Raw genomic sequence first — 134,866 nt, forward strand, 5'->3', positions numbered from 1 at the left:
ATCCTCTGCAGCTCTGAGTGGTGCCCTTCCTGCTCTCTTGCCTGAGTAGGGCAGGAGAAGCCTTCAAGGCCAAGTCCTGCTCAAGCTTCTCAACACAGAGGTGAAGCTCTGTCCCTCCCACAAACCACCCCAGCCCCTGCTGAGCTCAGCTAATGCCCACACTGCCCCTGGGGCTGCAGGTACTGTCCCAGCACAGCCCTGGGGGGCTCCAGGTGCCCCCTCTGCTGCCTGGCCTAGCAGCTTGTGTGTGGCCTGTGCCAGCTGCTGCTGCCCCTCACACACTCAGAGTGCTCTGGGCTGGAAGGGAGCTGCACAGCTCAGCCAGTCCCAGCCCCTGCCCCCAGCAGGGACATCCTGCACTGCCCAGAGCCCTCTCCAGCCTCCCCTGGAATAGCTCCAGGGATGGAGCCTCAACCACCTCCCTGGGCAGCCTGCTGCAGTGTTCCAGCAGCCTCCTGGGGCAGAACTTGTTCCTCACATCCAGTCTCAATCTGCTCTGCTCTGAAGCCATTGCCCCTGGGCCTGTCCCTGCAGGCCTTTGGGAACAGTCCCTCTGCAGCCTTCCTGTAGCCCCTTCAGGTACTGGAAGGTTGCTCTAAGGTCTCCCTGGAGCCTTCTCTCCAGGCTGACCACCCCCAGCTCCCTCAGCCTGTGCTCACAGCAGAGCTGCTCCAACCCCCTGAGCATTTTCATGGCCTCCTCTGGATCCTCTCCATCAGCTCCAGGTCCTTCCTGTGCTGAGGGCTGCAGACCTGCAGCCTTCCTGTAGCCCCTTCAGGTACTGGAAGGTTGCTCTAAGGTCTCCCTGGAGCCTTCTCCTCTCCAGGCTGAACACTGCCCCTGGCCCTGCCTTGCAGACCTCCCCCCAGGCCATTCTTCTCCAGCCAGCTCAGAGCTTGCTGGAGGAAGCCAGAAGCTTGAAGGATTTCCTACCAGGTCCTGCAGGAGTTTGCTTCTCTCCTCTTGGTGCTGAGCTTGCCTGAGCCTGAGGGTGGTGTCCCACTGCTGCTCTGCCTGCAGCAGCTGCTGGCCCAGGCGCTCTCGCTCCTGCTTCAGCAGAGACCTCTCTGCTTCCAGCTCACACTGCAGGCACCTCACCTCCCCTGCAAGCATGGCAAGAGGCAGCCCTCACAAACACTGCTGCTGACTCTGCTGACCTGGAGGGATCTGCCTTCAGGCCCCCTCCTCAGAATCACTGCAGACAGAGGCATTTCCAGAGCCTCCTGCCCAGGGCAGGGGGAGGAGGGGAAGCAAAGCCCAGGAGGCTCTCACCTTGGATCACCTCCTTGGCCTGGGTGACTGTGTGAAGCTGCATCTCAAGCTGACTCCTGGTGATCTCCAGCTGAGATAAGTGCTGCTGAGTCTCAAACAGGCTGGATTCCAGGCTCTCCTTCACTGACCTACAAGTTGAACAGAAAGAGAGAAAGAGGAAGGAGTTCCTTGCTCCTGCCCACTACAGGGAGTCCCTCCAGCCAGAAGGGGCTCAAGATCCCTTCCCCTGAGGATGGGAAATCCTTGCAGACAGAAAGCACATTCCAGAGCCAGGCTGCCTTGCTTTGGACTCCACACAGCAATGTGCAAGGGAGCAGACACCTGAGCCCAAGGCTCAGGAGAGCTTTGCTGGCTTTAGCTGTCAGGAACCTCACATTAAAATCACAGAGTGCCAGGGCCTGGAAGGGAGCTCCAGAGCTCACCCAGCCCAAGCCCCTGCCAGAGCAGGAGCACCCAGGGCAGGGCACCCAGGAGCACAGCCAGGGGGGGTTGGAATCTCTCTAGAGAGGGAGACTCCACAGCCCCCCTGGGCAGCCTGCTCCAGGCCTCTCTCACCCTCACAGGCAAAAATCCTTCCTGCTGTGTCCATGGCACTTCCTCTGCCTCAGCTTCCACCACTGCCCTTTGTGCTGGCATTGGGCAGCCCCCAGCAGAGCCTGGCTCCAGCCTCTGGGCATCACCCTGCACAGCTTTAGCCCCAGCCATGAGCTCACCCTCAGGCTGCTCCTCTCCAGGCTCCAGAGCCCTCAGCTCCCTCAGGCTCTCCTCCTGAGGAAGATCTTCCACTGCCTGCAGCATCTCTGTGGCTCTGTGCTGGACTCTCTCCAGCAGTTCCCTGAGGTCCTTCCTGAGCTGAGAGCCCAGAGCTGGACACAAGATTCCAGCTGTGGCCTCAGCAGGGCAGAGCAGAGGGGCAGGAGAACCTCTCTGACCTCCTCACCACAGCCCTTCTAACCCAGCCCAGGAGTCCCTTGGCCTTCTTGGCCACAGTGCTCATTGCTGGCTCATGGTCAACCTCCCACCCACCAGGACCCCCAGGTCCCTTTCCCTTTCCCTGCTCTCCAGCAGCTCAGTCCCCAGCCTGTCCTGCTCCCTGGGGTTGTTCTTCCCCAGGTGCCAGGCTCTCCCCTTGCCCTTGCTGGGCTCCAGCCCAGTCCTGCTGCTCTCTTTGCTCTCAGTTTGGTTCTTGGGAGTCTTCCATTCCCTGAGCCTGGGAGATGAGCAGAGCTGAGAAGCAGCAACTAATCCTCATGGAGTGATGAGCACAGGCCTGGCAGAGCAGCCTGCCCAGGCTCTCCTGCCTGCCTTTACCTGGCCTCTGCCAGCTGCTCTGCCAGGCTGTGCCTGTCCCTCTGCAGGGCTGCCAGCCGCACCTCCAGGGCTGCCTTCTCCCGCGCCAGGACCTCCTTCTCCTTGGCTGCCTTGGCCAAGGCCTGGCCCTGGCGCCAGGCCTCCTGCTGCAGCTGCTCCAGGCCACTGCTGGCCAGCTCCTGCTGGTGGCAAACCTGAAGGGAGACAAAACACAGCCAGAGTCCTTCCCCTGTGCCAGTGCCACAGCTGAAGCAGCTGGGCTGGAGGCTCAGGAGCTGCTGCTCTGAGCAGGCCCTGGGGCAGCCTGAAGCCAGCTCTGGCACTGGGAGAGTGGTGAGGAAGGTCCTGCTGGGTGGCCTGGGAGCAGCCAGCTCCTTCACTGCAAACACCAATCCCCCAGGCTGCCTGTCTGCACCCTGGGCAAGTGCCAGCCAGGAGTCCATCCAGATCTAGGCCCAGGGCTGAGAGCTTCCAGGAAACACTGAGCCAAAGCAACTCTGCTGGCTGCAAAGTGCAGAGACACAGCCCTGCTCCTTGGGACCTTAGAGCTGCCAGGGCTGGAAGGGAGCTCCAGGCTCAGCCAGCCCCAACCCCCTGCCATGGGCAGGGACACCTCACACCACAGCAGGTTGCTCACAGCCACCTCCAGCCTGGCTGCAAACACCTCCAGGCAGGAGGCTTCCACCACCTCCCTGGGCAGCCTGGGCCAGGCTCTCACCACCCTCCTGGCCAACAACTTCTTCCTCACAGCCAAGCTCCAGCTCCCCACTTCTAGTGCTGCTCCATCCCCCCAGTCCTGTCCCTCCCTCACACCCCAGAGCAGAGGGGCAGGATCCTCTCCCTCCACCTCTGCCAATGGGCACTGGCAGCCCAGAAGCAGCTCAGCTGCCCTTGGCCTTCTGGGCTGCCAGTGCCCATTGCTGGCTCCCTGTCCCAGGCCTGATTCCTGCCCCCCTCAGAGGTGTCCCAGACCCCTATCCCCCCCTGACACCCTCCAAAGTCCCTCCCCAGCTTGCTTGCAGCCCCCTGCAGCTCCTGGCAGGCCACCAGAAGCTCTCCTGGGAGCCTTCTCCTCTGCAGCCTGCACAACCCCAACTCTCTCAGGCTGTCTCCAGAGCAGAGCAGCTCCAGCCCTCTGCTCCTCCTCCTGGCCCTGCTCTGGACACCTTCCAGCCCCTCCAGAGCCTTCCTGGCACAGAGGCTCCAGACCTGGCCCCAGAGCTGCAGCTGTGGGCTCAGCAGAGTGGAGCAGAGGGGCAGAATCCCCTCCCTGGCCCTGCTGGCCACACTTCTCTTGCTGCAGCCCAGGCTCTGCTTGGCTCTCTGGGCTGCAAGTGCTCCCTGCTGGCTCCTGCTGAGCTTCTCCTCCCCCAGCACCCCCAAGGCCTTTCCTTCAGGGCTGCTCTCCAGCCCTGTCACCAAGTGTCACCTACCTCAGTGTGTAAAACAGTTGGATGCCATGAGGTACACCTCACCACCATGATTCTTTAGCTCTCTCATTGTGACAGCTTTACCAAGCACTCTAAAGCTATCTAACAGAGAAGAGCCCACCAGAGCCACACAGTTCCCTGCAGCTGACCCCACAGCACCCACACTGCACAGCATGAACTGCCATTTAAATGATGACAAACACCTCAGCCCCCTCCAGGGACAGAGGAGTTTGAGAGTGGAGATGAGGAAGAAATTGTTGAGAGTGAGGCTGGGGAGACTCTGGCACAGGCTGCCCAGGGAGGCTGTGGCTGCCTCCTGCCTGGAGGTGTTCAGGGCCAGGCTGGATGAGGCCTTGAGCAGCCTGTGCTGGTGGGAAGGGTCCCTGCCCAGGGCAGGGGGCTGGAGCTGGATGAGCTTTCAGGTCCCTTCCAACCCAACCCACTCCAGGATTCCCCTAAGCTCTTTTTGAAGGGTACCAAAGTCAGAGAGTCCACAGGAAAGGGACTTGTGTGATCACCCCTGCCTGACCTTCCTCCTCCTCAAAGCCCAGGGGGCCTCTAATAACTCAGAGAATCTTCAGCCACAAACCTAACACTTCCACCACTGAGCCATGGCCCCAGGCACACCTACAGACCCTTACCAACCCCTCAGGGATGGTGGCCCTGATGCCCTGGGCAGCCTGCTGGAGTGCTTAACAAACCCTTCAGGGAAGAAGTTCTCCCTCCTCTCCAAGCTCAGCCTCCCCTGGCTTCCTGGCTGCTCTTAGTCCAGCTCATTTCATAGAGCCAGAGAGCTCTTTGTGTTGGCAAAGCCCCCCCAGGGGCACCCAGGCCAACCCCAACCCAGCCCCATGGCTACAGGAGCCATGGCCACAGGGTCCCTGAGCCCCTCCAGCCATGGGGACTCCACCACCAACCTGGGCAGCCTCTGCCAGGCCCTGACCACTCCTCCAGCAAAGACATTTTGCCTCCTCTCCAACCTCAGCCTCCCCTGGCACAATTCCAGGCCATGTCCTCTCCTTCTCTCACCTGAGAGCAGGGAGCAGAGCCCAACCCCCAGCTCCCTGCAGCCTCCTCTCAGGGAGCTGCAGAGAGCAATGAGGTCTCCCTCAGCCTCCTCTGCTCCACACCAACCCCCCCCAGCTCCCTCAGCTGCTGCTCCCCAGCCCTGCTCTCCAGACCCTTCCCCAGCTTGGTTGCCCTTCTCTGGCCCTGCCCCAGCCCTCAATGTCCTTCTGGCAGTGATGGGCCCAGAACTGAGCCCAGGATTCCAGCTGTGGCCTCAGCAGTGCCCAGCCCAGGGGCACCATCCCTGCCCTGCTCCTGCTGCCCACACCACTGCTGCTCCAGGCCAGGCTGCTGGTGACCTTCTTGCCCCCCTGGGCACTGCTGGCTCCTGTTCAGCTGCTGTCACCCAGCACCCCCAGGGCCTTTTCCCACAGGCAGCTTTCTAGCTACCAAGTTCTCTGTGTGCCTTAAAGCACAGCTCCAACAGTTTCCTGCTGTCCTTCCCAGTCTCAGCAGCAGCAGAGAGCCAGCAGTGACCTGCAGCTTCCTCCCCCTCCCCAGAGCCTGGAAAGCTGCAGGCTTCACCACAAAAAGCAAGAAGAGGATCAAGCAGCCCTGGGGTCTGCCTTAAAAAAGGGCTTCAGAGCTTGCTGCCTCTGCTGCCTGTCAGCCCAGGAGGCCTCACTCTCCCCCCTCTGCAGCTGACCAGCAGCCAAAAAGAGGCCAACACAGACAGGTGGATTAAAAGAGCTGTAGACAACTCAGAGAGCTGCAGAACAGCTTCAAGCCAGCAACATTCTGCCAAGCACCAGCAAACTAAAGCCTCTGCAACTGCAGCTCTCCCCAAGCCCCCTGCATAAATCCAACAGCCACAGCCCCCCCTTGAGCTGAGCAGTCAAAAGGCCACCCAGAAAGCACCAAGGCTTTGCTCTCACCTGATTGAACTTCCCTTGGGTTTCTGCCTTCTCCTCTGCCAGCCTCACCAGCTCCAGCTGCAGCCCCTCCTGCTGCTCCTCTGCCTTCTCCAGCAGCTGCTCCAGTCTGGCTTTCTCTGCACTGAGCTCTTCATTTCTCCTCTCACACAAGTTCAGCTTCTCCAGGTCAGAGAGCTTTGCTCTCTCCAGCTCACCCACTCTACCTGACAGAAGGTCATTCTCTTGCTCCAGCTACAAGCCCAAGAGCCAGGAGGAAATAAACCACAGGTCAGATTTACCACACACACAATGCTTGTCCTGGGCAGAGAAAAGGAACAGTTTCAGAGTCAGCTCAGGCCCAGCCTGCATGGAGTTAGGAAGGGCAGGTCCTGCCTGACCAACCTGAGCTCCTTCCATGCCCAGGGCACTGCCTGGTGGCTGTGGGGCAGGCTGTGGATGTGCTCTGCCTGCACCTCAGCAAGGCCTTTGCCACCATCCCCCACAGCAAGCTCCTGGCCAAGCTGTCAGCCCCTGGCTGGGACAGCAGCTCTCTGAGCTGGGTTAGGAACTGGCTGGAGGCTGAGCCCAGAGAGTGGTGGTGAATGGTGCCACAGCCAGCTGGCAGCCAGGCCCCAGTGCTGTGCCCCAGGGATCAGTGCTGGGCCCCATGCTCTGTAACAGCTTCAGTGATGACCTGGATGAGGACATTGAGTCAGTCAGCAGCAAGTTTGCAGCTGACAGCAAGCTGGGGGCAGGAGTTGGTCAGTGAGAGGGCAGAAGGGCTCTGCAGAGGGACCTTGCCAGGCTGGGCAGATGGGCAGAGCCCAACAGGATGGCATTCAACAAGTCCAAGTGCCAGGGGCTGCACTTTGGCCACAGCAACCCCAGGCAGAGCTACAGGCTGGGGGCAGAGTGGCTGAGAGCAGCCAGGCAGAGAGGGACCTGGGGGTAGTGGTTGACAGCTGCCTGAACATGAGCCTGCAGTGTGCCCAGGGGGCCAAGAAGGCCAAGGGCATCCTGGCCTGCAGCAGGAAGAGTGTGGCCAGCAGGAGCAGGGAGCTCATCCTGCCCTGTGCTCAGCACTGCTCAGCCCACACCTGGAGTCCTGTGGCCAGCTCTGGGCTCCTCAGGGCAGGAAAGAGGTTGAGCTGCTGGAAGGTGTCCAGAGAAGGGCAACAAAGCTGGGGAGGGGTCTGGGGCACAGCCCTGGGAGGAGAGGCTGAAGGAGCTGGGGTTGCTTAGCCTGCAGAAGAGGAGGCTCAGGGGAGACCTTCTTGCTCTCTGCAACTCCCTGCAGGGAGGTTGGAGCCAGGTGGGGGTTGGGCTCTTCTCCCAGGCAGCCAGCACCAGAACAAGAGGACACAGTCTCAAGCTGTGCCAGGGGAGGTTCAGGCTGGAGGTGAGGAGAAAGTTCTTCCCAGAGAGAGTTGTTAGCCATTGGAATGTGCTGCCCAGGGAGGTGGTGCAGTCCCCATCCCTGGAGGCGTTCAAGAGGGGATTGGATGTGGCACTTGGTGCCATGGTTTAGTCATGGGGTCTGTGGTGCCAGGTTGGACTTGGTGATCTTTGAGGTCTCTTCCAGCCTTGGTGATGCTGTGATAGTTAGGCAAGGAGCCTGAAGATGGAAGCAGCTGCAGATGCACACCTGGCAAGCTGCTGGGACGACTCTGCTCACCTGCAGCAGCAGCTTGTTCAGCTGCACTTTATCCAGAGCCAGAGCTTCACTGATGCTGCTCATCTTTGCTGCTGCCACCTGCAGATCAGCTCTTTCAGCACTCATCTTGTTCTGAGCCCCTGTCAGCTCTGCCACTGACTGCTCAGCCTGGAGAGACAGAAGAATGTGGTGGGAGAGGAGAGAGGAGGCTGAGGGGAGACCTCATCACTGTCTCCTGAAAGGAGGCTGTGGGGAGGCTGCTGCTGGTCTCCTCTCACAGGGAGTTAGTGACAGGACAAGAGGCAATGGCCTCAAGCTGCAGCAGGGCACATTAGGAAGTTATTTCCCATCAGGAGTGGTCAGAGACTGGCACAGGCTGCCCAGGGGGGTGGTGGAGTCACCACCCCTGGGGGTGTTTGGAGGTGGTTTGGCTGTGGTGCTTGGGGCTGTGGGTCAGGGGTGAGCCTTGCAGAGCAGGGTCAGGGGTTGGCCTTGGGGGTCCTGAGGCTCTTTTCCAGCCTGAATGGTTCTGTGAGATTCTGGCTGAGATCCCTGACTTCAGGCAGCAGCCCCAGGCCCCCTCTGTGCCTCTGAGGTGCTCCCAGCTCAGTGTTCCAAAGCAGCTCCTCAAGAGCCTGTGTCCCCTGGGCACTGCTGTCCAGGGACAACATTGCTGCTGCAGCCACACACAGCCCCTGGAGCGCTGCTGCTGCCCCCTCTCCCACCAGCACTGAGGTGAGCAAACCTTCTCCAGTGCCATGGCAAGCTCTTGTTTCTCTTGCTTCAGCAGGTCCCTCTGGAGGTGTGACTCCTCCAGGGTCTCTCTTGCAACCACCAACTCACTCTGCAACAATGAGTGTTTGCCTTCAAGGGCAGCCAAGTCCTTCAGCCTAGGAGCAAAGGAAAGACACAGCAGCTTGAGCTGGAGGAGCATCCTCCTGCCCATCCTCTGCCCCAGCCACAGCAGGTGGAGTGCTTTCCAACAGCTTTACACTGACACCTAAAGAATGCTGCAATTTCCTGAGCAGAGCTGCTGTAGCTGAACCACTGAGAAAGGAAAACAAGCTGCCAGAGATCAGGGAATGCTTCCAAGCAGCTCAAGTGCTCCCAGCCTAACAGAGGCTTAATTTCACTCTCTCATCTTTTTGATATGCACCTGGGGGGCATTAAGAGGAGTGTGGCCAGCAGGTCAGAGGAGGTTCTCCTCCCCCTCTGCTCTGCCCTGCTGAGACCACAGCTGGAGCACTGTGTTCAGTTCTGGGCTCCCCTGCTCAAGAGGGACAGGAACATGCTGGAAGGTGTCCAAGGGAGGCTGTGAGGATGGTGAAGGGCCTGGAACAGCTGATGGGGAAAGGCTGAGAGCCCTGGGGCTGGTTAGTCTGGGGAAGAGGAGGCTGAGAGGAGATCTGATCAAGGGTTCCAAACAGCTGCAGGGTGGTGCCAAGCAGCAGGGGCCAGGCTCTGCTCAGGGCTCTCCTGGGACAGGACAAGGAGCAGGGGACACAAACTGCAACCCAGGAGGTTCCACCTCAGCATGAGGTTTAGGCTGGACATTAGCAAAAGTTATTTCCCATCAGGAGTGGTCAGAGACTGCCCAGGGAGGTGGTGGAGTCACCACCCCTGGAGGTGTCTGGAGGTGGTTTGGCTGTGGGGCTTGGGGCTATGGGTTAGGGGTGAGCCTTGCAGAGCAGGGTCAGTGCTTGGCCTTGGGGGTCCTGAGGCTCTTTTCCAGCCTGAATGGTTCTGTGAAAGCTTTCACACTCACAGGAGCTCCTGGGCACGATGAGCTTCCTCCATTGTCTGTTGCTGCTTCATCTTCTCTCCCTGAGCTGAATCCTCCCTCTGCTGCAGCTCAGTGTTGCTCTGCTGCAGCTCAGAGTTGCTCTGCTGCAGCTCAGTGTTGCTCTGCTGCAGCTCAGAGTTGCTCTGCTGCAGCTCAGAGTTGCTCTGCTGCAGCTCAGAGGCTTCCTGCTTTGCTGCTTCAAGCTGCTGCTGCAGCTCCTCCCTGGTCTGCTCCAGACTGGCACAGTCACTGCAGAGACAAGGCTCAGTCACACAGAGAGGCCTGAAGGGACACTGATCCCATTCCCACCATTGCAGGAGGGAGCTGTGGGGAGCAGAGTAAGGAGAAACCTTGCTCTTGCCCTCACAAGGAAGCTGAAGAGGGAAAGAGAAAGGCAGCAGGCTTAGACTGCTGCCTCATCTAGTGGCCAGGAAAGGGCTCCCAGAGAACAGGCCTCAGGAGCAGCACATCAAGAGGCAGGCATCTTGCATCCCAAGCTGGCTCTGGAGCTCCAAGCCAGCCTTAGGGTTCACAGTGGAGCATGAAAAGCAGTGACAGAAGGATGCCCAAGTGCCAAACAGGGGCAGACGTGGCAGGGCAAGGCAATGAGCTCTGTGGCCAAGGGACTCCCGGGCTGGGTTAGAAGGGCTGTGGTGAGGAGGTCAGAGAGGTTCTCCTGCCCCTCTGCTCTGCCCTGCTGAGGCCACAGCTGGAATCTTGTGTCCAGCTCTGGGCTCTCAGCTCAGGAAGGACCTCAGGGAACTGCTGGAGAGAGTCCAGCACAGAGCCACAGAGATGCTGCAGGCAGTGGAAGATCTTCCTCAGGAGGAGAGCCTGAGGGAGCTGAGGGCTCTGGAGCCTGGAGAGGAGGAGCCTGAGGGTGAGCTCATGGCTGGGGCTAAAGCTGTGCAGGGTGATGCCCAGAGGCTGGAGCCAGGCTCTGCTGGGGGATGACCAGTGCCAGCCCAAGGGGCAGTGGTGGAAGCTGAGGCAGAGGAAGCTCCATGGAAACAGCAGGAAGGATTTTTGCCTGTGAGGGTGAGAGAGGCCTGGAGCAGGCTGCCCAGGGGGGCTGTGGAGTCTCCCTCTCTGGAGAGATTCCAACCCCCCCTGGCTGTGCTCCTGGGTGCCCTGCCCTGGGTGCTCCTGCTCTGGCAGGGGCTTGGACTGGGTGAGCTTTGGAGCTCCCTTCCAGCCCCTGGCACTCTGTGAGTCTGAGTTCTTTGCCCCTGACACCTCTGAGCTGCCTGCACTGGGGGCAGGTTGCCTCCAGAGTGCAGCAGGAGGCAGCACTCACCCTCGGAGTGTTTCCACCAGAGCCTGGAGGTGCTGCTGGTGGCTGCTGGACCTCCTGCATTCCTCCTCCAGCTGCTCCAGGCTCTGCTGCAGCTTCCTGCACTTCTCCTCCTGCTGTCTGTGCTGCTGCATCAGGCAACTGACAGAGTCCTTGGTGGCAAAGAGCTCTTCTTTAAGGGCCTGCAAGGAATGGGCAGGGGAAGAGCACAAACAAGCAGTGAGGAGAGCAGGGAAGAGGGCTCCTGGGAGCTGAAAGGAGCAGCAAGCTGAGCAACAGCTCACCTGAAGGCAAAAGCTGTGATGAGAGGAGTGGAGGCCAAGGAGGGAAAAGCAGTGAAACAGAGCTGGTGAGACTGGCAAGGCAAGAGGGAGCCAAGGCTAGAAAGAAACTAAGTGAATGGAAAGGTTTCAAGCCAAGTGAGGCATCAGCAGCTGAGCCTGGAGCCAGTGGGGAAGAGAAGCAGAAGTCCTCACCTGTGCTGCCCCTTGCCTCTTTGCCAGTGCCTCCTGAACCAACAGAAGGGCATGCTCTGCATCAAGGGAGCTCAGGCAGGGAGAGAGGATGCTGCTGGCCTCTGCATGCTGGTAACTGCCAGTGCTGCCACTGCCATCCAACACCATCTGAAAGCCCACAGCAAAGCTGTCACTCCTTGCTCAACCTACTTCCATTTCTCTGCCTGCTTCTCCTTTTCCCCCCCCTCCACTTCACCCCAGAGTTACTGAAAACTCCAAGCTCTCCTTTCTCCAGTCAACAAAGAAGCTTTGCTCTTGTGGCCACAAGCATCCCAGGGATCTCTGAGTACAGAGGTGGTCAGGAAGAGCCTGGCTGAGGCCCTTGGTGCCAGGGTTGAGTTGATCAGATGGTGCTGGGGGAGAGGTTGGACTGGATGATCTCAAAGGTCTTTTCCAACCTGGTTAATTCTATTCTGTTCTAAAGAAGGAAAGGGTGAAGTGCCTGGAGGCTGCCTGAAGTGCCTGGAGGCTGCCTGAAGTGGCTAGAGGCTGCCTGAAGTGCCTGGAGGCTGCCTGAAGTGCCTGGAGGCTGCCTGAAGTGGCTGGAGGCTGCCTGAAGTGCCTGGAGGCTGCCTGAAGTGCCTGGAGGCTGCCTGAAGTGCCTGGAGGCTGCCTGAAGTGCCTGGAGGCTGCCTGAAGTGCCTGGAGGCTGCCTGAAGTGGCTGGAGGCTGCCTGAAGTGGCTGGAGGCTGCCTGAAGTGGCTGGAGGCTGCCTGAAGTGGCTGGAGGCTGCCTGAAGTGGCTAGAGGCTGCCTGAAGTGGCTGGAGGCTGCCTGAAGTGGCTGGAGGCTGCCTGAAGTGGCTGGAGGCTGCCTGAAGTGGCTGGAGGCTGCCTGAAGTGCCTGGAGGCTGCCTGAAGTGGCTGGAGGCTGCCTGAAGTGGCTGGAGGCTACCTGAAGTGGCTGGAGGCTGCCTGAAGTGCCTGGAGGCTGCCTGAAGTGGCTGGAGGCTGCCTGAAGTGGCTGGAGGCTGCCTGAAGTGCCTGGAGGCTGCCTGAAGTGCCTGGAGGCTGCCTGAACGCTCAGGTGCTTGAAGCTCTCAGGAATGCCTTTGGTCCTTATTGGAGCCACACACAGAGGCACCAGGCCACCACTGCACACAGCAGGAGAAGGAAAGGAGAGGCTGAGGGAGCTGGGGCTGCTCAGCCTGGAGAAGAGGATGCTCAGGGGAGACCTTCTTGCTCTCTGCAGCTCCCTGCAGGGAGGTTGGAGCCAGGTGGGGGTTGGTCTCTTGTGCCAGGCAGCCAGCACCAGAACAAGAGGACACAGTCTCAAGCTGTGCCAGGGGAGGTTTGGGCTGGAGGTGAGGAAGAAATTCTTCCCAGACAGATTGGCCATTGGAATGTGCTGCCCAGGGAGGTGGTAGAGTCCCCATCCCTGGAGGTGTTCAAGAGGGGATTGGATGTGGCACTTGGAGCCATGGTTTAGTTGTCAGGAGGTGCTGGGGATTAGGTCACAGGTTGGACTTGATGCTCTCTGAGGCCTTTTCCAAGCTGGCTGATTCTGTGGTGCAATATGAATGCTGCCCAAGGGAGGAGGAAGCTGCTGAGCACTGGACACCAGCAATGAGAAAGCTTCTGCTCCTGATCACTGAGCAGCAGCAGAGCAGGCCAAATCTGAAGGCATGAGGGGACAGAACTGACTTGGAGAGAGGCAGAGGTACTGCAACTCCTACTGAGCCAGCTGGAGTGTGAGGAGCACTGTGGCAACTCAGAAGGTGGCTTTAGGTCAGCAAAGTGGTGCAAGAACTAAGCAGCCAGCAGCAGTTACCACAGCCAGGACAGAACACATCCCTCTGGTGCCTGGGCTCCTCTGGTGCCTCCCTCAGGCACCTGTGAATCAGATGTGCAGGGCTGCAGCCCCAGCTCTGTACTCACCTCAGCTATATCTTTTATCAGCTTTTGGAGGGAAAGGTTCTCTCCTTTGGCACTTTTAGTCCATGAAGCTTCATATTCTGACTGACTTGCTTCCTAAGAACAGAGGGAGGGAAGGGCAGGCAGGAAAATGCTGCTGCCCTCTGTGGCACTCCCACCCTCAGCAGCACTCTCCTGCCAACAGGCCTCAGCCTCAGTGATGCCAGAGTGTTCCTTCCCAGCTCTACTGCATTCCTTCTTTCCTAAAGCTAAGGAGAAAAGCCAACAGCTGCTTCTTACAGCCTGCTAGGAAGCTGTCAGGTCCAAGGGATTTGGATTCCTGAGGCAGAACAGCACTGTGGCAAAGCCCCTGAGGAAGACATCTGAGCTGTCTGCAGCCTGCACTGCACTGACCCCAGGCACACAGGCAGAGCTTTGGCTCTGTGCCTGAAGTTCCACTTAGCATCCTTAGTGCTCTGTCTTGGCCATCTGAACAGGAGCCAGCAGTGCCCAGGGGGGCAAGAAGGTCTCCAGCAGCCTGGCCTGGAGCAGCAGTGGTGTGGGCAGCAGGAGCAGGGCAGGGATGGTGCCCCTGGGCTGGGCACTGCTGAGGCCACAGCTGGAATCCTGGGTTCAGTTCTGGGCTCCTCACTGCCAGAAGGACATTGAGGGCTGGGGCAGGGCCAGAGAAGGGCAACCAAGCTGGGGAAGGGTCTGGAGAGCAGGGCTGGGGAGCAGCAGCTGAGGGAGCTGGGGGGGGTTGGTGTGGAGCAGAGGAGGCTGAGGGAGACCTCATTGCTCTCTGCAGCTCCCTGAGAGGAGGCTGCAGGGAGCTGGGGTTGGGCTCTGCTCCCTGCTCTCAGGTGAGAGAAGGAGAGGACATGGCCTGGAATTGTGCCAGGGGAGGCTGAGGTTGGAGAGGAGGCAAAATGTCTTTGCTGCCAGAGTGGTCAGGGCCTGGCAGAGGCTGCCCAGGGAGGTGGTGGAGTCCCCATGGCTGGAAGTGTTGAAGGTGTGGCCATGGCACTTGGGGCCAGGGTTTGGTGGCCCTGGTGGGGTTGGGCTGATGTTGGACTGGGTGACCTTGGAGAGCTTTTCCACCCCAAGGAGTTCTGTGGCTCTCTTGAGGAAGCCAAGCTCCTTGGTGCTGAGGCTGGAGAGCCAAGCCCAGGGAAAACACACCAGGATCTGCACTGTGGCATTCAGAGCCTTCAGGGCCCTCTCCTTCTCCTCATTCTGCTTCTGAGACTGGACAAGCAAGGCTGAGAGCTCCAGCACCCTGGGAAGAGAAGGTCGATGTGCCAGGCCCAGAGCCCAGCACACCACCCCCTGTGCCCGGCCCAGAGCCCTGCACACCACCCCCCGTGCCCGACACCCCCACCCCGTGCCCGGCCCAGAGCCCTGCACACCACCCCCCGTGCCCGGCACCCCCACCCCGTGCCCGGCCCAGAGCCCTGCACACCACCCCCTGTGCACAGCACACCACCCCCCGTGCCCAGCCCAGAGCCCTGCACACCACCCCCTGTGCCCGGCCCAGAGCCCTGCACACCACCCCCCGTGCCCGGCACCCCCACCCCGTGCCCAGCCCAGAGCCCTGCACACCACCCCCTGTGCACAGCACACCACCCCCTGTGCCCAGCCCAGAGCCCTGCACACCACCCCCCGTGCCCGGCACACCACCCCCCGTGCCCGGCCCAGAGCCCTGCACACCACCCCCTGTGCCCGGCACACCACCCCCTGTGCCCTGCACACCACCCCCCGTGCCCGGCCCAGAGCCCTGCACACCACCCCCTGTGCCCGGCACACCACCCCCTGTGCACAGCACACCACCCCCCGTGCCAGGCCCAGAGCCCTGCACACCACCCCCTATGCCCGGCACACCACCCCCTGTGCCCAGCACACCACCCCCTGTGCCCGGCACACCACCCCCTGTGCCCGGCACACCACCCCCTGTGCCCTGCACACCACCCCCTGTGCCCGGCACCCCCCCCCGTGCCCAGCACCCCCACCCCGTGCCCGGCCCAGAGCCCGGCACCCCACCCCCCGTGCCCGCACCCCACCCCCCGTGCCCGGCCCAGAGCCCTGCACCCCACCCCCCGTGCCCGCACCCCACCCCCCGTGCCTGGCTCAGAGCCCTGCACACCACCCCCGGTGCCCGGCACACCACCCCCTGTGCCCAGCACACCACCCCCCGTGCCCAGCACACCACCCCCTGTGCCCGGCACACCACCCCCTGTGCCCGGCCCAGAGCCCTGCACACCACCCCCTGTGCCCGGCCCAGAGCCCTGCACACCACCCCCGGTGCCCGGCCCAGAGCCCTGCACACCACCCCCCGTGCCCAGCACCCCACCCCCCGTGCCCAGCCCAGAGCCCTGCACACCACCCCCCGTGCCCGGCACACCACCCCCCGTGCCAGGCCCAGAGCCCTGCACACCACCCCCTGTGCCCGGCACACCACCCCCTGTGCCCGGCCCAGAGCCCTGCACACCACCCCCCGTGCCCGGCACACCACCCCCTGTGCCCAGCACACCACCCCCCGTGCCCAGCACACCACCCCCTGTGCCCGGCACACCACCCCCTGTGCCCGGCCCAGAGCCCTGCACACCACCCCCTGTGCCCAGCCCAGAGCCCTGCACACCACCCCCCGTGCCCGGCACCCCCACCCCGTGCCCGGCCCAGAGCCCTGCACACCACCCCCGGTGCCCGGCCCAGAGCCCTGCACACCACCCCCCGTGCCCAGCACCCCACCCCCCGTGCCCAGCCCAGAGCCCTGCACACCACCCCCTGTGCCCGGCACACCACCCCCTGTGCCCAGCACACCACCCCCCGTGCCCGGCACACCACCCCCTGTGCCCGGCACACCACCCCCTGTGCCCGGCCCAGAGCCCTGCACACCACCCCCCGTGCCCGGCCCAGAGCCCTGCACACCACCCCCTGTGCCCGGCACACCACCCCCTGTGCCCTGCACACCACCCCCTGTGCCCGGCTCAGAGCCCTGCACACCACCCCCCGTGCCCAGCACCCCCACCCCGTGCCCAGCCCAGAGCCCTGCACACCACCCCCCGTGCCCGGCACCCCCACCCCGTGCCCGGCCCAGAGCCCTGCACACCACCCCCCGTGCCCGGCACCCCCCCCCCGTGCCCGGCACCCCACCCCCCGTGCCCACCACACCACCCCTGGCCCCACCACCCCACCCCCGTGCCCAGCACACCGCCCCCTGGGCCTGGCCCAGAGCCCTGCACCCCACCTGCTGCTAAGGAGCCAGGAGGCCCCCAGCAGCCAGCAGAGCAAGTTGGAGCCAGCCACGGCAGCCAGGGCAGAGCTCCCCTCTCCAAGGCCATGTGATTGGCTTTGCCCAAGAGCTCTTCTGGCCCTGGAGGCCTTCTGCACTCAGCCTTGCAGGGCAGTGCCAGTACTGAGGTGCCACAGCACCTAGGATGGCCCTGGGCAAATCCCTTCCAGCCCCTCTAGCACAGCCCTGGGTAGAAGAGGGCTCTCCAAGAGACAGAGCTCTCTTTCTCTACACTGCTCCCCAGCTCCCACCAGGAGCCAGCTGACAGTGACCACTGCAGTGAGCAATCTCTTTCCCAGCCCTTGCCTGATCACACAACACTTAGAGGATCTCACACAACACTTCTAGAGGATGGCCAAGGGCTCAGGCCCAGCCAGCATGGGTTTAGGAAGGGCAGGTCCTGCCTGACCAACCTGATCTCCTCCTATGATCAGGTGACTGCCTGGTGGATGCAGGGCAGGCTGTGGATGTGCTCTGCCTGCACCTCAGCAAGGCCTTTGCCACCATCCCCCACAGCAAACTCCTGGCCAAGCTGTCAGCCCCTGGCTGGGACAGCAGCTCTGTGAGCTGGGTTAGGAACTGGCTGGAGGCTGAGCCCAGAGAGTGGTGGTGAATGGTGCCACAGCCAGCTGGCAGCCAGGCCCCAGTGGTGTGCCCCAGGGATCAGTGCTGGGCCCCATGCTCTGTAACATCTTCATTGATGATCTGGATGAGGGGGTTGAGTCCATCAGCAGTAAATTTGCTGACGACACCAAGCTGGGGGCAGGAGTTGATCTGCTGGAGGGCAGAGAGGCTCTGCAGAGGGACCTGGACAGGCTGGGCAGATGGGCAGAGGCCAAGGGCAGATTGAACACAGCCAAGTGCCAGGGGCTGCACATTGGCCACAACAACCCCAGGCAGAGCTACAGGCTGGGGTCAGAGTGGCTGAGAGCAGCCAGGCAGAGAGGGACCTGGGGGTGCTGGTTGATGGTAGACTGAACATGAGCCTGCAGTGTGCCCAGGCAGCCAGGAGGGCCAATGGCATCCTGGCCTGCATCAGGAACAGTGTGGCCAGCAGGAGCAGGGAGGTCATTCTGCCCCTGTACACTGCACTGGTTAGGCCGCACCTGGAGTCCTGTGGCCAGTTCTGGGCCCCTCAGTTTAGGAAGGAGGTTGAGCTGCTGGAAGGTGTCCAGAGAAGGGCAACAAAGCTGGGGAGGGGTTTGGAACACAGCCCTATGAGGAGAGGCTGAGGGAGCTGGGGTTGCTTAGCCTGGAGGAGACTCAGGGGTGACCTTATCACTCTCTACAACTACCTGAAGGGAGGTTGTAGACAGACGGATGTTGGTCTCTTCTCCCAGGCAGCCAGTACCAGAACAAGAGGACACAGTCTCAGGCTGCGCCAGGGGAGGTTCAGGCTGGATGTTAGGAAAAAGTTCTATACAGAGAGAGTGATTGCACATTGGGATGGGCTGCCTGGGGAGGTGGTGGAGTCGCCATTACTGGAGGTGTTCAGGAGGAGACTTGATGGGGTGCTTGGTGCCATGGGTTAGTTGTTTGGGTGGTGTTGGATTGGTTGATGGGTTGGACACGATCTTGAAGGTCTCTTCCAACCTGGTTTATTCCATGTATTCTGTGTATGTATTCTATCCAGCAGAGCTCCTGCCTGCCCAGTGGTCTGCTCTGTCCTACTGGAGGCAGGAGGCTGACTGGGGACAGAGGCAGAGCTGCTCCCTATGGCTGTTGACAGGACTGGGGGGCATGGAGCAGCACTAGAAGTGGGGAGATGGAGCTTGGCTGTGAGGAAGAAGTTGTTGGCCAGGAGGGCGGTGAGAGCCTGGCACAGGCTGCCCAGGGAGGTGGTGGAAGCCTCCTGCCTGGAGGTGTTTGCAGCCAGGCTGGAGGTGGCTGTGAGCAACCTGCTGTGGTGTGAGGTGTCCCTGCCCATGGCAGGGGGTTGGGGCTGGCTGAGCCTTGGGGTCCCTTCCAGCCCTGCCAGCTCTGTGACTCTCTGATCCTGTTGGCTCTTTGCTGACCCTGGCTGTGTTCTCTTTCTGGGCCAAGCACTACCAAACAATTCTCTGCTCTTTCTCTTGTCCCTTGTGTAGAGGAGGGCAGAGGGAAGGGGAAAGCTATTGACTGCCCTGGTTTTGTCCAGGGGCCTCCTGTGCTGTTAATCAACCCTCAGTCCCTGTAAGTGTTGGATGTCCTGTACCTGCTCACTGCCTTTCCTCTCAGACTGCAGCTCTTGGGGGTGAATGCAGATCCTGCTGCCAGCTGAGCTGCTCTGGCAATTTCCTGCTGGGGGGAACCCTCACCCCACCACACTGTGCTTTGCAAGTGACCACAGCCCAGCTGAGAGCCCAAGCAGCAGCCACAACAGCCAGTGCTGTTGAGAGCAGAGTTAAACCCACCCTCACCTGTCCTGCAGCTCCTTCTTCTCCAGATCCTCCTGCACCTGTAAGCACTTCACTCCCTGCATCTTCTGGGGCACGTTCTGTCCCTCTTGCTGCTGTGCCTGACCCTTCAGGACAGCTCTCCCCAGAGTGAGTGACTCCCAGAGGTGCAGGCCAGAGCTCAGGTGGGAGCAGTGCACCAGGATGGATCCAGAAAGCTTCAGCTGCTCTGCCTTCAGCTCTGACAGATCCCTGCAGAAGGAGAAAGGAAGAGCTGATGTTCACACCACCACCTCTGGCAGCTGCCTCACAGCTGAAGCTGGCAGGAAAGACAACACAGCACTTGTGGTCCTGCACCTTGAGTACTGTGCCCAGATTTGGGCACTGAGAGAGACACTGAAGGGCTGGAGAGGGTACAGAGGGCAGCAAAGCTGGGGAAGGCTCTGGACAGCAGGGCTGGGGAGCAGCAGCTGAGGGAGCTGGGGGGATGGAGTGTGGGGAAGAGGAGGCTGAGGGAGACCTCCTTGCTCTCTACAGCTCCCTGAGAGGAAGCTGCAGGGAGGTGGGGGTTGGGCTCCTCTGACAAGTCACAACTGACAGAACAAGAGGAAATGGCAACAGGTTAGGCCAGGGGAGGGTCAGGTTGGATGTCAGGAAAAAAATTCCCTACCAAAAGGGCTCTCAAAGGCTGGAGCAGGCTGCCCAGGGCAGTGCTTGAATCCCCATCCCTGGAGGGGGTTAAGAGCCTTCCTGATATGGTGCTCAGGGATGTGGGGCAGCAGTGGCCCTGGTGGGGTCAGATCATGGCTGGACCTGATGCTCTCAGAGGCCTTTTCCAGCCAAGGTGACTCTGTGATCCCTTTGCTGGGGACAAATGATCCATCTGACACTTGGGGATCAGGACATATCTGAGCTCATCAAGACACAGCTCAGCAATGAGTCCACTGAACAGCTGAGGAGTGAGGCTGTTTTCTCCCCAGAGACAAGAAGGAAGCTGTGTGGCACAGTTAGAAGGCTCCAGGGGCCTCTAATTCTTCATTGTCCCTACTGTATCTTATTAATATACTCTAATTACAGAATCACAGAGTGCTCTGGGCTGGAAGGGAGCTCCACAGCCCATCCAGTCCCAGCCCCTGCCCCCAGCAGGGACATCCTCCCCTGGAGCAGGCTGCCCAGAGCCCTCTCCAGCCTCCCCTGGAATAGCTCCAGGCATGGAGCCTCAACCACCTCCCTGGGCAGCCTGCTGCAGTGTTCCAGCAGCCTCCTGGGGCAGAACTTGTTCCTCACATCCAATCTCAATCTTCTCTGCTCTGCAGCCATTGCCCCTGGGCCTGTCCCTGCAGCCTTTGCAAACAGTCTCTCTCCATCCTTCCTGCAGGCTCCCCTCAGGTCCTGGCAGGCTGCTCTGATGTCTCCCCTGGAGCCTTCTCTTCTCCAGGCTGAGCACCCTCAGCTCCCTCAGCCTGGCCTTGTAGCAGAGGTTCTTCAGCCCTCTGGTCATTCTCATGGCCTCCTCTGGAGCCTCTCCATCAGGTCCAGGTCCTTCCTGTGCTGAGGGTTCCAGACCTGGGCACATCCCTGCAGGTGAGGTCTCCCCAGAGCAGAGTCCAGGGGCAGGATCCTCTCTCCCCAGCTCTGGCCACACTGCTTTGGCTGCAGCCCAGGCTGCCCTTGGCCTCCTGTGCTGCAGTCTCTCACTGCCTGCTCCTGGGCAGCTTCTCCCCTACCAGCACCCCCCAAGGCCTTCTCCTCAGGGCTGCTTCCTCTCACTACAGCCAGCACTAGCTGTAAGGCTTCCACCTGGGGGATGAGGTGTCATCAAGGCTTGGACTGCCAAGAGGCTCCAGACAGACCAAGAGGACAAACATTTCAGGAAGGGGCTGCCAGAACAAGCCTAGAAAGTTGGAACCACCTCCCACCCCCCAGAAATCCAGGGCTGAAAGGACAGGTCAGGCAGCAGCTCTGCAGCCTCAGGAGGGCTCAGAATCACAAACTGATTGTGGTTGGGAAAGACCTTTCAGACCACCAGGTCCAAGCATTACCCCAGGTCACCCCTACACCATGGCCCTCAGCACCACAGCTCCACAGCTCTGAAACCCCTCCAGGGCCTGGGACTCCAGCACTGCCCTGGGCAGCCTGGGCCAGGCTTTGACAACCCTCAAGGGGCTGACAGTAACCCAGAGTGTGAAGGTGCAAGCTGGCACCACAACAACATCCAGGTACAGCTCCACTACTTGTGCTCCTGGGGAAGGCAGCTGTGAGAAAGGGACCTCAGGGAGCCCAAGGAGAAGAGAACAGTCCTACAAAGGAGGCATCAGAGTGAACAAACCAAATGCAGTAAGAGAGCAGAGAAGCCTTTCCTTCTCTCAGCTGTGTAGGAACAGGAATAAAGGGAAGCAAACTGACCTGCAAAGGAGGAAACAAAAGACTCCTAAATGCTCTTTCCCACCAGGAGCAGAAGGAAAAGAGAGGCAGGGAGATTGAAGGCAGATTTGAGTCACTCTAGCAAAGGGACCACACCACACACTGCATGCACAGAGCAGGGCACTCTCTCCCTTAATGAGCCAGCAGTGTGCCCAGGGGGCCAAGAAGGCCAAGGGCATCCTGGCCTGCAGCAGGAAGAGTGTGGCCAGGAGGAGCAGGGAGCTCATCCTGCCCTGTGCTCAGCACTGCTCAGCCCACACCTGGAGTCCTGTGGCCAGCTCTGGGCTCCTCAGGTCAGGAAAGAGGTTGAGCTGCTGGAAGGTGTCCAGAGAAGGGCAACAAAGCTGGGGAGGGGTCTGGGGCACAGCCCTGGGAGGAGAGGCTGAGGGAGCTGGGGTTGCTTAGCCTGCAGAAGAGGAGGCTCAGGGGAGACCTTCTTGCTCTCTGCAACTCCCTGCAGGGAGGTTGGAGCCAGCTGGGGGTTGGGCTCTTCTGCCAGGCACCCAGCACCAGAACAAGAGGACACAGTCTCCAGCTGTGCCAGGGGAGGTTCAGGCTGGAGGTGAGGAAGAAATTCTTGCCAGCAAGAGAGATTGGCCCTGGGGATGTGCTGCTCAGGGAGGTGGTGGAGTCCCCATCCCTGGAGGTATCATAGTATCAGTCAGGGTTGGAAGGGACCACAAGGATCATCCAGCTCCAACCCCCCTGCCATGGGCAGGGACACCCCACACTAGACCAGGCTGGCCAGAGCCCCATCCAGGTGTTTAGGAAGAGCCTGGCTGAGGCCCTTGGTGCCATGGTTGAGTTGCTCAGATGGTGCTGGGGGAGAGGTTGGACTGGATGAGCTCTGAGGTCTTTTCCAACCTGGTTAATGCTGTGAAACACCACCACAGCCAGGCTCATCTGCTCAGGGGCTGCACTGCTGCTGGCCCTTCAGGTTTTCCTGATTAGCCAGCAGCAAACAAACTGCTGCTGAAAACAACCTTAATGGCTCTGCTTTGGGCTGTCAAAGGAGAAAGCATCTCTGTAGCCACAACTAAAGTGAATTTAGTCACTTGAGTGTAGAGCCACACAGATGCTGAAGGCAGTGGAAGATCTCCCTCAGGAGGAGAGCCTGAGGGAGCTGAGGGCTCTGGAGCCTGGAGAGGAGGAGCCTGAGGGTGAGCTCATGGCTGGGGCTAAAGCTGTGCAGGGTGATGCCCAGAGGCTGGAGCCAGGCTCTGCTGGGGGCTGCCCAGTGCCAGCACAAGGGGCAGTGGTGGAAGCTGAGGCAGAGGAAGCTCCATGGGAACAGCAGGAAGGATTTTTGCCTGTGAGGGTGAGAGAGGCCTGGAGCAGGCTGCCCAGGGGGGCTGTGGAGTCTCCCTCTCTGGAGAGATTCCAACCCCCCCTGGCTGTGCTCCTGGGTGCCCTGCCCTGGGTGCTCCTGCTCTGGGCAGGGGGCTTGGGCTGGGTGAGCTCTGGAGCTCCCTTCCAGGCCCTGGCACTCTATGGTTGTGTGATTCAAGGCTCCCTTTGCTGCTGGTGTGGTGCCAGAGGCCAAGCTGAGCTCCTCCTCACCGGTCAGTGGCTGTCTTCATCTGCAGGAAGTGGCGGCGGAAGGTCACCACCTGGCACCAGAGGCCGAGCAGCCGCTTGTGTTCCCCCCTCAGATGGCTGTCATAAAGCTAAACATGCAGAGACAAGAGGACAAGAAAGGTCAGCTCAGCCTTTGCTGGCACTGCACAAGTCCTCAAGGTAGGAGAGAGGACAACCAACACCACCACCACCGCAGCTCCAAGCGGGGCGTCAAGGCCTTGCTGTGCACGAGAGAGCTGCACAGGCTGGAGGGGGTCCAGAGAAGGGCTGTGAGAGTAGGACTGATCTGGCTGAGGAGGCCTCTGTTTGCTGCAGAGGGGGCTGGGGGTCTTTGGAGGTCACTTCCAATCCAGACCATTCTATGAGTGGAAGTTCTGCCACGTGAGGAGAGGCTGAGGAGAGCTGGGGTTGTTCAGCCTGAAGAGAAAGCTCAGGGCAGACCTTCCCCTCTGGAGCAGGACATACAGGGAGGCTCCCAGGAGGATGGAGGCTCCCTTCTGACAAGGAGTCCCATGGAAAGACAAGGGGTGGTGGGGACAAGGTACTGCTGGGGACATCCCCATGGCACTCCAGAGGGAAATGTTTGCCCAAGAGCACTGCCAGGCACTGGAAGCCTCTCCCAAGGGAAGCAGTGCAGTGCCCTGCATTGGGCAGGTGGAAGGCTCAGCCTGGCAGGGTGCTGGGCAGCTCAGTTCAGCTCTGCTGTCACCCAGAGAGGCTGGAGGAGGTGATCCTTGGGGTCCCTTCACAGCTGGCACTCTATGAGCCTGTGACTGCAGAGGCACCACAGAAGCCTCCTCAAGCAAGCTGCCACCTTCAGAGGAAGGAGCAGCTCCACTTTTCCTGCAGCAGCTGCTCATGGGTTCATCATCTCAGCTGGCAGAAGTGTCTAACAGCCCTGCTGAGGGAAGACAAAACCAAGCCCCTCCAGGAGCAGTGTCAGAGTTCCTTCCAACAGGCTCTTGCTGAGGGAGGCCTCTCCTGGTCTTCTGCTATCTGCATCTGACAGCCCACAGCCCTCCCCAGCCTCCACTGGAGCCTCAAGAGCTCTTGGATGGAGACTTAAGAGCTGTTCAAAAGTGGAGCCTCCCTGTGTGACTGGGCACAGCAAGAGCAAGCAGCTGCCTTCCAGCCTGAGCACTGTGGTCTGCCACCAGCACAATCTGCTGAGGCTGCTCCACCTCACAGCCCTGCCCCTGCTGTTCAACACCAACACAGGGAAGCCACTGCCCCTCAGCATAGAATGAGGAAGGGTGGAAGGACCTGGAGCTGATGGAGAGGCTCCAGAGGAGGCCACAAAAATGCTCAGGGGGTCGGAGCAGTTCTGCTGTGAGGACAGGCTGAGGGAGCTGGGGGTGTTCAGCCTGGAGAAGAGAAGGCTCCAGGGAGACCTCAGAGCAGCCTGCCAGGACCTGAAGGGGGCCTACAGGAAGGCTGCAGAGAGACTGTTTGCAAAGGCCTGCAGGGACAGGTCCAGGGGCAATGGCTTCAGAGCAGAGCAGATTGAGCTTGGATGTGAGGAACAAGTTCTGCCCCAGGAGGCTGCTGGAACACTGCAGCAGGCTGCCCAGGGAGGTGGTTGAGGCTCCATGCCTGGAGCTATTCCAGGGGAGGCTGGAGAGGGCTCTGGACAGCCTGCTCCAGGGGAGGATGTCCCTGCTGGGGGCAGGGAGGCTGAGTGCTGGGAGGTCAGAATGGATGAGCTTGGGAGGATGTCCCTGCTGGGGGCAGGGGCTTGGACTGGATGAGCTTTAGAGGTCCCTTCTGGCCTGGACCATTTATGATTCAGTGAAAAGACCTCAAGGATCATCAAGTCCAACCATCAACCCAAGGATCATCAAGCCCAACCATCAACCCAACACCACCATGGCCACCAAGCTGTAGAATCAAAGAGGTTGGAAACCACCTTGAAGCTCCTCGCTCTGCAGAGGATGCAGCACAGCCTCCTCCCTCACCACAGGCTCACCCTGCAAGGCTGCTTCAAGCCAACACCCAGCCCCTGGAGAAGCAGAGACCCCCACCCAGTCCCTGCAGCCCCAGCTCCCAGACTGCAAGCTCTCCATGTCAGTCACAAAGGGCTCTCCCATCCCACCCCGGTGCCGTGCCCCGCACGCCCGCAGCCTCTGCTCACCTCCCGTTCGCTGCTCCATTCGCTCTCCTTCAGCTCCAGCTCCTCCCTGGCCCTCATCCAATCTGCTGTCAGCTTTCCAATGTCCTCCTTGAGGGCTGAATTCACCTCCTTGGCTTCATTCAGGTGTGCCCTCAGGAGAGCATTCACCTCTGCCAGATTCTCACACCTTGGAGAGGCAGGGACAGCAAGGAAGCACTCTCCCCACAGGCAGCAGCCCTTGGATTCCCAGCTCCCTGCACGCTGAGAGGCAGCAGCAGTGCTTGCCAGGAGCAGCCCAGAGCCCTCTGATGGCAATCTCACTGCTAAGGATGCCTGCTCTGAGCCTTCAGTTCCCAGCTACAGTTCCAGCTTCCCCCTTCCTCTTCAGCTCTGAGCATCCTCTCTCCCCCTCATGCTGCCTTCCCCTGGCACTGCCCCAAGCCCCTCACCCACTGAACCACAGGAGAATGTAAGGTGGCAAAGGACTTTTGGAGGTCACCCAGGTCAGCCCCCCTCTGAAAACAGAGCACACAACCCTGCTGCCACAGCACAGAGCAGCCTGGGGGCCTTTCCCCTTTCAGCCAGCTCCCCTGGGGAGCCCAGGCAGCACTGACAGGATTCCCCTCACTTCCATGATCATCCCAGACACCAAGTGTGATGATGGAACACCTCTGTACCTCTGCTGCTCCTCTTCCAAGTGATGCAAGGCATTCTCCAGGCTGTGGTCCTCAGCTTCCCACCTGCCCAGTAAGGATCCCTCCAGAAAGGAAACATTTAGTCAAACTCCTGTGTTCCCTTCACCACTGCCACCATCCACTGCTTTTCCCTCCACCTCCTGAGCATCTCAGGAGGTCACAGCTTCCTCCAGGCACAGCAGTGTCCTAACTACAGAGAGCAAGAGAGGGGAAGGTGTTCCTCAGCCCGAGTAGCTGCCCAGTGTGGCACTCTCACAGGCAGGTACCCTCAGCTGCTGCCCACCAGGGCTCACCTGCAGCCAGGGAATGCCCTCCCAGCCTTGGTTTCCTGGGCTGATTTCAGCTGTGCAGCAGAGAGGCAAGCACAGGGCCAGCTCTGCATGCCCTCTGTGCTGAACCCCAGCACTCTCACCTCCACCCCACTCTTCCTCACAGCCAGCCATGCAATGTACTAAGAGGCAGTGGAGCCCTGTCCCAAGACCTAGCAGACCACTTTAGTCCTGCAATAAAGCAGTCTGACACAACTGAAGGCCCTCTGGGTGGGCTTGCCTGGACTGGCACTGCTGGCACTATTGGATGCTCTAGGAATGGGAACTGCTCAAAAGGCTGAGGGGCAAACTTGCTCCTTGTCATGCTCTAGGTGCAGCTAGCAGCTGAGCCCCACCAGCTGCTCACACAACTGCTCCCCAGTGGGGTGGGAAGGAGAAACTGGGAGCAGAATGCACAAGCCTGCAGGCTGGGGTAAGGAGATTTGAGTAGAATAGAAAGGAAGGAGGAGCAGCAGGAAGAGTACTGCTGAGGAAGTAAAACACAAAGCAGGATCTGCTTAGCCAGTGCTGCCCACCCTTGCTGCCCATGGCAAGAGCCACCCCAGGAACCTCAGGCATGAGATGGGGCACTGCACACCCCAGGGGCTGGCTCAGCTGGCCTGGCTCTTGTCAACTTAATCACAGAATCACTGAAGGGTAGGGGCTGGGAGGGACCTCTGCAGATCACCCAGCCCAAGCCCCCTGCCAGAGCAGGGCCACCCAGGGCAGGGCACACAGAGCACAGCCAGCTGGGGCTGGAAAGCCTCCAGAGCAGGAGACTCCACACCCCCCCTGGGCAGCCTGCTCCAGGCCTCCAGCAGCCTCACACCAGAGAAGTTTCTCTCAAGCTGAGGTGGAACCTCCTGGGTTGCAGTTTGTGTCCCCTGCTCCTTGTCCTGTCCCAGGAGAGCCCTGAGCAGAGCCTGGCCCCTGCTGCTTGGCACCACCCTGCAGCTGTTTGGAACCACTGATCAGATCTCCAGACCATAAACAGCCCCAGGGCTCTCAGCCTGTCCTCCTCACAGAGATGTTCCAGGCCCTTCACCATCCTCACAGCTTCTGTTGGACACTCTCCAGCAGATCCCTGTCCCTCTTGAACAGGGGAGCCCAGAACTGGACACAATACTCCAGCTGTGGTCTCACAGGGCAGAGTAGAGGGGGAGGAGAACCTCCCATGACCTGCTGGCCACACTCCTCCTGGTGCAGCCCAGGAGACCATTTGCCCTCACTGACACATTGCTGTCCCATGGATGACTTACTGTCCATCAGGACTCCAAGGTCCTTGTCCATGGAGCTGCTTCCCAGCAGGTCACCTCTAACCTGTACTGGTGCATGGTGGTGTTGCAGCCCAGGTGCAGGACTCTACACTTCTCCTTGTTGACCCTCAGGAGGTGCCCCTCAGGCCAGCTCCAGCCTGTCCTGGTCACCACTGGACATCAGGCACTCCTCCCAGTCCTGTGTCATCAGCAAACTGCCTGAGGGTCCAACCCTGTCCCCTCATGCAGGCCCTTGATGAAGATGCTGAGCAGGACTGGACCCTGCGCTGAGCCCTGGGGAGCACCACTTCTTGTGAGGAAAGCTAACTCCCTCCTGGCTGAACCCAGGACACTTCTTTAAACCCTCAGAGAGCAAAACCTTGGATACCTCTGTGGTGGCTTTGAGGAGCTGTCTCTCTCCCCAGACACTGTGGACACTCTCTTCAGTTAGCACTCCACACACTCACCCCTCCTGCCTCCAGCTGCTGCTCCAGCTCTCGACACCGAGCCTGGTACTGCAGCACCTGCAGGGAGAAACAGGAGGCAAATCAGCAACTGCAGCTTGTAACAGGCTCTGCTCCCCCTGCATTAGCTTCTCTCCAAGCTTTTCAGTGCTGCTGAAACAGCCAGCAGGAAGCTATCACGACACAGAGAAGCTTCACCTTAACCGAGGCAGGGTTTCTTCCATGCATAGTGTTACCTGCTCATCCTAAGACCGTGATGGCGAGTAGTGTGATCACAGCTTTAGGTTGGAAGGGACCTTAAAGCTCATCCAGCTCCAACCCCCTGCCATGGGCAGGGACCCCTCCCACCAGCACAGGCTGCTCAAGGCCTTGAATACCTCCAGGCAGGAGGCAGCCACAGCCTCCCTGGGCAGCCTGTGCCAGAGTCTTCCCTCCCTCACTCTCCACAATTTCTTCCTCCTCTCCACTCTTAATCTCTCCTTTCCCAGCTCAAAGCCATTGTTCCTCAGCCTGGCTCTCCCAGCCCTTGTCCAGAGTCCCTCCCCAGCTCTCCTGTAGCTCCTTCAGGTGCTGCAAGGCTGCTCTGAGGTCTCCCCACAGGGAGGTGGCCCCACAGGGGAGGTTCTGCAACCCTGTGGTCATCTTGGTGACCTCCTCTGGAGCCTCCAGGTCCTTCTCGTGCTGGGGGCCGTGCTGCAGGTGGCGTCTGAGCAGAGCAGAGGGGCAGCATCCCTTCCCCGTGCTGCTGGGTCACACTTCCTCAGCTGCAGGTTACGAGACAGACCTGGGCAGCCACGCCGGGCCCAGGGCCACCATGAACCCCAGATCAGTATTTCCAACGGGCCTGAAGTTCAGAGGGTCCTTCAGTTCGAGAAAGGAGTTCTCCAAAGTGCTTCTCGGTACTCAGCAGGGGCGGTTAGCTCTGCTCGCAGCCCTGCTCAGCCGTTCAGAGCGTGGGTGTCCGCTCAGCTGCGGCAGGCAAACACAGCCCAGCAGAGCCGGAGGAGCGATCAGCAGCGCCGCGACCGCCGCCGGGCCCCCCCTGCCCCGACCCTCCGCCCAGGTCTGGCCCGCTCCCGGGTTCCCGGGGGGCTGCCTCCGCCCGGGGCCGCGTAAGCCCAGCCTCGCCGGCTCCACTCTCTGGGGCCGTCCCCTGCTAGGGTGGCCTAAGGCTCGGGAGGCTGGCGGCAGGGCCGGGAGCCCAGCACGCCGGGCAGCTCCCGGGGCCTGCCGCCGGCCCCGCGCTCGGCGCCGTCCCGCCCGGGGGTAGGCCGCGGGCGGGAGCTCGTTGGGGCCGCGCGTTCCACCCCCGACACCTCCTCCCCACCGCCGCGGCCGGAACCCGGGCACTCCCCCGCGGCCGTTCCCCCCTCACCTTCGCCTGCAGCTTCCGCACCAGCACCGCTTGCCGGTGCTGCGCTTCCTGCGAACTCTGCAGCCGCCGCCTCAGAGAGCCCTGGCCGCGGGCTGCCTGCCCGCCGCCCGTCGCCATGTCCCGCCCGGCACCCGGGCCCGAGCCCGCCGCCCCCGCGGCCCCGCCCCCGGCCCCGCCCCCGCGGCCATGGCCCCGCCCCCGCGGCCATGGCCCCGCCCCCGCGGCCATGGCCCCGCCCTCGGCTCCGCCCCCGCGGCCATGGCCCCGCCCCGCTGCCTGTTCCGCCGGCCGGCAGGCAGGCGAGGGTCGCCCCGCGGCGGCTCCGCGGCCTGCCGCCTGGCCCCCGCAGGGCGCTGTGCGGTCCGGTTCGCCCCGGCGGGGTGCTGTGCGGAGCGGCTCGCCCCGGCAGGGTGCTGTGCGGAGCGGCTCGCCCCGGCAGGGTGCTGTGCGATCTGGCTCGCTCCCGCAGGGTGCTGTGCGGAGCGGGTCGCCCCGGCAGGGTGCTGTGCAGTCTGGCTCGCTCCCGCAGGGTGCTGTGCGGAGCGGCTCGCCCCGGCAGGGTGCTGTGCGGAGCGGCTCGCCCCGGCAGGGTGCTGTGCGGTCTGGCTCGCTCCCGCAGGGTGCTGTGCGGAGCGGCTCGCCCCGGCGGGGCGCTGTGCGGTCCGGTTCGCCCCGGCGGGGCGCTGTGCGGTCCGGTTCGCCCCCGCAGGGCGCTGTGCGGTCCGGCTCGCTCCGGCGGGGCGCTGTGCGGTCCGGCTCGCCCCGGCGGGGCGCTGTGCGGTCCGGTTCGCCCCGGCGGGGCGCTGTGCGGAGCGGCTCGCCCCGGCAGGGTGCAGTGCGGAGCAGCTCGCCCCGGCAGGGTGCTGTGCGGTCTGGCTCGCTCCCGCAGGGTGCTGTGCGGAGCGGCTCGCCCCGGCAGGGTGCTGTGCGGTCTGGCTCGCTCCCGCAGGGTGCTGTGCGGAGCGGCTCGCCCCGGCCGCCCGGCAGCTGTGCCGCGGGACGCCTCTGTGGCGGCGCTGCCATTCCGCGGGGCAGAGGCTGCCCCGGCGGCGGTGTGGTGCAGGCGGGTATCGGTGCCAGCCTGCCCGCCAGCAGCCGTGCCAAGCACACGGGCGGGGAAGGCTGTACGAGGAGCCGGGTTGACGGCATGGGCCAAGGAGCACCGGGCTGTGTGAACCAAGCCACTCGGGCAGCACACAGAGACTGGGCCAGAAGGAATAAGCCTTGAGCGTCTCATCCACCCTGTCCTGTGTCTGCTCTGCACTGAGCCTTCCATCTACACATTGACGATGCCACTGGCGTTTGAGCTTAGCTGCAATAGCTCCATACTAGTGTAGGGCCATAACAGGATCATAGAACCACAGGGCTGGAAGGGACCTCAAGGCTCAGCCAGTCCCAACCCCCCTGCCATGGCCAGGAGCACCTCACGCTAGAGCTGGTTGCTCACAGCCACATCCAGCCTGGCCTTAAAGGCCTCTGAGTGCCTGGAAGGCCAATATTCCACTCTGGGGGCCATGGGGTGCCGTGGTTTCATGCACCTAGATGGAGAGTGCCTCAAGAGAGCCTCTTTTACAGACAGAGAATAGTTTGTATAGATTTGTTGGCTTTGCTTTGGCCCTTGTGTTCCTGTCCAGCCCACTAAGATACATTGATCTCAGGCATGGCAATGTCTGAACAGACAGCTGATTGAGAACGAGGGAGGGGATTCTGCCTCTCTGCTCTGCTCAGACCCCACCTGCAGCAGTTCTGCTGCCCCAGCACAAGAAGGACCTGGAGCTGCTGGAGAGGGTCCAGAGGAGACCATCAAGATGAATACAGAGCTGCAGAACCTCCCCTGTGGGGCCAGGCTGGGAGAGCTGGGGCTGTGCAGCATGGAGAAGAGAAGGCTTCAGGGAGAGCTCAGAGCAGCCCTACAGTACCTGAAGGGCTCCAGGAAAGCTGGGGAGGGACTCTGGACAAGGGCTGGGAGTGCCAGGCTGAGGAACAATGGCTTTGAGCTGGGAGAGGAGAGATTGAGACTGGAGATGAAGAAATTGTTGGCAGTGAGGGTGGAGAGACTCTGGCACAGGTAGCCCAGGGAGGCTGTGGCTGCCTCCTCCATGAAGGTGTTCAAGAACAGGGTGGATGAGGAAGCTTGAGCAATTTGGTCTGCTGGGACATGTCCCTGCCCATTGCAGGGGGATAGAGTTAGATGACCCCTTCCAACCCAACCCATTCTAGGATTCTGTCACAGTATCACTGAGGCTGGAAAAGACCTCAAAGATCATCAAGTCCAACCTGGCACCACAGACCCCATGACTAAACCATGGCACCAAGTGCCACATCCAATCCCCTCTGGAACACCTCCAGGGAGGGGGACTCCACCACCTCCCTGGGCAGCACATCCCCAGGGCCAATCTCTCTTGCTGGGAAGAAATTTCTCCTCATCTCCAGCCTAAACCTCCCCTGGCACAGCTTGAGACTGTGTCCTCTTGTTCTGGGGCTGGGTGCCTGGCACAAGAGCCCAACCCCCACCTGGCTCCAACCTCCCTGCAGGGAGTTGCAGAGAGCAAGAAGGTCTCCCCTGAGCCTCCTCTTCTGCAGGCTAAGCAACCCCAGCTCCCTCAGCCTCTCCTCCCAGGGCTGTGCCCCAGACCCCTCCCCAGCTTTGTTGCCCTTCTCTGGACACCTTCCAGCAGCTCAACCTCTTTCCTGACCTGAGGAGCCCAGAGCTGGCCACAGGACTCCAGGTGTGGGCTGAGCAGTGCTGAGCACAGGGCAGGATGAGCTCCCTGCTCCTGCTGGCCACACTGTTCCTGATGCAGGCCAGGATGCCCTTGGCCTTCTTGGCCCCCTGGGCACACTGCAGGCTCATGTTCAGGCAGCTGTCAACCACTACCCCCAGGTCCCTCTCTGCCTGGCTGCTCTCAGCCTCTCTGCCCCCAGCCTGTAGCTCTGCCTGGGGTTGCTGTGGCCAAAGTGCAGCCCCTGGCACTTGGACTTGTTCAATGCCATCCTGTTGGCCTCTGCCCATCTGTGCAGCCTGGCAAGGTCCCTCTGCAGAGCCCTTCTGCCCTCTCACTGACCAACTCCTGCCCCCAGCTTGCTGTCAGCTGCAAACTTGCTGCTGACTGACTCAATGTCCTCATCCAGATCATCAATGAAGCTGTTACAGAGCATGGGGCCCAGCACTGCTCCCTGGGGCACACCACTGGGGCCTGGCTGCCAGCTGGCTGTGGCACCATTCACCACCACTCTCTGGGCTCAGCCTCCAGCCAGTTCCTAACCCAGCTCAGAGAGCTGCTGTCCCAGCCAGGGGCTGACAGCTTGGCCAGGAGCTTGCTGTGGGGGATGGTGGCAAAGGCCTTGCTGAGGTGCAGGCAGAGCACATCCACAGCCTGCCCCACAGCCACCAGGCAGTGCCCTGGGCATGGAAGGAGCTCAGGTTGGAGAGGCAGGACCTGCCTTTCCTAACTCCATGCTGGCTGGGCCTGAGCCCTTGGCCATCCTTCAGGTGCAGTTATTGCCCCCAGGATAATCTGCTCCATCATTGTGATCAGTCTGATTTTCTGAGACAGGTCCATGCCATCACTTTTGGTTACTTCCTGCTCTTCCTGTCCATCTCTTAAAGCATTTGTAAATCTGTTCACAAATCTCAGCCAAGTTTTATTAAGCAATGGAGCTCTTAGGGATGTCAAACTCTGACAAGTGTAGTGAAAACTGGAAGCTGGATAGGGTAAGTGGGCACTCAACGTTTAGCTGCTGCTGTGGCCTCCTGGCAGGCTCATCAACACCCTACAGCCAGGCAGGGCACATGGCCTCCTGCCCAGCAGGGATGTGGGCAGCAGGAAGGCTAACAGGATTGCAGGGTTGGGAGGACTGTGGGGATGGCATGGAGTGACTGCTGGGGCATGGTTTCAGCAGTAACTCCGTGAAAGTTGCTTTCTTTTGGTGGGGAATGTCAAAATCAAAGCTGACATCAGAGGAAGGACCATTAGGTCAGAAGGAGGGGGGGGGGGGGGGTTGGCTGTGCTCTGACATCAGAGGAAGGACCATTAGGTCAGAAGGAGGAGGGTGGGGGGTTGGCTGTGCTCTGACATCAGAGGAAGGACCATTAGGTCAGAAGGAGGAGGGTGGGGGGTTGGCTGTGCTCTGACATCAGAGGAAGGACCATTAGGTCAGAAGGAGGAGGGTGGGGGGGGTTGGCTGTGCTCTGACATCAGAGGAAGGACCATTAGGTCAGAAGGAGGAGGGTGGGGGGTTGGCTGTGCTCTGACATCAGAGGAAGGACCATTAGGTCAGAAGGAGGAGGGTGGGGGGTTGGCTGTGCTCTGACATCAGAGGAAGGACCATTAGGTCAGAAGGAGGAGGGTGGGGGGTTGGCTCTGCTTTCTTCATTTCCCCCATCCAAACTAGGTGAAGCTCCTTTACATCAAACCAGGGCAGAGCTCCTTGCCTGGGAGGGACATGAGGCTGTTATTTGTGAGACTAGCCTGGTGTTTCTGGTACTGGGCAGCGTGGGAAATGCTGCACACAAACCCAGCTGAAAAGTCTTCTGTCTTTCCCCTTTTCTTCTTGCCTCAGGAATAAAAATAACTGAGGGAGGAGGCCTGGGCTTAGTGTCAGTACGAGATGAGAGAAGGCTGCCATTAATCCCTCCTCAGCTCAGCCCAGTGCCTCATTTCCCGAAGGCTCCCTCGGAACAACACCGGCTCTTGTCTGCAGCTTATGAAAGCCACACTTTCTGCGGGCTGCTTTGGAGGGCTGCGAGCAGCAGGGCAGCCCCGCCACGTAAATCACAGCGGGCCCGAGCTGCCAGCCCGACCCTGGCCCTGCTGCTAGGCGGCTCTTGAAAACGTTGCATCTCATTCGCAAACAAAGGCTGGCGTTCGGCGGGCCCCGGAGGTTTCGGGGTGCTCGCGGCTCCCCCGGTGTCCTCGGCCGGAGTTGGAGGAGGAGGAGGATGCTGCCTGCAGGGTGCACTGCTGCCCCGCACCGCCGCCCTGCGAGCGTGGACCCGGGGAGTGCGAGGGGTTTGAAGGGGACCTCTAGAGATCAGCCAGCCCAAGCCCCCTGCCGCAGCAGCAGCACCCAGGGCAGGGCACACAGGAACGCATCCGGACGGGGCTTGAAAGGCTCCAGAAGAGGGAGACTCCGTAACTTCTGCGGGCAGCCTGCTCCAGGGCCCCAGCACCCTCGCACCAAGGAAGTTTTTCTTTTCCTTTCCCCACCCACAGGAGCTTCATGGATTGATTTTCAGATGGGTTTCCCCAATCACAGCAATGAGTACACAAAATGACCCTGAGTGCAGGCAAGGCTGTGCCACGCTTGTGCCAAATGCAACCGTGGCCCTTGCTCAGAGCCTGCTTCACCGGCTCAGCTCTGCAGTCCCTGGGGGACAAAGTGAAGCCACCGGAACAACACCTCAGTGATCCAGCGGGGACCCCCCCTGCCCATGGCAGCAGGGTTGGAAGTAGATGATCCCTGGGGTCCCTTCCGACCCTGGCAATCCTGTGTAATCCTTGTTCAAATATCTTAGTAGCATCCAGGGACTGCAGGACAGCTCTGAAGCATCCCTCTCACAGTCACAGGATCACAGCAACACAGGAGCACGGGATCACAGGAACACGGGATCACAGGAACACAGAATCACAGCAACACAGGAATCCAGGATCACAGCAACACTGGATCACAGGATCACAGCAGCATGGGATCACGGGAACCCAGGATCACAGGATCACAGCAACACTGGATCACGGGATCACAGGAACACGGGATCACAGCAACACAGGAATCCAGGATCACAGCAACACTGGATCACAGGATCACAGCAGCATGGGATCACAGGAACCCAGGATCACAGGATCACAGCAACACTGGATCACGGGATCACAGCAACACTGGATCACAGGATCACAGCAACACTGGATCACAGCAACACAGGATCACAGGAACCCAGGCTCACAGGCAGACAGCAACACGGGATCACAGGAACACAGGATCACAGGAACACGGGATCACAGGGACACGGGATCACAGGATCACAGCAACAGGGGATCACAGGAACACAGGATCACAGGCACACAGCAACACAGGATCACAGCAACACAGGATCACAGGAACCCAGCATCACAGGAACCCAGCATCACAGGAACCCAGGATCACAGCAACACAGGATCACAGGAACCCAGGATCACAGCAACCCAGGATCACAGCAACACAGGATCACAGCAACACAGGATCACAGCAACAGGGGATCACAGGAACACAGGATCACAGGCACACAGCAACACAGGATCACAGCAACACAGGATCACAGGAACCCAGGATCACAGCAACCCAGGATCACAGCAACACAGGCACACAGCAACACAGGATTACAGCAACACAGGATCACAGGAACCCAGCATCACAGGAACCCAGGATCACAGCAACACAGGATCACAGCAACCCAGGCACACAGCAACACAGGATCACAGGAACACAGGCACACAGCAACACAGGAATACAGCAACACAGGATCACAGATCAGAGGATGTTAGGGGTTGGAAGGGACCTCTGGAGATCACAGAATCACAGAACCACCAAGGTTGGAAAAGACCTCCAAGATCGTCAAGTCCAACCTGGCACCACAGACCTCATTGCTAAACCAAGTGCCACATCCAATCCCCTCTTGAACACCTCCAGGGCAACCCCCCTGCCAGAACGGGAGCATAGAACCCAGTGCAGGTCACACAGGAGCACATCCAGGCAGGGCTGGAAAGTCTGTCACGGGATCACAGGTCAGAGGATGTGAGGGGTGGGAAGGGACCTCTGGGGATCTCCCAGCCCAACCTCCCTGCCAGAGCAGGACCAGGACAGACAGGGCTGGAAAGTCTGTCCCATTTCAAGGTGAAGTTTGTGGAAGGCTAAGGTAGAGGCTGTGAGCCTCAGCTGGGAGCCTGTGGAAGTGTTTCACACGAGGGGCAGGGGCTATGGCTCATGCTAATGAACAAACAAGAGTAAAGAAGATTTTTTTTTATATAGAGAGATGATGATGATGATGATGATTTTATTTCAGGACAGCATGGCAGTGAAACGAGCTCAGACAGCATGACATCAGAGAGCCATTAAAATAGGTTTGTTGGAATTCCCTTTCCAATTCCTTGAGTTCAAGTTTGTTAAGGGGGGGGAAGAGAGAGAAGGGAAAAAAAAAGAGAGAGAGAGAGAGAGAGATATTTCTGAGCACCTGCAGGTCTCTCTGTGTGTGTGTGTGTGTGTGTGTGAAATATTTTCACTGGAAAGGATTCAAAACTTTGGGGTTAAAAAAAAAAAGCAAGCAAAAGAACCCAAGGCTTTTAAGAGAGAGGCAGCATTACGCCATCCTTCCTTCTTGGAAAAAAAAAAACCCACCACCACCAACCCACACCAAGCCTTTGGATTTAAACAGGACTCCTTCAAGTGCTCAGGGCAGTTGCACGGCAGAAAAGGAGGCGGTTAAAAGCCTTTCTCTCCTTCCCAGCCGCGAAGCGAGGTCAGGGGGAGCCGGTGTCCGGAGCACGGGAGCAGCGTTTCCACTATGGGACTGGATACAAATCCTGAACAAGGGTTGAAATGGTTTAATCTCAGGCAGCGAAAGCCCTTTCTGCTGACTTTGTTTTTCATTCGCGTTCATGGTTTCTTCTGCCAAACTGGAGGAACCTTCCCTGATTTTTTCTTCGGTGGCATTCAGAGGAAGACCAGAGGATGAAAATCCTGCGTTTTCTCACTTTACTGCTTTGGCATTTGGCTTGGCTGCCTCTGGATCTAGTTCCCGGAGCCCTGAGCAGTTCTGAAGCAGGCCAGAGTAACCCAGGGTCTAAGCGAGCCTTTCTGAAAGCGGAAGGGAAGGAGCGGAACCCCTCGGCACGGGCGAGCCCCCTGCGGACCGCGAGCCATGGCCATGGTGCCGGCCCCTCCAAGGCCAGGGCTAAGAGCAGCGCTGCCCAGGCTGGAGCTCCGCTGGCCAAGAACGAGGAGTCAAAGAAGGGTCTCCCAAGAACAGCGGCCGCAGAGGGCAAGGTAGGACACCTGCCCAGCAGACCTGCTGGAGTGAGGACGGTGACTCCCAAAGTGCAGCACCTCGGCGGCAAGGTGGCTGTGAAAAAGCCTGGGGCCAGCGCTGCTGACGCTGATGCTTTCAAAGGCAAAAAGACTAAGGAGCCTGGAAGCCAGAGGGAGAGCAAGGAAGCCTTCAGACACCCCCCGATAACCCCCCACGAGTACATGCTCTCCTTGTACAGGACTCTCTCGGACGCTGAAAGGAAAGGTGTTAATGGGAGTGTAAAACTGGAGGCTGGGCTTGCCAACACCATAACCAGCTTCATAGACAAAGGACAAGGTAAGAAAGGAGCTCCTGTGCCTCTGTGTCTGTGCGTGAGGGGGGCGGGCAGGGAGAGGTGTCTGAGCGTGGCTCTGCCGAGCAGAAATTAAGCTGACTTCGTTAGTGCTGTGGGTTTGAATCCAAACGAAGCTGTGCAGCCCTGCTGCAGATGTTGTGCTCCTTGCCCCAGAAGCAGATGGGCTGTGTGGCAGCCAAGCAAAACCCAGGAAGGATTTCGGATGCTCGCTGCTGCAAATCAGCCTCTGCCTGCTTGGGTGCTTAAAACAATCTCTTCCACTTGGTCTTTCTTTCAATTACTGGCTCCTGCAAACTGCTGACCTAAGATTTTATTGGAGAAGATGTCTAAGCCCATGAAAAAAAAACCCCAGCCCTGAGTTTAAGTATCATTAAAGTGCCCTCCTGGTCTGTTCAAGGCAGGACTGTGAGGAGCTAGCCTGGCATTGGGGCACAGGGTGGCTGTATCGGTGCTAGCTCAAAGCTCAAGCTTTCAGGTGCCACCAACCCTTCATCCACAGAAGCCCCACAGCTAAGCCCAGCCTAACAAAAGGAGCAACCTCTGGGACTCCAGAACTTGTGGTTCAACAGTTCTGGTTCCAAACCTTTTTTGGCAGTTTGGACTGGTGTCTGCTTTCACACAAGGAAGAACCAGGCTCCCAAAGAGTGGTGTTCACCTTCCCACTCGGGCTGGGGCACCTTGTGATGCTTCCAGCGATGTTAGAATCATGGAATCATAGAGTGGTGGGGGTCAGAAGGGGCCTCTGGAGATCATGAGGTTAGGAGGAGTTTCGTCAGGTACTTAAAGAAGCAACACAGGCTGCAGGTGATAAGGTAATGATAGAATGGTTTGGGTTGGAAGGGACCTTTAAAGGTTGTCTAGTCCAGACCTCCTCCCTGCAGCAAGCAGGGACATCTTCACAGAATCATCAAATCACAGAGCTGTCAGGGTTACCACAAGTGTCCTTGTGAAAACTCTCCTCCCAGCCTTCTTGGAGACTTCATTTGAAGAAAGCAGCAGCTTTCCACAGGAGGACAGCATTGTTAGGGCTGGAAGGGAGCTCAGGGCTCAGCCAGTCCCAAACCATGGGCAGGGACACCTCACACCACAGCAGGTTGCTCACAGCCACCTCCAGCCTGGCTGCAAACACCTCCAGGCAGGAGGCTTCCACCACCTCCCTGGGCAACCTGTGCCAGGCTCTCACCACCCTCCTGGGCAACAACTTCTTCCTCACATCCAAGCTGAATCTCCCCACTTCTAGTGCTGCTTCATCCCCCCCAGTCCTATCACTCCCTGACACCCTAAAAGGTTCCTCCCCAGCTTTCTTGTAGGCCCCTAACTAGGTCAGGTCACTCAGAGCCCCATCCCACCTGACCTTGTTTCCAGGGCTGGATTCATTTGCCATTTGCTTATGAATAGCCTGGCTTCTGGGAAGGGATGCTCCACTGCTCAGAAGTGCTGCATTCAGGTTCTCAGCTCCCCACTGGAAGGTATTGTTCATGTCATGTGGCTGGAACACCCTTGGGAGTGCTGCTCCTGAGCTCAACCAAGCAAATGTAACAGCAGGTCACAGGCAGGTGAGCTTCCCCCATCAGCTTGGAGCAGCTGTGGATCCCGTGGAGTGAACAACTGTCCTTGTCTGGCAGTTCCTACAGGACCTTTGTTTTAAAGGACTAATTCACTCCTGCATCATCCCAGGGTGCTTCTGTCTGCAGCCAGCGTGGGGCCTGGGCACCACCAGAGCCCTGTTTTGGTAATTTGGGTAGGATGTAAGTGGTGAACAGGCCCTGAGAAAGGACTGGCTTCCAACTGGCTGGTTGCCATAGTATCCTAGTATCAGTCAGGGTTGGAAGGGACCACAAGGATCATCTAGTTCCACCCCCCCTGCCATGGGCAGGGACACCCCACACTAGATCAGGCTGGCCAGAGCCTCATCCAGTCTGGGCTTAAACACCTGCAGGGCTGGGGCCTCAACCACCTCCCTGGACAACCCATTCCAGGGCTTCACCACTCTCATGGGGAAGAACTTCCTCCTTCTCCTGCTTCTTTGGAGGCAGAAAATGCCTCAGCAGCGAAAGGAAGGAGACTTCTGGGAGGCCAGCTTGGAAACTCATCCCACCACCGAGTGGCTGCCTTCTCCCGTGCCCTTTGCGCAGAGCTGGTCCCTTAGACCCAGACTGCTCCTTCTCTTTGGTGGGCTGATGAAGCTTGCTGAGCAAGCTGCAGGAAGCCTGCCCGGGACGGCAGCAGCGCTGCCGCTCCGTGCCTGCCGCACGCTTCACGCTGTCTCTGCTCTCTCTAGACGAGCGGGCGCCGGCCCTGAGGAAGCAGAAGTACATCTTCGACATCAGCGCCCTGGAGAAGGACGGCCTGCTGGGAGCTGAGCTTCGCATACTGAGGAAGAAGCCTTCTGACAGCTGGAAGCCTCCCCCTGCCGGGAGAACCTCCCAGGTGAAGCTGTTCAGCTGCTCCACGAACAGGCAAGCGGCGACGCTGCTGGACTCTCGCACGGTCAGCGTCACAGACACCCCCAAGTGGGAGGTGTTTGACATCTGGAAGCTCTTCAGGAACTTTAAGAACTTGGCGAACCTGTGCTTCGAGCTGGAGAGCCTGGAGAGGGGCAGGGCCGTGGATCTGAGGAGCGTGGGCTTCAACAGGACGGGGAGGCAGGTGAACGAGAAGGCTCTCTTCCTGGTCTTTGGGAGGACCAAGAAAAGAGACCTGTTCTTCAACGAGATCAAAGCCAGGTCTGGGCAGGACGACAAGACCGTGTACGAGTACCTCTTCAACCAGAGGAGGAAGAGGAGAGCGCCGCTGGCCACGCGCCAGGGGAAGAGGCCCGCGAAGAACCCGAAGGCGAGGTGCAGCAGGAAAACCCTTCACGTGAACTTCAAGGACATGGGCTGGGACGATTGGATCATAGCCCCCCTGGAGTATGAAGCCTACCACTGCGAGGGGCTCTGCGAGTTCCCCCTCCGGTCCCACCTGGAGCCCACCAACCACGCGGTGATCCAGACCCTGATGAACTCCATGGACCCGGAGTCCACCCCCCCCACCTGCTGTGTGCCCACCAGGCTGAGCCCCATCAGCATTCTTTTCATTGACTCTGCAAACAACGTGGTCTACAAGCAGTACGAGGACATGGTGGTGGAGGCCTGCGGCTGTAGGTAGCGAAGCGGCTGCCGCCGTGGACGCGCCCCGGGAAGCCGCCGCAGGTGCCGAACGCCGCCTCTCCTGACACAAGGTTCATCACGTTCCATCTCTCCGGGTGACTGTGGGGACGAGGGTGCAGCAATAAATGCAGAGCTTCTCTCTGTCCTGTCCTCCTTGGGCCTGCTTCAGGAGCACTTGGGTGCTGTCCTGCGGCTTGCTAGAAGGCCTTGTGCTGGCGACTTAAGACTGGCTCTAGCCGAAGTGTGTGCTTGAAGAGGTTCTACCTCCAGGTCACCTGCTCTTAGTCTGAAGGCAGTGGGTGAGGGTAGTGTCTGTGAGCTCTGGAGATGACCTCTTTGGCCCTTTGGTTGGTGTTCTCGAGGCTGAACTGTGATGTCTCGGTCCCACCTGCTTTGCCCATTAAAGAGATGTAAGGCGAGAGTCCCGGCGTGCAGAGGGGAGGTTGTGTGCTGGTGAGCTGCCACCTTGGTGTAAATAGTTACTCTCTGGTAGGCTTTCTTTCTGATTAGCTCTTGACCCTAGGCATGTATCAAAACCCAAGGAGTCTTTAAATAGAGTGTGCTGATGTAGTTTGAAGTTTTCTATGAAGATAGAAGGTGCAGGAGCTGTTTGCTTCCATGTAATGTTTTCCTCCCAAGCTGCATCTCTTAAGTACCCACCTGTCCATTGTTATGTAGCAAGATATATTACTCTGTATAAGGGCCCAAGCTGTCCTCCCATGCTCGTGGTAAAAGTGTTCAATGATGGCACCAGATGTAATAAATTATTGACACAGTGCTGCCTTGTGTCCAACTCTGCATCGTTTCAATGCCACTCAGGAACTGGGGTCGATGCTGCTGTACCACAGATACAAGTGAGAGGCACTTCTCAGGCTCGGGGGCGCTGGAACACCTCTCCTACAAAGAGAGACTGAGAGCCCTGGGGCTGTTCAGTCTGGAGAGAAGGCTGAGAGGAGATCTAATCAATGTCTAGAAGTACCTGAGGGGTGGGGGTCAGGATGAAGGGGCCAGGCTCTGTTTGGTGGTGCCCAGTGACGGGACAAGGAACAACAGGCACAAGCTGGAACCTGGGAGGTGCCACCTCAACATGAGGAGAAACTTTGGTGTGAGGCTGCTGGAGGCCTGGAGCAGGCTGCCCAGAGAGGCTGTGGAGTCTGCTGCTCTGGTGACTTTCAAAATCCAGCTGGATGTGTTCCTGTGTGCCCGTGCCCTGGGTGACCCTGCTCTGGACTTGATGATCTCTGTATGTCCCTTCCAGCCCCTACGATTCTGTGGATACAAGTGGTGGGCAACACAAGTCCATGGACTTGCCTGCCTCTGACTCTGCTGCCACAGAGAGAAGCTGGGGAAGAAAGCTCTGAAAGCTTGGCAGGGTTTGATCTGGTGGGGTCTGGCACTATCACTTGATGTATCTGGGGCAGAACTGAGTCATGCAGATGACTGCAAAAGAGCTCTGGCACCCTTGCATTCCACTCTTCCAGGGCTGTGTGCTTCCACATCCCCTTTGTCACTAGAAAGTTATTATGGGACTATAGAGTCATAAAATCATAGAATGGGTTGGAAGGGAGCTCCAAAGCTCATCCAGTCCAACCCCCCCTGCAGTCAGCAGGGACATCCTCCAGTAGATCAGGTTGCCCGGAGCCCTGTCCAGCCTCACCTGGAATAGCTCCAGGAATGGGGCCACAACCACCTCCCTGGGCAGCCTGTTGTAGGGCTCCACCACCCTCGTGGCAGGAACACACTCTGTGTGTGTTCCCACCTACAAAGCTAGGTACCAGACATCCAGCTGTGAGTGGGTCAGAAAGGCTGGGAGAGAAGCATCAGGAATCATTGAAGCAGCTCAGCAGCAGTATAAAATACAATTGCTAAGGTCTGGTAGTTGTTATATCCCAGTTTAAACCATTCAAGTCAGATCATTTCCTTGGTCTGAAGTCTCCCCTGCACAGCATCACTGGTGTGGGTAGTGGCAGGCAGCCCCTGAGGTCCTCCTGGTCAGGATCCCAGACTGTAGGTCACACTAGTGACAAACCATCCCCAAATTCTGGCCAGTAGGCATAGAGAAAGAGTGACAAGAACCTCCACCCTTCCTTCTGCACTGCCTGAGCCTTTGGACAGCTTAAAACCCCTGGTGAATGGACTTGCTGCCAGAGACACAGGGCTCCCCGGTGCAGGCAGATAACCTACAGCATGGTGACACAGTGTGGGGAGCTCTCCTAGGTGTGAGCTCAGCTTAGAGCTGAGATTCCTACCTGCAGGAGCTGATGCTGCTGGGTGCAGGCCATGTGATAAACCAGGGTGGGCAGAGGGCTGTGCTTGAGGGCCAAGCACTAGCTAGCAGTTAACAGTCATGCAGAGTGATGAGCACTTGAAACTACTTCATGTGCATGAGGAAACCTGGGATCTCATCGATCTCTTTGGTGGGTCAGAGCTGTCCCCAGGGCTCCTCTGGTTGCCTTCTGGACTCACAGTGTGTGCAACTCCCAGGCCTCTGCTTCCTTGTCCTGATGGAGCCTTGGGCCAGCACCAACAGTTACTGCCCCAAGCACTAACTGCTCAGCACCATCCAGCCTCAAGTGATTTTCAAAACAAGGAGGAGTTTTTCATTCTAATGTTCACCACAAGCTATTTTAGAGGTGATTTGGATTCATTAAATAGAATAGAATAGAATAGAATAGAATAGAATAGAATAGAATAGACCAGGTTGGAAGAGACCTTCAAGATCATCACGTCCAACCCATCAACCAATCCAACCCACCTAAACAACTAACCCATGGCACCATATGACAGAGATCTACTGCAGAGAGTCCAATGGTGGCTACAGGGATGCTGCAGGGCCTGGAACATCTGTGTGAGGAGGAAAGGCTGAGAGCCCTGGGGCTGGTTAGTCTGGAGAAGAGCAGCCTGAGAGGAGATCTGATCAGTGGTTCCAAACAGCTGCAGGGTGGTGCCAAGCAGCAGGGGCCAGGCTCTGCTCAGTGCTCTCCTGGGACAGGACAAGGAGCAGTGGACACAAACTGCAACCCAGGAGGTTCCAGCTCAGCATGAGAGAAACTTCTCTGGTGTGAGGCTGCTGGAGCCTTGGAGCAGGCTGCCCAGGGGGGTTGTGGAGTCTCCTGCTCTGGAGACTTTCAAGCCCCACCTGGATGTGCTCCTGGGTGACCTGCCCTGGGCGACCCTGCTCTGGCAGGGGGCTTGGAGTGGATGATCCCTTCCAGCCCCTACCATGCTCTGATTCTATGAGAACAGAAACAAGTAACTTGCCACAATCAGTGGGCAGTGGCCTTTGTGTTCACTGGCACTGATAAGCACAAAAGCACTGCCCAGGTGGCCCTCAGTCAACCCTCTTTCCTCTATGAAAGCAGAGGTTTAGGGAGAGGGCACAGCCTGGGGCTGCACACAGCAAGGAAACCAAAGGACAGAAGTCTGGCTCTGCCTTCTTTAGCCTCAAAGGCACTGCCCCTCACCCTGTTACCACAAGTCCTTGTGAAAACTCTCCTCCCAGCCTTCTTGGAGACTTCATTTAAAGAAAGCAGCAGCTTTCCACAGGAGGACAGCATTGTTAGGGCTGGAAGGGAGCTCAAGGCTCAGCCAGCCCCAAGCCCCTGCCATGGCCAGGGACACCTCACACCACAGCAGGTTGCTCACAGCCACCTCCAGCCTGGCTGCAAACACCTCCAGGCAGGAGGCTTCCACCACCTCCCTGGGCAGCCTGTGCCAGGCTCTCACCACCCTCCTGGCCAACAACTTCTTCCTCACATCCAATCTGAATCTCCCCACTTCTAGTTCTGCTCCATTCCCCCCAGTCCTATCCCTCCCTGACACCCTCCGAAGTCCTTCCCCAGCTTGCTTGCAGCCCCCTGCAGATCCTGGCAGGCCACCAGAAGCTCTCCTGGGAGCCTTCTCCTCTGCAGCCTGCACAACCCCAACTCTCTCAGCCCTCTGCTCATAGCAGAGCAGCCCTAGGCCTCTGCTCATCCTCGTGTCCTGGAGCCAAGTGAGAGAGGCTTTCTGCTGCATGGTCATCACAGAATCACAGAATGCCAGGGGCTGGAAGGGACCTTGAGAGCTCATCCAGTCCAACCGCCTGCCAGAGCAGGGTCACCTAGGGCAGATCACACAGGAACACAGCCAGTTGGGTCTTGATTATCTCCAGAGAGGGAGACTCCACAGCCCCCCTGGGCAGCCCGTTCCAGGTCATTATGGGGTGTGCAAGGACATCCCCCACCAAGTGCCTGCCGCTGCGTGCTTCCCATGGGTGACTCGCTGCGAGCAAGCGGGTGGGAGAAAGGCAGCGAAACCTGAGCTGGAGAGCAAGAGAGGTGAAAAGTTCAGCTTTCCACCTTTATGATGGCAGCTTTCTCCCTCTCTCCCTCCCTCCCTCCCTCTCCCCGAGAACGCCTCACTCGTATTTACTTTCGAGGGTCATTATCTGTCCCCGGAGAGCCCTTTGTGAAGGGCCACATTTCAAGCGGGCAGCAGGGCTGCGAGGCAGGTAGGGGGCGGGAGAGGGGCTGGGTGTTGTGCTTGGCGTGCGAGGCGGGGGGCTGAGCCGGAGGAGGTAAACACAGCAGCATGCCATGGCAAACAATGCGCTGCCCATTAGCGCCGCAGCCGGCGCTGGGGCTCCGCGGACACTTTTAACACGGTTATGTCATTTCCTGCGTAAAAGGTGCCTGTTTGTACAGCAGCCATATGAAAGGGGCAGCAGCCTGCTCTGTGGGCTATTTGAAGCCGACTTTAAGCAACGTTACAAACCCCTTGACCCTTGTATAATAAAAGGTGTTAAAAGACGCTGCTTTTAATGGCATCTTAGCTAAGGCTAATAAGAAGCCAGGAATTAGGGGTTGGTTCCCCTTCCCCCCCCCCCCCCTTTTTCTTTCGTTTTGATTTTTTAACTCCATAGTCCTCACAGCCTCACAGCTTGGAAAAGAGCCTCAGGATCGCCAGGGCCAAGCACTGACCCTGCTCTGCAAGGCGCACCCCTGACCCACAGCCCCAAGCACCACAGCCAAAGCACCTTTAGAATCAGAGAATCACAGAATCGACCAGGTTGGAAAAGACCTCAGAGATCATCAAGTCCAACCCATCCTCTAATGCCCAGCACCTCCTGACAACTAACACAGGGCTCCTAGTGCCACATCCAGTCCCCTCTGGAACACCTCCAGGGATGGGGACTGCACCACCTCCCTGGGCAGCACATTCCAATAGCAAACCACTCTCTCACTTTCTCCTCACCTCCAGCCTAAACTTCCCCTGCACAGCTTGAGACTGTGTCCTCTTGTTCTGGTGCTGGGTGCCTGGCACAAGAGCCCAACCCCCACCTGGCTCCAACCTCCCCGCAGGGAGTTGCAGAGAGCAAGAAGGTCTCCCCTGAGCCTCCTCTTCTGCAGGCTAAGCAACCCCAGCTCCCTCAGCCTCTCCTCCCAGGGCTGTGCTCCAGACCCCTCCCCAGCTTTGTTGCCCTTCTCTGGACACCTTCCAGCAGCTCAACCTCTTTCCTGACCTGAGGAGCCCAGAACTGGCCACAGGACTCCAGGTGTGGGCTGAGCAGTGCTGAGCACAGGGCAGGATGAGCTCCCTGCTCCTGCTGGCCACACTCTTCCTGCTGCAGGCCAGGATGCCCTTGGCCTTCCTGGCCACACACATCCAGGGTTGGTGACTCCACCACCTCCCTGGGCAGCACATTCCAATTCATGCTGGGAAAAAACTCTTCCTGCTGTGCAGTCTAACCCTGCCCAGTGGCAGCTTGAGGCCATCCCCTCTTGTCCTGTCACTACCTGGGAGAAGAGACCAGCAGCAGCCTCTCCACAACCTCCTTTCAGGCAGTCCTGCTCGATTCTGGGGCTGTTCTGCGGCTTCCCTGCTGCTGTTGGGCAGTAAATGAGGTTTGAAATGGCAATCCCATCAGCATTTCCTTGGGTCTCAACACATTTGAACCAACAAGGAAATGGCAACTTCTTTCTTTTATTTTCCTTAGCAAAGCCCCAGGTCCATCCCCTTGCTGAGCACCCAGAACAGCTCTCATTTATTCTGCCACTCTGAGCTCACAGAATCACACAGAATCACAGAGCTCTCAGGGCTGGAAAGGACCTCAAGGCTCAGCCAGCCCCAAGCCCCTGCCATGGGCAGGGACACCTCACACCACAGCAGGTTGCTCACAGCCACCTCCAGCCTGGCTGCAAACACCTCCAGGCAGGAGGCTTCCACCACCTCCCTGGGCAGCCTGTGCCAGGCTCTCACCACCCTCCTGGCCAACAACTTCTTCCTCACAGCCAAGCTCCAGCTCCCCACTTCTAGTGCTGCTCCATCCCCCCCAGTCCTGTCCCTCCCTCACACCCCAGAGCAGAGGGGCAGGATCCTCTCCCTCCACCTCTGCCAATGGGCACTGGCAGCCCAGAAGCAGCTCAGCTGCCCTTGGCCTTCTGGGCTGCCAGTGCCCATTGCTGGCTCCCTGTCCCAGGCCTGATTCCTGCCCCCCTCAGAGGTGTCCCAGACCCCTATCCCTCCCTGACACCCTCCAAAGTCCCTCCCCAGCTTGCTTGCAGCCCCCTGCAGCTCCTGGCAGGCCACCAGAAGCTCTCCTGGGAGCCTTCTCCTCTCCAGCCTGCACAACCCCAGCTCTCTCAGGCTGTCTCCAGAGCAGCTCCAGCCCTCTGCTCCTCCTCCTGGCCCTTCTCTGGACACCTTCCAGCCCCTCCAGAGCCCTCCTGGCACAGAGGCTCCAGAACTGCACCCAGAGCTCCAACTGGGGTGTTCTGGAAGCCTCTCTCTTTACAAGCCCTGACTTTTCCTTCCTAGTTGGTGCCATTTTTCACACACTTGAACACACTCTGATATCCTACCTGGCAGACACCATACAGCATCCTTCTACACTGGCCTTGGGCTGTGGCTGCCTGCAACAATCCACTGCATGCTGTTATCCACTGAGTTACTCCAGCCTGGCAGCTCTGGAACAGTCCTATCACTCCCTGACACCCTAAAAAGTCCCTCCCCAGCTTTCTTCTACCCCCCTTCAGACCCTGGAGTTCACTGATGTCCCTCTCTAACTGCTGTGTCTGTGCTGCAGCGTGGCTGGGGGGGGAAGCACACACACAGAGTGCTGCTGCCATGGTGCCAGCACCATCCCCCAGGATGCTCAGGGGGATGGTCAGCAGTGGGGAGACTGGGCCCACTCTGGAGCTATTTGGGCTTCACAGAATCAAAAAACCATCCAGGTTGGAAAAGAGCCTCAGGATGCCTAAGTCCAACTGATAACCCTGCTCTGCAAGGCTCACCTCAAGCACCACATCCAAATGACCATTAAACACATCCAGGGTTGGTGACCCAACCTCCTCCCTGGGCAGCCCAACAAGACCTTGGTGCCAAACAAGACATTTGAGAGCAGAAGAGAATTCATTCCCACCCTGGGGGTGGAGGGCCCCAGGTCCTGACAAGCTGCTCAGGGAGGAAAGGGCAAAGTCCCATGCTGGATGTGGGCCCTGGTGCTGGGAGAAGCTGGGTGCTGCTCATGGAGGGTGGGTGGAATTGGGGCAGCTTTGGGGGGCATTTTGGTGGGAGTGGGGGATGCTGGGCACTGGGCTGTGGGCACTGGGGACTGGCTGTGCTGGGTGCCAGCCTGGGAAGCATCTCTGGGGTTGTTTCAGAGCTAGTTAGTGTCATCCTTCTGCAGTGGTTTGGCTCTTGAAGTCATTCCAATGCATTCAGTTCTCCCCTAGGGCACTTTGAAGGGCACAGCTGTCAAGGAAAAAAAGTGGCTCTGTTAATAACCACAGGGAATAATTGGCTGAGCCTCTGCTAGGGGACAGAAAGTGCTCTTTGCACTGTGTTTTCTCTATGTCTCTTTGCTCTAATGCCTTGTGCCAGGCTTTGCCATCCAGGAATCCAGGCTGAGCAGGCTCTGCCCAGTGTACTTCCAGAGAAATGCCATTAATCCGAGCCTCATGGAATGGTTTGGATTGGAAGGGACCTGAAAGATCAGCCAGTGCCAATCCCCTGCCATGGGCAGGGACATGTCCCAGCAGACCAAATTGCTCAGGCCTCATCCAGCCTGGCCTTGAACACCTCCAGGCAGGAGGCAGCCACAGCCTCCCTGGGCAGCCTGTGCCAGAGTCTCCCCAGCCTCACTCTCAACAATTTCTTCCTCCTCTCCACTCTCAGTCTCTCCTCTCCCAGCTCAAAGCCCTTGTCCCTCACTCCCAGCCCTTGTCCAAAGCCCCTTCTCAACATTCTTGTAGGTCTCCTTCAAGATAGAACCAGCTTAAATAACCAGCTTTGAGCTGGAGACAAGTGAGATGAGAGGTTCACCTCTTCACCTGCAGGGACTGCCTGTTCCTCACAAGAGGCCATTTACCATGACACAGAGTCAGAGAGCAGCCTTTTACTGCTAAGCCCAGACACTCTGAGCTGGCTTTGTGCAAAGGGCTTCAAAACATTCCCATTTCTCAAGGGCTGTTGACAGAGAAACACAGCTTGGGTCCTCCATGGGCTTACAGCAGGGGCTGAATATCTGGACAGGAGCTTTCTTTTCTGCTAAGGTGCAATAGGACTCACAAAGTCAAGAGGGCAAAGAAGTCATTAACTCATTGGGTGGGTGATCAGGTCACAGGAACCCGGCTAGAGAGGAGAACAGGCTCGTGATGGTAGTGTGAGGAGAAGCCTGGGCAGCAGGAGGAGGTGCTCTAAGGAGACCCTTGAGGGACTGTGGCTTAAGAAGAAAGACTCAGGGAGAAGCAGCTGTCAGGAGGAGGCAGCTTGGCAGGCCCACAGCAGTGGGGCAGCATGGGCTGAGGGCTGCAGCTCCCTGAGAGGAGGCTGCAGTGAGCTGGGGGTTGGGCTCTGCTCCCCAATCCCAGGTGACAGAAGGAGAGGAAATGGCTTGAAATGGTGCCAGGAGGGTTAGGTTGGAAATGAGGAACAATTTCTTTGCTGCAGGAGTGGTCAGGGATTGGCACAAGCTGCCCAGGTGTTCAAGAAGTGTGGCCATAGCACTTGGGGCCATGGTTTGGTGGCCATGGTGGGGTTGGATTGATGTTGGACTGGGTGATCTCAGAGGGCTTTGCCAAGCCAAGCAATTCTGTGATTCTATGCTCATAGCCTGAGGCCATGGCTGGCCTGGGACTCTGTCCCAGCAAAACCAGGAGGGTGATCTGACCTGGATTGCTGATGCAGAAGGACTTGTCCTAAATGCTTCCACATCCAGCTGAGTCCTTTTGCTGCTGTGGTGTTCCTCAGGGCTCAGTCTTAGGACCACTTCTGCTTAACATCTTTATTGATGACCTTGATGAAGGCACAGAGTGTGTCAGCAGGGAGTTCACAGAGGGCACCAAGCTGGGTGGCAGTGTTGGTCTGCACCAGGGCAGGGAGGCTCTGCTGAGGGGCTTGGATAGGTTGGGTCCATGGTCAGTGTTCCCAGGAGGAGCTTCAGCAAGGCCAAGTGCCAGGTCCTGCCCTTGGGGCACAGCAACCCCAAGCAGTGCTGCAGGCTTGGGGCAGTGTGGCTGGAAACTGCCTGGCAGAAAGGGACCTGGGGGTGCTCCTGGCCAAGCAGCTGAAGAGGAGCCAGCAGTGTGCCCAGGTGGTCAAGGAAGCCAAAGGCCTCCTGGCTGGGATTAGGAACACCCAGGGAGGTGGTGGAGTCACCGTCCCTGGAGGTGTTCAAGGGGACATTGGATGTGGCACTTGGTGCCATGGTCTGGTTGTGAGGTCTGTCGAGACAGGTTGGACTTGATGATCCTTGGGGTCTCTTCCAACCTTAGTTATACTGTGAGACTGTGCCCAGCCTAGGAGTTCCTGAAACATCATCTCAGTTCTGGCAGCACTCCAGGCAGCAAACACAACCTTTAGGAAGAGCTGAGAGTGAAAGAGAGACCAAGTGAGGAAGCAATGTGCAGGCCTTCCAGGGACTTCCAGGTCCTGAGCACTTTGTGAGACAGCAGAGCTGGAGCAGGGCAGTAAGAACACCTGGAAGTATGAAGCAGCTTCTGTGAGAGGAGTAATTAGATAGCCCTTCAGTGAGAGGTGGCTGGGGCAAGAAGGAAGAGTGATGAGGGCCAAGAATGCAAACTGGGAGCAAATCTTCTCCCAGTCAAGAACCACAATGCACAAAATGGAAGCAGTTGAGGGCGGGTTTGAAGGCAGCAGGCAGATGCTGATTGCTGTGGTGTGGCCCAGCTGCACAAGGCCTGATCACACCCTGCTGGGGATGCTCAAAGGCCAAGACAGGAATAAGGTCATGGAAGAAAATTCCACAGAACACCACTGAGCAAGAGGCTGTGGGACTTTGTGAGCCACTGGCAGCTGAGAAGCCAGGCCAGGAACATCTCCCTGCACATTTGTCCTGTCCTTATCTTCCCTTTTCAGAGGTCTGCTGTTGCAGATCCATTGCCTGCCTGGCCACAACCATTCTGATGCTCTGTAGGAAGCTCAGAACCTGCAGGATAGACCTCCTGGCTTAATCCATGGAGTTGGGTTGAGCAGGGCTTTGGCCACCATCCTCCCAGAGCAGCATGGATGGCTGTGGTGGGCTCTCTTTCCTCACCACTTTGTTGGGGGGTTGGCTGGGGGGGTTGGTTTTTGCTTGGTTGGGTTTTGGTTGGTTGGTTGGTTTTATTGTTTAGTTTAAAGTAAGCCTATTGTAAGAGTCCCTTGGAGTTCCTGATGCTCTGTGACAGCTGAGTATCATGCATTTAGAATCATACAATCAGAATTGTCAGGGCTGGAAGGGAGCTCAAGGCTCAGCCAGCCCCAACCCCCTGCCATGGGCAGGGACACCTCACACCACAGCAGGTTGCTCACAGCCACCTCCAGCCTGGCTGCAAACACCTCCAGGCAGGAGGCTTCCACCACCTCCCTGGGCAGCCTGTGCCAGGCTCTCACCACCCTCCTGGCCAACAACTTCTTCCTCACAGCCAAGCTCCAGCTCCCCACTTCTAGTGCTGCTCCATCCCCCCCAGTCCTGTCCCTCCCTCACACCCCAGAGCAGAGGGGCAGGATCCTCTCCCTCCACCTCTGCCAATGGGCACTGGCAGCCCAGAAGCAGCTCAGCTGCCCTTGGCCTTCTGGGCTGCCAGTGCCCATTGCTGGCTCCCTGTCCCAGGCCTGATTCCTGCCCCCCTCAGAGGTGTCCCAGACCCCTATCCCTCCCTGACACCCTCCAAAGTCCCTCCCCAGCTTGCTTGCAGCCCCCTGCAGCTCCTGGCAGGCCACCAGAAGGTCTCCTGGGAGCCTTCTCCTCTCCAGCCTGCACAACCCCAACTCTCTCAGGCTGTCTCCAGAGCAGCTCCAGCCCTCTGCTCCTCCTCCTGGCCCTTCTCTGGACACCTTCCAGCCCCTCCAGAGCCTTCTTGTGCAAGACAGATCTTGCAAAGATAGATCCAGGATTGATTTAAAGACTAAAGATGTTTTAAAGCTCACCACAGTCAGCTCTAAGTTTCCTCTCCATATCCTTCCTGTGTTGAGCTTTCCAGAGCTGGACACAGCACTCCAGGTGAGGTCTCATCAGAGTAAAGTGGAAGGATCTCCTCTCTCCATCCCTAGCCACACTGCTTTGGATGCAGCCCAGGCTGCCATTTGCCTTCTGGGCCAGGGTTCAGCTTTCCCTCTCAGCTCCAGCAACACATGAGGAGTCCAAGCTCAGCCTTCTGTGAGGACTAGCACTGCTTTTCCATAACCACCACTTCCTAATGGGAAATTTTCCATTCCATAAGCTGAAAGTCCTTGGGCACAGCTGAGTTATAGATCTGTATAATTCTTTACTTGTTCTGAAATCAAACAATCAGAAGTCACTGGGCTTTTTAAGGTGAGGCACTGAGACAGGTAGAGGTGCAACCTCACAGCCCTGTCGGTGCTAGCCTCAGGAGCAGACACCTTGGTCCCAGGCTGGAGGGTTCACCTCCTTCCTGTGCCTCCAGGAGTGAGCTCTTCAGTAAGTAGGGGACTGATTATAGCAGACTGTAAGTAGGGGACTGGAACATCTCTTGTGAGGAAAGGCTCTCTCCAACTCCCTAAAAGGAGGTTGTAGCCAGGTGGGGGTTGGGCTCTTCCCCCAGGCACCCACCAAGAGAACAAGAGGATACGGTCTCAAGCTGTGCCAGGGGAGGTTCAGGCGGGAGGTGAGGAGAAAGTTCTTCCCAGCAAGAGAGATTGGCCATGGGGATGTGCTGCCCAGGGAGGTGGTGGAGTCCCCATCCCTGGAGGTGTTCAAGAGGGGATTGGATGTAGCACTTGGAGCCATGGTTTAGTTGTCGGGGGGGTTGGGTGACAGCTTGGACTTGATGATCTCTGAGGTCTTTTCCAACCTGGTCTATTCCATTCCATTCCATTCCATTCCATTCCATTCTAAATGAGGCTGAGCCTCCTGTTTGTTTTTTCAGGTTATGAGCATTACATTGGCACTGCATGAGCCATAGAATCATAGAGTGGTAAGGGTTGGAAAGGACCTCTGGAGATCGTTGAGCCCAAGCCCCCTGCCAGAGCAGGGCAGCCAGGGCAGGGCACACAGAGCACATCCAGGTGGGGCTGGAAAGCCTCCAGAGCAGAGACTCCACAACCCCCCTGGGCAGCCTGCTCCAGGCCTCCAGCAGCCTCACACCAGAGAAGTTTCTCTCATGCTGAGCTGGAACCTCCTGGGCTGCAGTTTGTGTCCCCTGCTCCTTGTCCTGTCCCAGGAGAGCCCTGAGCAGAGCCTGGCCCCTGCTGCTTGGCACCACCCTGCAGCTGTTTGTGACCCTTGATCAGCTCTCTCAGGCTGCTCTTCTCCAGACTAACCAGCCCCAGGCTGTTGCTCAGTCCCTGCAGGGTTCCTCAGAGCAGAAGGAGCTTTTCATTACCCCAGGAGAGGGCCACAGTTCTGCCCTGCACATGGCCAGCTCCTGGGGCTCTTGGTGAAGGGAGGGAAGAGGGAATGACTGCTGAGGTGAGGCCTGATGGGGACATTGCTCAGTGGAAAGCCCTCAGGCTTTGCTGGGAGGGCCTGACAGCCTGCTCCTGACAGATGATCCTGGGAGAGCCAAACCTTGCCCCATATTAGATGGCTTTCATCACAAACATAAATGCACTTGGTATAAAGCAGAAGGTCAAGAAGGTTTAAGGCATAGTATATGAGAAAACATTTTCCAGATCTCAGCTTCCTCCAAGGTAATATGCAAGTGTAATTAAAACAGAACCTGGAAATCTAGAGCACAGTGCCCTATTGAGAGTGTGTTGTGTGAGCTGAACTCCCTTCATTGAGGGGTTTCCAAAACACACAGCTGCAATAATCTTTATCCAGGAGAAGGGAATAAATTAAGTCTGAACACCTCTGCATATAAGTGCAGCCCAGTGTGCAGCCCTGCACCCCATATAACCTCTCAGAGGTAATGGAAAGCTGAAGGAGCCACAAGTGGAAAACCTTCCTGAGCAGCAAACACTTTCTTCTTCAGCAAGCAGACAGCTGGGAAGAAAAGCTCCTGGAGCAGAGGTGGCTTAACTGCTGCCATGACTTGTCCCTGAAGGGTCTGCTCCAGCCAGGGAGGCTCTGCAGGGTGCCAAAGCACGCTCCAGTTATGACAGGTGGGGAAGGGAAAGGTCCCGGGCTCGCCCCAGCCAGCAGTGAAGCTCAAGTGAACGGAGGAGTTGATCAGAGTTAGCAGCAGCAGCAGCAGCCCCTGGGATGTAGAAGCTCAGAAAAAGGAACCAGGTCCTGTTTCTACTTCCTCCTGTGGAAGGAGGCTACTGGAAGTGAGCTACTGTTCAGTGCAGCCCTTGGAGCTCAGGGGTGGCTTGCTAGCTCTCCCCAAACCCGGTGTGCAGCACTGAGCAGCCTGTTCTGCTCCACTCCTGCTTCTCCTCCTGCAGCACTCCCTCCTGGAGCCCCTCTTTGCACCCCCAGCCAAGGAGCTCCAGAGCAGGGAATTGATCTCCATACCTACCACAGTTAATGCACAGTAAGGACTGTCATGTTCAATGACAATGATCTTATCTTCCTACTTTGGAGCAGCCTTTACCCTGGGAAACAGCAGTAGGAAACACAGGCACAGACAGCCCAAAGCAAGGGGCCAGTCTTGTGGAGAGGCCCAAGCAGCTTTGTGTTGCTCACAATAGAATTGGCTTCCTCTAAAAACCCTTTCTCAGCTGGGAATGGCTCCCTGAGGGCCTCAGAGTGTCCAGGTTTGCTTTGCATGTAAAGGAGAAAAATGCTGTGAAAGAGAACTGTGACAAACTCCTTCCAAAGCATCAGTCACAGAACCACAGAGTCACAGCGTGCTCTGGGCTGGAAGGGAGCTCCACAGCTCAGCCAGTCCCAGCCCCTGCCCCCAGCAGGGACATCCTGCCCTGGAGCAGGCTGTCCAGAGCCCTCTCCAGCCTCCCCTGGAATAGCTCCAGGCATGGAGCCTCAACCACCTCCCTGGGCAGCCTGCTGCAGTGTTCCAGCAGCCTCCTGGGGCAGAACTTGTTCCTCACATCCAAGCTCAATCTGCTCTGCTCTGCTCTGAAGCCACTGCCCCTGGGGCTGTCCCTGCAGGCCTTTGGGGCCTCTGCAGCCTTTGACACAGTCTCAAGCTGTGCCAGGGGAGGTTCAGGCTGGATGTTAGGAAGAAATTCTTCCCAGAGACTGGCCATGGGAATGTGCTGCCCAGGGAGGTGGTGGAGTCCCCATCCCTGGAGGTGTTTAGGAAGAGCCTGGATGAGGCCCTTGGTGCCATGGTTTAGTTGATCAGATGGTGTTGGGTGCTAGGTTGTACTGGATGATCTCAAAGGTCTCTTCCAACCTGGGTAATTCTATTCTATTCTATTAATTCTGTTCCTTCAGGTACTGGGAGGCTGCTCTGAGGTCTCCCTGGAGCCTTCTCTTCTCCAGGCTGAACAGCCCCAATTCTTCCAGCCTGTCTCCACAACAGAGGCTCTCCAGCTGTCTGGACCTGCTGTAGAGGTTGCTGAGCTTCATCACTTTTAAAGGCTAACTTGCTAATGGCAAAGAGGCTGCTTCAGGAAGCTGCAATCATTCTCCTCCATCACCTCCTCACACAGAACCCTGCTGTTAACAACAGCATTCCATATTGCTCTGAGACTAATGCAGAGAGGACAGCCAAGCAAACAGAAGGCAGCAGAGCTAGCTTTAACCTTCCTCCCTAAACCTACCCCTCCATATGACCACAAAATGGGTCACAGAATGCTAAAGGCTGGAAAGTCCTCGAAAGCTCACCCAGTCCAACCCCCCTGCCAGAGCAGGGTCACACAGGAACACAGCCAAGCAGGTCTTGAATCTCTCCAGAGAGGGAGACTCCACAGCCCCCCTGGGCAGCCTGCTCCAGGCCTCTCTCGCCCTCACAGGGAAAAAATTCTGTTCCCATGGCACTTCCTCTGCCTCAGCTTCCAGCACTGCCCCTTGTGCTGGCATTGGGCATCCCCCAGCAGAGCCTGGCTCCAGCCTCTGGGCATCACCCTGCACAGCTTTAGCCCCAGCCATGAGCTCACCCTCAGGCTCCTCCTTTCCAGGCTCCAGAGCCCTCAGCTCCCTCAGGCTCTCCTCCTCAGGAAGATCTTCCTCTGCCTTCATCATCTGTGTGGCTCTGCTGGACTCTCTCCAGCAGTTCCCTGGCAGAGCCCTGCAGTTCCCTGGCGCTGGTCAGCATACAGCCTGCTGTCCAAAGAGCTCACTCACTAACCCTGTCAGATACACTTAACCCTACCTCAGCAGGTACCTGCAGCGGGTCAGAGCATCCTGGGAAGGAGCAGCAGCAGACACAGGGATCTGCCTGAGGAAGGGAAGTTCAGGCAGGTGATTCCATTGGCCTCCTGAGGCCTGACACTTAAGCACATAGGAAAGGTTTCTAAAGACTACTGTGGAATTTCAGGGCCATTAAAGCAGCTGCTATTGCCCTCTTGAGAAGCTGACATCCCAGTAAATACACTGGAAGAGAGGAGTAGAATATTATAGCTCCCCAGTCCTTTAGGCCAGCCCTGCTGCTGGAAGGAGCAGCCTCCCTCCCTCCCTCCCCGCCAGCTGTTCTTGCTCACATCTGCACCAGCCTCCCCTGGACCAGGACTAACATTTGTGAGGTGATGTGGATGTGATCCAGCTTAAGGAGTAAGCTGGCAAAAAGAGCCAGGTCCTTCTGCTCCTCTGGGCTGCTGCTCAGGTTCACTCTGTGGTCCCATCGAAGCTGGAGGCGGCTGAAGCAAGGAGTGGGAAACGCAGCAGGGGCAGGTGGGATCCCTCCTGCCAGCAGGGAGCTGGCTCTGCAGCCTATGGGGTCTGGCACATGGGGCTCTGCCATGCTCCCCTGGTGCTGGCACCGTGCAAGCCCTGTGCAGGCTCACACAGGCCTGCTGCCTGGGGCAGCCAGAGAAGCCACAGCTGACTCCACCAGAGCAAAGCACAGCTGCTGTCACACAGCTGCTTTCACACAGCTCTCACAGCAGCACAGAATCAACCTGGTTGAAAGAGACCTCCAAGATCATCCAGTCCAAGTGATCACCCAACCCTAACTAGAGTGGCTGCAGAGCAGCCAGGCAGAGAGGGACCTGGGGGAAGTGGTTGACAGCAGCTGAACACGAGCCAGCAGTGTGCCCAGGGGGCCAAGAAGGCCAAGGGCATCCTGGCCTGCAGCAGGAAGAGTGTGGCCAGCAGGAGCAGGGAGCTCATCCTGCCCTGTGCTCAGCACTGCTCAGCCCACACCTGGAGTCCTGTGGCCAGCTCTGGGCTCCTCAGGGCAGGAAAGAGGTTGAGCTGCTGGAAGGTGTCCAGAGAAGGGCAACAAAGCTGGGGAGGGGTCTGGGGCACAGCCCTGGGAGGAGAAGCTGAGGGAGCTGGGGTCGCTTAGCCTGCAGAAGAGGAGGCTCAGGGGAGACCTTCTTGCTCTCTGCAGCTACCTGCAGGGAGGTTGGAGCCAGGTGGGGGTTGGGCTCTTGTGCCAGGCAGCCAGCAGCAGAACAAGAGGACACAGTCTCAAGCTGTGCCAGGGGAGGTTTAGGCTGGAGGTAAGGAGAAAGTTCTTCACTGAGATTGTTAGCCACTGGGATGTGCTGCCCAGGGAGGTGGTGGAGTCCCCATCCCTGGAGGTGTTCCAGAGGGGATTGGATGTGGCACTTGGAGCCATGGTTTAGTCCTGAGGTCTGTGGTGCCAGGTCAGACTTGATGAGCTTTGAGGTCTCTTCCATCCTTGGTGATGCTGTGATACTGTGAATTCATAGTGTGGCTCAGGCTGGAAGGCACCTCACGGATCATCCACTCCAAGCTCCCTGCCATGGGCAGGCATGCCTCTCAACCAGACTTGGTTGCTCAAGGCCTCATCTGTCCTGGGCCTGAACACCCCCAGGGAGGAGGCAGCCACAGCTGCTCTGGGCAATCGAGTCCAGAATCTCAACACCCTCATACGGGAGGGCATCATCTTGAGATTCATCCTCAACCTTCTCTCCCTCAGCTTAAACCCAGTCCCCCTCATCCTGTCATTAGACTCCCTTATGAAAAGTCCCTCTCCAACATTCCTGTAGGCTTCTTTCAGGTGAATGGGATGGGATGGGATGGGATGGGATGGGATGGGATGGGATGGGATGGGATAAACCAGGTTGGAAGAGACCTTCAAGATCATCAAGTCCAACCCATCAACCAATCCAACACCACCTCATCAACTAACCCACGGCACCAAGCACCCTATCAAGTCTTCTCCTGAACACCTCCAGTGATGGTGACTCCACCACCTCCCTGGGCAGCACATCCCAATGGGCAATCACTCTCTCTGTGTAGAGCTTCTTCCTAACCTCCAGCCTAAACCTCCCCTGGCACAGCCTGAGACTGTGTCCTCTTATTCTGGTGCTGGCTGCCTGGGAGAAGAGACCAACCCCCACCTGGCTCCAACCTCCCTTCAGGGAGTTGCAGAGAGCAAGAAGGTCTCCCCTGAGCCTCCTCTTCTGCAGGCTAAGCAACCCCAGCTCCCTCAGCCTCTCCTCCCAGGGCTGTGCCCCAGACCCCTCCCCAGCTTTGTTGCCCTTCTCTGGACACCTTCCAGCAGCTCAACCTCTTTCTTGAGCTGAGGGGCCCAGAAGTGGGCCAGGCTGCCAAGCAGCACATCACAGTCGCCCCCTCGTTTCCAGAGGAGAGGAGTGAGGGCGGCGCAGGCACCGCTTTGCAGCTTTCCCCCTCCCGAGCCGCCGCCGCCGCCCGGCCCCCGCCGCCGCCGCCCGGCCGCCGCCGCCCGGCCCCCGCCGCCGCCGCCCGGCCCCCGCCGCCACCGCCCGGCCCCCGCCGCCGCCGCCCTCCCTTTCCCGCCTTTCCACACGCCCCGCCCCCCGCAGCGCGGCGCCGCGCGCCCGCCTGCCGCGCGCCTCCCTTGCCCCCGCGCCTGCGCAGGCGGCGGCCGGAAGTGGCGGCGCCGCCGGAAGTGGCGCCGGGGATCCATGGCGGCGCTGGGGCGAGCCGTGGTGAGTGGCGGCGGCCGGGGTCTTTTTCTTCCCCCATCCCGGCGCGGCGCGACCCCGAGGGAGCGAGCGGCGTGTGCGGCCAGGGCGCGCCCCCGGCGTTTGTGAAGCCGCGGGGTTGGGGCTGTGCCGCCTCCCCTGTCTCCCTCCTCCGGCAGTGGTCTCTGGTGCGGGAGCAGGTCGAGCTCCTCCAGAGCCTGTGGTTACGTAACAGTTATGCAAGGCTCAGTACCCCTCGTGGGGGCCTGGGAAGGAGTCCGCCTGGGGCTCGCCTTGTGGCGCTGGGCGCAGTCCGTGTGCCCTTCGGGGTGGGGAGAGCCGTCGGGAGATTCCGGCAGCTCCATTCTCCTGCGTCTGTGCAGTTCTGGTTTGGCTTTCTCTTGGCCTTCAGAGGCTTCGCAGCACAGCGATGCGTGTTGCATATGGCCTGGGAGAGGAAAGTGTGTGTCTGCGTGGGATTCAGTCACAGCAGAAGGCTTGGGGTGGCTGGGGACAGGCTTGCCAGGAGTGAAGACCTTCAGCGTGAGGGCAGTGCCCACCTACCAAAGCCATCCACCTGGCTCGCTGAACTGCTGTCTCGGGGTGTGGTTTTCTCAAGCATGGTGAGCCCTGTCCTTTCAGCCCTCAAGGTGAAAGCAGCAAGTGTCAACCTGCCTGACAGCAACTGAAATCAGTGACCTTAAGCTCCCTCCTCCCGTTCCTCCTCTTCCTCCGTGCTCTTCCCTGCTCTGTTGCCTATCTCTGCCTCCACCAGCATGCATTTTGTTTCCTGGCCTCTATACTTCAAGTGCTTGAGCAGCAGAACTGTGGCAACAGAAAAAGTTTACCTGCAGTTTTAGAGCATCCAAGGGGCAGTCACTGGCAAGGAGGGAGGGGGAAGCCAGGCAGGAGGGAGCAGGGAGGGTGGGAGAGAAGCAGTGAGTCATGCCTGGAGGTGTTTAAGGCTGTGAGCAACCTGCTGTAGTGTGAGGTGTCCCTGCCCATGGCAGGGGGGTTGACAGTAGCTGAACATGAGCCAGCAGTGTGCCCAGGTAGCCAAGAAGGCCAAGGGCATCCTGGCCTGCAGCAGGAGGAGTGTGGCCAGCAGGAGCAGGGAGCTCATCCTGCCCTGTGCTCAGCACTGCTCAGCCCACACCTGGAGTCCTGTGGCCAGCTCTGGGCTCCTCAGGTCAGGAAAGAGGTTGAGCTGCTGGAAGGTGTCCAGAGAAGGGCAACAAAGCTGGGGAGGGGTCTGGGGCACAGCCCTGGGAGGAGAGGCTGAGGGAGCTGGGGTTGCTTAGCCTGCAGAAGAGGAGGCTCAGGGGAGACCTTCTTGCTCTCTGCAACTCCCTGCAGGGAGGTTGGAGCCAGGTGGGGGTTGGTCTCTTGTGCCAGGCAGCCAGCACCAGAACAAGAGCCAGTGGATGGAAACTGCAGCACAGGAGTTTCAACTTCACCATGAGGAGGAACTTCTTGACTGTGAGGCTCCCAGAGCCCTGGAGCAGGCTGCCCAGAGAGGTTGTGGAGCCTCCTGCTCTGGAGCCTTCCCAGCCCTGTCTGGATGTGTTCCTGTGGGACCTGTGCTGGACTCTCTGCTCCTGCTCTGGCAGGGGCTTGGACTGGAAGCTCTCCAGAGGTCCCTTCCAACCCCCAATACCCTGTGAGCTGTGAGGTTTCTTGGGACCATAAATGCTTCTGAAATCCTAAAGCTCTCAGCAGTGCCTGAGGAAAGTAAGGCAGAGGTGCAGAAAAGCTGGGAGCTGGGTGAGGGCTTTGTAGACATCACTCAGTCAGGTGAATGCTTCTTGAGCCCTTGGATTTATCTGGATGTGGTGGTGGTGTAGTTTGATGCTGCAGGCAGCTCCTCACTCCCTTCTGGTCTGTTTCTGCCATCCAACTTGTGCAGCTGATTTTTGGCAAGTCAGGATTTGTCCTGCTGCTGAGCACAGTCTGGGAGCTTAACCTGGGGGGGGGTGGTGTGGAAATAACTGAAACTTGGGGAAGGAAAATGCTTGAACTGCTTCAAAGCATTTGGGTGCTTGTCTTCATGGCTGGTCTTCTCTGTTCCAGAGCTGCCAGGCTGGAGTAACTCAGTGGATAACAGCATGCAGTGGATTGTTGCAGGCAGCCACAGCCCAAGGCCAGTGTAGGAGGATGCTGTATGGTGTCTGCCAGGTAGGATATCAGAGTGTGTTCAAGTGTGTGAAAAATGGCACCAACTAGGAAGGAAAAGTCAGGGCTTGTAAAGAGAGAGGCTTCCAGAACACCCCAGCTGGAGCTCTGGGTCCAGTTCTGGAGCCTCTGTGCCAGGAAGGCTCTGGAGGTGCTGGAAGGTGTCCAGAGAAGGCCTTGGGGGTGCTGGGGGAGGAGAAGCTCCCCAGGAGCCAGCAGGGAGCACTTGCAGCCCAGAGAGCCAAGCAGAGCCTGGGCTGCAGCAAGAGAAGTGTGGCCAGCAGGGCCAGGGAGGGGATTCTGCCCCTCTGCTCCACTCTGCTGAGCACACAGCTGCAGCTCTGGGGCCAGCTCTGGAGCCTCTGTGCCAGGAAGGCTCTGGAGGGGCTGGAAGGTGTCCAGAGCAGGGCCAGGAGGAGGAGCAGAGGGCTGGAGCTGCTCTGGAGACAGCCTGAGAGAGTTGGGGTTGTGCAGGCTGGAGAGGAGAAGGCTCCCAGGAGAGCTTCTGGTGGCCTTGCAGGGGCTGCAGGGGGCTGCAAGCAAGCTGGGGAGGGACTTTGGAGGGTGTCAGGGAGGGAGAGGGGTCTGGGACACCTCTGAGGGGGGCAGGAATCAGGCCTGGGACAGGGAGCCAGCAATGGGCACTGGCAGCCCAGAAGGCCAAGGGCAGCTGAGCTGCTTCTGGGCTGCCAGTGCCCATTGGCAGAGGTGGAGGGAGAGGATCCTGCCCCTCTGCTCTGGGGTGTGAGGGAGGGACAGGACTGGGGGGCATGGAGCAGCACTAGAAGTGGGGAGCTGGAGCTTGGCTGTGAGGAAGAAGTTGCTGCCCAGGAGGGTGGTGAGAGCCTGGCCCAGGCTGCCCAGGGAGGTGGTGGAAGCCTCCTGCCTGGAGGTGTTTGCAGCCAGGCTGGAGGTGGCTGTGAGCAACCTGCTGTGGTGTGAGGTGTCCCTGCCCATGGCAGGGGCTTGGGGCTGGCTGAGCCTTGGGGTCCCTTCCAACCCTGACAGCTCTGTGAGCCTATGCTAAGGGTGACTGGGGGAGAGTGAAGCCTTCACCAGTCCCTGGTCATGCAATGTGTTCTTCTCTCATTTTCACCAGAGGCACAAGGCCAGCAAGTTCCAGCCATCCAACCCCTGTGGTGGGTTGATGGAAGCCAGTGGAGCCCTTGCACTGCCACACAGATCCTTCTACAGCACAAACAAGGTCAGAAGTGTGATGTGGTGACTGTGCTAGCAGTGACACAGGTCCAGGTCACAAAGCTCCTGTCAGAAGTGGCAGGAGGGGATTGGATTCTGTAGGAAATGTTTGGTAGAGTGGAACCAAGAGCCCCAAGAGCCTCAGAAGAGCTCTGCTCCTTTCCAGGAACTGAAGTCAGAAAAGGGAGGTGCAGCTCCAGTTGGGTTCTTCAGGCTGGAGGTTCCAGCCCTGGAAGGGACCCCAAGGATCACCTCCTGAGGGAGGTTGTAGCCAGGTGGGGGTTGGTCTCTTCTGCCAGGCACCCAGCACCAGAACAAGAGGACACAGTCTCAAGCTGTGCCAGGGGACGTTCAGGCTGGAGGTGAGGAGAAAATTCCTCCCAGCCAGAGAGATTGGCCCTGGGGATGTGCTGCCCAGGGAGGTGGTGGAGTCCCCATCCCTGGAGGTGTTCAAGAGGGGACTGGATAAGGCCCTTGGTGCCATGGGTTAGTTGTCAGGAGGGGTTAGGGATTAGGGATCAGGTTGGACTGGATGATCTCTGAGGTCTTTTCCAATCTCATTAATTCCATTCTATTCTAAGTCATTCCTGCACAGCTTGAGACTGTGGCCTCTTGTTCTGCTGCTGGGTGCCTGGGAGAAGAGCCCAACCCCCACCTGGCTCCAACCTCCCTGCAGGGAGTTGCAGAGAGCAAGAAGGTCTCCCCTGAGCCTCCTCTTCTGCAGGCTAAGCAACCCCAGCTCCCTCAGCCTCTCCTCCCAGGGCTGTGCCCCAGACCCCTCCCCAGCTTTGTTGCCCTTCTCTGGGCACCTTCAAGTCTCTCAATGTCCTTCTTAAACTGAGGAGCCCAGAACTGGGCACAGGACTCCAGGTGTGGGCTGAGCAGTGCTGAGCACAGGGCAGGATGAGCTCCCTGCTCCTGCTGGCTACACTGCTCCTGCTGCAGGCCTGATTGCCATTGCCTGGGCAGGTAGATTTCAGGAAGCTGCAGGGTGTGGGCCATGAGTGTTTGCTTTTGTGTCCTGTTACTATCTGCTGCTGGTCCCTGCTGAGGTGGTGTCCTGCTCAAGTGTTTCTCCTGGCCATGTGTGGCACTGCTGATGCTGCTGAGTTGCTTCCCTACTAAGAAAATGTTCAAGTCTTATAAGGAAGTGTTTAGGGTCAAAGCAACATTTACCAGTGAGAATTTGCTCTTTTGTTGATCAGGGATTCAATGTCTCACATTCCAGTGGCTCTCAGCTGCATTCCTTAAGCATCTGCAGAGATCCAGCTGCAGCAGGGTTTGGTTGGATGGGTTGAAAGGCTGCAGCACCTCCCCTGGGCACAGGCTGGGAGGGCTGGGGCTGTGCAGCCTGCAGAAGAGAAGGCTCCAGGGAGACCTCAGAGCAGCCTTGCAGTACCTGAAGGGCTCCAGGGGAGCTGGGGAGGGACTCTGGACAAGGGCTGGGAGTGAGGAACAATGGCTTTGAGCTGGGAGGGGAGAGACTGAGAGTGGAGATGGGGAAGAAATTGTTGAGAGTGAGGCTGGGGAGACTCTGGCACAGGCTGCCCAGGGAGGCTGTGGCTGCTTCCTGCCTGGAGGTGCTCAGGACCAGGCTGGATGAGGCCTTGAGCAGCCTGTGCTGGTGGGAGGGGTCCCTGCCCATGGCAGGGGGCTGGAGCTGGCTGAGCTTTGAGCTCCCTTCCAACCCAGCCCCTTCAAGTCATTTGCTGATGACAAAATGTTTCTGCTGCTTGCTTCACTCATTGGAAGTCATTTGCTGGAGTGCAGTTGCTGGTTGCTGCTGGTTGATTACTGCTGGCTGCTGCTGGAATGCTTAGAGACAGAGCAGCACAAAGATTTCTTGGCCCAGCTGTGTTGGAGGTTTAGTTAACCTGGCAGAGAACTTAGCTCCATGCTTGCAGGCCCTGCAGCTCATGAGGGACTAAAGGGAGAGCCTCCTCCCCCTCTGCCCTGGTGAAACCACAGCTGGAGTACTGCTCTGGGCTCCTCAGTTCAGGAGGGACAGGAACATGCTGGAGAGTGTCCAACAGAGGCTGTGAGGATGAAGGGACTGGAACAGCTGATGGGGATCTGATAGATGTTCCAGAGGGGATTGGATGTGGCACTTGGTGCCATGGTCTAGTCATGAGGTCTGTGGTGCCAGGTTGGACCTGATGATCCTTGGGGTCTCTTCCAACCTTAGTTATACTGTGAGACTGTGGAAAGGCTGAGAGCCCTGGGGCTGGTTAGTCTGGGGAAGAGAAGGCTGAAAGAGATCTGATCAGTGGTTCCAAACAGCTGCAGGGTGGTGCCAAGCAGCAGGGGCCAGGCTCTGCTCAGTGCTCTCCTGGGACAGGACAAGGAGCAGGGGACACAAACTGCAACCCAGGAGGTTCCACCTCAGCATGAGAGAAACTTCTCTGGTGTGAGGCTGCTGGAGGCCTGGAGCAGGCTGCATCACCCTGGGCAGGTCACACAGGAATGCAGCCTGATGGGGCTGGGAAGGCTCCAGAGCAGGAGGCTCCACAACCTCTCTGGGCAGCCTGCTCCAGGGCTCTGGGACCCTCCCAGTTAAGTTCTTCCTGATGTTGAGCTGGAACCTCCTGTGCTGCAGTTTCCATCCACTGCCCCTTGTCCTATCCCAGGGCACAGTGAGCAGAGGCTGTCCCTGTCCCTCCCTCCTGACCCCCAGCCCTCAGCTATTGATAGCCATTGATCAGATCCCTCTCAGCCTTCTCCTCTCCAGACTGAACAGCCCCAAGGACTCTCAGCCTCTCCTCCCCAGGCAGTGCTGCAGTCCCTTCAGCATCCTTGCAGCCCTCCCTTGGCCTCTCTGCAGCAGATCCCTGTCCCTCCTGACCTGGGGAGCCCAGAGCTGGATGCAGTATTCTAGGTGGGGTCTCCCCAGAGATATAGAGGAGGAGGAGGAGGAGAAAGAGCTCCTTAGGAACCATGAGGTTAATTTGCTCTCTGTCTGTAATTTGTTTGCTCATTTCATCCTCAAAAGAGTTCCTCCCAAGGAAGGACACAGAGCTGGAGAGAAGATGGGCATGCAGAGTGGGAGCCATAGCTTGGAAAGCTCAGTTGTGTCCAGAGTGTTGGAGTCTGAGCTTCCAGTGAGAGGCTTTTATCCAAGCAGTTGTGCAGTTTGCATCCAGAAACAAAAGGATGGCACAGAGGAGATCTTGCAGGGAAGGCCTAAGAGAAGAGGAGGAGCAGAGGGCTGGAGCTGCTCTGCTCTGCAGACAGCCTGAGAGAATTGGGGTTGTGCAGGCTGGAGAGGAGAAGGCTCCCAGGAGACCTTCTGGTGGCCTGCCAGGAGCTGCAGGGGGCTGCAAGCAAGCTGGGGAGGGACTTTGGAGGGTGTGAGGGAGGGATAGGGGTCTGGGACACCTCTGAGGGGGGCAGGAATCAGGCCTGGGACAGGGAGCCAGCAATGGGCACTGGCAGCCCAGAAGGCCAAGGGCAGCTGAGCTGCTTCTGGGCTGCCAGTGCCCATTGGCAGAGGTGGAGGGAGAGGATCCTGCCCCTCTGCTCTGGGGTGTGAGGGAGGGACAGGACTGGGGGGCATGGAGCAGCACTAGAAGTGGGGAGCTGGAGCTTGGCTGTGAGGAAGAAGTTGTTGGCCAGGAGGGTGGTGAGAGCCTGGCACAGGCTGCCCAGGGAGGTGGTGGAAGCCTCCTGCCTGGAGGTGTTTGCAGCCAGGCTGGAGGTGGCTGTGAGCAACCTGCTGTGGTGTGAGGTGTCCCTGCCCATGGCAGGGGCTTGGGGCTGGCTGAGCCTTGGGGTCCCTTCCAGCCCTGACAAAGACTCTGTGTGCAATAGGAGTGCTCAGATGATTCCTCTGCAGGAATCTCAAGCTCTGCAGGAGCTTGAGAGGATCCCTGCCCTCAAGCCCCCTTCAGACAGGAGCTAAAGGAGGCTCAGCCTCATGCTGGGAGCTCTGTAGAAGGGAGTTCTGTGATTCTGTGACTGTATTGTCCTTTTGCTACAAACAAAGCTCCTGAAGTGCTCTGCTGGGTGCTGTAGCTTCTGTGCTGGGAGTGCTTTGGCCCTGACTTGCTGAGGGTGACAGATGTGGCATTTCCATTTCACAGCCTCTCTCTGCAAAGGATTCCTTGCAGCCCTCAGAGGAGAAAGTGAGTGCTTTCACCAGGATCATTGAAGCCCTGGGATTCACAGGACCCCTGAAGTACAGCAGATGGGTAAAGCCTTCATTTCACCTTGCTCTTGGGGCTGTTTCATGCTTTCAGAGTTCTGAAGATGCAAATCAAAGGCCTCCTCCTGTTGTCCTTGTGATGGACAGGGTGCTCAGTGGAGCTCTTCTGTTACCCACCCAGCTTCCTGCCTTGGGATGGCAGGAATCATCCTCCAGCTGCAGCCTCCCTTGCTCTGTGCATGGCCAGCCTTGGCATGAGGAGGAGCAATGTGCTTGGTTTGTGGAGCCTTAAGCCTGCTTGAATGTCTTCAGGTGTGAGACCCCCACCTCAGATCCTGCCTCCAGCTCTGCTCTCCCTAGCAGAGGAAGGGCTCAGAGCTGCTGGAGTGAGTCTTGATGTGCTTGGTGTCTTCTCAGAGCCTCTTGTTGGATTGTGATGGGAATGTGCAGCACAAGCCAGGCATGAGAGCAGCTCTGCAGAAAGAGGCTTGGGTGTGTTGATGGAGGAGAAGCTCACCAGAGGCTGGCAGTGCCCTCCTGCAGCCCAGCAGGCAGCTGTGTGCTGGGCTGCATCCAGGAGCGTGAGCAGCAGGGCAAGAGAGGGGATTCTGCCCCAGCCTCTGTTGTGCTGAGACCCCACCTCAAATCCCGCTTCCAGTTCTGCTGTCCCCAGCATAAAGACACAGAGCTGCTGGAGAGAGGCCAGAGGAGGCCACAAAGGTGACCCAAGGGCTGGAGCAGCTCTGCTGTGAGGACAGGCTGAGGGAGCTGGGGGTATGCAGCTTGGAGAAGACTCCAGTGGGACTTAGAGCTGCTTTCCAGTACCTGAAAGGATCCTCCAGGAAGGCTGCAGAGGGACTTTTCATGAGGCTGTCTAGAGACAGGCCAAGGGAGAGTGGTTTGAAGCTGAGGGAGAGCAGGGTGAGACTGGATCTTAGGAGGAAGTTCTTCAGCAGGAGGCTGCTGAGACTCTGGCACAGGCTGCCCAGGGAGGCTGTGGCTGCTTCCTCCCTGGAGGGGTTCAAGGCCAAGGTGGATGAGGCCTTGGCAGCCAAGTCTGGCTGAGAGGTGTTCCTGCCCATGGCAGGGGTTGGAGCAGAGGAGCTCAGAGGTCCTTCCCAGCCAGAGCCCTTCTGTGAGTCTGCACACTGATGGCCCAGGAGCACAGCAGCAGCCTTGCTGAGTCTCACACCCACACAGGCAGCTTCTGCTCTTTCATGACAGCAACTGCAGCTGGCCAGAAAGGGTTTAACTACAGGCAGAGCTCTTTGTGCTGCCTCTCCTGTGCTCCTCCAGCAGCTGCCTTTAGCAGGACTCCCTGCATGCAGCCAGGCTTTTCTTTTGGAGTCTCTGTTGATGGAGTTCTTGTCTCTAATGTGCCCAGCTGCTCATCCTGCCTGACCAACCTGAGCTCCTTCCATGCCCAGGGCACTGCCTGGTGGCTGTGGGGCAGGCTGTGGATGTGCTCTGCCTGCACCTCAGCAAGGCCTTTGCCACCATCCCCCACAGCAAGCTCCTGGCCAAGCTGTCAGCCCCTGGCTGGGACAGCAGCTCTCTGAGCTGGGTTAGGAACTGGCTGGAGGCTGAGCCCAGAGAGTGGTGGTGAATGGTGCCACAGCCAGCTGGCAGCCAGGCCCCAGTGCTGTGCCCCAGGGATCAGTGCTGGGCCCCATGCTCTGTAACAGCTTCATTGATGATCTGGATGAGGACATTGAGTCAGTCAGCAGCAAGTTTGCAGCTGACAGCAAGCTGGGGGCAGGAGTTGGTCAGTGAGAGGGCAGAAGGGCTCTGCAGAGGGACCTTGCCAGGCTGCACAGATGGGCAGGGGCTAAATGAGAGCAGGTCTGTGGGAGGCTCCCCACTGCTGCAGGAGGAAGGGGAAATGGAATCATTTCTGTGCTCTCAACTAGGACACAGTATGGAGGCAGCTCAGAGGAGGAGGGGCTGAGCCTGGCTGTGCAGGAATGGGAACCTTTAAGATGCTTTGAATATCTGCAGGGTGGGCTGGAGTGGAGCTGCTCTGAGGCAGATGGGAAGGGAAGCTCTTGCTGGTTGCTGCTGCTCAGGAAATAAATAGAGGGCTGGGTGCTGAGGTATTCTGCTTGTAGTCATAGAATCATAGAATCAGTCAGGGCTGGAAGGGAGCTCAAGGCTCAGCCAGCCCCAAGCCCCTGCCATGGGCAGGGACACCTCACACCACAGCAGGTTGCTCACAGCCACCTCCAGCCTGGCTGCAAACACCTCCAGGCAGGAGGCTTCCACCACCTCCCTGGGCAGCCTGTGCCAGGCTCTCACCACCCTCCTGGCCAACAACTTCTTCCTCACAGCCAAGCTCCAGCTCCCCACTTCTAGTGCTGCTCCATCCCCCCCAGTCCTGTCCCTCCCTCACACCCCAGAGCAGAGGGGCAGGATCCTCTCCCTCCACCTCTGCCAGTGCCCATTGCTGGCTCCCTGTCCCAGGCCTGATTCCTGCCCCCCTCAGAGGTGTCCCAGAACCCTATCCCTCCCTGACACCCTCCAAAGTCCCTCCCCAGGCTTCTTGGAGCCCCCTGCAGCTCCTGGAAGGCCACAATGAGGTCACCTGGGAGCCTTCTCTTCTCCAGACTGAACAGCCCCAACTCCTTCAGTCTGTCCTCACAGCAGAGCAGCTGCAGCCCTCTGCTCATCCTCCTGGCCCTGCTCTGGACACCTTCCAGCCCCTCCAGATCCCTCTTGTCATAGGGGCTCCAGAGCTGGAGGCAGTGCTCCAGGTGGGGTCTCCCCAGAGCTGAGCAGAGGGGCAGAATCCCCTCCCTGGCCCTGCTGGCCACACTTCTCTTGCTGCAGCCCAGGCTCTGCTTGGCTCTCTGGGCTGCAAGTGCTCCCTGCTGGCTGCTGCTGAGCTTCTCCTCCCCCAGCACCCCCAAGGCCTTTGCTCCAGGGCTGCTCTCCAGCCAGTCCCTGCCCAGCCTGTAGCAGTGCCTGGGATTGCCTCACAGACTGTGGCAACAAAACATCTCTCTTGTTCCTCACCTACCCTCCCAGGGCAGCCTGTTCCAGTCCCTGACCACTCTGGCAGTGATGACATTTTCCCCCTCTCCAGCCTAGCCCCTCCTGGCCCAATTTCAGGCCATTCCCTTTCCTTCTATCAGCTGAGGCTGGGGAGAAGAGGGCAAGTCCCAGCTCACTGCAGCCTCCTGCCAGGGAGCTGTGGAGGAGGAGGTCTTTCCCAGCCCTTGCTCTCTTGCTGGGTGCTTTACCTGCTCTCTTCTCTTTCCCTGCAGAAGATCAGGGTGGCAGCTCTGAGGATGTACACCTGCTGTGTGGAGAAAACTGACTATGAGGAGTTTTTTAACAGTAAGTAGTTGGCCTTGCTGCTGCTCTTGGAAGCCCTGCCCTGGGGAGGGAATGCCTGATGAGGATCCCTGAGGCGTGCTTCTGCCAGTGGATGTGAGAGCAGGGAAGACTTGGCAGGCCCCAGCAGAGCATGGGCAAGAGGAAGCTGCCTGCAGTGCAGCTCTGCCTGAGGAGGCAAGGATTGAGGAGCAGGCTCTGCAGCCTGGGCTTGCTGCAGTTTTCCCACTGCCATGGAGAGCAGGAAAGGTCAAAGAGGTAAACCCCAGAGCATGCTGGGCTCTGCAGGGTAAAGCTGTGGGATGAGCTAAGAATGCAGAGATGTCTGCTGTGCCTCAGCTCCCTCCACTGCCCCTTGGGGCAGCCCCCAGCAGAGCCTGGCTCCAGCCTCTGGGCATCACCCTGCACAGCTTTAGCCCCAGCCATGAGCTCACCCTCAGGCTCCTCCTCTCCAGGCTCCAGAGCCCTCAGCTCCCTCAGGCTCTCCTCCTGAGGAAGATCTTCCACTGCCTGCAGCATCTCTGTGGCTCTGTGCTGGACTCTCTCCAGCAGTTCCCTGAGGTCCTTCCTGAGCTGAGAGCCCAGAGCTGGACACAAGATTCCAGCTGTGGCCTCAGCAGGGCAGAGCAGAGGGGAGCTGAGCTGGGAGAGGGTGCAGTGTAACTGGGCTGCAGGTGTGAGAACCTTCCCTGTTCCCTGGTGCACAACTTCTGTGCTGTGAAACAGGGCCAGGGACATCTCAGGGGCCTGCCTGGCTCTCTGCCTCCTGCCTGGAGCAGGTTTGGCTACAACTTAAACAGACTTTCTAGGCTTTACTGACCATGGCAACATCCTGCCTGGTGGCTGTGGGGCAGGCTGTGGATGTGCTCTGCCTGCACCTCAGCAAGGCCTTTGCCACCATCCCCCACAGCCAACTCCTGGCCAAGCTGTCAGCCCCTGGCTGGGACAGCAGCTCTCTGAGCTGGGTTAGGAACTGGCTGGAGGCTGAGCCCAGAGAGTGGTGGTGAATGGTGCCACAGCCAGCTGGCAGCCAGGCCCCAGTGCTGTGCCCCAGGGATCAGTGCTGGGCCCCATGCTCTGTAACAGCTTCATTGATGATCTGGATGAGGGCATTGAGTCAGTCAGCAGCAAGTTTGCAGCTGACAGCAAGCTGGGGGCAGGAGTTGGTCAGTGAGAGGGCAGAAGGGCTCTGCAGAGGGACCTGGACAGGCTGGGCAGATGGGCAGAGCCCAACAGGATGGCATTCAACAAGTCCAAGTGCCAGGGGCTGCACTTTGGCCACAGCAACCCCAGGCAGAGCTACAGGCGGGGGGCAGAGTGGCTGAGAGCAGCCAGGCAGAGAGGGACCTGGGGGTGCTGATTGACAGCTGCCTGAACATGAGCCTGCAGTGTGCCCAGGGGGCCAAGAAGGCCAATGGCATCCTGGCCTGGAGCAGGAAGAGTGTGTGCCCAGAGAAGGGCAACAAAGCTGGGGAGGGGTCTGGGGCACAGCCCTGGGAGGAGAGGCTGAGGGAGCTGGGGTTGCTTAGCCTGCAGAAGAGGAGGCTCAGGGGAGACCTTCTTGCTCTCTGCAACTCCCTGCAGGGAGGTTGGAGCCAGGAGGGGGTTGGGCTCTTGTGCCAGGCAGCCAGCAGCAGAACAAGAGGACACAGTCTCAAGCTGTGCCAGGGGAGGTTCAGGCTGGAGGTGAGGAGAAAGTTCTTCCCAGAGAGAGTTGTTAGCCATTGGAATGTGCTGCCCAGGGAGGTGGTGGAGTCCTCATCCCTGGAGGTGTTCAGGAGGGGACTGGATGTGGCACTTGGTGCCATGGTCTAGTCCTGAGCTCTGTGGTGCCAGGTTGGACTTGGTGATCTTTGAGGTCTCTTCCAGCCTTGGTGATTCTGTGATGCTATCTCAGGGCCTGCCTGGCTCTCTCCCTCATGGCTGGGGCAGGTTGGCTACACCTTAAAGAGACTTTCTAGGCTTTCCTGACCATGACAGCATTAGAGCAGAACACAGCTCCTGCTGAGCTTCTCCTCCCCCAGCACCCCCAAGGCCTTTCCTGCAGGGCTGCTCTCCAGCCAGTCCCTGCCCAGCCTGTAGCAGTGCCTGGGATTGCCCTGCCCCAGCTGCAGGACCTTGCTGCTGCTGCTAGATGTTTTCCAGTGGTTTTCAGAAGGTTTCCCAAAAACTGTGATGTGGTTTGAACAGTTGCAGGAGTGAGAGAGAAATCTGAGAGCAGTAGGGTTCACCATTTAGTGATCCAAAAGCCAGAAGCTGTGCTGCCCACAGCTGTGGGCCAGCTCAGGGTAGCTCAGGGAAGTTATCCTCTGTGGCCCCCATTTGCCTCTGTAACAAAGATGTGGAAGTAGAATGGAATAGAATGGAGTTGGGTTGAGTAGAATTGAATTGGATTGAATTGACCAGGTTGGAAAATACCTTTGACACCTTCCAACCTCTCCCCCAGCACCATCTGATCAGCTCAACCATGGCACCAAGGGCCTCATCCAGGCTCTTCCTAAACACCTCCAGGGATGGGGACTCCACCACCTCCCTGGGCAGCACAGCCCCAGGGCCAATCTCTCTGGCTGGGAAGAATTTCTTCCTCACCTCCAGCCTGAGCTTCCCCTGGCACAGCTTGAGAATGTGTCCTCTTGTTCTGGGGCTGGGTGCCTGACACAAGAGCCCAACCCCCTCCTGGCTCCAGCCTCCTTGCGGGGAGTTGCAGAGAGCAAGAAGGTCTCCCCTGAGCCTCCTCTTCTGCAGGCTAAGCAACCCCAGCTCCCTCAGCCTCTCCTCCCAGGGCTGTGCCCCAGACCCCTCCCCAGCCTCCTTGCCCTTATGTTGCCCTTGATTAAAAGGGAAAGGAATGTCAGGGCATGCTCTTGGATAAGTCACTGGCACAGATCTTCAAGTACAATGCTGAGTAAAATTACCTAAAGAGGAGATCCCCAGAGCTGCCTTCACTTCTGGCACATCACAAACAGCAGAGACCTTTCCTTCAGGTTTCAAGGTGGGGAGAGCCTGGCACAGGCTGCCCAGGGAGGTGGTGGAAGCCTCCTGCCTGGAGGTGTTTGCAGCCAGGCTGGAGGTGGCTGTGAGCAACCTGCTGTGGTGTGAGGTGTCCCTGCCCATGGCAGGGGGTTGGGGCTGGCTGAACCTTGAGGTCAGCTCTGGGAGGCTATGAGTCACCATTGTCTCCCCATTGCTCCTCAGGTGGAGCAGGTGTGAGCCATGCTTGGCTGGAATGCTCTTGAAGCATAGACCTGGGGCTGGAGGCAGGAACCTCTGCAATGAAGACTCCAGCTGAGAATCCATGGAAGCAGTGGGCAAAGGGAAAGGGCTGAATTCCTCTTCCTCTGGCTGTGTTCTGCACTGGACATTTGGTGTGTTTTGGAGCAGAGGAGGCTGAGGGAGACCTCAGTGCTCTCTGCAGCTCCCTGGGAGGAGGCTGCAGGGAGCTGGGGGTTGTCTCTTCTGCCTAGTTTCAGGTGATAGAAGCAGAGGGAATGGCCTGGAGCTGTGGCAGGGGAGGCTGAGGTTGGAGGTGGTGAAAAATGTCTTCACTGGCAGAGTAGTCAGGGCCTGGCAGAGGCTGCCCAGGGAGGTGGTGGAGTCCCCATGGCTGGAGGGGTTCCAGGAGTGTGTGGCCATGGCACTGGGGCCAGGGTTTGGTGGCCCTGCTGGGGCTGAGTTGGTGCTGGACTCTGGGATCTTGGAAAGCTTTTTCAGCTGAAACAGTTGTGGGATTCTCTTAGTGCAGCATGTCCTCTGGTGAACTGCTGAGGTCACTGCCAGCAAGCAGCCCAGGTTGTTACTGCCTGTCTGTTGTGCTGAGGCAGTGGCTCAGGGGACAGGGGAGGCTGTGGACTGCAGCTGTGGCATTAGGCAGCTGGTGAGGAGGGCAGGGTTAAGGGAGGGGGAAGTGGCATGAAGCAGTCTTCAGCTCTCACTTCAATTCACCATGTCCCATCAAGCAAGGCCAGTCAGGAGCTGGGGGCTGGGGGGGGTTCTGTTCTGAACTGCTCCTTTTGCATCACTTCAGGCAGGGCTGCAGCTCATTCCCTGGGCTGTAGGAGCAGGAAGGAAATCAGCAAATGTGCAGATGACAGCAAGCTGGGGACAGGAGTTGGTCAATGAGAGGGCAGAAGGGCTCTGCAGAGGGACCTTGCCAGGCTGGGCAGATGGGCAGAGCCCAACAGGATGGCATTCAACAAGTCCAAGTGCCAGGGGCTGCACTTTGGCCACAGCAACCCCAGGCAGAGCTACAGGCTGGGGGCAGAGAGGCTGAGAGCAGCCAGGCAGAGAGGGACCTGGGGGTGCTGATTGACAGCTGCCTGAACATGAGCCAGCAGTGTGCCCAGGGGGCCAAGAAGGCCAAGGGCATCCTGGCCTGCATCAGGAAGAGTGTGGCCAGCAGGAGCAGGGAGCTCATCCTGCCCTGTGCTCAGCACTGCTCAGCCCACACCTGGAGTCCTGTGGCCAGCTCTGGGCTCCTCAGGTCAGGAAAGAGGTTGAGCTGCTGGAAGGTGTCCAGAGAAGGGCAACAAAGCTGGGGAGGGGTCTGGGGCACAGCCCTGGGAGGAGAGGCTGAGGGAGCTGGGGTTGCTTAGCCTGCAGAAGAGGAGGCTCAGGGGAGACCTTCTTGCTCTCTGCAACTCCCTGCAGGGAGGTTGGAGCCAGGTGGGGGTTGGGCTCTTGTGCCAGGCACCCAGCATCAGAACAAGAGGACACAGTCTCAAGCTGTGCCAGGGGAGGTTTAGGCTGGAGGTGAGGAGAAAGTTCTTCCCAGAGAGAGTTGTTAGCCACTGGGATGTGCTGCCCAGGGAGGTGGTGGAGTCCCCATCCCTGGAGGTGTTCCAGAGGGGACTGGATGTGGCACTTGGTGCCAGGGGTTAGTCCTGAGCTCTGTGGTGCCAGCTTGGACTGGATGATCTCTGAGGTCTCTTCCAGCCTTGGTGATGCTGTGTTACTCTGAGCCCTTTCTCTTGGTGCTGCAGCAGCTGCAGGTGTGCCTGAGGCTGTGCTGATGTGGGTGCTGCACACCCAGCTGAGGAGCTGCACTGCTTAGGAGCCCCAGGGGTAGTAATGGTGCTGAGTGGGACCCAGCTGAGCTCTGCCTGAGCCAGAGCTGACTCTAGCAGACCTTATGGTGTCTTTATGCTTTGCTGCCCCCAGCACTTCTGGCTCCAGTTGCATGGTGCTGAGATCTCCAGGTGACCTGCATGGCCTCAGCTCTGGTCCCTGGAGAGCTTATTAGCTCTCTCTCTGCTGGTTGTGAGAGTTGTAAACCCTCCTGGGCTGGCTTTGGAAACCATACAGCCCTGCAGGTGTGCAACCATTTGTGGGCTCATTAACCCTGTGTGATCAGAGCCAGCTCTTCACAGAGCCTTCCTCAGGGCTCCTGGGCCCTGGGTGGCAGTGCTGCTGTGGGGGCAATGCCAGCTGCAGTGTCAGCTGCCCCCGTGGGGGTTTGGCAGGGATGCTCTGCCATGGCTGCCATGGAGGGGCAGTTCTGGGGGGCTGGGGGCTGGGCCATGGTAGCATTTCCTGCCTGGGGGCTGGCTGGCTCAGTGCTTTCTGCTGCCACCCAGGGCAGGCTCTGAGCTGGGCTGAGCCCAGGCAGCTGAGAGCAGCAGCCCCAACAGAGGGAGCCTGGAGGTGCAAGCTGGGAGGCCGCTGCAGCACACAGAGAGGATTCAGTGGAGGCTCCCCAGTGTGACACTGCAGTTAGTTTGATGCTATCAGCCATTCTGCTGTCTGTTTTGTGGTTCTCCATGGGTAAAGCTTTGGGAAGTTCAGGCCCTACATCCCCTTGGTGAAGGGCAACCAAGCTGGGGAAGGGTCTGGAGAAGAGGGCTGGGGAGCAGCAGCTGAGGGAGCTGGGGGGGTTTGGTGTGGAAGCTGAGGGGAGGCCTCATTGCTCTCTACAACTGAGTGAGGTGGGAATTGGTCTTTTCTCCCTGGTCTCAGGTGATAGAAGGAGAGGAAAAGGCCTGAAACTATGCCAGGGGAGGGTTAGGTTGGAGAGGAGGAACAATTTCTTTGCTGCAGGAGTGGTCAGGGACTGGCAGAGGCTGCCTAGGGAGGTGGTGGAGTCCCCATCCTTGGAGGGGTTCCAGAAGCCTGTGGCCATGGCACTTGGGGCCAGGGTTTGGTGGCCCTGGTGGGGTTGGGTTGATGTTGGACTGGGGGATCTCAGAGGGCTTTGCCAAGCCAAACAGTTCTGTGCTGCTAAGGGCCTCAAAATACAGCTGAACCTGCAGCTGCTTTTCTGTGCACAGTCACTGAGGCAGTGCTCAGGGCACTAAGATCAGTCCATAAGCATGGAATAAAGCATCCACTGATAGCTTCCTCTTCCTGGCTGGGCTTGGAGTCCTCCTGAAGCTGGAACCCACATTTTTAGCTCTCCACTTTGGTATAGAATAGAGTAGAATAGAATAGACCAGGTTGGAAAAGACCTTCAAGATCATCCAGTCCAACCTATCATCCAACACCACCTCATCAACTAACCCATGGCACCAAGCACCCTATCAAGTCTCCTCCTGAACACCTCCAGGGATGGTGACTCCACCACCTCCCTGGGCAGCACATCCCAAAGGGCAATCACTCTCTCTGTGTAGAACTTCCTCCTAACCTCCAGCCTGAACCTCCCCAGGCACAGCCTGAGACTGTGTCCTCTTGTTCTGGTGCTGGGTGCCTGGCACAAGAGCCCAACCCCCAGCTGGCTCCAACCTCCCTGCAGGGAGTTGCAGAGAGCAAGAAGGTCTCCCCTGAGCCTCCTCTTCTGCAGGCTCCAACCCCAGCTCCCTCAGCCTCTCCTCCCAGGGCTGTGCCCCAGACCCCTCCCCAGCTTTGTTGCCCTTCTCTGGACACCTTCCAGCAGCTCAACCTCTTTCCTGACCTGAGGAGCCCAGAACTGGCCACAGGACTCCAGGTGTGGGCTGAGCAGTACTGAGCACAGGGCAGGATGAGCTCCCTGCTCCTGCTGGCCACACTGTTCTGATGCAGGCCAGGATGCCCTTGGCCTTCTTGGCCCCTGGGCACACTGCAGGCTCCTGTTCAGCTGCTGTCACCCAGTACCCCCAGGTCCCTCTCAGCCACTCTGCCCCCAGCCTGTAGCTCTGCCTGGGGTTGCTGTGGCCAATGTGCAGCCCCTGGCACTTGGATGTGTTCAATCTCCTGCCCTTGGCCTCTGCCCATCTGCCCAGCCTGTCCAGGTCCCTCTGCAGAGCCTCTCTACCCTCCAGCAGCTCAACTCCTGCCCCCAGCTTGCTGTCACCTGCAAATTCACTGCTGACTGACTCAATGTCCTCATCCAGATCATCACTGAAGCTGTTACAGAGCATGGGGCCCAGCACTGCTCCCTGGGGCACACCACTGGGGCTCCTTCTCCCCCTTGTCAATATCCTCTGAGTGAGTTCCAAAGCCATGAGACCTCCCAGCATCTCCAGCACCCTGGGGCTGCCTGCTCTCAGGCTGAGGTGTGACAGTACATGGTCAGTGGCTCTGATCTGTGCCCTGCTTAGGGACAGAGGGTGACCAGCTGAACTGTGTTTGGATGCTGGGGCTGTGCATGTCTGTTAGGCACAACCCATGGTCCAGGTGGCATTAATGCTGAGCTGTGGTTTTGTGTTTGTGTGTTTGTTTTGCCCTCCCACCCTAGGGTGCCACATGCCTGATACTTTGAATTCATGGTTTCTAGTAGCCCAGCTTCATGTCTGGTAAGTGGAAAGTCAACTTGTAATGTCACTGCTTGCAGCAGCTAGAGCTGTGTGGAGCTGAATGTGAGCAAGGCTGGGATCCAGGGGTGTGGAGAGGAGTGGGGTAGGTTCCATGTGATGATTCCCACAGCAAATGGCCCAGAAGGCCACTCACAGCCTGGGCTGCCTCCAAAGCAGCCTTGCCAGCAGAGCCAGGGAGGTGATTCTGCCACTTTGCTGTGGGGAGACCTCATCTGGAGCACTGCATCCAGCTCTGAAGCCCTCAACACAGGAAGGACATGGACCCTGCTGGAGAGGCTCCAGAGGAGGCCATGAAAATGCTCAGGGGGTTGGAGCAGCTCTGCTGTGAGCACAGGCTGAGGGAGCTGGGGGTGTTCAGCCTGGAGAGGAAGAGGCTCTGGGGAGACCTAATAGTAGCCTTCAGGTACCTGAAGGGGCTACATGAAGGATGGAGAGAGACTGCTTGCAAAGGCCTGCAGGGACAGCCCCAGGGGCAATGGCTTCAGAGCAGAGCAGAGCAGATTGAGCTTGGATGTGAGGAACAAGTTCTGCCCCAGGAGGCTGCTGGAACACTGCAGCAGGCTGCCCAGGGAGGTGGTTGAGGCTCCATGCCTGGAGCTATTCCAGGGGAGGCTGGGGAGGGCTCTGGGCAGTGGAGGATGTCCCTGCTGACTGAATCACAGAATCACCAAGGTTGGAAGAGACCTCAAAGCTCATCAAGTCCAACCTGGTACCACAGACCTCAGGACTAAACCATGGCACCAAGTGCCACATCCAATCCCCTCTTGAACACCTCCAGGGATGGGGACTCCACCACCTCCCTGGGCAGCACATTCCAATGGCTAACAACTCTCTCTGGGAAGAACTTTCTCCTCACCTCCAGCCTGAACCTCCCCTGGAACAGCTTGAGACTGTGTCCTCTTGTTCTGGTGCTGGCTGCCTGGCACAAGAGACCAACCCCCACCTGGCTCCAACCTCCCTGCAAGGAGTTGCAGAGAGCAAGAAGGTCTCCCCTGAGCCTCCTCTTCTGCAGGCTAAGCAACCCCAGCTCCCTCAGCCTCTCCTCCCAGGGCTGTGCCCCAGACCCCTCCCCAGCTTTGTTGCCCTTCTCTGGACACCTTCAAGTCTCTCAATGTCCTTTTTAAACTGAGGAGCCCAGAACTGGGCACAGGACTCCAGGTGTGGGCTGAGCAGTGCTGAGCACAGGGCAGGATGAGCTCCCTGCTCCTGCTGGCCACACTGCTGAGAGGGTTGGACTGGATGACCTTCAGAGGTCTCTTCCAGCCCAGCCCATTCCATGATTCTTTGAATTGTCAGGGCTGGAAGGGAGCTCAAGGCTCAGCCAGCCCCAACCCCCTGCCATGGGCAGGGACACCTCACACCACAGCAGGTTGCTCACAGCCACCTCCAGCCTGGCTGCAAACACCTCCAGGCAGGAGGCTTCCACCACCTCCCTGGGCAGCCTGTGCCAGGCTCTCACCACCCTCCTGGTGGCAGCTTTCTACAGAAGAGCAAGCAGTGCCCTGCAGAAGCTGCCCTCTTCAGCAGCTCAGAGTTCCTCAGGCTTGGCCTGAGCTTTGCCAGGAGCTTTCTGAAAGCTTTGCTCAGCCTGTGTGGAAAAAACCCAAACTCCTCCTGGAGTGTTTTTAGGAAAGCTTTCAGCCCTTGAAATGATGTAAAAGGCTTTGAGCCTGGGAGGAGCTGTGGTGGGGGAAGCTGCTGCTCCTCAGGAGCAGTCACCAGAGTCTGCCCATGCCATTTCTTCTTGCAGCTCTCCCTTTGCTTTGCAGCACTGCAAATATTTGAGGCCTTCCACATGAAGGCAGCTTGGGGGTTCTTGGGGTGTTTTTTATTCACCTGTGAAAACAGGAGCCAAAGCCCTCAGGTTTTCATCCAGCATTCCATCCTTGGAAAGGTCAGAGGGATGCCCAAGGCACTGCAGTGCTTTTGCACTGCCAGACCATTCAGCAAGCTGAAGGCCACAGCCTTAATTCAGCTGAAAGAAAGGTTGTACTAAAATAGCTGCACTTCAGCACAGGCCTCTGGAGTCCTTGCCTCCTTTCCCCCCCTCCCTTCCAGCCTTCTTTCTCCTCAACATAGTGAAAAGTGGAGCAGCTCATTCCACTGAAGGAGGAAGCAATCTGCAGCCCCCTGAAATGGTAATCACTTAACAGAGTCATAGAAGCACAGAATCAACCAGGGTGGAAAAGACCTCAGAGATCAGCAAGTCCAAGCTGTCACCCAGCACCTCCTGACAGCTACACCATGGCTCCAAGTGCCACATCCAGTCCCCTCTTGAACACCTCCAGGGCTGGGGACTCCACCACCTCCCTGGGCAGCACATTCCAGTGGCTAACAACTCTCTCTATGAAGAACTTTCTCCTCACCTCCAGCTTAAACCTCCCCTGGCACAGCTTGAGACTGTGTCCTCTTGTTCTGCTGGGTGCCTGGGAGAAGAGCCCAACCCCCACCTGGCTCCAACCTCCCTGCAGGGAGTTGCAGAGAGCAATGAGGTCTCCCCTGAGCCTCCTCTTCTGCAGGCTAAGCAACCCCAGCTCCCTCAGCCTCTCCTCCCAGGGCTGTGCCCAGACCCCTCCCCAGCCTCCTTGCCCTTCCCTGGACACGCTCAAGCCTCTCGCTGTCCTTCCTGAGCTGAGGGGCCCAGAGCTGGCCACAGGACCCCAAGTGTGGCCTAACCAAGGCAGAATCCAGCTTCCTAAAGAGAGCTGGGGAGCTGAGGGTTGGTTTGCTGAGGATGAGTCAGGGCTGGGCTGAGCTGAAGCGCAGAGCAGCTCCTGGGGCAGGCTGAAGTGTTTCACGCCGCGTTGGTCTGGGCAGAAGGTCTGCAGCCTTTGCAGAGCCTTGTGTCTGCCAGGGCTCAGGCACAGCAGGTGCAGCAACAAACTCTATTTTGTTTCAGATTTTCAAATAAACTGCAAAAAAACACCCAAACAAACCCCAAACCCCCACCCCCACCCCACCATTTCCATGATCTCACTCTTGGTGCTGCAGAGCAGCTCTGACAGCAGCACACAGCCAAACACAGAGCTGCCTTTTAGGCCTTGGAGAGCAGCAGCTCTGACTCTGAGCACCACTCCAGGCCTGCTGCTCCTCAGTGACCACTTGCTGGCTGCTGCTGGGCTGGGCACTGCTCTCTCTCCTCCTGCTTCACCACCACTGAGGGCACACTGGATTGGAGCTGCTCTTTTTCTCTTTTCCCCCTGAGTATTCAGCAAGACAAATGTAAACCCACAGGATCCCTCCGAATTGTGGCCTTCCAGCATCTGCAGGGGGCTCCAAGCGGGCTGGGGAGGGACTGCTCAGGATCTCAGGCAGTGATAGGACCAGGGGGAATGGAATGAAGCTGGAGGTGGGGAGATTCAGGCTGGAGGGGAGGAGGAAGTTCTTCCCCATGAGAGTGGTGAAGCCCTGGGATGGGTTGTCCAGGGAGGTGGTTGGGGCCCTGTCCCTGGAGGTGTTTAAGGCCAGGCTGGCTGAGGCTCTGGCCAGGCTGATCTGGTGTGGGGTGTCCCTGCCCATGGCAGGGGGGTTGGAACTGGCTGAGCCTTGTGGTCCCTTCCAACCCTGACTGATACTGTGATACTATCCCAGAGTGCCAGCTGGGAAGGGACCCCAAGGACCATCTGCTCCAACCTCTCTGGGTGACAGCAGAGCTGAACTGAGCTGCCCAGCACCCTGTCAGGCTGAGCCTTTGAACTGGCCAGGGCTCTGCTCCCTAGGATCAGAGGATAGAAGGAGAGGAAATGGTCAAGATGACCTCTGAGGATCCCTTCCAGCCCAGTGCAACCTGGGGGTCTGTGGCTGCATGATTCTGAGCATTGCTCAGCAGATCTGGAGAGAGGATCAGCAACCTTCCCCCAAGCCTCCAGCAGCTCTCCAGCAGCTCTCTGGGATGCAGACAGCCTTTGGGACATGCTCAGGACTAAACTGATCCCACAGAAGCACTGCAAGCAGCCTGCCCCAGCTCTGGGTTGATTGCAGGTGCTGAAGGAAGATCTCTGCAGGGGTTTGGAATCACAGGATCCCAGAGTGCCAGCTGGGAAGGGACCCCAAGGATCACCTCCTCCAACCTCTCTGGGTGGCAGCAGAGCTGAGCTGAGCTGCCCAGCACCCTGCCAGGCTGAGCCTTCCACCTGCCCAGTGCAGGGCACTGCACTGCTTCCCTTGGCAGAGGCTTCCAGTGCCTGGCAGTGCTCTTGGGCAAACATTTCCCTCTGGAGTGCCATGGGGATGGCCCCAGCAGTACCTTGTCCCCATCACTCCTTGTCTTTTCCCTAGGACAAGAGGCAATGGACAAAACTGGAACCCAGGAGGTTCCACCTCAATGTGAGGAAAAACTTCTTTAGAATAGAATAGAATAGAATAGACCAGACCAGACCAGATTGGAAGAGACCTTCAAGATCATGAAGTGCAACCTATCAACCAATCCAACACCACCTCATCAACTAACCCACGGCACCAAGCACCCTGTCAAGTCTCCTCCTGAACACCTCCAGGGATGGGGACTCCACCACCTCCCTGGGCAGCACATCCCCAGGGCCAATCTCTCTTGCTGGGAAGAATTTCTTCCTAACCTCCAGCCTAAACCTCCCCTGGCGCAGCTTGAGACTGTGTCCTCTTGTTCTGGTGCTGGGTGCCTGGGAGAAGAGACCAACCTCTGCCTGACTACAACCTCCCTGCAGGGAGTTGCAGAGAGCAAGAAGGTCTCCCCTGAGCCTCCTCTTCTGCAGGCTAAGCAACCCCAGCTCCCTCAGCCTCTCCTCCCAGGGCTGTGCCCCAGACCCCTCCCCAGCTTTGTTGCCCTTCTCTGGACACCTTCCAGCAGCTCAACCTTTTTCCTGACCTGAGGAGCCCAGAACTGGCCACAGGACTCCAGGTGTGGCCTAACCAGTGCAGTGTACAGGGGCAGAATGACCTCCCTGCTCCTGCTGGCCACACTGTTCCTGATGCAGGCCAGGATGCCATTGGCCCTCCTGGCTGCCTGGGCACACTGCAGGCTCTTGTTCAGCCTACCATCAGCCAGCACCCCCAGGTCCCTCTCTGCCTGGCTGCTCTCAGCCACTCTGCCCCCAGCCTGTAGCTCTGCCTGGGGTTGCTGTGGCCAATGTGCAGCCCCTGGCACTTGGATGTGTTCAATCTCCTGCCCTTGGCCTCTGCCCATCTGCCCAGCCTGTCCAGGTCCCTCTGCAGAGCCTCTCTGCCCTCCAGCAGATCAACTCCTGCCCCCAGCTTGGTGTCAGCTGCAAATCTACTGCTGACTGACTCAATGTCCTCATCCAGATCATCACTGAAGCTGTTACAGAGCATGGGGCCCAGCACTGATCCCTGGGGCACAGCACTGGTGCCTGGCTGCCAGCTGGCTGTGGCACCATTCACCACCCCTTTGGTGTGAGGCTGCTGGAGGCCTGGAGCAGGCTGCCCAGAGAGGCTGTGGAGTCTCCTGCTCTGGAGGCTTAAGATGAGGGCTAATGGTTTGACATGGGAAGGTTAGACTTAGATTAGATGCAAGGAAGAAATTCTTGACTGTGAGGCTGGAGAGACTCTGGCACAGGCTGCCCAGGGAGGCTGTGGCTGTCCCCTCCCTGGAGGTGTTCAAGGCAGGGCTGGATGAGGCCTTGAGCAACCTGGGCTGATGCAGGGTGTCCTTGCCCATGGCAGTGGGGCTGGAGCTGGGTGATCTTTGAGGTCCAACCCAAGCCCTTGCAGGGTTCTGTGGTCATGCAGGGCTTGTTGCCTTCAGCTTGTTTTGGCTCTGGGCCTCAGCAGTGCCTTTCAGCTTTGCTTCCTTTGCAGGTTACAAAACAATCTCTTTACTACTCAGTAGACCAAACAGAATGCAGCAGGAGGCAGGCATCTGCCCTCTCCACAGGGCATGCTTGGAGGGCTTGTGGTCCTGCCTGTGGAACTGCCAGCCACAGCTCACCAAGCCACACATCTCAGGTCACATCAGAAAACCCCACTCACATTTTTTCCCTCTTAGCCCTTGTGGACCATTCCCCACTGTTAGTGTGCAGCTGCTTCAGGGTGGCCTCCAGCACCTCTGCTCTGTTCCTGCTATGTGAGCTGTGAGAAGAGTTTCCTGTGGGCAGTTTCCCACCTGTGGGATGTCTCTGCACAGCAGTGCCTTCTTCAGCCCCAGGGTTTGAGCATCCCCTCATCTACAGCAGGACACAGCATTAACCAGGTTGGAAAAGACCTCAGAGATCATCCAGTCCAACCTCTCCCCCAGCACCATCTGATCAACTCAACCATGGCACCAAGGGCCTCAGCCAGGCTCTTCCTAAACACCTCCCCAGGGATGGGGACTCCACCACCTCCCTGGGCAGCACATCCCCAGGGCCAATCTCTCTTGCTGGGAAGAATTTCTTCCTAACATCCAACCTAAACCTCCTCTGGCACAGCTTGAGACTGTGTCCTCTTGTTCTGGTGCTGGGTGCCTGGGAGAAGAGACCAACCCCCACCTGCTTACACCTTCCCTGGAGCCCTCAGCACAGGAAGGACCTGGAGCTGATGGAGAGGGGCCAGAGGAGGCCATGAAAATGCTCAGGGGGTTGGAGCAGCTCTGCTGTGAGCACAGGCTGAGGGAGCTGGGGGTGTTCAGCCTGGAGAGGAGAAGGCTCCAGGCAGACCTCAGAGCAGCCTGCCAGGATCTGAAGGGATCCTACAAGAAGGCTGCAGAGAGACTGTTCCCAAAGGCCTGCAGGGACAGCCCCAGGGGCAATGGCTTCAGAGCAGAGCAGATTGAGACTGGATGTGAGGAACAAGTTCTGCCCCAGGAGGCTGCTGGAACACTGCAACCAACAGTGCAGTGATGGTGACTCCAGCACCTCCCTGGGCAGCACATTCCAACTCAGGTCAGTCCTGAACAGGCCCTTCTGCCTCCAAACACAGGAGCAGAGCTGAGCAGAGGGGTGGAGAAGGTTGCTGAGCTCGGTCTCTTAGCTCAGGCAGGGCTCAGCCTCTCTTTCAGCTCATGCTCTTTACAGCTGTTGTAAAAGAGGCAGAAGGTTTGTTCTGATGCTTTCTTTTGGAGACAGAGGAGCAGCCCTGAAGTTCAAGTGGCTTTAGAGACCAAACAAGAAAGAGCAGAAGTCAGCCCTGCAGCTGGTGTGCTCATTAAGGTGTCACCATGCACTTCCCAGCTCCTGAGTTCCTTGAGCATGTACAGCAGGCAGGGCCTTTGCCAAGTGCTTGGCTGTGTATCCACAGTACCCCTGGAGCTGAAGTCATTTAGGACATTGCTAATGTGAGTTTGGGAGCAGTGTGGAGCTTGCTGAAGCCTTCACAGCTTGGCTAGTCTGGGCTCACAGCACTTCAGGAGACCAAGCTGAATTGCAGCTGGCTTGGAGCCTAGCAGTTGTGCCTGCTCCAAAGGGTGAGACGTTCTGAAGGCTGAGGAATGTAGATTGCAGTGGGTTGTAACTTGATTGCAGTCCTGACAGACAGAATAGAGTCCACTGCCACTCTTCCATAGCTGCACTGGCCAAAATCCAGCAGATCCAGCTCTTGTGCACAGGACAGAAGAGATTGCAATGGTTTATTTTGGCCCTGGCTGGGGGCCAGATGCCCACCAAGGCCACTTCCCTCCTCAGATGGACAGGGGAAGAGGGAAAAATGTAAGCAGAGGCCTGTGGGTCAAGACAGAAGCAATTTAATAGGAGGAAAAGCCAAAGCCAAGGCTGCACCTGGAAGCAGAGCAAAGAAAGATCTGTTCTCTACTCCCCATCAGCAGTGCTGGGTCACTCCTTGGAGGCAGGGATCCAGCACACAGAGTGGCTGCTCCAGAGGACAGGCACCATCCACCTGTGTCCCCACACTGCCTTCTTTCACTCAGCTGTTGTATCTGAGCTGCTGTCATCTGGCATGGAGCACCCTTTGGTCAGCTTGGGTCCCCTGGCCTGGCTGTGTCCCCTCCCAAGGTCTTGCCCAGCCCTCAGCCTACTGTTGGGGGAAGAAGTGTTGGGAAAGCACAGCCTGGGTGCTGGGCTCAGCAGCAGCCCAGACCCTGGTGTGTGATCAGGCATGGAATGCCTCTGGTCAGTGTGGGTCAGCTGGCCCAGCTGTGTCCCCTCCCAGGATCTTGCCTTCCCCTCAGCCCACTGCTGTGGGGGGAAAGTGCTGGAAAAGCACAGCCTGGGTGCTGAGCTCAGCAGCAGCCCAAACCCTGCTGTGGCAGCACCACCCAGCCCCAGCAAAACAGCATGAGAGAGATGGTCTGGGGAGGAGAGGTGGTCTGGGGAGGAGAGATGGTCAGGGAGGAGAGATGGTCAGGGAGGAGAGATGCTCTGGGGAGGAGAGATGCTCTGGGGAGGGGAGATGGTCTGGGGAGGAGAGATGGTCGGGGAGGAGAGATGCTCTGGGGAGGGGAGATGGTCTGGGGAGGAGAGATGCTCTGGGGAGGGGAGATGGTCAGGGGAAGAGAGATGGTCAGGGAGAAGAAATGGTCAGGGGAGGAGAGATGGTCTGGGGAGGAGAGATGGTCGGGGAGGAGAGATGGTCAGGGAGAAGAAATGGTCAGGGGAGGAGAGATGGTTGGGTAGGAGAGATGCTCTGGGGAGGAGGGATGGTCTGGGGAGGAGAGATGCTCTGGGGAGGAGAGATGGTCAGGGGAGGAGAGATGGTCGGGGAGGAGAGATGCTCTGGGGAGGGGAGATGGTCAGGGGAGGAGAGATGGTCAGGGGAGGAGAGATGGTCGGGGAGGAGAGATGGTCGGGGAGGAGAGATGCTCTGGGGAGGGGAGATGGTCTGGGGAGGAGAGATGGTCAGGGGAGGAGAGATGGTCGGGGAGGAGAGATGCTCTGGGGAGGAGAGATGCTCTGGGGAGGGGAGATGGTCAGGGGAGGAGAGATGCTCTGGGGAGGAGAGATGCTCTGGGGAGGAGAGATGGTCAGGGAGGAGAGATGCTCTGGGGAGGAGAGATGCTCTGGGGAGGGGAGATGGTCGGGGAGGAGAGATGCTCTGGGGAGGGGAGATGGTCTGGGGAGGAGAGATGGTCGGGGAGGAGAGATGCTCTGGGGAGGAGAGATGCTCTGGGGAGGGGAGATGGTCTGGGGAGGAGAGATGGTCGGGGAGGAGAGATGCTCTGGGGAGGGGAGATGGTCGGGGAGGGGAGATGCTCTGGGGAGGGGAGATGCTCTGGGGAGGGGAGATGGTCAGGGGAAGAGAGATGGTCAGGGAGAAGAAATGGTCAGGGGAGGAGAGATGGTCTGGGGAGGAGAGATGGTCGGGGAGGAGAGATGGTCAGGGAGAAGAAATGGTCAGGGGAGGAGAGATGGTTGGGTAGGAGAGATGCTCTGGGGAGGAGAGATGGTGGGGAGGAGAGATGCCAGTGCCCATTGGCAGAGGTGGAGGGAGAGGATCCTGCCCCTCTGCTCTGGGGGGTGAGGGAGGGACAGGACTGGGGGGCATGGAGCAGCACTAGAAGTGGGGAGATGGAGCTTGGCTGTGAGGAAGAAGTTGTTGGCCAGGAGGGTGGTGAGAGCCTGGCACAGGCTGCCCAGGGAGGTGGTGGAAGCCTCCTGCCTGGAGGTGTTTGCAGCCAGGCTGGAGGTGGCTGTGAGCAACCTGCTGTGGTGTGAGGTGTCCCTGCCCATGGCAGGGGGTTGGGGCTGGCTGAGCCTGGGGGTCCCTTCCAGCCCTGGCAGCTCTGTGACCCTGTGATCAGCTGCAGCTCAGCCAAGCCCGGTGCAGGCGGAGTGTTCTTGATCACACAGTTAAGAAGAATTCTGAAAGGAGCTGAGCTGCATGTTTGAAAGGAGCTGAGCTGCATGTTTGAAAGGAGCTGAACTCCATGTTTGCCTGCCCCTTAGCCCCTGAGAAGGCCCAGGGGCCATGGGTGTGGTGGTGCTGTCCCCACAGGATGTGCCTGGTGCGGATGAAGCAGGAGGGCCGCACGGGCAAGTACATGTGCCGCTACATCGTGCACTGCATGTGGGAGGATGTGGAGCAGCGTGGCAAGGTGATGGGGGTAAGTGGATCATCTTTGGTGCTGCCCACCTTTCAGTGCCTAAGGATCAACCTGCAGCTGCTTGTTGATTCCTCTCGTGGCTTTGAGGCTGCTGCTCTGGGTAGCTCTGGCTGCCGAGCGTTCCTTCCCGCAGCCTCTGCCGCTGCGCCGTGGCCTGGGGGAAGATGCCCTCTGAGGGGAGGCTGAGAGCCCTGGGGCTGTTCAGTCTGGGGAGGAGAAGGCTGAGAGGGATCTGATCAATGGCTATCAATAGCTGAGGGCTGGGGGCCAAAAGGGAGGGGACAGGGACAGGCTCTTCTCAGTTGCACCCTGGGATAGGCCAAGGGGCAGTGGATGGAAGCTGCAGCACAGGAGGTTCCAGCTCACCATGAGGAGGAACTTCTTGACTGTGAGGCTCCCAGAGCCCTGGAGCAGGCTGCCCAGAGAGGTTGTGGAGTCTCCTGCTCTGGAGCCTTCCCAGCCCTGTCTGGATGTGTTCCTGTGGGACCTGTGCTGGATTCTCTGCTCCTGCTCTGGCAGGGGGTTGAACTGGAAGCTCTCCAGAGGTCCCTTCCAACCCCTAGCATCCTGTGAGCTGTGCTCCTGTGATTTGTCTGGAAGGAATTAATTTGCCATGTGGTTGCAGAAAGGGATGCTGCCATAACAGCAGCTGTGGATAGGAGGAAAAAGTGGAGGTAGGGAGAAACTTGGCTGGTGCCAAATGCATCACTGCACCACAAGTGAGTCCAGCAAGGCTTTGAGTTTCCTTTGTAGCTAGGATGCTGAGTGGAAAGAAAGTTAAGGGATAAGGGATTTATGTTAAGGTCCAGAAACCAAGTCTTATGGGAGCTGCTGAGGGAGCTGAGGTTGTTTAGTCTGGAGAAGAGGAGAGGAGGCCTCATTGCTCTCTACAGCTCCCTGAAAGGAGGTTGGAATGGGGTGAGGGTTGGGCTCTTCTCCCTAGTATCAGGTGAGAGGAAAGGAAATGCCCTGAACTTGTGCCAGGGAAGGTTTAGGTTGGAGGTTAGGAAATACTTATGTGCTGCCAGAGTGTTCAGGGGTTGGCACAGGCTGCCCAGGGAGGTGGTGGAGTCCCCATCCCTGGTGGAGTTCCCATCCCTGGAGCTGCTCAAGCTGGCCATGGCACTTGGGGCCATGGTTTGGTGGCCGTGGTGGGGTTGGGTTGGTGTTGGACTGGGTGATCCAAGAGGGCTTTTCCAACCCAAGCAACTCTGTGACTCTCTACTTCTCAAAGTGGAACTTGCTGGTTTTTTCCTTCAGTAAACCTAAAGGGGAAAGGAATCAACAGTGCTTGCAGACAGGGCTGTGTGAAGGGAAGCACATGTCTGCAAACTGAACTATTCCATTGCTCCCCAAAATAACCCCAAAGTGTGAAACAGTCACCAGTGTCCTTATGTTTCCATCCAGCCTGGGGCCTCAACTGTTAACAGATGTGTGGCTGCTGTGTGATGCAACTGTAAAGAGCTCTTCAGTTGTTTGATGCCATGTTGCTCTCTGCCTTGGCACTGAGGCATCCTTTCAGCTGATCCTGAGCTTGCAATGTCCCAGGCTCTGTTTGTAGCAGTAATGAGCATGAATGGAGTAATGAGCATGACACTGCAGTGATTCCTGTGCTGTCCAGATGGGCCTGGGCAAGCTGGAGAGATGTACCCAGGTGAACCTCATGAGCTTCAACCAGAGCAAGGGCAGGGTCCTGCACCTGGGCCAGAGCAGTCCTCACTGTCAGTGCAGGCTGGGGGAGGAGGTGGTGGAAAGCAGCCCTGAGGATGAGGACTTGGGGGTGCTGGTGGGGAAGAAGCTGGCCAGGAGCAGGCAGTGTGAGCTTGCAGCACAGAAGGCCAAGGGCAGCCTGGGCTGCACCCATAGCAGTGTGGCCAGCAGAGCCAGAGAGAAGGTTCTGCCACTTTGCTCTGCTCTGGGGAGGCCTCACCTGCAGGGCTGTGTGCAGGGCTGGAGCCCTCAGCACAGAAAGGACCTGGAGCTGATGGAGAGGGGCCAGAGGAGGCCATGAAAATGCTCAGGGGGTTGGAGCAGGTCTGCTGTGAGCACAGGCTGAGGGAGCTGGGGGTGTTCAGCCTGGAGAGGAGAAGGCTCCAGGGAGACCTCAGAGCAGCCTGGCAGTACCTGAAAGGGCTACAAGAAGGCTGCAGAGGGACTGCTCCCAAAGGCTTGCAGGGACAGGCCCAGGGGCAATGGCTTCAGAGCAGAGCAGATTGAGCTTGGATGTGAGGAACAAGTTCTGCCCCAGGAGGCTGCTGGAACACTGCAGCAGGCTGCCCAGGGAGGTGGTTGAGGCTCCATGCCTGGAGCTATTCCAGGTGAGGCTGGAGAGGGCTCTGGGCAGCCTGCTCCAGGGGAGGATGTCCCTGCTGGGGGCAGGGGCTGGGACTGGCTGAGCTGTGGAGCTCCCTTCCAACCCAAACCATTCCATGACTCCATGACTATACCTCTGGCTGTAACCCAGTGTGACACAGGGCAGCTTTTCTGTGGCAGCAGCTGATGCTTCCATGAAGGCTGTGCCACATTAAAGGCTTCAGCTCAAGCCCAGCTACATCTCTGTGTCCATCTCAGTGTTAGCTACATTGATTTTAGTGAAGTTTGCTGTGAGAGAACCTGAACTCAAGCAGGCACTGAGGGTGTGTAAGACAGCAGGGAAATCTCCCAGGCACTTCTCTTCCCCACAGTATTTGTGAAGGCAGAGAGATTCCAGAATCTTTTTGTCTTTGAATTATTCCTCATCTTTCAGAGCAGAGGGGCAGGATCCTCTGCCTCCACCTCTGGCAATGGGCCCTTGGCCTTCTGGGCTGCCAGTGCCCATTGCTGGCTCCCTGTCCCAGGCCTGATTCCTGCCCCCCTCAGAGGTGTCCCAGACCCCTCTCCCTCCCTCACACCCTCCAAAGTCCCTCCCCAGCTTGCTTGCAGCCCCCTGCAGCTCCTGGCAGGCCACCAGAAGGTCTCCTGGGAGCCTTCTCCTCTCCAGCCTGCACAGCCCCAACTCTCTCAGGCTGTCTCCAGAGCAGAGCAGCTCCAGCCCTCTGCTCCTCCACCTGGCCCTGCTCTGGACACCTTCCAGCCCCTCCAGAGCCTTCCTGGCACAGAGGCTCCAGAGCTGGCCCCAGAGCTGCAGCTGTGGTCTCAGCAGAGTGGAGCAGAGGGGCAGAATCCCCTCCCTGGCCCTGCTGCCTGTATGTTAGATGGCAATCATTTATACCTTGATGCTTGCAGGGGTTAGCTGCTGCCTTGCTCCTTACCATGCCTTAATTTCCCCTCCTTGCTATTAATCATCCTAACTGAACATCCCACTTCACCATGCCCCTTCCATGCTTGTTCCCTCTTCTTCATTTCATTTCCCTCCCAGGCTACACAGATGTGCCCTGATCACAGAACCACAGAATCAGTAAGGTTGGAAGAGACCTCAAGTCCAAGCTGTCACCCAAGACCTCCTGACCACTCAACCATGGCACCAAGTGCCACATCCAGTCCCCTCTTGGTCACTTCCAGGGATGGGGACTCCACCACCTCCCTGGGCAGATTTAACTCCTCCTCACATCTCAGCCTCAGCAGTTGCATGAAGTTTTAAGTGATAAAGAATTAAAGGGCAGTTTCTGTGGGTGTTAGGCCCTGCTTGCCTTGATCTGGGTCTGGTTCTCCCTAATGGCTCTTTTGAGATGAAGCTGAGGTAATGGCCAAGGGTTTGTGAGCTGAGTGAGGAATGTGTGTAGCAGGTTTGGGTTTTCCCCCCCAGTCATCTACTCCTGCAAGCAGAAGCTGTTCCACCTCCAAAAGAAGAGGTCAAGGTCAGAGTGGTGGAGAGAAAGAGGACATTCCTGGTCCTCTCTTGATGCTTTCCAGTTTCACAGCTGAGCCTTCCTCTGGAGTGAGTGAAATGAAATGAAACTTTCCTAAGCACTCTGAGGGCACAAAGCTATCTGCAGAGCCCCTGGGAGGCCAGGAAATCCCACTCCCTGCTTTTCCTTTCAGACTGAGTACAAAAGGTCATTATTTAACTCCAGTTGGTACATTCCTGTGCTGGAGCATATGTGACAGAGCACCTGTAGGAGACTGCTGCTTGGATGCAATTAGTTTGACTTGTTGACAGACAAAAGCTGCACTTAACTCATTTCCATATCCAGCAACAATTCCAGCCCTGGATGCAGCCAATGGGTGCCAGAGTCCTGAACTGATATTGATCACAGCTCACAGGATGCCTGAGCTGCCACTGCCTCAGTGGAAACCTGGGGAATCACAGGATGCTAGGGGTTGGAAGGGACCTCTGGAGAGCTTCCAGTCCAGCCCCTGCCAGAGCAGGAGCAGAGAACCCAGCACAGGTCCCACAGGAACACATCCAGACAGGGCTGGAAAGGCTCCAGAGCAGGAGGTTCCACAACCTCTCTGGGCAGCCTGCTCCAGGGCTCTGGGAGCCTCACAGTCAAGAAGTTCCTCCTCGTTTTGAGCTGGAACCTCCTGTGCTGCAGTTTCCATCCACTGCCCCTTGTCCTATCCCAGGGCACAGTGAGCAGAGCCTGGCCCTGGCCCTTCCCTCCTGACCCCCAGCCCTCAGCTATTGATAGCCATTGATCAGATCCCTCTCAGCCTTCTCCTCTCCAGACTGAACACCCCCAAGGACTCTCAGCCTCTCCTCCCCAGGCAGTGCTGCAGTCCCTTCAGCATCCTTGCAGCCCTCCCTTGGACTCTCTCCAGCAGATCTCTGTCCCTCTTGAAGTGGGGAGCCCAGAGCTGGATGCAGTATTCCAGGTGTGGCCTCCCTGGGGCAGAGTAGAGGGGGAGGAGAACCTCCCTGGCTCTGCTGGCCACATTCTTCTGAATGCAGCCCAGGATGCCCTTGGCCTTCTTGGCCCCAGGGCTCACTGCTGCCCCATGCAGACCTCGCTGCCCACTTGTTTGATGCTTGATTGAGAGGTTGCCATCTGCGCTTAGCCAGAGGCAGCGCTGCGCCGGAGCCCAGGCCGGGAGGGGACCTGAGGCATTTTAACTGCTCATTTCCATCAGCTCCAGCTCCAAGTGCACTTTGTATTATTTCAAGGCCTGGTTGTTAAATTGCTGAGATCTAAATCTCCAGCTCCAAAGTTTTGGGAGCCGTTGGCCTGAGCTCCTTCAGCGCTCCTGAACGTCCGCAGCCCAAACTTGACACAGCTGTGAAAACAGCCCCAGAGCCTCTGGCCTCAGCACATTCTACTGGGGCAGGCATATTTCAGGTATAAATTTTACTCTGCTGTCCCTCCTGCTAATGAAGTCAGTTGCTTTTAGTGGGTTTGCAGCCAGGTGTGTCCAGCTCTGTGGCTAACCAGTGCTCTTTTACTTAATTTTTCCACTAGTGACATTTCTGTCAGGCTCGAAAAACAAACAGAGCAATTGGCCTGATGCAATGACTCAGAAAGTGTTAATTGTAACGTGGGGCTGGGCAGGAGGCTTCCCTGGGATCTGCTTGGCCAGAGGTCTCCACCTTGTGGCTCGCAGGGAGCGGACTGGGGCTGTGCAGGCCGCTGGGAGGGGGATTCGCTCGGTGCTGGGGGTTGCTGCTGGCTGCCCTCGGCACACAGCTCCTCAGCAAGCTCAGTGTTCACCTTGCTGCCCTGAGGACTCTCTCAGTAGCTGTGTCTGTGGAAAGGCAGCTGGAAGTGCAGTTGTGTTCTGCTACCCTGAGAATCACCTTGCTGCTCTGGCTGGAGGAGACCTCTGACACTCCCCAGTCCAACATCAGCCCAGCACCACCATGGCCACCGAACCCTGGCCCCAAGCTTCTCAAACCCCTCCAGGCATGGGGACTCCACCAGCTCCCTGGGCAGCCTCTGCCAATCCCTGACCACTCTGGCAGCAAAGAAATTGTTCCTCATCTCCAACCTCAGCCTCCCCTGGCACGATTCCAGGCCATTTCTTCTCCTTCTGTCCCTTGATCCTAGGGAGCAGAGCCCAACCCCCAGCTCCCTGCAGCCTCCTCTCAGGGAGCTGCAGAGAGCAATGAGGTCTCCCTCAGCCTCCTCTGCTCCACACCAAACCCCCCCCCAGCTCCCTCAGCTGCTGCTCCCCAGCCCTGCTCTCCAGACCCTTCCCCAGCTTGGTTGCCCTTCTCTGGCCCTGCCCCAGCCCTCAATGTCCTTCTGGGAGTGAGGAGCCCAGAACTGAGCCCAGGATTCCAGCTGTGGCCTCAGCAGTGCCCAGCCCAGGGGCACCATCCCTGCCCTGCTCCTGCTGCCCACCCCAGTGCTGATGCAGCTACTGAGCTCATGTGAGTTACTTGTAGGTGCCAGAGCTCCCTGGAGCAGGATTTCAGCTTAGACTTGGGCAATAGAGAGGAGATTTAAAAAAACAAGAGAAGGACACTTTTTTCCCCTAAAAAAAGGCCAAACCAGCCAAACCAACCACACCAACCAAACCAACCCAACCAACCCAACCAAACCAGCCAAACCAACCACACCAACCAAACCAACCACACCAACCAAACCAGCCAAACCAGCCAAACCAACCACACCAACCACACCAACCAAACCAGCCAAACCAACCACACCAACCACACCAACCAAACCAGCCAAACCAGCCACACCAACCACACCAACCACACCAACCAAACCAGCCAAACCAACCACACCAACCACACCAACCAAACCAACCACACCAACCACACCAACCACACCAACCACACCAACCAAACCAACCAAACCAACCAAACCAACCACACCAACCAAACCAGCCAAACCAGCCAAACCAACACACCAACCAAACCAACCAGCTGCCCCCCAAATCAAATCTGAAAACCCAAACCCCAGAAAACCCAACCCATCCCCCCTCTGCTCTTCCCAGAATCCCACACTGGTTCTGCTGGCTGCAGATCAGTTGCTGCCATAGAGGATCACAGAATGCTCTGGGCTGGAAGGGATTCCAAAGGTCCAAACCCCCTGCCCCCAGCAGGGACATCCTCCCCTGGAGCAGGCTGCCCAGAGCCCTCTCCAGCCTCCCCTGGAATAGCTCCAGGCATGGAGCCTCAACCACCTCCCTGGGCAGCCTGCTGCAGTGTTCCAGCAGCCTCCTGGGGCAGAACTTGTTCCTCACATCCAAGCTCAATCTGCTCTGCTCTGAAGCCATTGCCCCTGGGGCTGTCCCTGCAGGCCTTTGGGAACAGTCTCTCTGCAGCCTTCCTGTAGCCCCTTTCAGGTGCTGCCAGGCTGCTCTGAGGTCTCCCTGGAGCCTTCTCTTCCCCAGGCTGAACACCCCCAGCTCCCTCAGCCTGTGCTCACAGCAGAGCTGCTCCAACCCCCTGAGCATTTTCCTGGCCCTCCTCTGGCCCCTCTCCATCAGCTCCAGGTCCTTCCTATGTGGAGGGCTCCAGAGCTGGACTTTATTCCAGTACCTGGGAACTGTTGCAGGCTGATTTGAACAGTGTGAGCCTTATGTCTTGTGGTGGCCTTTTGCTTCTGCAGTGTTTTGAGTGCAGCAGAAGAATTCCTGTTCTAACCATCCAGGTTGTCAGGGCTTCAGGAGAGGGCAGAGTGGGAGGGGCTCCCAAGCCCAGCATGCCAGCCCTGGTTTCATTTATCTCAATCTGGCTTTCCTGTTTTCCCACCAGACCACTTAGATCCCTGCCCCCTGCTTTTTTTCTTTTCCAGGAACACATCTAGGTGTCTTTTGAATCCATTTATTGGCTCTGCTGGGCACAGCACAATGCAGCTTTTGTTGTGCTCTCAGCTCCAGCTGTTTATATCCAGCCACCCATAATTTGCTCTCAGCTGGCTTGGTGTACATCTGAAGTAACCCCACCAGAATCAATACCATGGCTCACATCAGTGCAACCCAGAGCAGAATTTAGCCCCATGGGACCCTGAGCAACAGTTTTGCTGCCTTGAAACATCTTTGCACAGCTTGGAGGTTTCAGGTGATTGACAAGACCTCTGTACCTCAGCAGTGCCTGCAGAGCTTCCCAACCTTGCTCTAGCTCAGGTTCAGAGGTTCTCACTTTCATAGAGTCACAGAACTGTCAGGATTGAAGGGAGCTCAAGGCTCAGCCAGCCCCAACCCCCTGCCATGGGCAGGGACACCTCACACCACAGCAGGTTGCTCACAGCCACCTCCAGCCTGGCTGCAAACACCTCCAGGCAGGAGGCTTCCACCACCTCCCTGGGCAACCTGTGCCAGGCTCTCACCACCCTCCTGGGCAACAACTTCTTCCTCACATCCAAGCTCCATCTCCCCACTTCTAGTTCTGCTCCATCCCCCCTAGTCCTCTCCCTCCCTGACACCCTCCAAAGTCCCTCCCCAGCTTGCTTGCAGCCCCCTGCAGATCCTGGAAGGCCACCAGAAGCTCTCCTGGGAGCCTTCTCCTCTGCAGCCTGCACAACCCCAACTCTCTCAGGCTGTCTCCAGACCAGAGCAGCTCCAGCCCTCTGCTCCTCCTCCTGGCCCTGCTCTGGACACCTTCCAGCCCCTCCAGAGCCTTCCTGTCATAGGGGCAATAAATTAAAACTGTGAAGAACAAAACCTCTAATGAAAGACTCATCAGGGTCAGAGTGAGGTGAGTATGATTCTTGAATGCCTTCAGGAGGTGAGAGGAGAAGGCCTAAAACTAATAGGATTTTAAACCAGAGCTTGAGTTTTGTGCTCATTGAACTATTGCAGTTGGTTCACCTCTGGTGGGAAGTTGCTGTGTTGGAATCACAGGAGCGGAGCTTCTCCTGCCCCTCTACTCTGCCCTGTTGAGGTCACATCAGGAATATTCTGTCCAGTTCTGGGCCCCTCAGGTCAAGAAGGACCTCAGGGGACTGCTTGAGAGAGTCCATCCCAGAGGCACAGAGCTGCTGCAGGCAGTGGAGCATCTCCTGTGAGGCCAGGCTGAGGGAGCTCCAGGCCTCTGCAGCTTGGAGCAGAGGAGCCTGAGGGCTGCCCTCAGTGCTGGGGATAAAGACAGAATAGAAGACTAGACTACACTAGACTAGACTAGACTAGACTAGACTAGACAGAATAGAAGACTGGACTCGAATAGAATAGAATAGAATAGAATAGAATAGAATAGAATAGAATAGAATAGAAGAGACCAGGTTGGAAGAGACCTTCGATATCACCCTGTCCAACCTAACATCCAACCCACCTAATAACTAAACCATGCAACCAAGCACCCTATCAAGTCAAGATGTGCTGGAGCCAGGCTCTGCTCAGGGCTGGCCAAGGACAGCACAAGGGGCACTGGGGGCAAGCTGGAGCAGAGGAGGTGCCAGGGGAACAGGAGGGGAAACTTTGTCCCTGTGAGGCTGCTGGAGCCTGGAGCAGGCTGCCCAGAGAGGTTGTGGAGTCTCTGCTCTGGAGCCTTCCCAACCCCTTCTGGCTGTGTTCTGTGTGCCCTGCCCTGGGTGGCCCTGCTCTGGCAGGGGGCTTGGACTGGGTGATCTCCAGAAGAGCCTTTCCAGCCCCTGCCATGCTGTGACTCTGTTGTTCCCAGTACATTTCAATCCTGTTGTTGCTGCTGCTTTCCACTGCTGGTGGACTGTCAGCCACATCTTCTGCTTCCTCTTCAAGAGCTGATGACTTCACTCTTCTACACCTTTTTGGTGCCTGCCTGTCTGGAAAGACAATCCCATCAGCATCAGTTAGGTTGGAGATGAGGAACAGTTTCTTTGCTGCAGGAGTGGTCAGGGATTGGCAGAGGCTGCCCAGGGAGGTGGTGGAGTCCCCATGCCTGGAGGGGTTCCAGAAAGGTGAGGCCATGGCCTTGGGTTCCTGGTTTGGTGGCCCTGGTGGGGTTGGGTTGGTGTTGGACTGGATGACCTTTGAAGGCTTTTCCAGCCCAAACAACTCTGTGATTCTCCTGTCCCACTATTTGTCTTGCATAGATGTTAGTTTGCCTCTGGTCCCTTTCTTACCTCTTGTTAATTCCCTCAGCCTCCTTGCAGGACCCCTTTCTGTACATCACACTGGCACCTCTCTCTCCCCCTCCCTTCCTTCCTGTTCACTTAATCCTTTGACAGCCAGCAGTGCCAGTGGGGCCTTCTCTCCCCCCACTGCAGTGCTGATTACCACATGGTGATGTGTTCAGAGGTCCACAATGGAAGCTCAGGATCTGTCCTCCTGTCTGCTTGCTTCAAACCCACCCTTGCATGTTGGCTTCATTGCCTGGCTTCCTTCAACTCCTGATCTCTCTTTTCTTCCAGTCCCTGATTTCTTTGTCTGAGCACTTGCTTTCCCATCCACCATCCTCTTTGGTGATATTCAAGACCTGCCTGGCTGAGTTCCTGTGTGATACAGGTGATCCTGCTTTGGCAGGGGGGTTGGACTGGATGATCTCTGGAGGTCCCTTGCAGCCCCTGACATTCTGTGATGCCAGCTGTGCATTGGCCATCAGCAGCACTTCCCTCCACTGCTATCCTTCTGTCTCATTTTTGACCTCTCTGACCTACACATCACTCATGTGTCTTCCAAGAACTGCTCCAAGGATCATACCTCTGGCTTGTTGCTCCCCTTGGCATTACATCTCCTGACTGCTTCCACTAGTGTTGGGGTTTTTGATTCTGTGGTGTGTACTGGGGGGGAAAGCCCAGTCTGGATCAGCTTCTCTGTGCCTTCAAAGGCCAGTCTCCAGCTCTGCTGCACTGATACAGGCTGGGCAGGGACTGGTTTGAGAGCAGCTCTGGAGAAAAGGCCTTGGGGTGCTGGGGGAGGAGAAGCTCAACAGGAGCCAGCAGGGAGCACTTGCAGCCCAGAGAGCCAAGCAGAGCCTGGGCTGCAGCAAGAGAAGTGTGGCCAGCAGGGCCAGGGAGGGGATTCTGCCCCTCTGCTCCACTCTGCTGAGACCACAGCTGCAGCTCTGGGGCCAGCTCTGCAGCCTCTGTGCCAGGAAGGCTCTGGAGGGGCTGGAAGGTGTCCAGAGCAGGGCCAGGAGGATAAGCTTCTCATGTTCAGTTAGTGCCAGTTCCCCCTTGTCCTGTCACTGGGCACCACTGGACAAAGCCTGGTCCCATCCTCCTGACACCCATCCTTAAAGTATTCAGCATCACTGATGAGAGCCCCCTCAGGCTTCCCTTCTCCAGACTAACCAGCCCCATTTCTCTCAGCCTTTCCTCATATTAGTTCCAGTCCCTTCAGCACCTCTGTAGCCTTTAGCTGTCCCCTCTCCAGCAAGTCCCTGTCCTGCTTGAACAGGGGAGCTCAGAGCTGGCCGCAGCACTCCAGATGGGGCTTCACCAGGGCCTCCCTTGTCCTGCTGGCCACACTCTTCTTGATGCACCCCAGGAGACCACTGGCCTTTTTGGCTCTCATCCACCCCTTTGCCCTTTTCTGCCTCCCACATCCCCACACCTGCATGCCCCAGCTGCCCTGTTCCCTGTCTCGCTGCACGATGCCCTTGCAGGAGGGCCGCTGGCCTGGGCGGAGCTTCCCTCTGCGCCGCTCGGCGTGGAAGGAAATCTTTGGCTCCTTGCAAGTCCTTGCTCACAATTTTAGCATCTTCTGGCAGATGATTTATTGAGAGCAGCCCCGGGCCTGAATGAAATACAGAAGCAAGATGGAAAACTCAAAGAGTATCTTACCGTGCAGCCTTCCTGCTTCCCTCCTTCGCCATGCACTCGAGGGCAGAACCAGGGTAAAGAAATCATTCCTGTTCGCTCCTGAAAGGTTACAGTCATAAAGGAACTCTTGTTAACATCAGAGTGCATGGCAGGCAGGAGCTTTCACAGTCTGGCATTGTTTATTTTACCAGCAATTTGGAACCTTCTGCACTCTTAAAATATTGGCAAGCAAATATTTAACTGTTAACTGTGCCGGGGCGTGCGTGCGCGTGAAGCCCTGGGGAGGAGGGGTGCTTGGGGAAAGTGCTTTCTCAGCTTCTGATTGAAACCAGAAGGTGCAGAATATTGGGAGAAGGTGAAAGCAAATATGACTTCAAATTGGAGTTGTGCCCCAGCGAGGAACTGATGAGAGAATGTCAACCAGGTCGTGGGGCTGCGCCGCCCTCCCCGGACCCCCAGCTGCAGCGCTGCGGCCACTTCCAGAGCCTCTCTCCCAGGAAGGGTCTGCAGGTGCTGGAAGGTGTCCAGAGGAGGGCCACAAGGAGGAGGTTCCAATACAAACAAATCTCAAGGCCTGAGAAGTGTCCCAAGCTGAAATTGGTTGGGAGAATGCTCAGAGGAAGGCTCTGTCAGCTTGAAGTCTTGTTGCTGCTCTCAGTGCTGCCTGGCTGCTGTTGAAGGCAGGCTACCACGTTAGCCAGACCCTTGGGGTAATCCACTCCTGCCTTTCCTGTGTCTGGCTGCTCCTGGCAGGTACTGAGGCTTGCCTCAGGCCTCATTGCTCTCTACAGCTCTCTGAAAGGAGGCTGGAGTGAGGCTGGTGTTGGCCTCTTCTCCCAGTACCTAACCACAGGACAAGAGGAAGGGCCTCAAGCTGTGCCAGGGGAGGCTTAGGTTGGAGATTAGGAAGAATTTCTTTGCTGCCAGTGTCTGGAAAGACAATGCCATCATTGTTGTGATTGTGCCTGGGGAGGGTTAGCTTGGAGAAGAGGAACAATTTCTTTGCTGCAGGAGTGGTCAGGGATTGGCAGAGGCTGCCCAGGGAGGTGGAGGAGTCCCCATGGCTGGGGCTGCTCAAGCAAGGTGTGGCTGTGGCACTTGGGGATGTGGTTGAATGGCCATGGTGGGCGTAGGTTGCTGGTTGGACTGGATGATCTGGGAAGGCTTTCCCAGCTCAAACAACTCTCTGGTCCTGTGAAGTGAGTGGCAGATCATGCAGAGTGAACACTGTAGTGGCACTTTGGGACATGGAGAGGTCATGAAGGTGCTGGGTAGAAGGTTGGACACAGAGGTCTTTTCCAACCTCAATGATTCTATTAAGAGCTCAGGTTTTGTGCCACCTTGGCAAGTGCTCATGGTGAGGATCTGCCTTTACTTACATTTACTCCTGTGCTTTCCAAGTGCCTCTCTTGAACTCAGTTAGGGACCTTCCTTTCAGTCTGAGCCTGACGGTGGTGTGCTAAGGAATCCCAGAATCAACCAGGTGAGAAGAGACCTCAGAGATCATCAAGTCCAACTCATCACCCAGCCCTATCTAATCAACCAGACCATGGCACCAAGTGCCTCATCCAGGCTCTTCTGAAGCCCCTCCAGGGATGCTGACCCCACCACCTCCCTGGCAGCCCATCCCAATGGGCAATCTCTCTGTCTGTGAACAGCTTCTTTCTGAGATCAAGCTTAAACTTCTCCCTGCACAGGAGCACTCTGGTGATGAGGTTTAGGCTTTAGCAAGCAGTTTGTTAACAGAGACACCACAGGAAACCCCTCTCTAGCTGTGTGCAGAGAATCAGCTCCAGGAGCCCGAGCACACAGCTTGGACCTCTTCCTTGAGAGGCTGTCAGGGAGCTCTGCCAGCCATGTGGCACAGACAGAAAGGAACTCAGAGTAAGCCTTCAGCTACTGAACATGGTGAAGGATGGTGAGCTTACCTGCTCTGCATCTTGGAACCATGGCAGAGTTTCCAAGAGAGAAGCACTCCTCATTCTCTGGAGGGCAGCCAGCTGGGGGTGGTCATCCCTTGGCACAGGTGAGGGTCTGGGACTTGCTCTGAGGACTGCTGCTGCTGATTATGCAATTAATGGGACATGCAATTAATGTTACCCATGGGACAGCAATGAGCCCTGGGGGCCAAGAAGGCCAAGGGGATCCTGGAGGGCATTCAGAGGAGTGTGGCCAGCAAAGCCAGGGAGGTTCTCCTCCCCCTCTGCTCTGCCCAGCTGAGGCTACACCTGGAATATTGCATCCAGCTCTGGGCTCCCCAGCTCAAGAGGGACAGGGATCTGCTGCAGAGAGGCCAAGGGAGGGCTGCAAGGATGCTGAAGGGACTGCAGCACTGCCTGGGGAGGAGAGGCTGAGAGCCCTGAGGGTGTTCAGTCTGGAGAGGAGAAGGCTGAGAGGGATCTGATCAATGGCTATCAATAGCTGAGGGCTGGGGGTCAGGAGGGAAGGGACAGGGCCACGCTCTGCTCACTGTGCCCTGGGATAGGCCAAGGAGCAATGGATGGAAACTGCAGCACAGGAGGTTCCAGCTCACCATGAGGAGGAACTTCTTGACTGTGAGGGTCCCAGATCCCTGGAGCAGGCTGCCCAGAGAGGTTGTGGAGCCTCCTGCTCTGGAGCCTTCCCAGCCCTGTCTGGATGTGTTCCTGTGTGACCTGTGCTGGATTCTCTGCTCCTGCTCTGGCAAGGGCTTGGACTGGAAGCTCTCCAGAGGTCCCTTCCAGCCCCTCACATTCTGTGCATCCATGCTGCTATGATTCTGGGCTCTGCTGTGGCTCTAGGTACAGGTTTGGGCAGAGCTCTGGGTGTCTGTTACTTATATCTAATACCATTCCAATGGCAGCTTGAGGGAAGGGGCATGAAAAAGCTCAAATCAGAGACATGTTTTGTCAGGAAAATTTTGTCCTGTATCTCCTTCAGGACCTGCTGCTGCTGTGGTGACTCCACCACCCCCCTGGGCAGCACATCCCAATGGTGAACGACTCTCTCAGTGAACAACTTTCTCCTCACCTCCAGCCTAAACCTCCCCTGGCACAGCTTGAGACTGTGTCCTCTTGTTCTGCTGCTGGTTGCTAGAGAGAAGAGACCAACCCCTTCTTGGCTACAGCCACCTTTCAGGGAGTTGGAGAGAGCAAGAAGGTCTCCCCTGAGCCTCCTCTTCTGCAGGCTAAGCAACCCCAGCTCCCTCAGCCTCTCCTCCCAGGGCTGTGCTCCAGACCCCTCCCCAGCCTCCTTGCCCTTCTCTGGACACCTTCAAGTGGGCTGCTCCAGTACCCAAGTGTCAGCAGGAGCTGGCTGATGTTTTGGCAGTGGAGCTAGCAGAAGGCCCTAGAGCAGTCAGTCATAACAACCCAGGTTGCCCATAGCTGTGTCACTTGTCTGGCACAAGAGGTGGGTTGATTTCTGCTGTATCAGCACAAATCATTGCACTGCTTCTCCAGCTCTGACCACTCCAGGAGGGTGCTGCTGCTGCAGGGCACCTCCTGTAATCATTACAGCCTGAGCTCAGCTGGAAGAAAGGACTCTGCTGACATACTGGGACATAGTTTCATGGCCATGGTAGGTTGACAGCTGAACTCAGTGATCTTAGAGGTCTTTTCCAACCAAAATGATTCTGTGAGCTACTGAGCAGAGCTACAGAAGCAAAGGCATTGTACAGAAAAGGCTTTTTGTTCTAGGAGGAATGGTATGATGAGAATGAGGGCTGGGGATCTATGCCAGAAAACTCCTGGATTCATGGAATGGGTTGGGTTGGAAGGGACCTTAAAGCTCATCCAGCTCCAGCCCCCTGCCATGGGCAGGGACCCCTCCCACCAGCACAGGCTGCTCAAGGCCTTGAACACCTCCAGGCAGGAGGCAGCCACAGCCTCCCTGGGCAGCCTGTGCCAGAGTCTCCCCAGCCTCACTCTAAACAATTTCTTCCTCACCTCCAGTCTCAATCTGCCCTCTCCCAGCTCAAAGCCATTGTCCCTCACTCCCAGCCCTTGTCCAGAGTCCCTCCCCAGCTCTCCTGGAGCCCTTCAGCTACTGCAAGGCTGCTCTGAGGTCACCCTGGAGCCTTCTCCAGGCTGAGCAGCCCCAACTCTCCCAGCCTGGCCCCACAGGGGAGGTTCTGCAGCCCTCTGAGCATCTTTGTGACCTCCTCTGGAGCCTCTTCAAGACTTCCAGGTCCTTCCTAGGTTGGACCAGATGATCCTTGGGGTCCTTCCAACCTGGCATTCTGGGATTCTATAGCATCTTTCACTTCAAATCCTCTGCTCATGCCTCAGATGTTTTCTTCCATCTCCATCTCTTTCCTAGCAATTTGTTAGAATACAAAACCTTATCTGAGACTTGATGCTGTGAAAGATCAGCTGCAACATCTCCCTGTGAGGCCAGGCTGAGGGAGCTTGGGGCTCTTCAGCCTGGAGCAGAGGAGCCTGAGGGCTGCCCTCAGTGCTGGGGATAAAGGTGTGCAGGGCTGGAGCCAGACTCTGCTCAGGGATGGCCAAGGACAGCACCAGGGGCACTGGGGGCAAGCTGGAGCAGAGGAGCTGCCAGGAGAACAGAAGGGAAAGCTTTGTCCCTGTGAGGCTGCTGGAGCCTGGAGCAGGCTGCCCAGAGAGGCTGTGGAGCCTCCTGCTCTGGAGACTTTCAACCCCCACCCCGGATGTGTTCTGTGTGCCCTGCCCTGGGTGTTTCAACTGCTTGATAAACAGTTCCTCTCCTGAGGGCTAAGCTACACTTCAGTGGCAAAGCTTCTTCTTTGTATTGACTTGGAGTTGTGCTTCAGGCTGAGAGCCCTGGGGCTGTTTAGGATGGAGAGGAGAAGGCTGAGAGGGAACCTTATCGATGTCTGTAAATATCTGAAAGTTGGCTGTCAAGAAGAAGGGGCCAGGATCTCTTTGGTGGTGTCCTGTGGCAGGGCAGGGAACAGCTGCTATGAGCTGGAACCCAGGTGGTTCCACCACAGTGTGAGCAGAAGCCTCTTGGGTGTGAGGCTGCTGGAGGCCTGGAGCAGGCTGCCCAGAGAGGCTGTGGAGCCTCCTGCTCTGGAGGCTTTCCAGCCCCACCTGGCTGTGCTCCTGGGTGACTTGCCCTGGGTGACCCTGCTCTGGCAGGGGGGTTGGAGTGGATGACCTGCAGAGGTCATGGAATCAACAAGGTTGGGAAAGACCTCAAAGGTGATCAAGTCCAACCTGTCATCCAAGAGCCTGTCCCTTCAAGCCCTTGCATTGTGTTTCTGTGACGGGTGGCAGTGTTCAGAACACGGTCAGGCTGAAGAGGCCATTTCCAACAAGCACTGCTTTGGATTTCCTCCTTTGCCTTGTTCTGTAAGGGAGGAATTTTCATCCCACACAGCTCCCACTGAACCACTGCTGGTTGTGTTCTGCAGTGTAGCCTCAGGTGTGCCTGGCTTGCCTAAGACACTGCTCCAGCCCTGGGGGCAGGCTTTAGCTTTCAAACCATCCCTGGGAGGTGTCCCTCCTTGTCCTGTTTGTTTAACTTGGTCACAGTATCACAGCCTCACAGAATCACCAAGGCTGGAAGAGACCTCAAAGGTCATCGAGTCCAACCTGGCACCACAGACCTCAGGACTAGACCATGGCACCAAGTGCCACATCCAGTCCCCTCTTGAACACCTCCAGGGATGGGGACTCCACCACCTCCCTGGGCAGCACATCCCAATGGTGAACAAACTTTCTCCTCACCTCGAGCCTAAACCTCCCCTGGCACAGCTTGAGACTGTGTCCTCTTGTTCTGGTGCTGGGTGCATGGGAGAAGAGACCAACCCCCACCTGGCTACAGCCTCCCTTCAGGGAGTTGCAGAGAGCAAGAAGGTCTCCCCTGAGCCTCCTCTTCTGCAGGCTAAGCAACCCCAGCTCCCTCAGCCTCTCCTCCCAGGGCTGTGCTCAAGGCCTCTCCCCAGCCTCCTTGCCCTTCTCTGGTCATCTCCCTCTGTCTGTTTCTTGCCTTCGGGCCGCTGCCGCGCGGGTTGCAGGCGCAGGGCTCTGCCTCCCCGGGGGCGCAGGGTCCGGGGCCTGTCTGGGTAATGGCCCTGCCTTGTTTTCTTTGCCCCTGGCAGCCGCCTGCTGTAAGGTTTTGCAGCCTGCGTTAAGTAATCCTCGAGGTAAGGGTTTTATGATGTCATTAAAAAGTGCGTGGCAAATCTAGAATAATAACTCCTGGAATTTGTTTATTTAAAGATGGAAAGGATAATTTATGGAGTGTGTTACATGAGACCTGCTCCCCCTTATTAGAGCTGGAGAAGTGCAGCTTATGTAGGAGCTATGTTCTGCCGGGAGGGGAGGGCAGGGAGGGGGGAGGAAGAAAAACAAGCAGCCCCGGCGCTGCCCTGCGCTGGGCATGGCTGGCTGGGAATGACATCATGCTTTATGGGCCCAGTAAAAACTTAATTAAGTCATTACAGAGGTTGCAGTCATCAGGTCACGCCGGAGCTGGGCTTTGCCTGCTGAGGCCTCTCGCTTTGGCTTCTTTTCTCTCTTGGACTTTATCTTTTGCTTTGTCCTTTCCTTCTTTGCCTTCTTATTTGCCTTTTTCTTTCTTTTCTTTTCTTTTCCTTTTCCTCTTTTCTTTTTCTCTTTTTCTTTTTCTCTTTTTCAGTTTTTTTCTTTTCCTTTTTCTTTTCCTTTTTCTTTTCCTTTTTCTTTTCCTTTTTCTTTTCCTTTTTCTTTTCCTTTTTCTTTTTCCTTTTTCTTTTTCTTTTCTTTTTCTTTTTCTTTTTCTTTTTCTTTTCTTTTTTCTTTTCTTTTTTCTTTTTCTTTTTCTTTTTCTTTTTCTTTTTCTTTTTCTTTTTCTTTTCCTTTTCCTTTTCCTTTTCCTTTTCCTTTTCCTTTTCCTTTTCCTTTTCCTTTTCCTTTTCCTTTTCCTTTTCCTTTTCCTTTTCCTTTTCCTTTTTCTTTTTCCTTTTTCTTTTTCTGTTTTTCGTTTTTCTTTTTCTCTTTTTCTTTTTCTTTTTCCTCTTCTTCTTCTTCTTCTTTGTATTCTTCTTTTCCTGTTTTTTTCTTTCCTTTTTCCTCTTTTCCTTTTATTTTTTTCTTTTATATTTCTTTTTCCTTTTTCCTTTTCCTTTTTTCTTTCTCTTTCTTTCTCTTTCTCTTTGTCTCTTTCTCTCTCTTTCTCTTTCTCTCTCTTTCTAGTTCTCTCCCTTTCTCCTCTTCCTCTTCCTCTTCCTCTTCCTCTTCCTCTTCCTCTTCCTCTTCCTCTTTCTCCCTCTCTTTCTCCCTCTCTTTCTCCTTCTCTTTCTCCTTCTCTTTCTCCTTCTCTTTCTCCTTCTCTTTCTCCTTCTCTTTCTCCTTCTCTTTCTCCTTCTCCTCCTTCTCCTTCTCCTTCTCCTTCTCCTTCTCCTTCTCCTTCTCCTTCTCCTTCTCCTTCTCCTTCTCCTTCTCCTTCTCCTTCTCCTTCTCCTTCTCCTTCTCCTTCTCTCTTTCCTCTTTCTTTTCCTTTCCCTTTCCCTTTCCCTTTCCCTTTCCCTTTCCCTTTCCCTTTCCCTTTCCCTTTCCCTTTCCCTTTCCCTTTCCCTTTCCCTTTCCCTTTCCCTTTCTCCACATGCAGTAATAACCAGGCTCTGAATCTTGGTAGCTTATAAAGTATCTGCCTGAATTTTAAGAGCTTTTATATCGGTGGGAAACTCAAAGTAACTGCAACATCAAAGGAGTGCAGAGGGACCTTGCCAGGCTGCACAGATGGGCAGAGCCCAACAGGATGGCATTTAACAAGTCCAAGTGCCAGGGGCTGTACTTTGGCCACAGCAACCCCAGGCAGAGCTACAGGCTGGGGTCAGTGGCTGAGAGCTGCCAAACAGAGAGGGACCTGGGGGTGCTGATTGACAGCTGCCTGAACATGAGCCAGCAGTGTGCCCAGGTGGCCAAGAAGGCCAAGAGCATCCTGGCCTGCAGCAGGAACAGTGTGGCCAGCAGGAACAGGGAGGTCATTCTGCCCCTGTACACTGCACTGGTTAGGCCACACCTGGAGTCCTGTGTCCAGTTCTGGGCTCCTCAGTTTAGGAAGGAGTTTGAATTGCTGGAAGGTGTCCGGAGAAGGGCAACAAGGTTGGTGAGGGGCTTGGAGCACAGCCCTGGGAGGAGAGGCTGAGGGAGCTGGGGTTGCTTAGCCTGCAGAAGAGGAGGCTCAGGGGAGACCTCATTGCCCTCTACAGCTACCTGAAGGGAGGTTGTAGCCAGGCAGAGGTTGGTCTCTTCTCTCTAGAAACCAGCACCAGAACAAGAGGACACAGTCTCAAGCTGTGCCAGGGGAGGTTTAGGCTGGAGGTGAGGAGAAAGTTCTTCACCGAGCGAGTCGTTCGCCATTGGGATGTGCTGCCCAGGGAGGTGGTGGAGTCCCCATCCCTGGAGGTGTTCAAGAGGAGATTGGATGTGGCACTTGGTGCCATGGTCTAGTCATGGGGTCTGTGGAGACAGGTTGGACTCAATGATCCTTAGAGTCTCTTCCAACCTTAGTTATACTGTGAGACTGTGATACTGTGAGTTGTCCTTGGGGTTGCACTGCTTGTAAAAGCCAGAAGATAGTGGTTGGGTGGAGGAATGTTTGACCTGCAGCTTTGCTAGCCTGGTGTGGCAAACACTGATTGCTGTTTGGATAGCAAAGCTGCTGCATAATGAGCAAGGCAAGACCTCTGAGCTGGAACAGGGCTGCCCAGAGCTGTGGTGCCCAGAGACAGGGCAAGGGGCAGTGGGCACAAACTGGAACCCAGGAAGTTCCACTTCAACGTAAGGAGAAACTTCTTTGGTGTGAGGGTGCTGGAGCCCTGGAGCAGGCTGCCCAGAGATGTGGTGGAGGCCCCAGCCCTGGAGACACTTAGTGTGGTCCTGAGCAGTCTGATCTAGTAGGAGCTGCCCCTGCTGCCTGCAGGGGGCTGGGACAGGATGCCCTTCGAGGGTCCCTTCCAGCCCCATGCATTCTGTGCCTCTGGGTGTTTGGGACATGTGGTTCACAGTGCCCTAGCTGTGGTAAGCCACCCACAGCCCCAGCAGTGCTTGTTCCACAGGGCTGATGGCCTGCCCTGCACTCCTCTCTGCAGTTCCTCTGTTGTGAAGCACATCTGCAGGGTGCAGTCACACACACAAGGGTTCTGCTGGCACACCCCTGGCATTTGCACCTGGGTTGTAGGCAGGACTGGAGAAAAGAAATGCTTAGGATCTCCTGGATCTCACATGAGAGGCGACACAAAGAAGGACCACAGAATGGTAGGGGTTGGAAGGGACCTCCAGAGATCACTGAGTCCAATCCCCCCTGCCAGAGCAGCATCACTCAGGAGAGGTTACACAGGACCATATCCAAATGGGGCTTGAAGGCAGGAGACTCCACAGCCTCTCTGGGCAGCCTGCTCCAGGCCTCCAGCAGCCTCACACCAAAGAAGTTTCTCCTCATGTTGAGGTGGAAGCTCCTGGATTCCAGTTTGTGTCCATTGCCCCTTGTCCTGTCTGTGGGTACCACTGAGAAGAGCCTGGCCTCTTCTTCTTGACCCTTCAGATATTGATAGACATTTATCAGACCTCCTCTCAGCCTTCTCTTCTCCATCCTAACCAGCCCCAGGGCTCTCAGCCTGAAGCACAGCCCAAAGTCATTGCAAAGAAGAAGCTTTACCACTGGAAGTGTAGCTTAGCCCTGAGGAGAGGAGCTGTTTATCAGATGGTTTTGCTGGTAGAAGCAAAAAGCAGAGTCAAAAGAAAGAGAGTTTGGGTGAGGGAAATGCACCCAAAGTCCTGCAGCCATCACTCTGCACTAGGCAGCTGATCTCCTTTTGCTCTGGCTTAAGCTCACATGGGGTCAGTTCTGCAAGGCACTGGTGTGGCTTAGGCCAAAGCAGCAAGTATTAAAGCAGCTCTTAAAGGGAGTGAAAAAACAGAGTGGAACTTGGTCTGACTGACACTTACAGCACAGGGAGAATGATAGAACCACAGAGCTGTCAGGGCTGGAAGGGACCCCAAGGCTCAGGCAGCCCCAACCCCCTGCCATGGGCAGGGACACCTCACACCACAGCAGGTTGCTCACAGCCACCTCCAGCCTGGCTGCAAACACCTCCAGGCAGGAGGCTTCCACCACCTCCCTGGGCAGCCTGTGCCAGGCTCTCACCACCCTCCTGGCCAACAACTTCTTCCTCACAGCCAAGCTCCAGCTCCCCACTTCTCATTCTGCTCCATCCCTCCCTGACACCCTCAAAATCCCTGCCCAGCTTTCTTGGAGCCCCCTGCAGATCCTGGAAGGCTCTGGCAGAAATGTAGTCCCAGTCAAAAACTGTAAAGCCTGAGCTTGTGAGGCGCTGTAGAAAGAGAATTGGTGTGGTTCCTGCAGCAGAAAGCCAGCACTGACAGGGGAGAGGAGTGGGGGGCAGGGGGCCTCCACCCTTAGCCCTGCAGCACTTCCACTCTCACAGAATCTCAGTGAGAATGGCAGAAGGTGTGGGAGTGCTGCAGGCCAGTGACAAGGCAGCAGAGTCCTCCTTCTGCTGGCCTGTGCTGCCACTGCCAGGACAGCTTGGCCCTCACTCCCTCCACAGCTGCTGCTGCTTTCCCTCTGCTCCTGGAGCTGAGGCAGTGCTGCTGCCTGAGCGTTTCTCTGCCATCCTTGCACTCCAGAGCCCACTGCCATTGGGGTGCAGAGTTGGCAGAGCTGGCTGCTGGGCTGTCCTGCAGTGCTGCACTGCACTGCCATCCTTACAGCTGAATGAGCTTCAACCAGAGCAAGGGCAGGTCCTGCACCTGGGCCACAGCAATCCTCACTGTCAGTGCAGCCTGGGGGAGGAAGTGAGAGGAAGCAACCCTGAGGAGAAGGCCTTGCGGGTGCTGGTGGTGAGAAGCTGGCCAGGAGCAGGCAGTGAGGGACTGCAGCACAGGAGGCCAAGGGCAGCCTGGGCTGCAGCCAAAGCAGTGTGGCCAGGGAGGTGATTCTGCCACTGTGCTCTGCTCTGGGGAGGCCTCACCTGCAGGGCTGTGTGCAGGGCTGGAGCCCTCAGCACAGGAAGGACCTGGAGCTGAGGGAGAGGGGCCAGAGGAGGCCATGCAAATGCTCAGGGGGTTGGAGCAGTTCTGCTGTGAGCACAGGCTGAGGGAGCTGGGGGTGTTCAGCCTGGAGAGGAGAAGGCTCCAGGGAGACCTTAGAACAGCCTGGCAGTACCTGAAGGGGCTACAGGAAGGCTGCAGGGAGACTGTTCCCCAAGGCCTGCAGGGACAGGCCCAGGGGCAATGGCTTCAGAGCAGAGCAGATTGAGACTGGATGTGAGGAACAAGTTCTGCCCCAGGAGGCTGCTGGAACACTGCAGCAGGCTGCCCAGGGAGGTGGTTGAGGCTCCATGCCTGGAGCTATTCCAGGGGAGGCTGGAGAGGGCTCTGGGCAGCCTGCTCCAGGGGAGGATGTCCCTGCTGGGGGCAGGGGCTGGGACTGGATGAGCTGTGGAGCTCCCTTCTGGCCTGGACCATTCTGTGGTTCCATGAATCCCAGCCCAGGGCAGCCAGGGCACTGTTCCTTCCTTGCCTCCTGAGGCAGAGACTGCACTTTTCACATCATCTCCTCCTTAGGGCCTGGACTGATGCTTTGCTCTTTTGTTTTTCAGATTAATTCTGTTGTTCTCAAGCAAGATATGAGAAGCATGGTAGAAAATTTCTATGCAGCTCTCTTTGGGTATGATGAGGTAAGAAGGATATTGTCCTGCAAGAGCATTCATGACCACAAAGTGCTCCAGAAGGGTGAAATGTTTGCCAGGTGTCCTTGGAGAAATCTTCCATTATGGAACTGTAGATTCATGGAATGGGTTGGGTTGGAAGGGAGCTCAAAGCTCAGCCAGCTCCAGCCCCCTGCCATGGGCAGGGACCCCTCCCACCAGCACAGGCTGCTCAAGGCCTCATCCAGCCTGGTCCTGAACACCTCCAGGCAGGAGGCAGCCACAGCCTCCCTGGGCAGCCTGTGCCAGGCTCTCCCCAGCCTCACTGCCAACAATGTCTTCCTCCTCTCCACTCTCAGTCTCTCCTCTCCCAGCTCAAAGCCATTGTCCCTCAGCCTGGCACTCCCAGCCCTTGTCCAGAGTCCCTCCCCAGCTCTCCTGGAGCCCTTCAGGTACTGCAAGGCTGCTCTGAGGTCTCCCTGGAGCCTTCTCTCCTCCAGGCTGAGCAGCCCCAACTCTCCCAGCCTGGCCCCACAGGGGAGGCTCTGCAGCCCTCTGAGCATCTCTGTGGCCTCCTCTGGAGCCTCTCCAGCAGGTCCAAGTCTCTCTTATGCTGGGGGCCCCAGAGCTGGAGGCAGTGCTGCAGGTGGGGGCTGAGCAGAGCAGAGCAGAGGGGCAGAATCCCCTCCCTGTGCTGCTGCTCTCCCTGCTCTGGCTGCAGCTCAGCATTCAGCTGGCTCTGGGCTTCCAGGGCCCAGTGCTGGCTCCTGGGGACTTTGTCACCCCCTGACAGCCCCAAGGCCTTCTCCAGGCTGGTCTTGAGCCACTCCTCACCCAGCCTGGATTTGTGTTTGGGGTTGCAGGACCTTGCCCTTGGGCTGGTTGAACTTCATGATGCTGGCATGGACTCACAGCATCACACAGTCTCACAGAATCACCAAGGTTGGAAGAGACCTCAAAGGTCCTCAAGTCCAAGCTGGCACCACAGACCTCAGGACTAAACCATGGCTCCAAGTGCCACATCCAATCCCCTCCTGAACCCCTCCAGGGATGGGGACTGCACCACCTCCCTGGGCAGCACATTCCAATGATGAATGACTCTTACCTCTCAGTGCTGTCCAGGCCCCTCTGGATGGTTCCCTTCCCTGCAGAGTGCCAGCTGCAGCACCAGCTTGGTGCCAGCCCCAGCGCTGCCGAGGATAGCCCTGCTGGCTGGGGAGCGCCGTGGCTGTCCAGCCTCTCCAGGGGCAGTGTTTAATCTCCCTCTGCTCTTCCTGTAGGGGATCCTCTCTGATGACCACGTTCTGGCAGCAGCTCTCTGGAGGAACCTTTTCAACAGGAGCTGTGAGGACCCTCGGCACCTGGAGCTGCTGGTGGAGTATGTCCGCAAGCAGGTAGGGCCCAGCGCCAGGGGCAGCTCCCTGCAGCCTCCTGGGCAGAGGGCAAACATCCCTGTGCTGCACCACAGCTGGGCTCAGCTCCCCTCCATTCCCTGTGCTGCACCACAGCTGGGCTCAGCTCCCCTCCATTCCCTGTGCTGCACCACAGCTGGGCTCAGCTCTGCTCCATTCCCTGTGCTGCACCACAGCTGGGCTCAGCTCCCCTCCATTCCCTGTGCTGCACCACAGCTGGGCTCAGCTCTGCTCCATTCCCTGTGCTGCACCACAGCTGGGCTCAGCTCCCCTCCATTCCCTGTGCTGCACCACAGCTGAGCTCAGCTCCCCTCCATTCCCTGTGCTGCACCACAGCTGGGCTCAGCTCTGCTCCATTCCCTGTGCTGCACCACAGCTGGGCTCAGCTCCCCTCCATTCCCTGTGCTGCACCACAGCTGGGCTCAGCTCTGCTCCATTCCCTGTGCTGCACCACAGCTGGGCTCAGCTCTGCTCCATTCCCTGTGCTGCACCACAGCTGGGCTCAGCTCTGCTCCATTCCCTGTGCTGCACCACAGCTGGGCTCAGCTCCCCTCCATTCCCTGTGCTGCACCACAGCTGGGCTCAGCTCCCCTCCATTCCCTGTGCTGCACCACAGCTGGGCTCAGCTCTGCTCCATTCCCTGTGCTGCACCACAGCTGGGCTCAGCTCTGCTCCATTCCCTGTGCTGCACCACAGCTGGGCTCAGCTCTGCTCCATTCCCTGTGCTGCACCACAGCTGGGCTCAGCTCTGCTCCATTCCCTGTGCTGCACCACAGCTGGGCTCAGCTCTGCTCCATTCCCTGTGCTGCACCACAGCTGGGCTCAGCTCCCCTCCATTCCCTGTGCTGCACCACAGCTGGGCTCAGCTCTGCTCCATTCCCTGTGCTGCACCACAGCTGGGCTCAGCTCTGCTCCATTCCCTGTGCTGCACCACAGCTGGGCTCAGCTCTGCTCCATTCCCTGTGCTGCACCACAGCTGGGCTCAGCTCCCCTCCATTCCCTGTGCTGCACCACAGCTGGGCTCAGCTCCCCTCCATTCCCTGTGCTGCACCACAGCTGGGCTCAGCTCCGCTCCATTCCCTGTGCTGCACCACAGCTGGGCTCAGCTCTGCTCCATTCCCTGTGCTGCACCACAGCTGGGCTCAGCTCTGCTCCATTCCCTGTGCTGCACCACAGCTGGGCTCAGCTCCCCTCCATTCCCTGTGCTGCACCACAGCTGGGCTCAGCTCTGCTCCATTCCCTGTGCTACACCACAGCTGGGCTCAGCTCTGCTCCATTCCCTGTGCTGCACCACAGCTGGGCTCAGCTCTGCTCCATTCCCTGTGCTGCACCACAGCTGGGCTCAGCTCTGCTCCATTCCCTGTGCTGCACCACAGCTGGGCTCAGCTCTGCTCCATTCCCTGTGCTGCACCACAGCTGGGCTCAGCTCCCCTCCATTCCCTGTGCTGCACCACAGCTGGGCTCAGCTCCCCTCCATTCCCTGTGCTGCACCACAGCTGGGCTCAGCTCCCCTCCATTCCCTGTGCTGCACCACAGCTGGGCTCAGCTCTGCTCCATTCCCTGTGCTGCACCACAGCTGGGCTCAGCTCTGCTCCATTCCCTGTGCTGCACCACAGCTGGGCTCAGCTCCCCTCCATTCCCTGTGCTGCACCACAGCTGGGCTCAGCTCTGCTCCATTCCCTGTGCTGCACCACAGCTGGGCTCAGCTCTGCTCCATTCCCTGTGCTGCACCACAGCTGGGCTCAGCTCCCCTCCATTCCCTGTGCTGCACCACAGCTGGGCTCAGCTCTGCTCCATTCCCTGTGCTGCACCACAGCTGAGCTCAGCTCCCCTCCATTCCCTGTGCTGCACCACAGCTGGGCTCAGCTCCGCTCCATTCCCTGTGCTGCACCACAGCTGGGCTCAGCTCTGCTCCATTCCCTGTGCTGCACCACAGCTGGGCTCAGCTCTGCTCCATTCCCTGTGCTGCACCACAGCTGGGCTCAGCTCTGCTCCATTCCCTGTGCTGCACCACAGCTGGGCTCAGCTCTGCTCCATTCCCTGTGCTGCACCACAGCTGGGCTCAGCTCTGCTCCATTCCCTGTGCTGCACCACAGCTGGGCTCAGCTCTGCTCCATTCCCTGTGCTGCACCACAGCTGGGCTCAGCTCTGCTCCATTCCCTGTGCTGCACCACAGCTGGGCTCAGCTCTGCTCCATTCCCTGTGCTGCACCACAGCTGGGCTCAGCTCCCCTCCATTCCCTGTGCTGCACCACAGCTGGGCTCAGCTCTGCTCCATTCCCTGTGCTGCACCACAGCTGGGCTCAGCTCTGCTCCATTCCCTGTGCTGCACCACAGCTGGGCTCAGCTCCCCTCCATTCCCTGTGCTGCACCACAGCTGGGCTCAGCTCTCCTCATAGGCAGAGCTGAGCCTGAGAAGCCAGGCATTCTTCTTTAAGGAGGAAAAGGTCCAAGTATAAAACCTGGCTGATGCCCCTTGAGACATGGAGACTTGTGTGCAGCTCAGGATGGGATGGGATGGGATGGAATAGAGCAGAATAGAATAGAATTAACCAGGTTGGAAAAGACCTTCAAGATCATCCAGTCCAACCTCTCCCCCAGCACCATCTGATCAACCAAACCATGGCACCAAGGGCCTCATCCAGGCTCTTCCTCAACACCTCCAGGGATGGGGACTCTACCACCTCCCTGGGCAGCACAGCCCCAGGGCCAATCTCTCTTGCTGGCAAGAATTTCTTCCTCACCTCCAGCCTGAACTTCCCCTGGCACAGCTTGAGACTGTGTCCTCTTGTTCTGGTGCTGGGTGCCTGGCAGAAGAGACCAACCCTCACCTGGCTACAGCTTCCCTTCAGGTCTGCAGCCCTCAGCACAGGAAGGACCTGGAGCTGATGGAGAGGATCCAGAGGAGGCCATGAAAATGCTTAGGGGGTTGGAGCAGCTCTGCTGTGAGCACAGGCTGAGGGAGCTGGGGGTGCTCAGCCTGGAGAAGGCTCCAGGGAGACCTTAGAGCAACCTTCCAGTACCTGAAGGGGCTACAGGAAGGCTGCAGGGAGACTGTTCCCAAAGGCCTGCAGGGACAGGCCCAGGGGCAATGGCTTCAGAGCAGAGCAGAGCAGAGCAGATTGAGCTTGGATGTGAGGAACAAGTTCTGCCCCAGGAGGCTGCTGGAACACTGCAGCAGGCTGCCCAGGGAGGTGGTTGAGGCTCCATCCCTGGAGCTATTCCAGGGGAGGCTGGAGAGGGCTCTGGGCAGTGCAGGATGTCCCTGCTGGGGGCAGGGGCTGGGACTGGCTGAGCTGTGCAGCTCCCTTCCTGCCCAGAGCACTCTGTGAGTGTGTGAGGGGCAGCAGCAGCTGGCACAGGCCACACACAAGCTGCTAGGCCAGGCAGCAGAGGGGGCACCTGGAGCCCCCCAGGGCTGTGCTGGGACAGTACCTGCAGCCCCAGGGGCAGTGTGGGCATTAGCTGAGCTCAGCAGGGGCTGGGGTGGTTTGTGGGAAGGACAAAGCTTCACCTCTGTGTTGAGAAGCTTGAGCAGGACTTGGCCTTGAAGGCTTCTCCTGCCCTACTCAGGCAAGAGAGCAGGAAGGGCACCACTCAGAGCTGCAGAGGATGCTGGAGCAGTGGGAGAGAGGGAGGGCAGAGGCAGAAGGGGAGCATGGAAAGCCCATTGTATGGTACTGCAGCAGCACACAGGACAGGAAGTCTCTGCTGAGCTCTGTGGGAAAGAATGAAAAGCTGCTGGGTTTGTTTTCCAGAGTCATTTCTGTCCCTTTCAGTTAATACCTGGAGGAAACCACCCCAAGCAGTGAATCAGGTTTCCAGGTGCACTTGCAGCCCAGGAGGCCAGTCACAGCCTGGGCTGCATCGGCAGAAGGGTGACCAGCAGGTTGAGGGAGGTGATTGTGCCCCTCTGCTCTGCTGGGGCCCCAACTGGAGTACTGCCTCCAGCTCTGGGGCCCTCAGCACAGGAACAGAATAGAATAAACCAGGTTGGAAGAGACCTTCAAGATCATGGAGTCCAACCTATCATCCAACACCACCCAACCAACTAACCCACGGCACCAAGCACCCTGGCAAGCCTCGCCCTGAACACCCCCAGCGACGGCGACCCCACCGCCTCCCCTGGCAGCCCATCCCAGTGGGCAATCACTCTCTGTGTAGAACTTCCTCCTAACCTCCAGCCTAAACCTCCCCTGGCACAGCCTGAGACTGTGTCCTCTTGTTCTGGTGCTGGCTGCCTGGCAGAAGAGACCAACCTCTGCCTGGCTACAGCCTCCCTTCAGGCAGTTGTAGACAGCAATGAGGTCTCCCCTGAGCCTCCTCTTCTGCAGGCTAAGCAACCCCAGCTCCCTCAGCCTCTCCTCCCAGGGCTGTGCCCCAGACCCCTCCCCAGCTTTGTTGCTCTTCTCTGGACACCTTCCAGCAGCTCAACCTCCTTCCTAAACTGAGGGGCCCAGAACTGGACACAGGACTCCAGGTGTGACCTAACCAGTGCAGTGTACAGGGGCAGAATGACCTCCCTGCTCCTGCTGGCCACACTGTTCCTGATGCAGGCCAGGATGCCCTTGGCCCTCCTGGCTGCCTGGGCACACTGCAGGCTCATGTTCAACTACCATCAACCAGCACCCCCAGGTCCCTCTCTGCCTGGCTGCTCTCAGCCACTCTGACCCCAGCTCTGCATGGGGTTGTTGTGGCCAATGTACAGAAGGACCTGGAGCTGCTGGAGCAGGACCAGAGGAGGCCACCAAGATGCTCAGAGGGCTGCAGAACCTCCCCTGTGGGGCCAGGCTGGGGGGGAGTGGGGGCTGTTCAGGCTGGAGAAGAGAAGGCTGCAGGGAGACCTTACAGTGGCATTTAGATATCTGCAGGGGCTCCAGGAGAGCTGGGGAAGGACTTCTGATAAGGGCTGGGAGTGCCAGGACAGGGACAGTGGCTTGAAGCTGGAACAGGATGGCTTTAGATTGGACATTGGGAGGAAGTTGTGCACGTGGGGATGGTGGAACACTGCAACAGGCTGCCCAGAACAGATCTGGTGAGGGCCCCATCCCTGGAGGAATTCAGGGTCACACTTGCTGGGGCCCTGAGCAGCCTGCTCCAGTTGGAGCTGTCCCTGCTGACTGCAGGGGGCTGGGACAGGATGAGCTTTGAGGGTCCCTCCCAACCCACTGCATTGTGTGGTGCCATGAAACATTGGTACCACAGCATCCAGGACAGGAGAGGGGTGAGAGAGCTTCTGGAGGAAGAATGTAGGCAGCTGGGCAGGGAGCTGAAGACCCAAAGCACCCCAGCAGCATTCCCTGAAATGCTGCCAATGCTGTATTCAAGCCCAGCTGGAGGCCTGGAGGGAGTGCTGCAGTGTGTGTGTGACACAGTGGCATGGCAAGGGAAGGGCTGAACTTTGTGAGGGCCTGAGGACACTTCTGGACTGCTGGAGGGCTTCACAGGAGGCATACATTTGACTTAGTGCTTGAGGTCACTGATGTTAGGAGGCTGTAGGGAAGGGTAAAAGTGGAGGTTGCCAGGGAGCAGAGCTGTATGGAAAGGCTGAGACTGGAGGGACTCTGCTGCACTCCTGGATGTGCAGAGGGCAGGACAGGAGCTGTCAGAGCTTGGTGACGAGACAAGGATCACACAGAGGAGGGCTGCATGCTGGGGAGGAATCAGCACAGCTGCTGGGAGAGAAACAGTCCCAGCCCCACAGGCATGCTGCTGAGCTCCAAGCTGGCTGTTAGGACTGAGTCCAGGAGGTCATGGCTCTGTTAGCAGCCTCTCAGCTCTGCTCTCTGGAGTGCTTCAGGAAGGAAACCCCATGCTCAGAACTACAGAGGCAGGATTAGGGAAGCCAAGAGCGTTGCTGTGCCACTTCTGACATCCTTGCACCCTCCTGCTCATGTGCATGGTTTGGATTCTGAGCAGCAAGGAAGAGGAGGAAGGCTCAGGGAAGGGCAGTAAGGCTGACACAAAGCAGCTCTTGGCTAGCAGTGGGGAGGATTGCCCTGGAGTCACAGAATGGTTTGGGTTGGCAAAGCCCTCTGAGATCCCCCAGTCCAACACAACCCAACCCCACCATGGCCACCCAGGTGCCATGGCCACACTTGTGGAACACCTCCAGGCATGGGGACTCCACCACCTCCCTGGGCAGCCTCTGCCAGGCCCTGACCACTCCTGCAGCAAAGACATTTTGCCTCCTCTCCAAGCTCAGCCTCCCCTGGCACAATTCCAGGCCATGTCCTCTCCTTCTCTCACCTGAGAGCAGGGATCAGAGCCCAACCCCTGCCTGGCTCCAACCTTCTTTCAGGAGGAGGTTTGACATCCTCAGCAATGAGGCTCATTGCATGCAGGGGGCTGTTGAAGGCCTTCCAGTAGGTCTGTCCAGGCAGGGCACAATAAGGCTTGCTGGGGCTCAGGCCAGCCATGAGCTTTCAAGCTGCAGCCTGAGAGCAGGGCAATGGGGTCCCTGCAGATGGCTTTCACCCACAGAGCAGCCTCAACATCAGCTCCAGTTAGCACCTCCTGACATCCAACTCTGCTCAGTTCTCCTAGCTTGTGAGCTTGAGTTACAAACCTGATCTGAGTCACTGCCCTGTGTCCTGTGAGAGGACAGCTCTGGGCAATCTGGAAGGCATGAGAGAAGTGAGCAAGGCAAGAGCAGTGCACTGGTACAAGAGCGTGGGGGTAGCTGATGCCACAAGTGGTTTGGCATCCTCCAGCAGGGCTGGGGAGGTTCTGCTGCCCCTCTGCTCTGCCCTGCTGAGCCCACAGCTGCAATCCTGTGTCCAGTGCTGGGCTCCCCAGCTCAAGAGAGACAGAGAGCTGCTGGAGAGAGTCCAAGGCAGAGCCAGGAAGATGCTCTGGGGACTTGAGCATCTCCCCTGTGGAGAGAGACTGAGAGCCCTGGGACTGTTGAGTCTGGAGAGGAGGAGGCTGAGAGGGATCTGATCAATGGCTATCAATAGCTGAGGGCTGGGGGGCAGCTGGAGGGGGCCAAGCTCTTCTGGGTGGTGCACAGCAGTAAACCAAGGAACAATGGAGACAAACTTGAGGAGAAACTTCTTTACTGTGAGGGTGCTGGAGGCCTGGAGCAGGCTGCCCAGAGAGGCTGTGGAGTCTCCTTCTGTGGACACATTCAAAGCCCACCTGGATGCATTCCTCTGCAGACTGCCCTGGGTGCCCCTGCTCTGGCAGGGGGCTTGGACCCAGTGATCTCTGGAGGTCCCTTCCAAGCTCTAATGTGCTGTGATTCTGTGAGCCTGCAGCTGCAGCTGGGTGCCCAAGCCACAGGCAAGGGTTGTGGAAGAAAAGTCTGGCAGGGCTGCTCAGAGCATCCTCTTCAGGCTCAGAATTCCTGAGCACATTTGGAGAGGGAGGGGAAACAGAGCAGGCCAAAGGCCATTGTCTGCCTGTGTTGAGTTTCCCTCCTCCCAGGGAAGCTGCTGCTGCCTGTCAGAAGCAGGCTGGGTTTGGTCAGACCCTCTGTGGCCATTGGTGTATTCCTTCCTCTGCTGAGGAGCTCCTTGGCAGGCAGTCATAGAAGCACAGAGCTGTCAGGGGCTGAAAGGACCTCAAGGATTATCCAGTCCCAACCCCCCTGCCATGGGCAGGGACACCTCACACCACAGCAGGTTGCTCACAGCCACCTCCAGCCTGGCTGCAAACACCTCCAGGCAGGAGGCTGCCACCACCTCCCTGGGCAGCCTGTGCCAGGCTCTCACCACCCTCCTGGCCAACAACTTCTTCCTCACAGCCAAGCTCCAGCTCCCCACTTCCAGTGCTGCTCCATCCCCCCCAGTCCTGTCCCTCCCTCACACCCCAGAGCAGAGGGGCAGGATCCTCTCCCTCCACCTCTGCCAATGGGCACTGGCAGCCCAGAAGCAGCTCAGCTGCCCTTGGCCTTCTGGGCTGCCAGTGCCCATTGCTGGCTCCCTGTCCCAGGCCTGATTCCTGCCCCCCTCAGAGGTGTCCCAGACCCCTATCCCTCCCTCACACCCTCCAAAGTCCCTCCCCAGCTTGCTTGCAGCCCCCTGCAGCTCCTGGCAGGCCACCAGAAGCTCTCCTGGGAGCCTTCTCCTCTCCAGCCTGCACAACCCCAACTCTCTCAGGCTGTCTCCAGAGCAGAGCAGCTCCAGCCCTCTGCTTCTCCTCCTGGCCCTGCTCTGGACACCTTCCAGCCCCTCCAGAGCCTTCCTGGCACAGAGGCTCCAGAGCTGGCCCCAGAGCTGCAGCTGTGGGCTCAGCAGAGTGGAGCAGAGGGGCAGAATCCCCTCCCTGCCCTGCTGGCCACACTTCTCTTGCTGCAGCCCAGGCTCTGCTTGGCTCTCTGGGCTGCAAGTGCTGCCTGCTGGCTCCTGCTGAGCTTCTCCTCCCCCAGCACCCCCAAGGCTCTCAAGCAAGCCTGGGGACTGTTTCCCTGGGCAGACCTCCTAGCAAGGTGCTTCTTGGGCTTGCTGAGCCAGGGTGGTGCTTTCTCCTTTACTGACTTCTGATGGCCTTGTTTTCCTTTTCCCCTTCTCTGGGTGCTTGCAGAGTCCTGTGGCAGCAGCTTGCCTCAGGGCTGTGTGACAAGAGCTTTGCTCTTTCACTGCACCTTGAGCTTCCCTCTAAAGCCTTTCTTGTGTTGCAGCAGTGGAGGCTCCCTCCCTCTTCCTCTCAGTTTCTATTACAGAGCTCAGCTGCTCCCTGCTGGGCAGCCTTTTTCGTGTGGAGTGGAGAGCCTTGCCCTGTGTGAGAGGCCTTTGATGAGAGCTCTCCCTGCAGAGGATGGAAGCAGCAGTGTGTCATCTGCCTTAAGTGCCAGGCAGATCCAGTGACTCATGCTTGCCTGGCTCCTCTGTGTCCAGAGGAGGCATTAGCTGAGGTGTTAGCAGAAGGCCTTCCACAGTTAACTCCAGTGGATCTGCAGATCCTTATCTCCCAGCCTTGCCTTGACTGCTGCTTGAGTTCCTTTCTGTGGTCTGTGTCACTCAGCTGGCAAAGCAAACTGACTCCTCCCAGTCCTGCTTGCTGCCTGCGTAGCTCTCCAGGAGCTTGGTCCACAGAATGGGTTGGGTTGGAAGGGACCTGAAAGCTCATCCAGTTCCAGCCCCCTGCCGTGGGCAGGGACCCCTCCCCCCAGCCCAGGCTGCCCCAGGCCTCATCCAGCCCTGCCCTGAACACCTCCAGGGAGGGGACAGCCACAGCCTCCCTGGGCAGCCTGCGCCGCTGTCTCCCCAGCCTCGTGGTGTCCAAGCTGAATGTGTGTGTGGTGTCCCCAGCCTCCTGATGTCCAAGCTGAATGTGCCCTGCTGCAGCTGCCCTGCTGGGTGGGTGCTGGGCTGCCTGCACTGCCCCTGAGCCCCCTGTGCTTGCAGGTGCAGCACCTGGACGCCCTGAGCGGGGAGGAGCTGCTGCTGACCGGGGAGGTGAGCTGGCGGCCGCTGCTGGAGGAGGACGCCCGCAGCATCCTCAAGCCTCTCGCCCCTGTTTACAACGACGAGGGACTCTGAGAGCCCCAGCCCCGACCCTCCTGCCCCTCAGCCCGGCTCACCCCAGCCTGGGAGGCAGGCCTGGCACTGGGCTGGGCTGGGGGGACCGGGAAGGAGCTGAGGAGCGAGCGGCGGGCTGGCTCTGCTGTCCGTGGTGCCTGGCTGGCAGGGAGCGCAGCCGCACTCTGCACACAAGTGGTAGTTGGGAACCTCCCTGCTTCTGTGGCACTCACTGACAGCCCTGCCTGCTGCCTCCAGCAGAGCAGGTGTGTGACCATCACCCACTCGCCTCAAGAAGGCATTTCTGCCCTTGGCCTCCTTGGAGAGTGGCTGCAGAGAGGTGCAGCAGCGTCCCTCTGCCTCTCTGCTTGGCTGGAATGCAGGCTGAGCTTTGCACATCGAAGCCTTTGCCCAGCCTGCTCTGGAGGTGGAGTGGTCCCTACCTGCTTCACTGAGGCTGAGAATTGCTTTAAGAGGTCCTGAAGGGTTCTGTGCAAATCCTTTTCAGGAACTCTCTGCTCCATTGCACAGGGACAGGAGGATGCAGAGAGAATAATTCCTGGTCCCCAGCCATGCCCTGTGACTCTGGGCATCCAGAATGCAGCCAGGCTGTCACTGGAAGCTCTCTCACGGTCCCTGGGCTTCCAGTCTGCCTTGCTGACATTCCCAGATTCCCTTTAGAGCTGTGGTCCAAGAGGTTCCTTCTGAAAAGCAATCTGTCTGTCTGTGCCTCTTGATGGGACAGGACTCTGCTGTCCTCCACCCCTCAAGACAGTGGTCCAGGGCTTTCTGACAAGACCTAGCAACCTTCCCCACCCCCCTCCACAGTGAAAACTTGATCTGGCTGTGCAGGCAAGTGAGGCCAAGGCAGTAATTACAGAAGCAAGAGCTCCACTGCTGCCATCAGCAGAGGCTGAGGTGTGCTGTGTGGGTGGATGGTTCCCTAGGCTGTTTCCAGGGCAGGGACAAAAACAGTTTTCATTTCTCCCCTGTCTCAAACCCTTGTCAACAATAAAAGTCAGTCTGGGTGAAATGCTGTGGTCTGTGCTTTCTGGGCTTGGGGCTGCTTGGGGGAGCAGTGAACCACCTAACAGCCAGGCTCAGGGGGATAAACTGTACAAAACTGAAGGTGGTCATCCTTAGTCTGTGGCAGTGCTGCTTGGTTTGTGCTACTGATCCTTCACTGCTGACAGTGAGAGAATCATAGGACCACAGAACTCTCAGGGCTGGAAGGCACCCCAAGGCTCAGCCAGTCCCAGCCCCCTGCCATGGGCAGGGACACCTCACACCACAGCAGGTTGCTCACAGCCACCTCCAGCCTGGCTGCAAACACCTCCAGGCAGGAGGCTTCCACCACCTCCCTGGGCAGCCTGTGCCAGGCTCTCACCACCCTCCTGGCCAACAACTTCTTCCTCACAGCCAAGCTCCAGCTCCCCACTTCTAGTGCTGCTCCATCCCCCCAGGCCTATCCCTCCCTGACACCCTCCAAAGTCCCTCCCCAGCTTTCTTGGAACCCGCTGCAGCTCCTGGAAGGCCACCAGAAGCTCTCCTGGGAGCCTTCTCCTCTGCAGCCTGCACAACCCCAACTCTCTCAGGCTGTCTCCAGAGCAGAGCAGATTGCCCAGGGAGGCAACCTTGGAGCCCTGCTCCACTCTGCTGAGCCCACAGCTGCAGCTCTGGGGCCAGTTCTGGAGCCTCTGTGCCAGGAAGGCTCTGGAGGGGCTGGAAGGTGTCCAGAGAAGGGCCAGGAGGAGGAGCAGAGGCCTGGAGCTGCGCTGCTCTGGAGGGTGTCAGGGAGGGATAGGACTGGGGGGGAGGGAGGAAGGGAGATTTAGATGAGACCTGAGGAAGAAGTTGTTGGCCAGGAGGGTGGTGAGAGCCTGGCACAGGCTGCCCAGGGAGGTGGTGGAAGCCTCCTGCCTGGAGGTGTTTGCAGCCAGGCTGGAGGTGGCTGTGAGCAACCTGCTGTGGTGTGAGGTGTCCCTGCCCATGGCAGGGGGGGTTGGAACTGGCTGAATCATAGAGTAGCTGAGGATGGAAAGGACCTTAGAGATCATCTGCTCCAACCTCCCTGGCAGCAAGGCTGCCTCTCAGCTCGCCTTGGTCGCTCAAGGCCTCATCGAACCCTCCCCACCCTGGCAGTTGTGTGGCGCTGGGGAACGTTTGGCCTCCCCTCTGTGGCTGAAGAGCAGTGGGATGCAGAGCAGCAGCTCCCAAAGCCTGCCTTGGTTTCTTCTGAAGAGAAACTCTTCCCTTAGGGAACCTTCTGTGTGCACATTAATAAAAAGCCATTTCTTGGGCTGGCCTTTCTCTTGTGGTGGTTCTGGGGGGGGGTGGAGGGGGGGTGGTTATTTTCCCTCCCCCTTCCCAAGGCTGACTTCCTCAGTTTAACTTGCTGTAAAATGAGTCATGTAAAGAGCCCCTTCTATGTGTGAAGTGTAGCCCTCCCCTGTGCAGGCACTGCAGCCCAAACAACTTTGCTTGCAGTGGAGTTAAGATGCTTTTGTTGAAAGCTGAGCTAAGCAAAAGGGGGGGAGGGAGAAAAAAAAGGGGGGAAAGCAAAAGCAAGAAAGCCTCTTATGTGTGAAGCATTATACAGAGTGTGTGAGATAATAACACCTTGTAATTCATTACAGCTGCCTTCTAGTGACAGAAAGGAGGGCTGAGCTGGGGGAGGAATTTGCTGATTAATTTATTTTTAATGAGAGTGGAGTGCAGGCCCAGGCACCAAAATAAACTTTGCTGTGTGTACCTTACTGCTTCTGAAAGAGCTGGGAAAAATTAATGGCAGAGATCTTGGCTCCAAGCTCCCTGCATTAATTCATACACAAAGCACTCCCTGCAGCCTTAACCCCTCTGCTGCCAGCTCAGCTCCACCTGCACTCCCCTGCCCTGCTCTCCAAGCTCTCTTCCAACCTGCTTCATTCTCTTCTCTTCTCTTCTGTTCTATTCTATTCTATTCTAGTCTACTCTACTCTATTCTATTCTACTACTGTTCTACTCTATTCTACTCCTATTCCACTCTATTCTGTTCTACTCTATCCCATTCTGTTCTACTTCTATTCTACTCTATTGTATTCTATTCTGTTCTGTTCTACTCCTACTCTATTCTATTCTATTCTACTCTATTCTAATCTACTCTATTCTATTCTATCCTAATCCTACTCTATTCTATTCTATTCTATTCTACTCTCTTCTAATCTACTCTATTCTATTCTATCCTAATCCTACTCTATTCTATTCTATTCTATTCTACTCTCTTCTAATCTACTCTATTCTATTCTATCCTAATCCTACTCTATTCTATTCTATTCTATTCTACTCTATTCTATTCTACTCTATTCTATTCTATCCTAATCCTACTCTATTCTATTCTACTCTATTCCATTTTTTTCTAGTCTAGTCTACTCTACTATAGTCTATGCTATTCTACTCCTATTCTACTCTATTCTATTCCACTCTATCCTATTCTATTCTATTCTATTCTATTCTATTCTACTCCTATTCCATTCTACTCCTATTCTATTCTACTTTTCTATTCTATTCTACTCCTACTCTATTCTATTCTATTCTACTTTATTCTATTCTACTCTATTCTATTCTACTCTGTTCCATTATTTTATATTCCATTCTACTCTGTTCTATTCTATCCTATTCTGTTCTACTCTATTCTATTCTACTTTATTCTATTCTACTCTATTCTATTCTATCCTATTCTATTCTACTCCTACTCTATTTTGTTCTACTGTATTCTATTCTACTCTCTTCCATTCTTTTATATTCTATTCTGTTCTACTCTATTCCATTCTATTCTATTCTATTCTATTCTACTCTATTCCATTCTATTCTACTCTATTCTATCCTATTCTATTCTACTCTATTCTATTCTATCCTATTCTATTCTACTCTATTCTGTTCTACTCCTACTCTATTCTGTTCTACTCTCTTCCATTCTATTCTATCCTATTCTATTCTACTCTATTCTAGTCTACTCTATTCTATTCTACTTTATTCTATTCTACTCTATCCTATTCTATCCTATTCTATTCTACTCTATTCTACTCTACTCTATTCTACTCTATTCTATTCTACTCTATTCCATTCTTTTCTACTTTATTCTACTCCTATTCTATTATATTCTACTCTATTCTATTCTATTCTATTCTTTTCTATTCTTTTCTACTCTATTCTATTCTACTCTATTCCATTCTTTTCTATTTTATTCTATTCTACTCCTATTCTATTCTATTCTATTCTATTCTACTCTATTCTATTCTACTCTATTCTATTCTACTTCTATTCTATTCTACTCTATTCCATTCTTTTCTATTTTATTCTATTCTACTCCTATATTATTCTACTCTATTCTATTCTACTCCTAATCTATTCTATTCTTTTCTGTTCTTTTCTACTCTATTCTATTCTGTTCTACTCTATTCTACTCTATTCTACTCCTACTCTATTCTATTCTACTCTATTCCATTCTACTCTATTCTATTCTACTCTATTCTACTTCTATTCTATTCTATTCTATTCTATTCTATTCTATTCTATTCTATTCTACGCTATTCTACTTCTATTCTACTCTATTCTGTTCTACTCTATTCTACTTCTACTCTATTCTATTCTATTCTATTCTACTCTCTTCTATTCTCTTCTCCCTGCCATGGGAGCACCCAGCAGCCAGGCTGGGGCTGGGCAGTAGGTCAGAGGCTGTGTGGTGCCTGTGGTGCTGATCTCACAGGCTCGCCGGTTGTTCCTCATAGCATCAGGGAATTGTCTGGGTTGGAAAAGCCCTCAAAGCTCACCCAGGCCAACCAGCAACCCAACACCACCCTGGCCACCAAACCATGTCCCAGGGTGCCATGGCACAGGTCACAGGATGCTAGGGGTCAGAAGGGACCTCTGGAGAGCTTCCAGTCCAAGCCCCTGCCAGAGCAGGAGCAGAGAATCCAGCACAGGTCCCACAGGAACACATCCAGACAGGGCTGGGAAGGCTCCAGAGCAGGAGACTCCACAACCTCTCTGGGCAGCCTGCTCCAGGGCTCTGGGACCCTCACAGTGCAGAAGTTCCTCCTCATGGTGAGCTGGAACCTCCTGTGCTGGAGTTGCCATCCACTGCCCCTTGGCCTATCCCAGGGCACAGTGAGCAGAGCCTGGCCCTGTCCCTTATGTCTTGCCCCCCAGCCCTCAGCTATTGATAGCCATTGATCAGATCCCTCTCAGCCTTCTCCTCTCCAGACTGAACAGCCCCAGGGCTCTCAGCCTCTCCTCCCCAGGCAGTGCTGCAGTCCCTTCAGCATCCTTGCTGTGATGTGAGGCCAGCAGGACAGTAGAATCCATGGGAGCCTGGAGGTGACAATGCCTTTGTCCTCTGGCTAGGGGACAGCCCTGGGGACAGCCTGAACCCTCTGCTGTGTGTATGGGCAGGAGGCTCCAGGAGCCACAGTGCCAGTTTGTGGTTGCTGGCATCTGCTTTGGCACTGCTGGTGGCTGTGAGGAGAAAGCTGTGCGCTCGTGGCTGCCTGTTCCATCAAGTGCTTCACCCAGCCTGCTGCTGCAGAGCTGAGCCAGCACTCAGGGTGTGTTTTGGACAGAAGTGTGTGGGGCCTGGGAAGAGAATAAGGCAGAAACTGTCTGTGAATGAAAAGGGGACTCTGTTAGGAAGAAGGCACTGGAGACTGCAGAGGAGGAGAGATTTGACTTTCCAGCCATTAGCTACCTGGAAACAAGGCTTGGGTACAGAATGGGACCCCTCTTGCTCTGAGAGCTGTGTGCTGAGGCTGGGAGCCTGCCACTGCCAACAGCCTGTGGCTAAAGCCACCTCTGCAGCCAGGACTGAGAGGCCTTCACACACAGGATGGCAGGGCCTGGAAGGGACCTCTGGAGATGGAGTCCAACCTCTGCCAGAGCAGGGTCAGGCAGAGCAGGTTGCACAGGAGCACATCCAAGTGGGTCTTGAATGTCTCCAGAGCTGGAGACTCCAGCAGCTCTCTGGGCAGCCTGCTCCAGGCCTCCACCACTCTTAAATTACAGAAGTTCCTCCTCATGTTTAGATGTTCCAATTTGTGCCCTCTGCCCCTTGTGCTGCCCCTGGGCACCACTGAGCAAAGCCTGGCTCCATCCCCCTGGCATCCTCCCTCTGAGCACTGCTCAGCAGGGCTGAGATCCCCCCCCAGGCTGCTCTCTCCAGGCTGAACAGCCACAACTCTCTCAGCCTTTCCCCAGCAGAGCTGCTCCAGACCCCTCAGCAGCTCTGTAGCCCTCTGCTGTCCCCTCTCCAGCAGCTCCCTGTCCTTCCTGAACTGGGGAGCCCAGATCTGGACACAGTGCTCCAGGTGCAACTTGAGCAGAGTAGAGAGGCAGGGGATCTCCCTCAACGCTGCCCACGCTCCTCTTCATGATGCCCCCCAGGATGCCCTTGGCCTTCTTGGCCTCCAGGGCACATTGCTGCTCGTGGCCATCCTGCTGTCCCCCAGCACTCCCAGGTCTTTCCCCACATTGCTGCTCCCCAGCAGGTCACCTCTCAGCTGTGCTGCTGCAGGAGGTTGTTCCTCCCCTGGTGCAGGACCTTACCCTTGTCCTTGCTGAGCCTCATGAGGTTCCCTCTGCCCAGCTCTCCATCCTGCCCTGGTGACCCTGGGTGGCAGCACAGCCTGGCAGGTGCCAGCCACTGCTCCCAGCTCTGTGCCATCAGCAAACTGGCTGAGGATCCATTCCAAGCCTTCATCCATGTGACTGATGAGGAGGTTGTTGCTGCCCAGGTGCAGGCTGGTGCAGTGTCTGTAGTGCACCAAGCCAAGGCTTGTGGCACAGCAGTGCTGGAGCAAGGCAGGGCAGAGGCACAGCCACATGTTCTGGAGCGGTCCCTGATGGCCAAGGGATTGCTGCTCTTGCCTTTTAGCTGGGGAGAGAGGATTTGCACTCAGATGTCCAACAGCCACCCTGGGACCCACTCTCATATTTCCCCATTCTACTTCCATACAAAAAGAAATGGCCAGAGAAGGGCCAGGAGGGGTGCTCAGAGCCCTGGCAGCCCTCTGCCATCTGAGGAGAGGCTGAGAGCTGGGCTGGTTCAGCCTGGAGAAGAGAAGGCTCAGGGGAGACCTTAGCACCATGGACCAGGCCATACAGGGAGGCTCCCAGGAGGATGGAGACTCCCTTCTGCCATGGAAAAGGCAAGGAGTGGTGGGGACAAGGTACTGCTGGGGCCATTCCCATGGCACTCCAGAGGGAAATGTTTGCCCAAGAGCACTGCCAGGCACTGGAAGCCTCTGCCAAGGGAAGCAGTGCAGTGCCCTGCACTGGGCAGGTGGAAGGCTCAGCCTGGCAGGGTGCTGGGCAGCTCAGTTCAGCTCTGCTGCCACCCAGAGAGGTTGGAGGAGGTGATCCTTGGGGTCCCTTCCCAGCTGGCACTCTGGGATCCTGTGATTCCAAACCCCTGCAGAGATCTTCCTTCAGCACCTGCAATCAACCCAGAGCTGGGGCAGGCTGCTTGCAGTGCTTCTGTGGGATCAGTTTAGTCCTGAGCATGTCCCAAAGGCTGTCTGCATCCCAGAGAGCTGCTGGAGAGCTGCTGGAGGCTTGGGGGAAGGTTGCTGATCCTCTCTCCAGATCTGCTGAGCAATGCTCAGAATCATGCAGCCACAGACCCCCAGGTTGCACTGGGCTGGAAGGGATCCTCAGAGGTCATCTTGACCATTTCCTCTCCTTCTATCCTCTGATCCTAGGGAGCAGAGCCCAACCCCCAGCTCCCTGCAGCCTCCTCTCAGGGAGCTGCAGAGAGCAATGAGGTCTCCCTCAGCCTCCTCTGCTCCACACCAACCCCCCCCCAGCTCCCTCAGCTGCTGCTCCCCAGCCCTGCTCTCCAGACCCTTCCCCAGCTTGGTTGCCCCTCTCTGGCCCTCAGTGTCCTTCTGGCAGTGAGGAGCTGTCTCGGTCTGGAGAGGGAAGGAGACTGAGTTCTTTTGAATATTCCCGTGCTGTGAAATCGGCACAAACGAGGCCAAAGTATCAACAGCCAGGCTATTTATTACATACATAAAATGGAAATAAGAAGGGGAGAGGGAGAAGATAGAGAGAGAGAAGAGAGACAGAGAAGAGGAAAGGAATCATATTACCACACCCCTCACCCACCCCAAGACAGTTTGAGTCTGTGGAGGAGAGGTGCTGGGTTTGTAGAGCAAGGGTGCTGAGGCTTTGGCTGGAGAATAGATGAGGTCCCTCTGGGCAGCCTGGGTCTGTAGAGAAAGGGTGCTGAGGCTTTGGCTGGAGAATAGATGAGGTCCCTCTGGGCAGCGTGGGTCAGCTCCATGAGTGGCAGCAAGTGGGACTTAGGACACGGGGAGAGGGTTCAGGCTGCTTCCTTCCTTCTCAGCGGCATGCTCCTCCTTCAGCGTTTTTCTCTCTCTGCGGTTTTCTTCCCCTGCGGTTTTCTTCCCCCTGAGCCAGTAGTGGTCAAGTCTTTTATACAGTTTTTAGTCCTTAGTTGTGTGTCCAAGCATTGTCCCTCAGGAATTCAGGAGCCAGGAAATCATAAGTATCCAGATATCGTTCCCCAGGAAATCTTTCTGTGTATTCCTGTGAGTTTGGACAGTGGTCTGGACGGAGGGGGGGGGGGCCCTCTGCCTCCTTCCTCTCCATCTCCCTGCCTACCCACTTATCACACATCAGGAGACAGGTGGAGAGTCCATTGACTCATCACCTTCCCTTCCTGGGGGTATCTGATAGCTAGGAATGATCTTGTCTTGAAGGCGTGCTGGCTGGGTCCTTGGGTCATTGTTATAGGCCAGCTGCAGTCCAGTGTTATCACGATGCAATCACAAGGGGATTTGCATCCAGGATTGGTACTGTCTGGGCAAGCAGCAAGTGATTTTATCTTTGTTGAGTCACACCAGGAGTAGACTCTTACAGGAGCCCAGAACTGAACCCAGGATTCCAGCTGTGGCCTCAGCAGTGCCCAGCCCAGGGGCACCATCCCTGCCCTGCTCCTGCTGCCCACACCACTGCTGCTCCAGGCCAGGCTGCTGGTGGCCTTTGTGCCCCCCTGGGCACTGCTGGCTCCTGTTCAGCTGCTGTCACCCAGCACCCCCAGAGCCCTTTCTGCTGGGCACTTTCCAGCCACACTGCCCCAAGCCTGGAGCCTTCCTGGGGTGGTTGTGGCCCAAATGCAGGACTCAGCACTTGGCTGTTCTGCTCAGCTTTGCCTGCTGTCTGTTTGCCTCCTCCTACAAAAACTCCAAGGGAGGCTTTTTTCTCTCTCCTCTCCAGGAGGCTGTGCCAAACCTGTGTCCTGTTCCTCCCTGCTGAGCAGGGCTTGGCTGTGCCCCTGTGCCTTGAACACCGCTTCCAGCAGACTGGGTGATGGTGATGGCACACTGTGGCATGCCTTGGAGGGCAACACCTCCATCTCTTGGGCATTCTGTGTCTGCATAGCCTGGCCCTCAGTGCTGACTGCCTTTTCCTGATGGTCAGAGAAGTCAGGGAGAGGGGCAGGGCTCACCCAGTGCCTGGGACAGCTGGCAAGGACGCAGGAGAGAGCCAGAGGCTCAGTGTCAGTGAGGGGCAGGCTTAGAGAACTGAGGATCCTCCTCACCTCTGCCTGCAAAGGGAGCATCACCCACTGGTGCTGGGGCTTGCCTGGCCTCCTGCTCCCTGCTGGGGCAGCTGCATATTCACACAGCAGATGCAGAGGGTAGTTGAGGCTGGAAGGGACCCTAGAGATCATCCAGCTCCAACCTCCACACCAGGGACAGGGACACCTCCCACCAGCACAGGCTGCTCAAGGCCTCATCCAGCCTGGCCTGGAACACCTCCAGCAGAGAGCATCCACAGCCTCCCTGGGCAGCCTGTGCCACTCTCTCCCCAGCCTCACTGCAAGGATTGTTTTGCTGCTATCTAGTCTAAGCTCACCCTCCTCAAGCCTAAATCTCTTCCCTCTTTTCTTATCACAGCAAGCCTTTGTAAAAAGTCCCTTCCCAAGACCTTGTTATTGCCCCAGGGGAATACAGATCACCTGCCAGAGCGTTCCTGGGCTGTTGCAGCCTGGTACAGGAAGGTCCCTGGCTGCTCACAGGACCCCAGGTCCATGGTCCTTCCCAGATGCCTCTGGAGAGCTTCTGCTTGAACCACTGCCCCTTCTCCAGGCCTTCAGAGCTGCCCTGTGCATCCTGCAAGAGCCCTTCCTGAAGCTGCTGAACATGTTGAGGGAGAACTTGTTTTGCTTACAGCCATGCAACCTGCTTGGCAGCTTGCTCTGCTCCTCTGTGGGACAGGAGAGCTGTGTGGGCCTCATCCTTCCGCTGGCAATGCAGAGCAGGAGCTCACATGAGCACCATCTGGTCCCTTTCAGTGGCTGCTCCAGCTGCTGGGGGCAGCCAGGGAGCTTGAGCCTGACTGAGGGCCCTGGGGCAGGCTAAGTGTAAGCCAGAAATGTCTTTGTCCTCTGTTCTGATGCTCCTGTGCAGGTCTGTCCATGCAGGAGGACTCTGCAACCAGGGCCCAGCCAGCATGGAGTTAGGCAGGGCAGGTCCTGCCTGACCAACCTGAGCTCCTTCCATGCCCAGGGCACTGCCTGGTGGCTGTGGGGCAGGCTGTGGATGTGGTCTGCCTGCACCTCAGCAAGGCCTTTGCCACCATCCCCCACAGCAAACTCCTGGCCAAGCTGTCAGCCCCTGGCTGGGACAGCAGCTCTCTGAGCTGGGTTAGGAACTGGCTGGAGGCTGAGCCCAGAGAGTGGTGGTGAATGGTGCCACAGCCAGCTGGCAGCCAGGCCCCAGTGGTGTGCCCCAGGGATCAGTGCTGGGCCCCATGCTCTGTAACAGCTTCATTGATGATCTGGATGAGGACATTGAGTCAGTCAGCAGCAAGTTTGCAGATGACACCAAGCTGGGGGCAGGAGTTGATCTGCTGGAGGGTAGAGAGGCTCTGCAGAGGGACCTGGACAGGCTGGGCAGATGGGCAGAGGCCAAGGGCAGGAGACTGAACACATCCAAGTGCCAGGGGCTGCACATTGGCCACAGCAACCCCAGGCAGTGCTACAGGCTGGGGGCAGAGTGGTTGCTTAGCCTGCAGAAGAGGAGGCTCAGGGGAGACCTTCTTGCTCTCTACAACTCCCTGAAGGGAGGTTGGAGCCAGGTGGGGGTTGGGCTCTTCTCCCAGGCAGCCAGCACCAGAACAAGAGGACACAGTCTCAAGCTGTGCCAGGGGAGGTTCAGGCTGGAGGTGAGGAAGAAATTCCCAGCAAGAGAGATTGGCCCTGGGGATGTGCTGCCCAGGGAGGTGGTGGAGTCCCCATCCCTGGAGGTGTTGAGGAAGAGCCTGGATGAGGCCCTTGGTGCCATGGTTGAGTTGATCAGATGGTGCTGAGTGAGAGGTTGGACTGGATGAGCTCTGAGGTCTTTTCCAGCCTGGTTAATTCTGTGTTCTGTATGCAACCAGTTGCTGAGGCTGGATCCTGTTGGAGTGCTCCTGCAGCTCTCCCAGGAGGGAAGAGCTCCTTCAGGGAGTGAGGAGCCTTGCACAGGCAAAGCCTTCATTATGTCACTGACTAAAAGGGTGAGCTGGGCTCCCTCATTCCTCATGCAGCCTGCAGGGCTGCTCCACATCCTGTCAGCAGCAGGCATCTCAGGGGGGGTTGCTCACTGTCCCACATCCTCCCCTTCATGCCCTCTTCCTGCCAGGATCTGGGCCCTCTGGGGTTACACTGCCCAGCTTTACTGCTCTCTGCTTCCCTTGGGAGGGGAGAAGGAAGAGGAGGCTGAAAGTGCCTTTTCACTCAGTACAGGGCAGCAGCCTGGGGGAGAGGCCCTCTGGGGTCCTTCTCATGACAGCTGTGAACTGACACCCTGAGTGCCTCGGGGATGGACCTTGAGGAGTGAGTGTGGCCACACAGTGGCTTCCCTGCGTGGCACACGGGTGGCAGGGAGCTCAGGCTGCCAGCTGGGAAGAACTTACATGCTGGGCACAGCACTGAGCAGCAGGGGACAGGGCTGCCTGCAAGCCCTGCCTGCACCAGCAGTCAGAGTTGGTCTCTAGCTGGCAGCTGGTGCCCAGGGCCCTCCTTCAGCTGAGGGGGTGCAGAGCTCTCCCCTGCTTTGGAAGAGTCTCAACACAGGAATGGAAACCATGAAGCAAGGAATTTGTCAGCTGCTGCTGCTGCTGAGTTCAAGAGGCTGCTGCTGTCCTGCAGAAACCTGGGGCACTGCAGGCACTGTCAGGCTTGGCTCTGGCTGTGGCTTCAGGGCTGGGACAAATCTTCATGCAGCAGCTGGAATGAGGACTTCCCTCCCCTAGCTGCAGCTGCTGCTCACATCTGCTCAGGGGGACACTGCCCTGCTGATGCCCTACACAAACACCTCCAGCTCAGTGTCTCTGAGCACCCTGGTGGGGTTTTGGGGGGAGGGTGGATTTCAGCCTGAACTGGAGAGGGCAGGAAGCCATCTGGCTGCTCCTGTTCCCAGCTGAGTGCTCTCCAGGAGCTGTGCTATCAGCAAACCACTTGGCAGCCTCCCTTCCATTGCTGCTCAGGGAGGAAGCAGCAGGTCCAGTGTTTGGGAAGCCCAGGAAAGGGGTTGCTGTGGTGAGCTCTGTGGTGGGTTGAAGATTCCAACCCCCCCAGCATTCAATTGCCAGAGCAGCTCAGCTGGAAGCAGAGGAAGCTGTGCTTGCAACCAAACCTACAGCCCAGAATGAAATGCAAGGAACAGGTAGAGAATGCACACCAGGTACAGAATGCACACCAGGTACAGAATGCACACCAGGTACAGAATGCACACCAGGTACAGAATGCACACCAGGTACAGAATGCACACCAGGTACAGAATGCACACCAGGTACAACATTTGCAGGGATTCACAATCAATAAACAGCACAGAACCAGGGGAGCTGCCAAAAATAGAATGGAATAGAATTAACCAGGTTGGAAAAGACCTCAGAGATCATCAAACCCAACCTCTCCCCCAGCCCCATCTGATCAACCAAACCATGGCACCAAGGGCCTCAGCCAGGCTCTTCCCAAACACCTCCAGGGATGGGGACTCCACCACCTCCCTGGGCAGCACATCCCAAAGGGCAATCACTCTCTCTGTGGAAAATTTCTTCCTCTCCTCCAGCCTGAACCTCCCCTGGCACAGCTTGAGACTGTGTCCTCTTGTTCTGGTGCTGGCTGCCTGGCACAAGAGCCCAACCCCCAGCTGGCTCCAGCCTCCCTGCAGGGAGTTGCAGAGAGCAAGAAGGTCTCCCCTGAGCCTCCTCTTCTGCAGGCTAAGCAACCCCAGCTCCCTCAGCCTCTCCTCCCAGGGCTGTGCCCCAGACCCCTCCCCAGCTTTGTTGCCCTTCTCTGGACACCTTCCAGCAGCTCAACCTCTTTCCTAACCTGAGGAGCCCAGAACTGGCCACAGGACTCCAGGTGTGGGCTGAGCAGTGCTGAGCACAGGGCAGGATGAGCTCCCTGCTCCTGCTGGCCACACTCTTCCTGCTGCAGGCCAGGATGCCCTTGGCCTTCTTGGCCCCCTGGGCACACTGCTGGCTCATGTT

At 57.5% G+C, this 134,866-nt stretch overlaps 3 protein-coding genes across 3 annotated transcripts in view; 2 read left to right on the forward strand and 1 right to left on the reverse strand.

Moving 5' to 3' along the window:
• Nucleotides 1–29,032, reverse strand: part of CEP250 (centrosomal protein 250) — a 65,584-nt gene extending 36,552 nt beyond the window's left edge. The window contains exons 1-18 of the mRNA XM_054173337.1: nt 28,911–29,032; nt 27,539–27,595; nt 25,490–25,569; nt 24,834–24,999; nt 22,685–22,791; nt 18,725–18,952; nt 14,216–14,312; nt 13,058–13,150; nt 11,143–11,289; nt 10,670–10,848; nt 9,355–9,621; nt 8,335–8,479; nt 7,611–7,757; nt 5,957–6,187; nt 2,584–2,777; nt 1,273–1,400; nt 934–1,103; nt 1–41 (exon numbers count right to left, since the gene is read on the reverse strand). The exon at nt 1–41 is cut by the window's left edge and continues 139 nt beyond it. Of these exons, the coding sequence (XP_054029312.1) occupies nt 1–41; nt 934–1,103; nt 1,273–1,400; nt 2,584–2,777; nt 5,957–6,187; nt 7,611–7,757; nt 8,335–8,479; nt 9,355–9,621; nt 10,670–10,848; nt 11,143–11,289; nt 13,058–13,150; nt 14,216–14,312; nt 18,725–18,952; nt 22,685–22,791; nt 24,834–24,999; nt 25,490–25,569; nt 27,539–27,595; nt 28,911–29,027 (2,594 nt within the window). The 5' untranslated portion in view covers nt 29,028–29,032. The remainder of the gene's footprint in view (nt 42–933; nt 1,104–1,272; nt 1,401–2,583; nt 2,778–5,956; nt 6,188–7,610; nt 7,758–8,334; nt 8,480–9,354; nt 9,622–10,669; nt 10,849–11,142; nt 11,290–13,057; nt 13,151–14,215; nt 14,313–18,724; nt 18,953–22,684; nt 22,792–24,833; nt 25,000–25,489; nt 25,570–27,538; nt 27,596–28,910) is intronic.
• Nucleotides 29,033–36,614: 7,582 nt separating this feature from the next.
• Nucleotides 36,615–40,417, forward strand: GDF5 (growth differentiation factor 5). Its single transcript, XM_009905712.2, has 2 exons — nt 36,615–37,248; nt 39,549–40,417. The coding sequence occupies exons 1-2, from the start codon at nt 36,615–36,617 to the stop codon at nt 40,415–40,417; spliced, it is 1,503 nt and encodes a 500-aa protein (XP_009904014.2).
• Nucleotides 40,418–58,777: 18,360 nt separating this feature from the next.
• On the forward strand, nt 58,778–121,407 carry LOC104304928 (ubiquinol-cytochrome-c reductase complex assembly factor 1). Its single transcript, XM_054173387.1, has 10 exons — nt 58,778–58,818; nt 60,865–60,969; nt 62,066–62,170; nt 66,243–66,350; nt 69,568–69,640; nt 77,283–77,340; nt 87,220–87,328; nt 110,408–110,485; nt 111,736–111,849; nt 121,217–121,407. The coding sequence occupies exons 1-10, from the start codon at nt 58,795–58,797 to the stop codon at nt 121,349–121,351; spliced, it is 909 nt and encodes a 302-aa protein (XP_054029362.1). The 5' UTR covers nt 58,778–58,794; the 3' UTR covers nt 121,352–121,407.
• Nucleotides 121,408–134,866: the final 13,459 nt, after the last annotated feature.

The sequence above is a fragment of the Dryobates pubescens genome, chromosome 26, assembly GCF_014839835.1.
Source record: "Dryobates pubescens isolate bDryPub1 chromosome 26, bDryPub1.pri, whole genome shotgun sequence".
Taxonomy (NCBI): Eukaryota; Metazoa; Chordata; class Aves; order Piciformes; family Picidae; genus Dryobates; species Dryobates pubescens.

What these genes read in the sequence shown, in the direction of transcription:
- GDF5 (XM_009905712.2), top strand. Translation starts at nt 36,615, where the DNA reads ATGAAAATCCTGCGTTTTCTCACTTTACTGCTTTGGCATTTGGCTTGG. An exon ending in CTTCATAGACAAAGGACAAG is followed by an intron (nt 37,249 to 39,548) that starts GTAAGAAAGGAG and finishes TGCTCTCTCTAG; the next exon opens with ACGAGCGGGCGCCGGCCCTG.
- LOC104304928 (XM_054173387.1), top strand. Translation starts at nt 58,795, where the DNA reads ATGGCGGCGCTGGGGCGAGCCGTG. An exon ending in TGCTGTATGGTGTCTGCCAG is followed by an intron (nt 60,970 to 62,065) that starts GTAGGATATCAG and finishes CATTTTCACCAG; the next exon opens with AGGCACAAGGCCAGCAAGTT. An exon ending in TGGAGTATGTCCGCAAGCAG is followed by an intron (nt 111,850 to 121,216) that starts GTAGGGCCCAGC and finishes CTGTGCTTGCAG; the next exon opens with GTGCAGCACCTGGACGCCCT.